Source organism: Micromesistius poutassou (assembly GCF_964030765.1).
Source record: "Micromesistius poutassou genome assembly, chromosome: 21".
Classification (NCBI taxonomy): domain Eukaryota; kingdom Metazoa; phylum Chordata; class Actinopteri; order Gadiformes; family Gadidae; genus Micromesistius; species Micromesistius poutassou.
In genome coordinates this window covers 837,400-977,522 of record NC_140291.1, presented here as the reverse complement: position 1 = coordinate 977,522, position 140,123 = coordinate 837,400, and the positions used below count along the sequence as shown (strand labels likewise).

At 46.7% G+C, this 140,123-nt stretch overlaps 12 protein-coding genes and 2 non-coding genes across 18 annotated transcripts in view; 7 read left to right on the top strand and 7 right to left on the bottom strand.

Moving 5' to 3' along the window:
- tanc2b (tetratricopeptide repeat, ankyrin repeat and coiled-coil containing 2b) overlaps positions 1 to 5,055 on the top strand; it is a 96,387-nt gene extending 91,332 nt beyond the window's left edge. Inside the window, exons 8-10 of the mRNA XM_084485521.1 lie at positions 505 to 654; positions 1,447 to 1,547; positions 2,047 to 5,055. Coding sequence (XP_084341647.1) covers positions 505 to 654; positions 1,447 to 1,547; positions 2,047 to 4,234 — 2,439 coding nt within the window. The 3' untranslated portion in view covers positions 4,235 to 5,055. The remainder of the gene's footprint in view (positions 1 to 504; positions 655 to 1,446; positions 1,548 to 2,046) is intronic.
- Positions 5,056 to 7,321: 2,266 nt separating this feature from the next.
- g6pc3 (glucose-6-phosphatase catalytic subunit 3) lies at positions 7,322 to 10,100 on the bottom strand. Its single transcript, XM_084485388.1, has 6 exons — positions 9,790 to 10,100; positions 9,369 to 9,475; positions 9,161 to 9,251; positions 8,951 to 9,069; positions 8,703 to 8,844; positions 7,322 to 8,275 (listed from the first exon to the last, which is right to left on the bottom strand). The coding sequence occupies exons 1-6, from the start codon at positions 10,005 to 10,007 to the stop codon at positions 7,933 to 7,935; spliced, it is 1,020 nt and encodes a 339-aa protein (XP_084341514.1). The 5' UTR covers positions 10,008 to 10,100; the 3' UTR covers positions 7,322 to 7,932.
- A 342-nt stretch (positions 10,101 to 10,442) lies between these two features.
- On the top strand, positions 10,443 to 15,143 carry lsm12b (LSM12 homolog b). The gene is made up of 5 exons (XM_084485389.1): positions 10,443 to 10,594; positions 12,135 to 12,268; positions 12,622 to 12,731; positions 13,973 to 14,099; positions 14,490 to 15,143. Exons 1-5 carry the CDS (start codon positions 10,468 to 10,470, stop codon positions 14,580 to 14,582), a joined length of 591 nt encoding a protein of 196 aa, XP_084341515.1. The 5' UTR covers positions 10,443 to 10,467; the 3' UTR covers positions 14,583 to 15,143.
- A 1,429-nt stretch (positions 15,144 to 16,572) lies between these two features.
- Positions 16,573 to 18,144, top strand: LOC311367219 (uncharacterized protein; the record flags this gene model as incomplete). Its single annotated transcript, XM_084486062.1, is given in 6 exon segments — positions 16,573 to 16,677; positions 16,680 to 16,707; positions 16,710 to 16,741; positions 16,745 to 16,810; positions 16,813 to 17,133; positions 17,368 to 18,144. Coding segments are annotated over 6 exon segments (1,329 nt in total).
- A 583-nt stretch (positions 18,145 to 18,727) lies between these two features.
- Positions 18,728 to 22,700, bottom strand: tmem101 (transmembrane protein 101). The gene is made up of 4 exons (XM_084485298.1): positions 22,553 to 22,700; positions 21,697 to 21,877; positions 21,120 to 21,266; positions 18,728 to 19,688 (listed from the first exon to the last, which is right to left on the bottom strand). The coding sequence occupies exons 1-4, from the start codon at positions 22,681 to 22,683 to the stop codon at positions 19,380 to 19,382; spliced, it is 768 nt and encodes a 255-aa protein (XP_084341424.1). The 5' UTR covers positions 22,684 to 22,700; the 3' UTR covers positions 18,728 to 19,379.
- Positions 22,701 to 25,423: 2,723 nt separating this feature from the next.
- On the top strand, positions 25,424 to 25,789 carry gngt2b (guanine nucleotide binding protein (G protein), gamma transducing activity polypeptide 2b; the record flags this gene model as incomplete). Its single annotated transcript, XM_084485452.1, has 2 exons — positions 25,424 to 25,507; positions 25,661 to 25,789. 2 exons carry the CDS (start codon positions 25,424 to 25,426, stop codon positions 25,787 to 25,789), a joined length of 213 nt encoding a protein of 70 aa, XP_084341578.1.
- A 5,709-nt stretch (positions 25,790 to 31,498) lies between these two features.
- On the top strand, positions 31,499 to 38,182 carry LOC311366490 (inactive all-trans-retinol 13,14-reductase; the record flags this gene model as incomplete). Its single annotated transcript, XM_084485275.1, has 11 exons — positions 31,499 to 31,655; positions 33,178 to 33,360; positions 33,812 to 34,053; positions 34,455 to 34,650; positions 35,003 to 35,200; positions 35,329 to 35,448; positions 35,670 to 35,808; positions 35,989 to 36,098; positions 36,524 to 36,690; positions 37,339 to 37,498; positions 38,013 to 38,182. 11 exons carry the CDS (start codon positions 31,499 to 31,501, stop codon positions 38,180 to 38,182), a joined length of 1,842 nt encoding a protein of 613 aa, XP_084341401.1.
- A 29,964-nt stretch (positions 38,183 to 68,146) lies between these two features.
- Positions 68,147 to 90,756, top strand: col1a1b (collagen, type I, alpha 1b). Its single transcript, XM_084485861.1, has 51 exons — positions 68,147 to 68,341; positions 69,838 to 70,032; positions 70,739 to 70,764; positions 71,021 to 71,047; positions 71,736 to 71,828; positions 72,864 to 72,935; positions 73,305 to 73,349; positions 73,595 to 73,648; positions 74,188 to 74,241; positions 74,723 to 74,776; positions 75,265 to 75,318; positions 75,424 to 75,477; positions 75,714 to 75,758; positions 76,009 to 76,062; positions 76,219 to 76,263; positions 76,388 to 76,441; positions 76,899 to 76,997; positions 77,284 to 77,328; positions 77,447 to 77,545; positions 77,942 to 77,995; positions 78,118 to 78,225; positions 78,790 to 78,843; positions 79,630 to 79,728; positions 79,843 to 79,896; positions 80,035 to 80,133; positions 80,284 to 80,337; positions 80,439 to 80,492; positions 80,884 to 80,937; positions 81,079 to 81,132; positions 81,514 to 81,558; positions 81,686 to 81,784; positions 81,981 to 82,088; positions 82,507 to 82,614; positions 82,923 to 82,976; positions 83,431 to 83,484; positions 83,627 to 83,734; positions 84,000 to 84,053; positions 84,171 to 84,224; positions 84,522 to 84,683; positions 84,959 to 85,066; positions 85,191 to 85,298; positions 85,812 to 85,865; positions 86,005 to 86,112; positions 86,355 to 86,408; positions 86,832 to 86,939; positions 87,054 to 87,107; positions 87,479 to 87,586; positions 87,702 to 87,984; positions 88,444 to 88,634; positions 88,963 to 89,205; positions 89,594 to 90,756. Exons 1-51 carry the CDS (start codon positions 68,260 to 68,262, stop codon positions 89,738 to 89,740), a joined length of 4,347 nt encoding a protein of 1,448 aa, XP_084341987.1. The 5' UTR covers positions 68,147 to 68,259; the 3' UTR covers positions 89,741 to 90,756.
- Positions 90,757 to 91,681: 925 nt separating this feature from the next.
- mrpl58 (mitochondrial ribosomal protein L58) lies at positions 91,682 to 96,510 on the bottom strand (the record flags this gene model as incomplete). Its single annotated transcript, XM_084485445.1, has 6 exons — positions 91,682 to 92,045; positions 95,048 to 95,217; positions 95,344 to 95,426; positions 95,525 to 95,584; positions 96,237 to 96,261; positions 96,352 to 96,510. 6 exons carry the CDS (start codon positions 96,508 to 96,510, stop codon positions 91,961 to 91,963), a joined length of 582 nt encoding a protein of 193 aa, XP_084341571.1. The 3' UTR covers positions 91,682 to 91,960.
- Positions 96,511 to 96,719: 209 nt separating this feature from the next.
- AC3HAE_037106 (transfer RNA glutamine (anticodon CUG)) lies at positions 96,720 to 96,791 on the bottom strand. Its single transcript has one exon. It is a non-coding gene; the product is annotated as a tRNA-Gln (tRNA).
- Positions 96,792 to 99,656: 2,865 nt separating this feature from the next.
- On the bottom strand, positions 99,657 to 99,729 carry AC3HAE_037100 (transfer RNA arginine (anticodon CCU)). Its single transcript has one exon. It is a non-coding gene; the product is annotated as a tRNA-Arg (tRNA).
- A 596-nt stretch (positions 99,730 to 100,325) lies between these two features.
- wdr45b (WD repeat domain 45B) lies at positions 100,326 to 112,371 on the top strand. 4 transcript variants are annotated; one of them, XM_084485488.1, is made up of 11 exons: positions 100,326 to 100,468; positions 101,315 to 101,389; positions 101,649 to 101,678; positions 102,221 to 102,322; positions 103,469 to 103,556; positions 104,938 to 105,032; positions 105,740 to 105,930; positions 106,353 to 106,438; positions 106,846 to 106,947; positions 107,127 to 107,248; positions 108,192 to 112,371. In XM_084485488.1, exons 1-11 carry the CDS (start codon positions 100,402 to 100,404, stop codon positions 108,296 to 108,298), a joined length of 1,065 nt encoding a protein of 354 aa, XP_084341614.1. In that variant the 5' UTR covers positions 100,326 to 100,401; the 3' UTR covers positions 108,299 to 112,371. The 4 variants fall into 4 exon arrangements, with proteins under 4 accessions (XP_084341614.1, XP_084341613.1, XP_084341616.1 ...); XM_084485487.1 differs by having other exon boundaries at positions 101,315 to 101,398; XM_084485490.1 differs by lacking the exon at positions 101,649 to 101,678.
- Positions 112,372 to 112,455: 84 nt separating this feature from the next.
- Positions 112,456 to 122,123, bottom strand: foxk2a (forkhead box K2a). 2 transcript variants are annotated; one of them, XM_084485321.1, is made up of 9 exons: positions 121,636 to 122,123; positions 120,531 to 120,725; positions 119,953 to 120,094; positions 119,157 to 119,303; positions 116,840 to 117,033; positions 115,631 to 115,845; positions 114,631 to 114,930; positions 113,511 to 113,693; positions 112,456 to 112,768 (listed from the first exon to the last, which is right to left on the bottom strand). In XM_084485321.1, exons 1-9 carry the CDS (start codon positions 121,929 to 121,931, stop codon positions 112,551 to 112,553), a joined length of 1,890 nt encoding a protein of 629 aa, XP_084341447.1. In that variant the 5' UTR covers positions 121,932 to 122,123; the 3' UTR covers positions 112,456 to 112,550. The 2 variants fall into 2 exon arrangements, with proteins under 2 accessions (XP_084341447.1, XP_084341448.1); XM_084485322.1 differs by having other exon boundaries at positions 114,631 to 114,900.
- Positions 122,124 to 130,497: 8,374 nt separating this feature from the next.
- Positions 130,498 to 131,013, bottom strand: LOC311366527 (transmembrane protein 238-like; the record flags this gene model as incomplete). Its single annotated transcript, XM_084485313.1, has 1 exon — positions 130,498 to 131,013. The coding sequence occupies one exon, from the start codon at positions 131,011 to 131,013 to the stop codon at positions 130,498 to 130,500; it is 516 nt and encodes a 171-aa protein (XP_084341439.1).
- Between the last annotated feature and the right edge of the window lie 9,110 nt (positions 131,014 to 140,123).

Sequence of the window (140,123 nt, the reverse complement as noted above, 5' to 3'; positions counted from 1 at the left end):
CCCCTCCACTCCATTCCACCACTGAGCAAATGAGCAAAAATGAAACTCATCAATGACACGCAATCAAGTTCACTCCTCATTCCTCAACAGCGCCCCCCAGTGGCTCTTCCCACCAATGCATAATAATAATCCTAGCTCCAGTACACATTGCTAACAGTTATGATAAGCTGATATCTTAAAATAAGTATTTTCAAGTATAGAAGTAATCCCAGTTGTTCTACGACATGATCGTGGAAGCAACCCACAATGTTTTGTTTGATCCTCAAACATAAATATATATTGTAGTCCACTAATCAGATCTAATTATAATCCGCTAATGAGAACTAATTATAATCTGCCTTAACTATGAACTACAACTAACTAACTATTAACTATAAAAATGCCCCCATCAGGCTGTGTGTGTGTGTGTGTACGTATGTGAACACGTGTGTGGTGGTACCTCTGTAGACGTGTCTCCGTGCTCTGAGCCCCTCTCTCTCCGTGTGGATCTCTCCATGCTCCCAGCAGAAGGGGAAGGTGAAGGAGGCGGCGCAGCGCTACCAGTACGCCCTCAAGAAGTTCCCCCGTGAGGGCTTCAGCGAGGACCTCAAGACCTTCAGGGAACTCAAAGTGTCTCTCTTCCTCAACCTGTCCCGATGTCGCCGGAAAATGAACGTGAGTTGCCACGGCGGGCGTGCGTACTCACGGGTCCCAATGTCACGGTGACCTTTGAACACGTGGTGGTGCGTTCAGTGTTGTCCGGCGTTGGCGATGTTATCTTATGGCGTTTATTTTAGCATCAAAGCCCAACGTAACAACACTACTGTGTGGTAGTGGACCGCATGGATTCACGCTCGAAGCTCAGGCAATTTCAATGTTGGCCAAAATGGCTGAAAGACATATCACGATATAACTTGATCATATTGATCGATATCGATAACTATTGATCAATTGTAATGACCTAAAAAGACTAGGAATTACCATGTTGGATTTAAACACTTCTGTTTAACACTTCATACGACCTTCCACTGTTCTTCATTGATAAATACTCCAATGTCGACACAACAATGAAAAACACTCAAATATGTATGTAAAATATATGTAATAAGTATGGAACCGTGTTTATGTAACAAACCCAGCTGCTAGATCCGGTGGTCCAGTCTCTTATCGATATGTATTGAACATGTTTTATATTGATACTGATCAAAAGTCTATCACGATACGATCATTTATTGTTTTATTGCCCAGGCCTACCTCAACCCCCCCCCCCACCCCCCGCCTGATAGGCTCTTCCTCCAGGCTCTCTTGTGGGCCTCCGGAGCACAGCCAACCAAAGTGTCACAATAGGGACTGGAAGCGGAGTACGACTTTGCGTTTTATTCAGCCAACAGCGGCTCCCATCGGTGGTGGTCTTGGTCGTCCCTCCAGGTGGATGTTCTAACAGAGTTCTGGTCCCTCTCCCTTCAGGACTTCGGGATGGCGGAGGAGTTTGCGACCAAGGCTCTGGAGCTGAAGCCCAAGTCGTACGAGGCCTACTACGCCCGGGCCCGCGCCAAGAGGAGCAGCAGGTAACACGGGCGTTGGTCTTTTGTAGTATCTCCACAGTTTGTCGTTCGTAGACGTGCTCGCCGGCTGGACGTCGATACCGTCAGCGATAGGATTGGTCCAAATGACCTCGATGTACAGATTGTGCAGGAGTGCGCTGTCGTAACACGAAATCAAAACAAACGAAACAATAACACTTTCATCTTTTGGAAATCAAAGCGCGTCGCCGCAGTACAGAGTGAGTGAACGTTTGTGGAACAATAACAGCGACAGATCAGTGTACTATTACTTTACATCATAAATCTCATCACCAGAACCAAATTGCTACTGCTATTGTTTATGTTATTGGCAGGCGCGCCCCGCGCTAAATGCTCTTGGGGCACAACAAAACAAAAGCTACAAGTAACGGAGTGAAGCCAGGAGAGACCGTAGCGAAGAATCGATCACCCAGACCGCTATTGTGCTTTGAATGCTAAATGTTTCAAAGGTGTGTAAACATCAACATTGATCTGGACGTTGCAGACAGTTCCCTGAAGCTCTAGACGACCTCAACGAAGCCATGAGGCACTGCCCCAACAACCGGGAGATCCAGAGGCTGCTGCAGCGGGTGGAGGAGGAGTGCCGGCAGTTCGACCAGGAGGAGGAGGAGATGGGGGGGCAGCCGCCGCTGCAGCTGCAGCTGCAGCTTCAGCAGCAGCAGCAGCAGCTTCTGGAGCTGGAGCCTCCGCCCTCCCCTCCTCCCACGCCTCCCCCGGAGGAGCTGGAGGACGAGGAGTCCCTCTCCCTGTCCATGCCCCTGCCCCCCCCACCGGAGCCGCGGCTGGAGGACATGGAGCCCGTGCAGGACCTGTTTGAGGACGACGACTACCTGGAGCAGGAGCTGGAGGCCATGTCCCTGGGCCTGCCGCCGCCCGACTCCCACTCCAACACCTGCTCCAGCCTGCCCATCATCCACAGCCCCCCGCTGTCCCCCGCGCACCCCGACCACATCTACCTGTCCGGGGTGTCCCCCATGGGGCAGCCCTACCACGAGTACCACCCCACCGCCTCCTCCATGTCCTCCCCCACCCACTGCACCTACCAGTCCACCTCGCCCTCCCTCTCCCCCACGCACCCCCAGAACTCCCACTACCGCCACAGCCCGCCGCACACCTCCCCGGTGCACCAGGCGTCCTACCGCTACAGCCCGCCGCCGCTGGGGGGGGGCGGCGGCCAGGGCGTGGACCACCAGAGCCCGCCCCCCTCGCCGCTGCGTCGCTCCGCCCAGTACCGGGTCAGCCCCCCCGTGGAGAGCGTGTGCCTGTACCGCTCGCAGTCGGGCTCCCCCGTGCGCTACCAGGCGGAGCAGCTGCCCGGCCGGCCCAAGTCGCCGCTGTCCAAGCTCAGCAGCCAGCGCTCCTTCCAGCTCAGCTCGCAGCCCTCGCTGTCCTCGCAGCACCACCAGGCCCAGGGCCTGCGGCTGCAGCCCTCCATCGCCCAGATCGTGCGCACCAGCCAGCCCAGCAGCGGCTACGTGGGCCAGATGGGCCACTCCATGGGCAGCCGCTACCCGGGCGGCGGCGGCGGCGGCGGCGAGATGGAGAGCCGGCTGATGTACCAGCCCTCGCTGGACGGCCGGCCCATGGCGCAGGTGCAGGCCAGCCTGAGCGCCGGGGCCCTCTGTCAGCACGGGGGCCGAGGAGGGGTCATGGAGCCCGGCCTGCTGAAGGACGAGCCGCCCCAGCGCCCCTCCTCTGCCTACCGCGCCAGCAGCGGCGGCCCCGGGGCCCCCGCCCGCTACGGCCAGACGCCGCAGATCAGCCGCAGCCAGTCGGCCGCCTACTACCCGGTGTCGGAGCAGCAGCACGCGCTGGAGCGCGCCAACGCCAACGCCAACGCCATGCCGCCCCAGTGCCAGCTGGACTCGCCGGAGATGCCCCACATGGCGCGGCGCCCGGTCAGCGCCAACACCGCGGAGATCAAGCCGCACGTGCCCACGCCGCGGCCCCTCATCCACTCGCAGAGCGTGGGCCTGCGCTTCTCGCCGTCCAGCAACAGCATCTCCGCCGGCTCCGCCTGCAACCTGGCGCCGGGCTTCCGGCCGTCCTCCTCCATCCAGGGCATGGAGATCTCCCTGCAGGCCGCCTACGAGCGCGGCGGCTGCGATGACGTCTCCCCCATCTCGCCCCCGCAGGGCGGCGGGGCGCTGTACCCGGGCGAGGCCGCCGCGGGCCGCTCCCGCAACACGCCCTTCATGGGCATCATCGACAAGACGGCGCGCACGCAGCAGTACCTGCACCAGCCCTCCCGGCCCTGGGCCATGACGTCCATGGACTCGGCCATCAGCCCCACCTCGCCCGGCCAGCTGGTGCAGCAGGGCTCCACCTACAGCCCGCCGACGTCGCTGGGCAACATCGCCTACTACAACAAGACCAACAACGCCCAGAACGGCCACCTGCTGGAGGAAGACTACTACTCCCAGTCGCAGCCGTCCTCGCTGGGCAAGCTGGCCAACGGGTCGCGGGGCGGCGGCGGCGGCGGCGGCGGCGGGGACATCCTGGAGCGCGTGAGCCAGGTGCCCACCTACCCGGACGTCAAGGTGGCCCGGACGCTGCCCGTGGCGCAGGCCTACCAGGACAACATGTACCGCCAGCTCTCCAGGGACTCCCGGACCCAGGGCCCCGCCTCCCCCATCAAACCAAAGAGACCCTTTGTGGAGTCAAACGTGTGACGGCCCCGTGTGTGTGTGTGTGTGTGTCTGCGGTGCGGGTCGGACCGGACGAGAGAGAGCGAGAGAGAGAGAGAGAGAGCGGGCGTAGCTGCTGAACTCGGTGTATGCGACTCGTCCGAAAGGAACTCACGACTTGAACGCAAAAGAGCATACTAGAAATAGAGCAGTGTGCATTTCTGATCTCCTGCACGGAGGAGGAGGAGGAAGGGGGGGACAGCGGTCAGTAGGAGCCCGCACCGGGAAGCAACACACTTCAGATATATCCCCATGACAACCATAACACGCCATCGATTCATCGTCCTGCTCTGCACAGAAGCTCTCGAGGGTAACCAAGGATGCTGGTCCCTACTCTCCGATCTCATGCTCAACCAAAAGACCCGTGCACTTCCGTGAGGTAGTGTGGCACAATGCTCCCCTCCCCCCTCCTAACCGGGGTGGGGTGGGGGGTGGGGGGTGGTGGGGTGCGGGGGGGGCGCGGTTGGTGTGAGACCCGAGAGGGGGACAGAACAACAGGGTCGGACCCGGACATCGTACTCGTGGAACTACGTACCCATCTTCTGTTCTTTCACAGCGTGCTCGAAAAAGCAAGAGGTCGCAAGTAGGCACTAATCTATGTAATACAATATTATATGTTCAATACTGTACATTACCGCAGAAAAAGATGACAAAAACAACTCGACAACTCAGTACTTAATGGAAAATAAATGACGATATTTATTATTAAGTTATATATTGTACATAGAGATACGAACCAAACCTAGTTTGCGTTTTTGAATTGTATTCCGTTGAGAACCATGCCTTCGTGTCCCGTCACTAGTCATGCTGGGAAACACTACCAGGGGAGAGGGGCGGGCGGGGGGGGGGGGGGGGGGGACATTGGCCAACTCTAAAAAAGCCAAGAATTACCTCCATTATGTTTCCAACCTCTTATTTTGTCGTCACGCATCGTGCGAAAGTTCAAGTCAACAATAGTTTCGCTCCCTCGCTGTAGATAGCCCCTTCCCGGCGGCCAGAGGTCCTGTAGTGGAGAGGAGCTCCTCAGACCTGACGTGAAACATTAGAGATCCACACACAGAACACAGAACACATAGGGACGCCACGCCGTCAACCAAACGCTTAGCCGGCAGAGTCAGAAGAACTGTGCATGAACGGGTTTGGGCTAGATTTGGGCTACGGTATTGTTGATGTTAAAATGCTTCTCTTGCATGTATTAACAAAGATACATCCAAACTACTGCACACACACAACAACAACAACAACGCAAACGGACTTTGGGGCCAGAAGCTGTCGTTCTTCATGGACACTCCCCCTCCTTACCCTTTTTTTTTGTTTTGCGATCCTACCAGGTCAGATGTTTGAGGTTCAGTTTGTTGAGGCGCCACTGTATATCTTCAGTTGCGTGTGTGCGTGTGCGTGCGTGCGTGTGTGTGTTGCTGTATTATAACAGACCTCATCATATGCCTTAGTGTGAACTTCAACTAACCGCCATTGGCTGCTGTCTCATGGCATCTTCTCGGCCCAGACCCTGGGACCGGCTCTAAATCAATAAACCACTTTGGAATTCTCGCTTCACTGTTTGCTTGTGAAGACGCCTAGGGGCGGTAGTTTTGTACAAGCTCATAGAAAAATAGTTTTGCTAAATTCTCAAAAGACAAAGTGTACTGTATTCAACACTATAATAGGCCATTTGTGCAATACATTTGTTTGATTTTTGTTTAGAGGGATTGACAGATGTTTTTGTTTCCTTTACTTATACAGATTCAATGATAAACAGTAAATGTACCGGCGCTCATATCCGGTGAGTGTCGTAAACTACTTTTGGTCGTGTTGCGCCTCTGTGAGCTCCTGCTCTCTGTGAGCAAGAACGGAACGCGTAGGAACCGCTCGATGGGGACGTGGAGAAAACGCAAACGCTTCTAAACAACACCGATATAAGCACACACATTGTGTGCACCCCGAATCCGTTGGGACAGTTTCTCCTTCTGCGTTATCGGATGCTCTTTTATTTCCGTTGACCCATGCTACACCTTTATTGTTCTGCCATTTCTGCACTAAAACGCCTGGGATGTTCACTGAGGGTGCACTTTATGTATTTGACTTTACTTTACTGTTCTGATGTGTGGGGGGGGGAAGAGTGCCTGGTTGGTCTATATGTGGACTCCCTGACTGCTCACTGAGCGGGCCTAGGCACGACTGTGTTTCATAATGCCAAGTGACGGGCAGGCAGAACAGGAACTTTTCAATGAGAATCGTGTACAGACTTTCTTAACATACATTATATCTGCTGTATGAATGTCTCCACTGGGTAGGATTGAGGTTACGGTGCAACGTTATGTTCAGATAATCCACCACTGGACTTATTCATCTGCCGGAAACAGGAAAAGCCATTTTTAATCACCTGGTTTCATGCACAAAGTATAAATCAGCCATTGTGCTGTCAATGCAAACAGATAATGTAATTTGGTCACATCTGCTATATATTTATATTTAGTTTGGTTGTTGATGATTGAGGCTGTTCGGGTTGGATGTCACTCACAGATGAATGCAGGTTTTTTCTTTTTGTTGGTCATATAGAAAATAGAAAAAGATTTTAAATGGCTGCCCACTAGTTATTTCATTCGGGTCGGCCTCATAACGTTTCTTCCCTCAGTAGTGTGTTCTGCCATGTGAGAGAGATGCCTGACAGATCAGACCGGAGGAAATGGTGCAACTGTATAATACTTCATTTGAACAGAAGAACTTCTGCATTGCAGACGTTTGCGGGGCGTATGGTTTCAACATGTGGATGTATATTAGTTTGATGTAAATAGTCCAATGCATGTTTGATTCTTTCCATGAGCTCCAGCAGAAACATGTAAAGCAGTGTCCTGATTCTGGTGTGTGAGTGTGCGATATATACTGTCTGGATTTGGGAATAAAATAAGGAAACTCTCCCTGAATCATTTTCTTCAACTGTGCCAGACGACGGCAAAACTCCAGAGTCATTTATTTTAATTTAATGTATTCGCTTGCTGAGCAGAGTTCTATTTGTGTGTAAATGTGAGCTTTCAGATCGCTGTGATTAAACGATACAAAAGTATGACTAAAAACAATAAAAAGAATGTGTTTTTATCTCATGATAAATGATTGTAATCTGTACAGTCAACCAACAGTATGTACTCAAACAGAAAAAAAAAAACATTTATAAATGGTTACCAACTGTCACACCCTGCATGTCAGTTATTTACATTTTGACTTGTGTAGAACAGACACATGCACTTGTGCGTTAGGCATTTTCCTTTCCCATGCTTGGCAGAAATGAATGAAATCACTGACATTACAATGTGTCGGGGAAAACATGAAATTACATTTGCGCCAGATAAACACAACATATAATAGTCTTTGAACACCAAAGTAAAGATTAGCATCATTGAAGGCAATGAGACCAGTAAACAATTGCATAATAATCTTTGAACACCGAAGTAGAGTTTTGCATTAAACCAACATATAAGTCTTCCAACACAGATGCAAACATTTGCATAATTGAACGATATGAAACAAATATAACATTTTTGGTGCAAATAAAAGATGAAGACGAAGGAAGAGCTCTCAAACGGCTTGAGACTAAAGCATCCTCTCACAGAGGTTAACGAAAGGGTTGTTGCTGTAGCCGCTAGCAACCGTACACATCCCCCACACACCCCCTCGCTCCTCACACTTCAGTCCCTCTTCATTTTGCTTGTGAGCAGGTGAACCCCGCCCGGCACCACCACCATCACCACCTGAGGCACCAGCAGGAACTTGAGGAGGAAGAGTCCGTAGAACAGGGGCAGCGGCTGAACGGGCAGCGGGAAGCGGTTGATGTGGTACAGCCCCATGGAGGACAGGGCCAGACACAGCGCTCGGGAAGCCCACGGAAGAGGCCACCCGCCGGGCTTCCAGTACTGGGAGAGTCCCAGGCCCAGGATGGCCGCGCAGTCCCTCGTCAGAGAGGAGAACGGGGCGGAGTCTAGCCGGACCCATTCTGAATGCGCGCACCACTTCTTGGCCAAAGTAATGGACCTGTGACATTATATAACGGACAGGGGGGGGGGAATATATTGACAATGTGACTTGGCTCCCAATGAAGCAGAAAACATTAAACCTTTAAAGCAGAGAAAACCCGGCCTTTAAAAAATGCTTTCAGGTTTTTTTTCTTCCCCTGTAAAAGGCAAGCGACCAGATAACCAGGTTATACCAGGTTATAACAGGTGAGGGGGAGTCTTCCAAGGCAAACCAATAAGTGCTTAGTAAGGGCCGGTGTCTTGCTCATTTTTTATTTTGACCACAGAAATATTAAAATCGGAATATACTAAAGTAAAGCAATGCATAGCATTTAAGATGACCCCATGATTGCTCAATTTCATTGATCCTGCGCACTTGTGCTATTTGTTAGCTTACGGTTAGTAAGTTTGAATATTTATTTATTGTGGATGCAGGAAGTACTCGCCATGAGAGGTCGAATCCCAGCTCTTCCAGTCCGATTTTCAGCAGCAGCGCAGTGAGGAGCAGACCAAGGCTGGAACCAACATAAAACAGCAGGGGTCGCTGTTCAGGAGCCCGAGGCTTCAAAATGACCCCCAAAATAAAACCTGGCGGCGAGTGACAAGACAAACGTTTATTTCCAGCTAGATCAGTGTCTTCGGTAATCAACGTCAGATCCAAAGTAGAATTTAAACTGCGTTCACACACACCGACCTGTAACTGATCCAGCGACAACTTGGTGAGGGAAATGGGCGAGGATGAAGATGCGTGACAGTCCGACAGCAACGAGCAAGGCAATATAAAGAAGGTATGGAAGTGCTGTCCAGATAACACTAAAGACAGACAAAAAAAATAAGTATTTTTTGGAACATCAAAGACAACATGCGCATGCGTGACACACGTTTTGGCCAGGCAGAGACGCACCTTCGGGTGCGGGAGTACAGAGAGGAGCCCACCGCTGACACGATCACCCACCACACTGCTGCGGTCACCATAGCATGGCCCGATGGACTGCCTGTATTATAAAAGCAAAACATGCACCATTATCATTTTAAATGGCAACAAATGACTTTGAAAACGTGTTGTTGGACTGTTGTTCAACTACATTATAGACCATAGGAACCATTCTCACCGGGGCCAGTTTCACAAGTGGAGGCAAATTGAATAACTTGGGGGTGGTTGTTAACGAATAAACGGGATTCACCTATCCACCAGTACGGTCTCTCTCCGAAGAGAACCCTGCAAATAACAAATATTAAGTTAAGTGTTTGCATTTATTTGACATATATGTCTGCGCTTCTGACGCGTATTCTGGCCTCGGTTTCCGGAGGAGCGTAAACACGGACGGACCAACCATTGATATACGGATGTTAAAAATTACTCAAGTTTATCGTATTTTTGTATTATTTTAATTTTACTATTGGTGCTCAAATCATGCGTAAGATTTATTTTATTTTATTTTTTAATACAATTATTTGAACTACAATGCTACATTATCGCCAATATATTTTCGGTAACGACTAGTAGTAGTAGTAGTAGTAGATCCGACTCACCACTTGAACACCAGGTTGAGCCACTCTGACACCGCCGCCACCCACAGCACGGCGGTCCCGGTCCGCCTGTGGACGAAGTACGTCAGCGGGAAGATGAGCAGAAAGGCCGCTTTGGGGTCCCCCATGTGTGTAACAATCAGCCACAGCTTCTCCTGGCTCATCGTCTTCTGCTGGAGGCTGTCGGCCACCCAGACGCCGTGGGTGTGCACAGCTTCCATCTTTATGTGCACGTCTTTTTTGTTGACTTCGGCCCCTCTCTACACACTGTATGACGGGATGCTATGTTTCAGAGAAAAAATCTCGTTGCCTTGCGGCCCCCAACGAGCCGATCGATTCTCTCTGTTTCCTACAGGGGGCGCCAGAGTCCGTTTATTAAAAATATATTCTGCAAGAGGGGACAAAGCAAAAACCATACATTCATTTTGTAGCGCAACGGATATTTTTTGTGTACAGATCGCAACACGCATTAAAAAAAACAACGAGCACACATCCATACATTCCGATATTTAATAATAATAATAATGAATGGACGGGGTGAAGGCCGGGGGAAGCCGAGGAGACTCGACTCGACTCGGCTCGACGACACGCCCTAAGCGAGCGTCGGAGTGGGGGCCGAACGGCGACGTCACCGCGTCGTCTTTTACGTAAGGTAGGCGCTCCGGTTTCCTGGCGGAGAAGATGGCGGCTCCTGGACCGGGGGAGTATTTCAGCGTCGGGAGCCATGTCTCTTGCCTCACCTGCCTGGGCCAACGTCTGCAAGGAGAGGTGGTCGCGTTCGACTACCAGTCCAAGATGTTGACCCTGAGTATCCTTCCCGCTCCCCGCGGCGGGCGGCCGCGGGGGTCCCGTCGGCCTCGCGCGCTGCACGGGCCTTCAGGGTAACCGAAAAATATGTCAAATAGTGATCCGCGCAGGCGCAGTGGATGCTAACAGAGAGGACCATCTTTGTCGGTTTTAAACTGTTAACGATTCACGTATTTCTTTGAGGTTTTTGTTTTTTCCCCGGGGCCGGTCGTCCGTCCGTGCGAATAATTGATCCGTGTGGTGCCGTGCTTATTTTCCTGACGGAAGAAGCCGCGGTGCCGTGTTGTGACTGTAGAGGCTATGTAACACACACGGATCACTATCTGGCAGCGGACTCTAGCACGGCATCATGGCTGTGTGTGGAGCACAGCCCCCGATCTCTCCCGGTTAACAGAAAAGCTGCTCATCCCCGGCCTCGTATAGACGTTAAAACACGGCCACGTTCGGCGCTGTAGTTCGCTGTCACACGATGCCGGGGGGGGTGTAATGCTCGTGTTTATCTAAAGGGATCACGACTATTAACCTAACACACTGCTGATCACCAACCAGTAGTGGGGTAGCTGGTAGCATGCTAACAAAGTGAGCTAGCCGCTGTGACCGGTCAGCCGCCGCCGCTCAGAGCCGCTTGCCTGATCCTGATCCCCCGCTGCCCTTCTTATCTTATCCGCGCTGCCCTTCTCCTTTCCTCCGGTTAATAACGCTTCCCGTGACATGGGTTGATGGTGTGACGGCGTTTGTATCAAGAGGGGGGCGACCGCACACCAGCATGTTGGGTTAAATGGAGGCATGGATGTTGGAGTCGCCCCGCTGCGTTACACCTCGTTGTACATATGGGTGTGTTGCTCGCTTCCACGTTAAATGGCCAGGAGAGACGAGACACACTTGACACTTAACAGTAGTCAGCCGGAAGAAATCATTATGACTTGAGTGTAGCACTATGTAATAGTATTTTTATTTTATTTTTGTTGTTGTTGTTGCTGCTATAGGCCAATGTCTTGGTCGATTCTCCAACCATTAGGTTAATATTAACTCTATGTTAAAAAAAAATGGAGCATTTAGTTCCTTACTAGTCTAACGTTGACTCATTTTCTTTGTGTTTCTTACCTTTACTTTCCTACTATACTAGAGGTCAGACCCTTTTTAGGCTTGATTTTGAATTTGCGTTTGGACTTGTCACCCTTGACATGAAATTAACCTTGGGTTTCCTTAATACGCCGACATATATTATTCTGGCAATTTACTCTATGCTGTAATAAGGAATTGATGATTTAGTTGTTGCTGGAGTTGTTGCTTTAAGCATTTAGTTAGCTATCTCAGGTTAAGTCACATCACCGACCCTATCTCCTTATTGTGTCTTTTAATGGTGCAGATTTGACAGTTTCCATTCGTTACATCGGTGTTTTATGACAAGCCTTGCTTTTTTATCACATTTCAAGAATGAAACTTGAATCTTCATGTATGGAACCATTCCGTTACATTACCACACTGAACAGTGATGCCAAGTTGTAGTAGTTTGGTGCCTTAACTTGAGTGTCCCCCAGAATGTGCTTCCTCCAGTGGAAAGGCAAACCTCAATGACGTCATCCTGATCAACTTAGCCTATGTTTCGGATGTGGATATCATAAACGACCGCACTGAGACTCCTCCTCCACTAGCATCACTGAATGTTAGCAAGGTATGTCCTTCATCTGTCATTGACTTTTTGTTAACTTTATTTGGGGGGTTAAACACCCAACGAGGGGCTGCAGGGTAGAGCTGCAGTCCAAATTGATGGCTGTCTTACACACTAGTCCACATTTATTTGTACACGGATATCCGGGACTTTAATTCAGAGGGGTTTGTAAATAATTGGCAGTCTTTTACAACAGGAACAGGAGCTGAAAACGAAAATGGGCTAACTTATTGTTTAGATCATTTAAGGACACACTACATTTATGTTAATTTAACTGTAAAGTCTAGAATGAAACCAACCCCTAATTATTGCACATAAAAAAACAAATTGCTGTATTTTTGTTAATCTTCCCACAGCTGGCCAACCGGGCACGGACAGAAAAGGAGGATAAGCTTTCCCAAGCCTATGCAATCAGTGCTGGGGTTTCTGTGGAGGGCCAGCAGCTATTCCAGACCATTCACAAAACGTAAGCATTACCTTAGACGCCTCAACTCGAGGAGCATTGCACCACAGAGCAGCCGTAACATTTATCTATCGGAACCGTAGCCCTTTGAGTTGACCAAACTCGTTTTGACCCCACAGTCAGGGATTGACCTGCAGACATTATTAATAGAACCAGTGGCGCGTGCAGGAGTCAGGGGGGGGACTTGGAGCACGAATGTTGGCAGTTTTATGGCAGCATCACTTGGCTTCTCCCGGGTCTTTCCTAAGTAAACCACGCAACATTGTTGACCTATTGACTGGAGGAATGTTCAAAATAATGCAACATGCAATGGTTTTAGTTTGGGATATATTGTAAATACCTCATACATGCTGCTAAGCAGAATAATGGTTGATTATGTAATTGTATACAATACAATTTTATGCACAATGTCTGATACTTATACTTAATGCAATATGCCTGAACTTTAGTGAAAAGAAGATGACTCAATGTTTCCCCACGTTCTCTGTGACAGTCCAAATGTAAACCATTCACTCCTCCTTCTTACAAAACATTTGAATGTAGCTTCTATCTCATGAACCTAGACTTCATGGTCTGACAAAGCGCTCAAACCGAATAGGCTGAAACACAGAGGGACAATTGCTAGGTTAACCATGCCCTGTATACAACAAAGATATATATGCCTTTAAAAATATATACTCTCAGCCAATTGAAAGACTGCCTCAGATTTGAGGCTAGGAGGGTGAAATGTAGACGTTTTTGAGGCCCACAGAAAGGGAGAAGGAAAGTGCTTGACCTATGCAACTGCAAAAGCGAATTTGCCTTCTAATTCAAAGGGAAGCTTCTCTTCATGAAAGAATGGGGTATTCTTAATGTTGCCAAGCATGTTCATGATCGTTTTCTGTACATGTCTTGGTAAGGAAGTAGAAGCCAAGTTGCAACAGGAAACACTATTGTGTGCGTTCAAGTACAACATAATTACTGTATGGGTTTGCAATCAAACTTTCGTATAACAACTCGGCAATGTTTATTTATTTGGCTGTAGCCCAACCATATATATATATATATATATATATATATATATATATATATAAATGGGAAACCTTGAAAGATTATACATGTTCCTTTTTTAAAGTGTTTCAATAGCATATTTATATACAGTAATGATGGTTCGTAATCTTATACACCAACAGCACCCAACCAAACCCATTGTCCTCCAATGGGGAACTAATCCTTCTAACCATCGTTTCTTTTTGCCTTTGCAGCATCAAAGACTGTAAATGGCAGGAGAAGAACATAATTGTGATGGACGACGTCGTAATCTCGCCGCCTTACCAGGTCGACAACTGCAAAGGCAAAGAGGGAAGCGCTTTAAGTCATGTACGCAAAATAGTAAGTGCCTTAGGTTTCCATCCACACTCATGTCACTCACTCAAGTCATGAAGCCCAGGCTTAATGCGACTAAAGAGTGAGGCTAGGGACAATCCAGGTGTATCCAAGATCAATATTTGCAAAAACGTCACTGCAAAACGTTGTAATGCTGCATATCAATGGTAGAAAAAAACAGCAATACGAATCCGAAACTATTTGTAAGTGAACAGTTCTAGTACGGTTACAAATTACGGGCTGTTCGAAATCCCGAAAAAGTTTTTAAAAATATATTTTCCGGATCTCTTGCGAAGAAGGGAAAAAAAAAAAGTTTTTTGTCGTATTTTAGCAGGTGTCCAATTCTGACCTGTGTGTGTGTTCTGTGTCTCCCCCCCCCCCCCCCCCACTGCGTAGGTCGAGAAACATTTTAGAGACGTGGAAAGTCAGAAGTCCATGCAACGTTCACAAGCACAGCAAACACAGAAGGACTCTACTTTATCCTCTTGAGTCGACGGCGTGAGTCGGCCAGGGAAGGCCAGTCTGGCGGCCGTCTGGCGGCCGTCTGGCAGCCGACGCCGGCCGCGGCGCCGGCGTTCCTCGCCCTCGTCGTTGCCGCGACGAAAGAGGAGGAGAGCTGAGGGCCTTTTGGTCCCGAAGATCAAAATACCATTAAAAGGAAAAAAAAAAAAATGAGAAAAAGACAAAAAAGAAAGAGGAAAGATTAAAAAATTAAATTAGACTTTATAAAGAATAATTTAAACATGAACCATAAAGCATAGTTTCCTTAACTAACTTGTCTCATTCTGCCCCCCTACCTCTCTCTTCCTTCCTACATGTCCCGAACAGCCTTTCTTTTGCTCCCTCCTACCTTTGCCTTCAATTCCATTTCTTCACAAAGAGAAAACTAGCGCAGTCAGAAAGGCTTGTTAGCTTTATTTTCTGTCATCGTTTCCTTTTTGCTGTATCCATGTTCTACAAGTGTCTGTATTTTCTGTATTTTAAACAAAATGTGACTTGAAACGCCACACTTTAAAAGGACATTTTCTAAAATAAAAGTAACAAAAATTCTGACTGTAATACTGTAATTTTAACAACTTTTTCAACGAACTCGAATGTCTCAATTGTTTCTCCATCCTGTGTGTTTTGGGCCCGAGCTGCCAACTCTGACGCATTGAGCGTGACGACGCTCTTCTCACGCCACACCTCGTACTTCTCACTAATGACGCGCTATTTCGCTCTTGCTCTAACTATTTGAAAAAAGCTCGTATAATCATACGATGCGTTCCCAAGCGTTGGTCATAACCGTGCAGAGCTCTTTGAAATCTGACCCCAGACAGCAGCGCGCACTGAGCTCAGACCACGGTCACGCCATCTGCGCTTAGGAGAAACTTAATTTCCCTATGTTGAAATACATGCGTCTTAACCAAAAAGAGAAAGAACCAAAAGAAAATTCATATTTTTTTTTATCAAATAGTATTCTTAAAACTACGTATACATGAAAGGGACATGTTTAACAGGTATATGTGTTTTTTCATAATTAAATGCTAAACTCATGCCCAATATGCATGTTTTACTATACAGGCAGATAGAACTTAAAATCCTAAAACAATTATACAAAATCCTCCATATTCTTGTTCAATATGTCCCGGCCTAGGTACCTCTGTGCCTGGGACCAATAACTTTCAAACAACAAAATAGGACTTGAACCCTTTTCTCCGGAGTTGGTAATCAATAGCTTATGTTCATACACTGAGCTGTGTTCATAGAAATTATGATTATGTGGAAAAGGCAAAAAGCACCAGCTTTTAACATCAAATAGGAAGTGATCGGAGGTTGTAGCCTACCTGACTACATTCCTTCCTTTACTTCTCCCCAAATTGTAGGAATGCATACTTTTCAATATTTTTTAAACATGTTTATTTTTTCAGAGAAAAAATATATCTTCAGCGACCCCGAAGGGGCCCCAAACAAATGTGCTGCTCAAATCTCCCTCCAAGGCTTCCTGAAAACTTGGCAGCCCTGCTTGTGGGTGACGTGTCCAGGCAGTATTTTGCCAAAAACTTGGAACAAAAGAACACTTCAGTATTACGTTTAGAAGCATGTTATCATAGCTTCGACTTGTTAGTGGTTTATTGGAAGTAACCCCTGGCTGTGCCTCAATTTGACTGGATTTCTTGTCTTTCTGAACATTGAAGAATGATTGTCCTTTTGATAACATAATGGTCAGGATTTGGGTCAATCAATGCCCAATTCTATAGGCCATAATCACCAGCAGCACAAATTGCTTGCGTGCAGTTGATAATGTTGCGGGCATACAGTTCTGCTCCCTAGACCTGACAAGCCATCAATTTTTCACTTGATGTTGCGTCATGTTATAGTTTAATGAAAGAAAAGTTTGTGCAATGGGAGATAATTTCATGGGAAAGGTAGATATTTATTTTCTACATCAGGCAGAAACTGATATAAATCTGTATTTTGGCACCCCTCCAGACTGGACATGATGGCCGGTTTCCGGGGTTTACTGATGCTTTGTGATGATTTGGTTAAGCCTTTAATCCCTCTTTATCAGAAATATCCACTCGTCTCTCCCCGAACATTTCCCGAGAGAGAGAGCGACCTTCTCTTCTCGTCGGATCAACTATTTATCTGAAACAAAACATCAACCTTAATATTCAATCAGCACCACAGTGCAACGATGGCGTGCTGTCATTATTTCTACCAGCCGTGAAAAAAAATATATTTTCGCCCCCAAAAAAAGAAGCCATTCGGCATAAACGCGATGTTGTGTGCAGCAGTTAAACTCCTGCCCCTGCTCTTCATCTCCATCTCGGGCTCAACGTCGTGTCCTGACGGCTGCCGATGCTTCCACTCCTCTGATCTGGTTGACTGCCAGTCAAGAGAGCTGACCCGCATCCCCCAGAATGTTCCTGAGGGGACGTGGCTGCTGGACTTCAGCAGTAACGGGCTGACGGAGGTACAGAGCCACGCTTTCATCGGACTGTGGTCACTCAGAATCCTCCTGCTGTCCAACAACAGCATCCAAGCGTTGGAACCCCAGGTAAGATAAATATACAAAAATAAGGAAATTAAACGGTATTGTATGTTTACATTTTTTCTGTAATGTGTAATGTGTATATAGCAGAATTAAGTACTTCTTATACTTTTTTTTCTTCCTAATCTATCCTAAGCAATCTTTGGCCTACATGCCCATCTGCATGCAAACTCCCACTACAAGCTGATGCTAATGGAGTCACAGGTTATGTAACGTGTGTGTGTGTGTCGCCATTTTCAGTCGCTGTCATCCCTGCAATTTCTGGAGATCCTGGACCTGAGTTTCAATCGACTGCAACAGCTCCCCGGGGACTTCTCCCAGAGCCTGGGGTCCCTGCTGGAGCTGCGGCTGCACCACAACCTTCTGCAGCACCTGGCCCCTCCATCCATGGACAAGCTCGAGAACCTCAGGAAACTGGACCTGAGCTACAACGTCCTCCAGACCGCGGAGGCCGGGCTGTTCAACTCCCTGGGCCAGCTCCGACACCTCAGCCTGGAGGGGAACAAGCTGGACACTGTGGAGGACCACCTGCTGACCCGGCAGCAGAGGCTGGAGGTGCTGCACCTGGGCCACAACAACATCTCCCTGATCGAGAGCGAGGCCTTGGCGCCGCTGCGCAGTCTCAGCCTGCTGGGGCTGAGGGGCAACCGGCTGGAGCACGTCCACTTCAGAGTGTTCCTGGGCCTACTGCGCACCACCTCCTCCACCTACCTCCAGCTGGCGCTCAACCCCTGGACGTGTGACTGCGAGCTGCACCGCGTCTTCAGCAAGATCCGGCACGTGCGCTATCTGAAGGTGGAGGACTACAAGGAGATTGTGTGTCGGGGCCCGGCCCCGTTTGCGGGGGCCTCGCTGGCCCTCATGGACAGCCAGCTGTGTGTGGCCGAGACGTCCGCGGTGCTGGTCATCACCATCACGGTGGTGCTGGCCGTCATCTGCGCCCTGGTCAAGGCCAAGCGCAACAGCAACAGCAAGCAGTCTGTGAGTGACGGTGATCCACAAGCACTGGAGAAGTGAAGTGAGGTCTTGGAGGAGGCGGAGAAGAACTGCAGTGAGGGGGTACTGATTGTTTGTCAGGTGATGGGCTTTATTCACCTAGCAACCATCTTGGTTCTAAACGTTAACTGAATGCGTAATTGTGAGTTCATTCCCCAGTGTTTAGAACCAAGACGGCCACAAGGTGAATAAGGTACATGTTGTGGCTTGGATTTGCTGATTGGGGGATCTGAGCTTGATAATTGAGAAAATGGTTTCAGAATTAAGCATTTGTTGCATATGAATAATTACCATTAATATAACATTCATCTCTTTGATATCCTTTAACCAAATATCCATGTTATGTTATGATTTGTGTTTTATGTGAGCAGTGCTTCTGAACTTTGTTGAGGTCTTCCACAGACTATTATTGGTCAATCTCATTTCTATTTGATCCCTATTGCATTCTGCACGGTAGTTTTATTTTAACTGACCAGTATTTTAGAGAATTTCTCCTTACCGTACATTACTGTAGCCGAGCAGCTGCTAGAAAAAACATAAGTTTCATGATCGTTTAAAAAGAAAATGCAACCAAATATTACAAAAGCTGGGCAAGTTTATTAAATTGAATGAAAGATACATTCATGAGGGGCATGAATACAATGAGATTTACAAAAGCAACACAATAAAGTTCAATGCTATATGGTTTTATACTGCAGCCTTCCCATTTCATAGAAAATACCCCACATATGAATTTAAACCTTTCCCTCTGTGGCCAAAATCCACCACTATAACAGTAAGTTGTGTAACCACCATAACATCGTTAAAGCTCGTTTCATCAGGACTCAGAGCATGACCGTAAAAAAGACCTATACCAACTGTAAACGTGACTTTATAAATTATAAAATTAAAATAAATAAATCCCATTAAAAAAATGAAGGTCGACATTTTTTGGTTCCGTGGAACACCGACAGGCGGCCGGACAAAAGAGACGGTGGCTTACACTGCAAGCATCCCAACCCCACCACCCTGCAAACGCTAGCAACTGTGTGTGTGTGTGTGTGTGTGTGTGTGTTGGGAGTTCTTATAGACCGTCGACAGACAGCTCGAGCGGACGAGCCGGTAGCTCGAGCGTAAAGCCGGACGGCCTCACAAACAAGAAAGCAAACAGTCCCACCCATCACCCGTCGGCAGATCCGTGACATGTGTCTCTGTCGAGTTGTCGTTGCGCAAAAAAGAAAACCTCATCCTGCTAAACAACCAGAGAAAAGGTCGCCTCATCCGTCGGTGGCCAGGATGAGCACGGCTCCGAAGATCCCCACGTTGTGGCCGATCAGCTTCATCTGGTTCCAGAACTCCACCTTGCGCGTGTGGTGCCAGTAGCCCATGTTGCCGTCGATGAAGAGGACGACGAGGGGCAGGACGGTGGCCAGCACCTGGGCCGCCAGCCGGATGTACCAGCCCGAGAGGAAGGCCAGGGCCAGCACGCCGAAGAGCAGCACCATCAGCATCAGGGTCACCTCCCCGCCGGGGATGTGGCTCAGGAAGACCTGCCGGTCCTCCTTGCTGTGCTGCAGAGAGTACACCTGGTGGCAGAGGAGGAGCACTGCAGTCACACACCCACCTCAAAGGTTTGGATGAGAGATTTGGGAGCACTGATCGTTATTATGAACGATTAATGAACACACACACACACACACACACACACACACACACACACACACACCATTGTAAATCTCATGATCATAATCATTACATTTATAGATCCTTCTACGCTGTAGATATAAGTGTGACAGCCCATTACTCTGTGGTTTCAATTAGGTTCTGCGGTTAATCATGGGGGAATGGGAGAGAACATGCACACAGGGCAATTATTCCATCTAGGTCAAACTCTTATGAGGGCTCGGTACTCTACTGTAGGTGAGATTTTTAAAGCTGTATTCCAGATGCCATTTCATCTTCTTAAAATTATGCCAGTTTACATCTGATTAATATTTTGTCCACCTGATTCAATAACAACATTTTTCCAGATATTTGCGAAACTTGCCAAAACAATGTTTGCTCAGACTACGTACACTTTAAGGTAAACTGTTCTAATGCTGTGTAAAGACCCACTATGTACACACTATTGGTTCACTGTTCTAATACTGTGAGAGAACCATCAAATGGAAACCATTAGGTGCCCATTTCTAATACTAGGTAGAGACCCACTATCTACCCCATTAAGTCTACCATTGTCATAATGGGTAGAATCCCAGTGTGCCTGGCGCAGCCTGGATTATTTTGTGTTGTGGATTCAACAAGGTGCTACAAACATTCTTTGGTACCCCATTGGAGTACAGAGAACTCATTGTGAAGAGTCTTCTGCTGCATGATTGGTATTTGCATTCACGAGCTGGTGGAGGTCAGGTGACCACTGGGTGTACTCTGTCAGAGAGGATTTGCATTGTATTGCTGCCAGAGTTATCTTTTCCTGGGTGTGATAAATAGTACATTTTAATATAACATCAACTTGATGTCTCCCCAACTAGCCTTGCCTCGAAGAGTCACAAGCCGTTTCTCAATTCGCGTTCTCGTGTGTTCTCGTGTACTTGCGTTCTCGATAAACGTCATCAGTGGTAGCCAAAGCACTGTTCCAATTCCAAGTACGCGAGTACGCGAGTACTGTCGTAAAACCCGGAAGTGTTCTCGATGTGTTCTCGATGAGGCCGTTCTACCGAGGACGCATCGGAGGTGACTCGTGTGGACTTGGGACTGTTAAATATCCCAGGATGCATCATCGAGTCCGCTGCTGTTTCAGTTGCAGGTGCGTACTCGTGTTCTCGGAAGTCTGTACTTGAAAGTCCGGACTTGCCAAGTACGTACTTCCAAGTCCGCGAGTACGTAGTCCGCGTACTTGGTATTGAGAAACGGCTACACAGAGTTGTTCATTTAACCAAAGACCACTCTGACAGACCACCATGCCCTGTACAACCATATAAGCATCCCCGAAGACGGTGACACGACCGCACACTCACCATGCAGATGAGGTAGACCCCGATGAAGACCTGTCCTGTGGACTGCAGCGACCGGGTGCGGTGCTTCTGCCGGTACACCTCCCCGGCACCACTAGCTAGGACCAGGAAGCCCCCGACGATGGCCAGAGACCTGGAGTACATCCGTACCTTCAGGGGGAGAACGGAGACCAAGTTCAGCCACAGCCCAGCACAGGACCATCGCGATGCGAGATCAACGCAGAGAGCAGCACCACGACACGGGTGTGATGGTGGTGTTGAAACGTCAATATGATTTTGCCTTCAATATATTCTCTTTAGACAGCTGTTTCATTTAAGAACAGTAGCCAGAAGAAAAAGTAGGAGCAGCAGTAGTAGTAGTAGTAGTAGTATTGTGATGAAAACCAGAGCTTTGCCAAGCTTATTGTATAGAGGGAGTACTGTTAGACAGCATCTTACAGTTCACACACACACAACCAACACAAATAAAACCGAATCAACTTGAGCGGCGAGCAGGCAGGTAACAGTTCACAGCCTAACACGTCTGTAGCGCAGTAACGACGGTAACGACGAATTCTAAAGGCTACGTGCGGCTGCCTACCTTGAGCCAGTCGCCGTAGTGCACCTGCTCCCCGACGTAAGAGGCGTAGGTACTGACGGCCAGCTGCATGGCGGCGGCCAGGGCGAACCACCTTCTCTTCACCCCGAAAGACATGAAGCTGGCACAGAGCACAGCCGCCCCCATGTCCACGTACAGGTACGGGACCTGGATGTCCGGCTTCCTGTGAGAGGAGGGGAGATATTATTAACAAGCCAAGTCAGGTCTCTTTAGGGTCAGCCTCGTTGGTTGTTAATGATGAGTGTCATGGTAGTCAAGGAAGCAACGGATTCCCTTCCCAACATTGGTTAAGTGTTTTATAGGCTACATGTAGGAAGAACAGTATCGAGTTACTTCTTGCCCAGAACAGCAAGTAGTAGCTGTTCTGGGCATGTCCAACACAAGTGTCAAGAAAGGTTTCTGTCTGACCCCCGCCCTCCACACACACACACACACACACACACACACACACACACACACACACACACACACACACACACACACGTTAAAACGAAAGCCTGCTGAGGATAACCCCAACATAAAGATTATAGAGGGCGGTTCTGCATAATTACAGACTACGGAAACTATACAAAGCCTGTGCAGCTCAAACGTTTCCATGTGTCTGGAGAAATGTAGCCTCAGTTGTTCCAAGTCAAACACCTCAAGCACTGCATTGTGTAGATCTACATCTACAAATCAATGAGCACGGATTTATCAAATTCCTTTTGTAATTACAGTAATCAATTTTCAAGTGGATAGTTTGTTATGATTATGAGATATGAGAGTTGAGCTGTAACTCTGAGCCGATTCATTCCTCCGACCCAGCACTTCTGAGTTGTGCCAACATGCAAGAACGTACCTTTTCGCATCGGCCCGCTCGGCAAAGAGCATCAACATACTGAAGCAGTTCCAGAATCCAAACCGGGTTAATATAAACGCCCCGAATTGACATAGAAATTTAAGCACTTGCTTTCTACTAGGAGCTGCCATGGTTCACGTATCGCACAGCGCAGCACAGACCCAACTCTATTTCCGCGGTCAACTTCATCGGTACCAAAGTAAAAGCTCACCGGGAGTTTAACCGCGGATCAAATATAGACCGCATGCCGGTTTTCTCCGTTGAACTCTTATTTTGAAAAGCGACGTGTTTTTAGAATAGCGTCTTGCTATTGGCCGAGGAGTCCATGGCCTCGCTAAGTCCCAGTCTTGTCGCCACCGGAGGACACAACCTTCTGAGAAGCCCTCACGACCGCTAAAGTCTGCAAACAAGTGCAATGCTGCCTTGGCGTGGACATAGTGTGACATGACATCTACTTCCACACAAGGATTAGGCCCACACATTTGGAATAAAAATGTCATAAATAGTTATTTTCATGTATTCATCTTTATTTACTCTAAGAAACACAGTCAGTTCTCACCTGTCTGTGTGAGTTATGTTGGGTGTAAAATAAAATGGAAAGATGAGCATAAATGTATAATATATTAACTGTATTAAGAATATAATGGTAAGCACAAGGGCATATTAAGGTATTGGCCGACATGCAGACGGGGTAAGGGGACATTTCTGACATGAAACTGTTTTAGTTTTTTCCAAGTGTTATTTTTTAGGGTGTGGTCTTAGGGTTAGTTAAGGTTTAAGGGTCAGGGAGGGCTATAGGCGCTAGGGTTAGGGTTTGGTTTTTGGGTTACGTCTTATTTAATTTAATTAATTTAGTTGACACTTTTATCCAAAGCTCCTTACAATAAATGCATTTTAATCTTGAAGACACAACCCAAAAAGTGCAAGAATCATGTGAGCACATATTTGGTTGGTTGGTTGTTTGGTTTTTGAGTTAAAACACCATGTATCTGTACATAAAATTTCAGACTGATTTTTGGTATAATCAATTAACTGGTTTCTTTAAAAATGGTCAGACATCGAAAAGCAAGAGAAAGCAAGGGAGAGAATATATCAGGAAAGAGAAAAAAGAAAAAAGATTATTAAATACATTTAGGTGTCAAACATTTGACATTTAATGTAATTTAATAATGTAAGTCATCTGGGGGTGCATGTGAGGCATATTCTTTGTAATTATCTAAATATGTTATCCTTTAATCTAAGGATTCATTTCTCAAGACAAACATGTTACAGATTAATTTATTGATAATTGATTTTCCCCTTAAGGAGGCGGATCCTTAACTCTTCCTTAACCCAAACCAATGGAAACGGTTTCAAAATGTGTAATAAGGTTTCTTAATGGGAACAATGTATATTCTTTATATTATAAAGTCTATTCTTTGCTTCACTTCAGGCTACGTCCATGCTTTCTGCCCATGGCTGAACTGTTTCTACACTGGGTAATTCCACTGTGACGTGTCTAAGGTTAATCTGGAATGGATGAGTCTAACCCAGATTCTGAAAATGGCTTATTGGGTGAAACAGTTTCTCCTCAGGGCTTAGTCAAAGACTAATGAGTGGCCGTGTCTTAGAACGCAATACCCAAGAGAGGTTTTCTGAACAGAGGGGCAAAAACAGGAAAGTGGGGCTTTCGTCGGTAACACCTGGAATAGTGTGTATAATAGTGTGTGTAATAGTGTGTATAATAGTGTGTATAATAGGTGTATAATAGTGTGTATAATAGTGTGTACAATAGTGTGTACAATAGTGTGTACAATAGTGTGTACAATAGTGTGTATAATACAAACTAATAGGTTCACCCAAACGTCACAGTGAGGTCAACCCTAGAGCTTATTCCCCTAGTGGCCATATTGGTGAGTTGGGTGGGGAAACCTTCTAGAATATTCGTAGGAAACCATGAAAATCTAAATTCATTCTCAGTGTGACCCGAGTCAGGAAAGGGAACACAGGACAAAAAATAATTAACTTTCATAAAAAAATTTTAAACTGTTATTTTCCCTGAAGATTTTAGAAGGTTTACCCGCCAACTAACCAATTATGGCCGTTATAGATGAATAAGGTGTCAGTGCATTAACACAGTTTCCTCGATATGAGTGGGTTAAATCTGGATCCGCTGGAGGGAGCAGAAGATTATAAACCATCTAATTGACGCCAAGGCCCGTGAGGCATTCAAATCAAGGAGTCAGGCTTTAAGACGAAGGCCTGGCCTTCCTGCTCAGGTGAGGGGTTGGGGGTTGGGGGTTTATAGCCCGTGATTGTTTAATCTGATCAGGAGGGATTGGTGACACCGGGCCCAATCCCGGGCCGACCTCCTCTGACCAAAGCCAGCCGTGAGAGGATCAGAGGTGACGCCGACGTCACGCGCCGCCGAGCCGTCAAAGAGGAGGAAACACAGCCCGCCCCAGGACCTCACAAAGACAGATGAGCTCCTAGGAGCCAACACCTTTCTCCGTTTGTAAGTCACCCCTCCGCACTGCAGGTGAGGCTCAAGAAGTTATTCTATAGTGCTGGGTTCTTGTTGGTTCAATTTGGGAACAATTGCTTTTTTTATTTGACCTGTTATGGAGATAATTATGTCGTTCTTTAAGGTCTGTAGAAAGATAGTTACTGCTTAAACCAAAAGGGCTATTCGAAGGTCTTTCATTGTTCAATTCAATCTTACTTTAATTTGTTGTCTGTCTTACTATTTATTATCTTGTTCTATCTTTCTATTTGTTATCCTGTCATTCGTGTCATTTATTTGAATTATGCAATGGACTATGGACCAACTAATGGAAACAAGTGAAACAAACAACTAAGGAACCCTTTTTTGGTTTTCTTACAACAGCCAGGATGGCTCGAGATATGTCAGATAAGGAGATCCTGAAAATGGAATTGGATCAACTGAAGAAGGAAGTCAACACTCCTCGTACCCCAGTGAGTCAATTAACACTTCAATGAAATGTAAAATGATCTCCTGTATCATCAACATCCCAGAAAGCGTACTGGAGGGCAATCCCACGGTACAGTCCACCGTTATTTCCCCCCAAAAATGTTTTTGCTTTGCTCACGCTGATGTTCCTCCTCCAGGTGGGAGTGAACTGTGCCGAGACCATCGCTTTTGTGGAGAGCCGGATCGCAGAGGACATGCTGATCAAAGGCGTTCCCGATGAAAAGAACCCGTACAAGGGAGACAAGGGGGGCTGTATAATAACATAGCACCCGCCCAGGAGGGGGACGGTAGAACACAACGCAAAGCAAACAAACATCCGGCTATATTTTTAACGAGGCTCAGGTTGATTGCTGTATGAAAACGTACGCATACCGTAGTGGAGTTACCGTGGTGTAAAGATGAGCAGCACGTAACAGATCTGTATTGATGTCACGGTCTTTCTAGCAGACTCGCATTACCATACGCCTGTTGATATGAATACCAATATCTATGTCGATTTGTAATTAAATAGCTGTACCAAGCTTTGATCTGGACTGTGTCGGGTGTTATTTCGTGGAGACTTTCATGGGACAGTATGCTTCTGCCTCTCTGTGAGGACGACCGCGTAGGACTGAATACTACGAACAGGGGATGTCTCAGGATTCTAGACCTTATGGAAGGCTGTTGGGATCTTCCTTTTCTTTCTTGAGAGCGTCTCTGTTCCGCAGGTGAAGCCGTTGAAGTCACGTCTACGGGCTGCTTAACGTCGTTCCTAATAGGATTTCCCAGCCAGAACACAGGAGGTCATGGTGGCTCTACTGACGTACAACTGATAGGCCGATCCTTAAGCTTCTTCAAAGGGCTTCCGTTAGGGCCCTCAATCCCATTAAGTCTCGTTTTCACTCGCAGAGATCGTCTAAAACTTAGAGCACGGGGGAAACAATTGATTTTTGTACATCTTGAAACAAAGAACAATTCTATGCACAGTATGTATGAATATATTTATTTAGATATATTACATGCTTCTACCGCACTTAGATAAAAGATACAATTTGGAATTACTTTTTAATAATTTAGCACTGCCTCCAAAGAGGCATTTGGATTAATGTCAAAGTATAACCACCATTAAGTTAATTTAATGATTTGAAAAAAAAAGGTGTAAAAACAACAGAAATCGCACTTTTTCACAAAAGCCTATGGTCTCTAGTTAATTTCTACCATCCTCTTTTTATTTTGTTCTTCTGTCCCTCGAAGAGGCCCTATATAAATGAAAGTTATTAAGTATTATTTACAGGTAAGATGCAGACATTTTGTATCAAACCCACGGCACTCTCCTCCTCCCTCAACACTGACCGGCAATTTTTTAATTGGCAAACTCAAAGGTTAAGAGGCATGTAACCCGTACTAATAGTAATCCAATTGATTGATCAGATTATGATAATCCCATGCGGTATGGGCGTGCAACGGCTCTATCACATCTGTCTTCAACACACCGTAAAGGTTGTAGATAAAATACTGATCGTGTATTTTGACCATCAGATATAAACAACTTCCATGACTTGGGGGAAAGGAGTTCAGGAGCTTCTGATACACCTGAGCTCCCAACTGCATTTCTCCATGATGCATTCTTTCTTTCTTGTGTAAAACATTCTTCCTTTCTTTCCTATTTTACCACAAGGTGTCAGTGTGATTAGCCATTACAAGCCCTCTCGGCCCAGCCTTGCTTCATAGTGACATCACAAATGGGAGTGTCCAACTAGATGTAAGATGGATAGCCTACCCGTCGGAACGGTCCACTGTGTAGGCTGGAAGACTTATCTATTCACCTGGTGCTAAAATAGGGCCCCGTTAGTCTTTGTGTGCAATTGCCATTTGTTAAATAGATTTTTGAGTGGAAACTATCCATGAGATCAAGACAGAGCCCAAAGTGATTGCAGGCAACATTGGAAAGCCTCTAGAAAGAATATGCTAGTGTTCTTACTGTTAGACTGTAATGAGATTACTATTATCTGTCCAGCAGTAATACTCATCTCAAAGAAAACACAAAAGTGATCAGAAAGGGCCTAATCAGTTACCACAACCTCAGGAATATGAAGACCTTTGGACATAGCGGTAACTGAGTCCAGCTTGTTCCCCTTTCAGTGGTTGGGCCTTTTCACATGCTGTTTGGCCCTGTTGTTGACCTTCAATATGATCAAATATAAACGTTAAAATCAACAGTCAAACTCAATCCATACATAACAGTTCTGTAAAGTCAACAAAGAGGTTTGCAGAGTATGTCAGTGTCCTGGAAATGGTAAATATTAGAAAATTTACAGGCACATTTCAACATTAATTCAAGATATTCAAAGGACCTCCTTTCATATCTATTCCGACCTCACTCATAAACAATTAGGATAACAAGAACTACTGCACTGTGGTTTTGGCCATGCTTCAGTTAAAAACATGAAATCTAATTTATTCTATATGATTTGCATAACACAGATGAAAGTTGAGTGTGCTCAAAAAGGTCAGGTCAAATTTGGCAAGTTTACAGTGAAGGTTTAAGGTCATCTTCTTCAACGTCTATTTCTCGTCCAAACAGGAATATTGAAGGTCACATGATAAGCACCAGATCCCAGTCTAAAGTGGTGCCATCTAAACGGAAGCATTGATCCTGAACAGTTCTGTCATCTGTCATGAAACCAAGTGAGACTGACTCATGCTTGAACTGAAGAAGCTGATGCAGGTATCGGCAGTTATCGGCCTGTTGCTTTTGTTCATCCTTTTTGTCTGGAAGAATTGAATGAAATACTTATTAGAGTTGTTATCGCTACAGCACAGGTTCTGTTGAAGAGATAGGAGCAGAACCAATCTAGTGTGCTTCCTGATAAGCCTACCCAAACACGAAGCCTATCAAGTACAGCACATTGACAGGAATTGGATTATATTATTTCCTTCCATTACCTGTTGCTGTTCAGTAAAACACTTTCCAGTGTATTTTAGGATTAAGGGTAGTTTGGAGATGTAAGCTGGGCCATAAGCTGCTGAAGATGGATGGGTCCAGCCCAGGTTTTTTAAGGAGGGGATTAACAATAGAAGACTAAAAGACTAACGTAGAAAGCCAGTTCAGACTCATTTATGATGTTTATTTTTTTACAGTTCTACAAAATTACACATTTACAGTTCTACAATATAGTTTATAGGGAGCATAAAGATAAGTGCATGTGAGGGACTTGACGTCGAGCCAGTATTGTACCAGAACAGGGGTAAAGGAGAGAGGAGAACCGGAAATCCAAGGCAAGTATCAGGAGAGCAGGGGACAGGTTAGTGCCAGGTTAGTTAGTTAAAGCCTTCATCTCGTCAGTAAAAATGATAGCACATGTCTCACAGTCTTCTGTGCGGGTAACTGGGGCTGCGGGGCAGCAGGTCTAACCAGGCTGAACAGGAACCCTGGTGGTTACTAAATGGGCTGATGTCGCTGCCCTAATTGAATGATTTAAAAGAGACCAAAGCCCATTCATGTAGAGATACTTGACCGTCAGCTTGGATATTTTCCAACAGTGCTCAGCCTGTCTGCAATCTCTTTTTAGGCAGAGCAGCTTAAACCTTCCTAGTAGACAAAGCAGGCAGTGGTGTCAACACATTGGATTTACAGTCAATTTTAAACACAAGAGGCTGGAAACTAGTGTAAGCTTTACCAGTGATGGGAAGACATCATGCGTGGTGTATTCACAGCGTCAGACGCTGAAGACGTTGAACAATGGCCAAGAAAAAATATGCGAGGCAGGGAGTAGAAAATGAAGGTGTTGAAAGTGGGAGGTGGAGTTTAGGGGGTGGGGAGAGACAGTGGCAGAGGTGGCAGAGGTGGTGTAGGCAAAAGGGGAGTGTGACGTAAGGCTTGCTGTCCATGGGCTGATCCAGTGGTGATGGTGCAATGGTGGGCAATTGCCCTCTGACAAAACACTGAGCTTCAGACTGAGTAAGACTGCTGAATAGTTCATTAATAAACTCCTTCCTCAGGATTTTGGACTGCTCCTTCTGAGGCCGCTGATTGACACATGGATAAATGGACTGCATTCATACAGCGCCTTTCTAACCAGTGGCTACTCTAAGCACTTTACAATATTGCCTAACATTCACCCATTCATACACACATTCACACACCGATGGCAGTGTCAACCCTGCAAGGCGGCAGCCAGCTCGTCAGGAGCAGTTAGGGTGAGGCCGTCTCGCTCAGGGAAACCTCAACACTCAGCTAGGAGGAGCCGGGGATCGAACCAGCAACCTTGCGGTTACCAGCCAAACTGCTCTACCTCCTGAGCCACCGAAAATATAATAATTGTTGATGATAATTTTGTTTAGGGTTGATGTTTGGATATTAGTTATTCCATTTATGTCACAGACCATAGTACCAGGGAAAGTAATTATATATCTATAACAAGGAGCAATATGGTCTAAAGGGCAAAGTGTGATATTCATTTATATTCATTTTGAGACATTTGATGAACGGTGCAGAAGAACAAGTCACACGGTGAAGCATGGTTTAAACATGAGGGCTGACGGGCAGCCCCTCGGGATCAGACCGGCGAGCAAGAGAAGCTCGAGGCTAGAAGTCAAAAGTGAGTAATGTAAGAGTTACCATCGCTGCCTGGATACAGTCGACAGTGAGAGGTGAAGTGAAGTGAAAGTATGCAAAAGGAATCTGCACATATATAAGCCCCAGGCTCTATGCTATCTGTGGCCCACTGTCGGGCTTGTTGTTCAGGCCAAGATAACCTGTAAGGCAAGAACAAACTATCTCCCGCACAAAGTCCATGCATGGACAAACTGAAATGAATCGCATGAAAACAGAGATAGCATGTGTAGCATAAAAACATGGAAGTTGTTGTTGCAACATGAGGAAAAAAAGAACACTTGAAAATATACAATAGATATATATGTTTTTTCAGGTCAAAATCGAAGAATGTAAAAATGTCGGTTAAGCAACCAACACGTCAAGCTCTTTGTCGACACTGAAATGTCAGACACTGAGATGTCAGGCCATAGTGTCGGAACCATAAAGTTGTCCACCGCCACGTGTATAACACCAGTGATTTACTGGTGGGAGATAAAACCTCTGCGCTAATTGGCTTATCAGATAACATTAACATGGAGATAAGGGGATGTAATGATTCACCAACTCTGGGCGCTCGGCCCCCGATTTGTATGTTTACGATGTGAGTGCATTGTTAGGGGCCCTCAGCGTGGATCCGGAGCCCCTATAATGTTCTAGCAGAACTTCTGGTGGGCGACGGCACAGAGGCTGAGCCGGGAACCAACAACGCAAAAGGTCGAGTTACACCTTATCCTTATATTACCGTTTCATTTCTACCAAAGAACATAAATGAAAACGAGTGGATAAGGTTGGATAAGAGTTTGCGTTGGCAATTAGGCGCTTATAGATCCCCGCCTCCATCAACAACTCTTGGTTTTAATCTGAAGTCAGATTTGTAAGACCAGCAGGACCCCATATGTAATATGTATCGGCCAGAACCTGCATTCAAACGTTACATATGCCCATGCAGTTGCTTTGCCTATTTTCAGAATTTCCATGCTCTCAAATGATTCTTGCACTCTGGGTAATATCTTCATTACGGAATACAAGGGCAAAAGGGTCAGCTGAATACGTTTAATGTAATGTAAACAAATGCTACTGTAAAACATGACTCTTCACAACAGAGCTTTGGCTTCGTGTGAACGGCTGTGATATGCATGTCCAGGTGATAGTAGGTTACAGAACTATGTGTTTTCTCAAATCCTGATTGTGGTTTATCTTAATTCTGGTTTATCTAAATTGCGTGCCATTGAGTCACAAATACCCTTGACCTGTTTTCTGGACGCCCCCAGCACCTGGCATTATAAAAAGTGAAGCATGCCAATAGCAAACTCACTTTCTGTCACTGCTAAAAACACGCAGATAGAGACACACAAAGAGACAACCGTGATACCAGGCAGTGCGTTTGTACTCGTCCACCATGTGGCTTTTGATTTTCTTGGCATGGCTGGTGATATGGGCCGCTGGGACCTACTGGTACCTGTTTGGCAAAAAGAGCCCCTTTTCCCTGGAGTCTGTAAGACCACCCGGCCCGCGGGAGTTTGATCAGAAGAAGAGGGACCGAGTCATTAAGCAAGGTAAAGGGCTCCTCAAGGAATCGCCACACATCGACATTCTGAAACTTTACACTACAATTTACAGTGGGCAGCGAATACATGCATTTACGTGCATTTCTACAACCTTAATAAAGTTAATAATTTTGCTTTCTAGGATGCTCAATAGTCATTAACCAGTATAAAGGTAAACTGGTCAATTGTAGGTAAACTGTATTAAATACAAGTAATTGAAAGCAATTTACCAGAAGCAGAAGGCTCATTTAATAAGTAACTAATTAAGCAATAACTTAACTGATTAATTCATTTTCTGGGACGTAGTTTATCTTAATAAGATTAGCATATTTTTTAAATAAAGCATATCCTAAAACATCACATAAAGATTTAAGATGTTGCATCATCATGTATGTAAAACAATCACGATGTATGTTATATCGACTCAGATTTAAGTAAGTCTCTATCTTTGTTGCATAACATTCACATTAACATTGATAATGGACAGTATGCCCAACAGACTGAAAAAAGACAAAAAAGAATGAGCCAAAAAATAATAACACTGCTGATGATGACAGTTTGCATTAACATTATCACTTCTCTCACACAGTGTCACCCGATGACCTCACCTGCTCATTATGTTTTACCTATACACCTCGCTTCCTCCCTGATTTCCTCCGACAACTAAAGAATGCTTAGCACGAATGTACTCCTTTAAAACAGGCCTCAATCTATTTGTATTCAGAGACAATTTCTAAATGGCTAATTCAATTTAGCCATTTAGTATCTCCTCGGTCTGTTTGATTGGTTTGATGGATTGTAAAACACCTTGGGGTTGTCTCTGATGATGAAAGGTGCTTAATTGAACATATGATTGTTATTATTTACTAAACATTTCTCAGAATCTGCAGTATTGTTTGGCTTGCCATTTCACTTCAGATTTTATTAAATATATATTTCCTAGGGGTGATGTTGAAACCAGCTGCCTATACATCAACCATCTATCATATACACCGTCTGTGTCATAGATTATGTATCCACACACTTCTTTGCGGTTATGTAATAACAATGCGTGTAGTTTATCTTAATAAGATTACAGAACGCATCACAGACTATCACTTCCACCAGGAGGGAGATCAATTAAACCGCCATAAGGCTGCAAGGCCTTTGTCACGTGACCTTCAGACTTTTAAAACTAGAAATGACATAAGACAAGTTGTTATCCGTCTTTCAAAATGTATAGGGAAAGAAGGAAATCAGTATTTTTACTCTTAGTATATACCATTTGGTATACACATCCTCAGCAACTTAGGTCAGAGTTGTACTTGTACTTACTACTCGAGCAGCAATTAGACAATTGTCTTCTTACCTAATCAGTCATGATGTTGACATAGTAACCGTATCATATCTCACTGGAATGGAATACTAGTATATACTTAAATACTTGAACTTAGGTAGAATGTTGAATGTTGAATGTTGAATTTGGTCCCAATGGTTTTACCGCGTAAGTGTTGACATTTCACACTGGCACACTGGTTGCCTTTGACTCCAGGTTTCAGCGTGGACAAGGTCCCTCAGAACCTGGACGTGATCGTGATCGGCAGCGGGATCGGGGGTCTGACGGTGGCCGCCACGCTGGCCAAGGCGGGGCGTAAGGTCCTTCTGCTGGAGCAGCACGACCAGGCGGGCGGCTGCTGCCACACCTACGTGGAGAAAGGCTTTGAGTTCGATGTCGGTAAGAGGCCGTGGTCACCGTATGAAAAAGTAGAATCATGTTCTACATCGTCTACTTTCTAATACGAGAGTTTCTTGCTTCGTACGCGTCTGCAACAAAATAGGGGAGAGGTTGGGCCGTTGACGTCATTGGTCCTGCATTCGCGTTCTCCACTGATCTGATTGGTCCAACTTTTTTCTGGAAGAATAATCGATTTTTTTCATAACACTCTTAATACTAGAAGATAGCTGAGTGTGACTCTACCCCCCCCTCCCCCCGACACCCCCTAAATAATACAGCTATCCAGTGGTCATATTTCTTTGTGGAATCCACAAGTCCAATATTGATTGAATGCTGTGATTTGTCAACCCTCGTTCCTAAATGGCGTTGGATCAAACTGCTTCCTACGATAAGTAAACGTGAAGTAGAGCCCAAGCGGCGGGTGCTGAGCTCCTGGTTCCCCCCCATCCAGGGCTTCACTACATTGGGCAGCTCCACGAGAACAGCCTGCTCCGCATCGCCTTCGACCAGATCACCGAGGGCCAGCTGGAGTTCCAGGAGCTGGACCAGCACTTTGACACCATCCAGATCGGCCTGGGCGCCGAGAAGCGCGAGTACACCATCTTCACCGGCAAGACGGAGATGGAGGCCCACCTGAAGAAGCAGTTCCCAGACGACACGTCCGCCATAACAGAGTTCTTCAAAATCATGAAGGTACGGTCGTACGGGCCAAGACCAACCGACCGATGCTCACTGACCGACCAATCAACCGACGTACCAACAGACCTACTGGCCAACCAACCGACCAATTAACTAACCAAGGAACCAACAACCGACCAATTAACTAACCAAGGAACCAACTGACCGAGGCTCACTAACCGACCAATCAACTGACTTACCAACAGACCTCCTGGCCAACCAACCGACCAATTAACTAACCAAGGAACCAACTGACCGAACCAAGGAACCAAACACAAACTAACCAACATACCAATCAGCCAACCAACAGACCAATTAACTAACCAAGGAACCAAACACAAACTCACAGACAAAACCGATCCTAACAAAACCCACTGACTGACCAAACGACTGACGGTGTGTGTGGTCCACAACAGATCTCAGCTAAGAAGACCCACTACCTGGCCACGCTGAAGCTCATCCCGCAGTGGGTGTCCCTGTTCCTGCTGAAGACGGGAATCGCCCACTTCATGTCCCCCATCTTCGACCTCACCGGGACCTGTGCCACCGAGCTGGTGAACACCCTGACCAGCAACAAGGACCTCCACGTTATCTTCTCATACCTTTTCTATGGTGGGTGTGTGACATGTTAAAGTGACGACTGAGTTAGTTATCGTGAATAATAATAATAATACCATTTAATAATAATACCACAGTCAAATGATTCATACATATCCTTAGCACATTTCTTGACGTTGAATTTTCTTTTTTTTTTTTACTGATTTAAATACTGTTTCTGTACAGGTACTTATAGTTAAAAAAAAGTACTTCATTTGAATGGTTTCACCAAAATACAACTGTAGCCTACAGCCTCCTCTAGTGAAGGAACACTCCTGTTGGTCTGGTCTCATTAGTGGGCAAAACCGCAGATAAGATCATCGTTTACTGGATTTCATATTTCTTGTCCTGTCTGTTTTACGTGTAGGCGTTCCTCCGAAGGACTCCAGCATCGTGATCAACGCCCTGCTCATCCACCACTACAAGAGAGGCGCCTATTACCCGAAAGGGGGCGCCAGTGAGATCGCTTTCCACATCATCCGCACCATCCAGAAATACGGAGGCAGCTGCCTGGTTCGGGCCCCTGTCACTCAAGTCCTGGTCAACCAGAAGGGAGAGGCTTATGGTGAGGGGAACGAGACCCATCACATCAACTGTTATCTTAATTACCGCATTTGCTACTGTTTAATTAACACATTTACTACTTCGGATAAAAATTACGAAGTAAAAAGACTCTTCTGCGTCTTGTTAAAGGTGTGAAAGTGAGGAAGGGCCAAGAGGAGCACGAGGTGCACGCACCTGTGGTCATCTCCAACTGCGGCATCTTCACCACCTTCCAGAAGCTTCTGCCTCCTGAGATCCAAATCAAGCCAGGTAGGGGACAACGACGCTGGGTAATGTGATAATAATTATTACTTATTTCATAGTTTTCATAGTGTGTGTCTGCCTGCCGTGCCGCCCTGTCAGTCTACCTGCCTGCTGCGTGCGTACATGCGTGCGCGTGTGTGTATTAGTATGGGTGTGCGCGTCTGCGTGCGTGTGAAAGCGGTCCTACAGAGTTGACTCTGTCCTCTGCTCCCCCCCTGTTGTTTCAGACATCCAGGAGCGCCTCAACATGATGAAACACGGCAGGGGCTCGTTTCTAGTTTTCTCCGGCTTTGACGGAACCGCCGAGGAGCTGGGGCTCGTGTCCACCAACTTCTGGTTGTTCAAGAACAACGACATGGACAGATCGTAAGTGCAAGTGTGACTGTAGTAGCGTTCTTCACTCACATGGTGGCGCTGTCGTATCAGTTTCAAAGCGTTTGCGTTCTATTGGGAGTGTATTCGTCTCATGTACATTGAGTTGCCATTCGAATTTAAAAAAAAGCTGTGACCATTAATGTATTAATAATAAATAAATATGTCTTGCAGAATGGAGGAATTCTTCGCTCTGGGCAAGGATGACGCTCCTGAGAACATTCCCATGATGTTCATCACGATGCCTTCAGTTAAAGACCCTGAGGCCAAGATCAGACACCCAGGTACCAACCCACGCCTATTCCTCCCACTACTGCGTCTACTTTCTGTCTACTGTGATGTCTATTGGAGTATGTGTGTTGAAATGTTGTTGTGTCAAACTACCAGGCAGTGCACACTTTAATGCAGAAATCTACGCGATGAAAATGGCAAAGTATAGAAAAATTATTTACAAAATAGCTTAAAAGTGTTCAAAGTAAAACATATCTAAAATAAGCATATATATGCTGAACGCTAACAGCTTTTCTAGTGTTTTGGAGAAAAACAAATAATATAAATATATTATGTATAAATATTCCTACACTTATCATTTAGGAGGCATATCCAATGCTACATACAGTAGTGTAGTGAGGATGATATGTACGTGTGTGTGTGTGTGTGTGTGTGTGTGTTGAGTCATCATTGTCCCTGTGTGTTCTCTGGGCTCCAGGGAAGTCCTGTATGACCATCCTGACCATGGCCAAGTACGAGTGGTTTGAGGAGTGGTCGGACACCACGGTGCGCAAGAGAGGAGACGAGTACCACCAGTACAAGATGAGGTTCGCCAACAAGCTGTTCGAATGGGCCTGCACCATATTCCCCAAGATCAAAGATAAGGTACGTTGATGAGGAAGGTCCATGTCATCCACCCTCATGTAGGATGGTTTGATTTATACAAACGCATGGTTGAAATCATGTAGCATAAACTCTCCATACTGTGTACCTCGACTGTAAGCTACGCTTACGGTGTTGGCCATATCTTCAGTTGTTTTCTTCTTGATATTTTGCTATATCTCTGTCGGTACAGTAAGGACGTTCATAGAACCAAGCGCCAAACACTAACGCTAGCTAGGCTAACCCATTCCCTGTATACAACAAAGATAGCATGGGTAAGACGGGTAAGATAGCATGGGTAAGATGCCACACGATGGAATATGACTCACACACTAAGCATTCTTTTTTTAAGTGCCAGGACGTACAACATACAATAAGTGCGCACATTAAGTGCCAGGACGTACAACATACAATAAGTGCGTACATCAAGAGCCAGGACGTACAACACACAATAAGTGCGTACATTAAGTGGAAGGACATACAACACACAATAAGTGAGTACATTAAGCGCCAGGACGTACAACATACAATAAGTGTGTACATCAAGTGCCAGGACGTACAACACACAATAAGTGCGTACATCAAGTGCCAGGACGTACAACACACAATAAGTGCGTACATTAAGTGCCGGCCTGGGTCTTGTCTCCTCAGCTGGTGTTCCAGGACGTGGCGACCCCCCTGACCAACATGCACTACCTGGGCGCTCAGCGGGGGGCCATGTACTCCGCAGAGCACAACCTGGACCGCTTCGGGGCTGAGGCCGTGGCCCGCAACCGCTGCAACACCCCAGTCAAGAACCTCTACATCTCAGGTAGGGGTAGACCCCCCCCCACCCCGCTCTGGGGGCCCAGGGCGTATGAATGAGACCTCTGGGATAGGCTTGGCATAGTCTCACGCACACACGTCACGCCGCCGTCTTGGTGCTTCTTCCCCGTTACGATTAGGATGATCACAACCCATTCCTCGGTCATTCTAGAATTTTCTGTCCAGACGTACGAAGACGGCAGCTTCATTCGACTTTGTGTGACTTTGTGTGACTTCGTCATCGTCTCTTTCACTCCGAACATTTTGTGTATTTTGACAGCTTGGTGTTTCATTTGTTGAGCACAATCTTCGAAGAACATTTTATTTTATTTATCTTTGGACACTCCTTAAGAATGAGTGAAAAGGGAAATCCTCGCAAAATGTGAAATATACTCGTTATACCTCTAGAGGGAGACAAGAGTCATATTCCAGATTTATGTATCACATCTGTGTGTGTGTGTGTGTGCGTGTTTGTGTGTGTGCGTGTGTGTGTGTGTGTGCGCTTGGTTGTGTGTTTCCAGGCCAGGACGTGTTTAGCTGCGGGATAGCCGGCGCGCTGCACGGAGGACTCCTCTGCGCTGCCACGGTGTTGGATCACATCATCTACATAGACCTGCTGTTCATGAAGAAGAAGCTGAAGAGGAGGAAGGCCAAGGAGCTGGCCCAGCTGGCCAAGAAGAAGCTGCAGTGAACACGGCCCCCTAGCGCCCCTACAGGACAGCGTGGGAACCGCGGGCGTGGGTTCAGCGAGGAAAGGTTGCCGACTCATGGTTACTTGAGGGGCCTCGGTGCCATTTTAAAGAACTTAGAACCAAGATTCCTTAACCGTTATGTACCGTATATATGTGCCCTTTCGTTTTTAATATGAATGTTTAACTTATGAATTGTAATACTGTATATTGTTCTGTGTCTTCATTTATAAATATCAATATAATGCAGGGACAAATATGTGTAAGTAGAAATTCAACAGTGATACATGGAGGCCTGAGATGTATATTTCGTATGATTTGATTCATTGTGTAAAGATGTTCAATGTCTTTGAAAATGTATATATAAACACAGGGATTTCTCTGATAGCAATGTCAACATAGAACAGTATGGATTCAGTTTTGGTAAAACCACCTTTAAACACAAATGAATAATAAACTGCTTTTCTATTGTCCTTTCATCAATATCAAATTTCATTTCTACTAACCATACTCACATTAAGTAAAGCAAACCTCCACAAAGGGCCCCTATTTTAGCGTAAGGTGTGAGCTTGATTAGCCATTAAAAGCTGTTTGAAAATGTGCCATTTCCTGTGCCTTAGTGACATCACAAGTGGGTGTGTCCACCTAGATGTATGAAGGATAGATAAGCACCATTTCCTACAGTCCATTGGGTAGGCTGGTAGACTGACCTATCCAGCAAACATCTAGGTGGACACTCCCACTTGTGATGTCACTTTCTCACCATCAATACAACAGATATACTGCCTCACCTAACATCAGCACAACCTCACAAAACATGTATCACACAAATAAATGGTACCAAAGCTGTGAGGATTTGTCGACCCCCTGATGTGAGAACCATCGGGCAGCGTGTCATCGGTTGACTAAGGAAACACTACAGTCAAGCAGTTACAAAAAAATGCAACCGTGTTTGATGAATCATTGCAACACCTCGTCAGGAAATTAAACATACATTGTCCCAGAGTCAACTGGCTTACAAAGTCTCTCAGGCGGAGAACTGGGGCCATTAACTCAAATATTACGTCGTGTTACTGACGCCAGGGTGCAGCGCCCCGCCTTGGGGATGGCAGTTCCCCACCTGTGTTGTTCTGACCCCACAAAACGACCCTGGCTTCACCGGAGCCCACCGACTGAATCAAAGGTCCGAGAGGAAACCCCAGACTTCCGCTACCAAAGTGAACATTTCCTCAGCAAACGGCGAACATGTTGGTCTGGCAAACGTTGTGGTCTGGCCCAGAGAGCTATCCCGAGCATAGATGAATGCCCCCTCTGTCCTCTGCATCAACATCCCTGAGATGCCAGTAGTGCCTCTCTCTCTCTCACACTCTCTCTGACACTCTCTCTCTCACACTCTCACACACACACACACACACACTGTGGTCCCCTCCCTCCATCGCACTCAGCTGGAGGATGTGATACCCCCCCGCCCCCCCCCCCCCACACACACACACACTAGTATCATAAGTGCTGCCTCTGAGTATGTCATCAACCATTACATGGTTTCCTGAATCATTTTAAGCCCCCCTTGATGACCTGTCACTCAGGACATGACGTGACACCTGGTTCGTAGGAGTTCTCTTACTCACAGCAGAACATCTGTAGGGGGGGCGGCGGGATCAGAATGTGCAAATATTGGGGACAGAGAGGGCGGGACTTTGGAGCATGATTCCGAGGGAGGGACATCCATTTCCGTAGCACGTTTCCCACAATGCTTCCTCAAATTAAAAAAAAAATGGCTTGACAATTATTATTATGAATTATAAAAAAATACATTTATTCATTTGTATCATTTATTCTCCTTGTCTCCTTCTCATCTTCCGATTGCATCCCCTCCAGGGACTGTCAACCAATTGTGTTAAGGTAGTGGGAGGGATCAGAGCTGACCAGATATAGTCGATGACCCCCTGTACCCTCTCCGGGCCTACAATACACGTCAAACCAATACAGATACAAGTCAGCCAGAGAGGACAGAGAGAGGGAAAAACAAGAATCTGCGACTCTGTGTCGGGCTAGAAAGCCATCAGACCGGGGCGTATAATTAGTGTGGCTCCAGAAGGTTCCCTCATGCAGCACTGCCATAAGGAGAAGCTCCAGTTAAAACTTCATTTAATTAGCAGTAAGAGTGTGAACCCTTTTGCCAAGCAGTTGCCGTGTCTAAACTTGGCAACTAGAGTGGGCAAGCAAGCCGGGGGGTTGACGGCGTTATGAACCTTAAGGAGACGCACGGAGGCCGCCGTCATCATGTGGCTTTTGATATAGACATGAGAAGGAGTAGCCTTTTGGCACCCCCCCCTCCTCCTCCTCATTATTTTCCTCTTCCTAGGAGGATCACATCTTGTCTGGACATGAAACTACTCCAGGAGAGGAGGCCGCAGCCTGTCCACTCTTAACATCAACCTCCTCACCACGCCATGGCAATCCTTACTCTTCTTTCACATGCATGACCTCAAACAATGCCTCCACGTAGACACACAAGCACACACTCAATCAACTATCAAAATGACGTATCGATCGCAACACCTAATCTCCCCACCGCCCCCCCCCCACCGCCCCCTGTGGTGTGTGTGGCTTTGATTAGCGGAGATAGCAGCAGTCCAAGTCAGGCTGGTCACTGTTTCAAGAGAGCACTATCTTTCTCTCTTTTCATTCTTTCCTCCCCCCCTTCCTGTTCTCATTTCTTTCTTTCTTTCTTTCCCTTCCCCCGTGCTGTCCTAGAGTTCATTCTTTCTCTCAGTCTATCAGGCTTTCTGTCCATTTCCCCCTTTCCTACTTTCTTTCTTTCGTTCCTGCCTTCCCACCTTCCTCCCTTATGTCGTTCTCTCCTCCTTCCTTTCCTTATTGTGTTTCCTTCCCTTTCTCTCCCCTTCCCTTCTCTTCTCTTCCAGATGTTCCTCCCTCTTCCTTAGGGGGGGCGGGACTTGGAGGCCAGAGCCCCGCCCCCCCCACCGGACTCCCACTGCTCAGAGCTGGCCAACGTCCACAGCTGCTTCCAATCTGTGGTGGTTCTCTGACTGCAGGGCTGAGGCCGGCCCAGAGGACGGCCGGAGTCTCAACGCAGGGCTCAGAGCAGCGAGCAGATAGATATGAGAGAATACTTTGATTAAAGTGTTCTAGATGAGATTTAAATGAGAATATAGGATCAGGTTATATTTTCCAGGAGTTCATTTTATAGGAAACAACCGGGACATTCTTTGTAATACTGGAAACAACTCGTTTGAATAGTGGAAAGTCTGGGGGAAAATGTGGCCACATAACCAATGCCTTTTTCTTTCCCCTTCAACAGTTTTTTTCTGAGGATAGAATTTGAGCTGCTCTCGCCTCGTGGCTCCACAGACGCCCAGCACAGATGTTATAAACGGGGTTCTGATGAGCTCAGCCTCACTGGAACTGATATGAGCGGTACGACACCGTTGGCCGCCGGACCTCATGGTGATCAATCCACCTTAATAAAGAACTAAACTAAAAGAGATTTACACAAACGGCAATGCTGCCACAAAAAGCCAAGTCAGTGTAAATCAACTCAATGGGATTTTCAATGTCTTGCAGCCATCTTGTTTTCCAGAGCAAACACAAGTCCATCTTAACCATGACACAATGTTAAGGCTGCCCCAGAAGATCATTCTGTTCCTATTGGTTGTTCTAGGGCTGAACATCTGGAACTGACCCATGGAATGTATCTTTGCACTGCAAAAATTATTTGGCTTTTCAGCTGTTTGTATATTTCCTGTAGGCCTGCTCTAAACGTTGGATTGTACTTCTTTCTATTCTTCATCTTCTTCTTCTTCTTTGGTGTAGGAGTCAGAGCCAAGGGAAGAAGGGGAGGTCGCAATCGTGAGACCTGGACAAGTGTTCATATTTACAGTGGAACCTTTGCTCGTAATGACAGCAGCTCTTCTCCTTACTGTATGTCATCACAGTCAAAACACTCCACAACCTGTTCCATCTACACGTTACTGATGAATGGTGTGTGGATCTTGCTCAGCAACACTTGTACTAGACTACAGGTGTAGTACCAGTGATGAGGATTTTTAGAAGAGATATAGACGAGGAAGGGGACAACCTGTTCTTGACTCTTAGCAACCTGGCTACAATCAATCCACTCTACACTTCACCCATTCTAGAAGCCAGTAAAAGTTTGGGTGATCCTAGTGGTTGTCTTTAAACAGTCTCGGCTCCCTGACAAATTACAAGCGCCCGGGCATGACACACTTGCGCCCTGAGGCGCAAGCTATTTCCAGTCTGGAGAGAGCAAACCAAACGTAACCACTACCTGCTACAGACTGCAGCCACACCAGCTCTTAATAGTGCTGTAAAGCCAGGCTGGAGATAAGAACGACTGGAGTTCAGTACCTGTGTCTTCCCATAGACCAGGGCAGTTAAAGGGAGGATGAAGCCTTGATCCATACAAGCAAGTTAAAGCAGTTAGTAAAGTGTGGAAGAAATGACAGAAACGGGTTGTTGTTGGAGGGGGGAGGGAAAGGAAATCAAACCGTCTAGCTGACTGCTAGCTGTTTTACAATCTATTTGAGATCAGAAAAGATCCTAGACCACTTTATTAACGCCAGGAGGGAAGTCCAGATCTCACAAAAGCATTCAACCAGGTTGAATGCGTTGTTCCCGTTGAGAAGAGGAAGGATCACTTCAACAAAGAAAGGAGAGCAATCATCACGGAAAAAGAGAGGAGTTAACCTCTCCGTTTTCTCTTTCACACCCATCTGGACTATGTTGGTGCAGCTCCTCCTCCTTCTCCTCCTCCTCCTCCTTCCAGCCATGACTCTTGCTCTCCTCACAGCCTCCAGTGTCTCACGTTTCACTACCAATTCATCTTCACCTCCTCTCACACCGCGGGACTCCTTGAATCCAGGCCATTCCGTCGCATCCTACACGTCCGTCCATGACTCCACCTGCTGCCTCTGTCGCTAGCTTGGGAGGGTAGAAGGGTGGAGGCGGGGCTTGGGTTGGTGTTCATTATGCGTTTAGAAAGACGGGGGGGGAGGGTGGGGTGTGCACACCGTAGTGAGTTGATTATTGATTGTTGAAGGCAAACTTGTGATCACTTCTGCTTCAGGTTCAAGATTGAGTTACGAAACAGTTAGGCTTCCTGTTTGCCTTACAAAGATAATTCTCTGTAAGATTGGACACAAGTATTGCTTTGGAGCAAAAATGGACTTTGAAGGTACAACAAAATGTCATTTGAATGAAGATTATAAAAGTGGGCACTTGCATACAGACTTCATGGGTGTCTGAAAGTGTTTCTCCATGTTGGAGGAGGGGCCACTAACATGACGTTACTCCCTGAGACACACTCGGGTCTTGGTCTTCAGACACCATCTGGTTTTATTGTTGTACTTGTTGCACACAAACGGAAAGCATTTGGCCAGAAGGTGGCAGACTCAGACCCGGGTGGATTCCTACACTCTGAGCTTTCTTTTCCTCTCATTTGTTATTTTTTCCTAATTGTAGTGTAGTTTTTTTCTAGGAACAACGACCAGCCCCTCAATGTCTTAATGTTAACAATTTCGAGAGCTAAAAAGAACTACAATAAGCTAACCATGAACATCATGAGTATCTCCAAAATTGAATTGCTTACTCCTTTCAATAACTTCCTCTAGCAGCAGCAAAGTATTAGGTTGAGAATGCAACGCTAATGCCAAACGCCAACAGCTAACAACCTTTACCCAGGGTAAGGTCTGGCGTGCAGCCAGTGGCTTCCTAAGCTCTCCAGCCCCCCCGACGGACGGACGGACAGACCGACCCCCTAGCAGCAGTTCCTCCATCTTATATTCTCCTGTGAAACCGCAGGCGCGGGGCTACCCCGCTCCAAATGGGAACCGACCGTGGTAGTTGGGTGAAGGGGAGGGGGGGGGGGCTCGCTGTGTTGTTTTGGTGTGGCCCGGGGTCCAGAGAGAGAGGGTGAGAGAGAGAGCGAGAGAGAGAGAGAGCGACGAGAGAGAGACAGAGAGAGAGTAAGAGAGAGAGAGAGAGAGAGAGAGAGAGAGAGAGAGAGTAAGAGAGAGAGGAAGAGAGAGAGAGAGAGAGAGAGAGAGAGAGAGAGAGAGAAAGAGGGAGGGAGGGCGAGAAAGAGGGAGAGAGAGAGAGAGAGAGAGAGAAAGAGGCAGCCAGAGGAGAGACAGAGACAGCGAGAAGAGGGAGGGAAACTTCGCGGCGCGCGGAGCCCACAGGGATTGTACCGACAAGTTCTAACCCCCCGAGCCTCTGATTGGTCGTCAGGGTTGACCCCCTTTCGCATCCCGTCCTGTGAGCCCTGACTAGATTTACGCTCGTCCCTCTGGGAGGAGAGCCCATCCTGCAGGGCCAGCGCCCCACAGGATGGGCTCAGCCCCATCACCCAGGGGGTCCTGTTGCTACCTGCTGTACCCCTCCTGTATACAGTCACAGGGTTTTAAAAAGGGGGTCGCGGTGCGGTGTAACGCAGTGTCCTCAGGTTTAGGGTGGTGGTTGCCGTGGGGATAGACGGTAGCACAGAACGAGGTTGGAGTGAAGACTATTGTTGAAACTGCTTTAGCTCACACACAGTGAAGGCTCAATGTGCCTTCACTCTGTGTGAGTCATCATTTCCAGACTGATGTGTCTGGGCTTCCTGCAGCAGGATAAATAGACGGTGTCCCCTAGTTAGTCTTTGATGAATAAACGTCACATCATGCCTTCGGATTTATTTATGAATGACAGCACATAGGGAAACGGGAATAACCAATAGGAAAGGTTTACCATCAAATAAATCGTTCCTAACTTTAACCTAACGTAACATTAAAAACAGGAAAACAATCTTCCCAGGGGGGTGTGTTTTTCTTGCGGGAGCGGGGAATGCGGAGGCGTCTTCGAGAAGAGCCGTGAGTTGAAGCTTTAGACTCTTGCCTGTGTAGGGACGAGCCATGGATGAATGAATGAATCACGTATGTACTATGTCTTATGTCTATGTCTACGTTTTTGGCTTCCTATCTTTGTGTGGTGGTTGTTTGCTTGTCTGTTGTATCGTAGAGCACACTGCAGCAAATTCCTAGCAACTTCTGTTGTATGGCAATTAAAGTGTTGAATCTTGAATCTTGAACCACTCTGAGCCCCAGAGATTTAAGATTTGGGGTTAGCACATGAGAATAAGTCCGCCTTGTGATGGAGGCCCCGGAGAGCACTGCCAGGGTCTCTAGACTGTGCAGGTAGGCTGAGTGTGTCAGAGCGGAGCGTACTGCAGCCACAGGTAAGGTAAGAGGAGAGGCAGCGCCGCAGAGAGGAGCCCTGCTTGTAGGGACTTGCAGAACCCGAAGGTTTTCAGAGCATCTGACATGCAGAGCGACATGCAGGAATTATATGTACACACACTAACGCTTATGCACACACACACACACACACACACACACACACACACACACACACACACACACACACACACACACACACACACACACACACACACACACACACACACACACACACACACACACACACACACAGTGCTTCAGAAGCAGCTCTTTAGAAGCACTTTCTCCCTCATTACCGCTCAGAGGAACCAGGGTTCAAACTGGGAAACACAGAGACAGAGGTTTCTTTATGATCTATATGACCAACAAGTATCTCTTCTTCTTCCTGGAAGAAGAGGAGAGACTTCATGCCAAAGAAACATAAAGGCTCAGGCGTAAATGATAAGGCAAGCATACGCCTATTGCAGCCTTGAGTTGAGTTTCTGTGAGTTTCGGTGGGTTTTTTCTATGTGATTAGTTCTTTGAATGCATTATCAAGCTACCTACAGCTGGATGGGGTTGACCAAGCGATTTGCTTTGAGTTTAACCAACAGTATGAAGTTTAAACCCAGTCAGGTGTGTCTGTACTTTACGCCTGTGTGAATGCATGCTAACCGATAGTGAAGTCGGAGTGCTGTGGTGCTCAGGAAAATGGATCCAGCAGGCAGGACTCACTGAGACTAACACGTTACAGATGTTTTTTGGAAATGAAACTCATGTGGTGGGAGAGAACAAGTAGATGTTCCACCGGCACATTCCTCCTCTCTGTCAGCGGACTCCATCTTGGCCCCTTCCTTCTCTCCTTAGCACCGAGCAGTCCTCTAAGCCTGATGTTACCTCTGGTGCTAAATCACCGAGCAGTCCTCTAAGCCTGATGTTACCTCTGGTGCTAAATCACCGGACCTTTAGTTCATTTGTTTATCAAAGGATCCCTCATTAGCTGAAAACACCGGAGACGGCTAGTCTTCCCGGGGTCCGCACAGAAACAACATAACTCATTCCTGAAAACAAAATCAATGAATACAATAACATTCAAAAATAAATTGAGACTCCATTAAGATCAAATAGAGTGAACACATTCAGAGACCATCAATCAAACAGAAGTAAGCATTGTGTCCTTGTCACAATCACAGAACCACTAACTATGGACTAGCTATGGATCCAGCGCAGTGCACACGGCCCAGAACAACCCTAGCAGCCTGCAGACGGACTGCGTGATTACAGAGCGCAGCAGATCTTCCTCCTCGGGGGAGGAGGGCTCCTGGAGGCTGAAGGCCCCTCAGAGGGACATGGGGAGGCAGGGAGGGTCGGTGGTGGTGGTGGTGGTGGTGGTCGGGCGTGGCAGGGCAGGGGGGAGCTTGGGCTGGGCGGGGGCGGGGCTGGGCAGGGCTGGGCAGGGCCAGGAGTGGGTGGGCGGAGGAAGAGAAACACATATGGATGACGTTGGAACGTGGAGCGCGGGGTGTGTGTGTATCTTTTGCTGTGTGTGTGTGTGCGTGTGTGTGTGTGTGTGTGTGTGTGTGTGCAGGGGATGAAGACCGGCACATTGGACCAAACAAGGCAGGTATAGACAAACCCACAGAGGAGAGAGAGGGGGAGAGAGGGAGAGAGAGAGAGAGAGAGAGAGAGAGAGAGAGAGAGAGGAAGACAGACAGAGAGAGCGAGAGAAGGAGAGAGAAAGGGGGAGGGAAAGAGAAATGGAGCAAAATCATTTCAGACGGCAAGAGAGAGAGAGAGTGAGGATGTGGCATATACAATTGAGGAGGAGGAGACACCGAGAGAAAGAGACGAAGGGAGAGGGAGAGAGAGAGGTAACATAAACACACCCACTGAAGGAAAGCCGTGCCACACAACGCCTGCGCCGGGTCCCATTGTTCCCACAGCGAGGTGCAGCCCCGTTGACGTGGACACACGCTCATTATGTACTTCGACTGTATCACAGTAATCAACGTCGGAACCTCCTCGTCTACACACACACACACACACACACACACACACACACACACACACACACACACACACACACACACACACACACACACACACACACACACGCACACACACACACACACAGCACTCAGGGGACGGTCACCGTGTAGCCCTGGCCCTCAGCCCTTAGCCCTTAGCCTCTGTGGTGCTCCTGCCTCCCCCCCAGTGGAGGTCTGGGTCTAGGCTCTGCCGGTGTCGGGGGGGGAGGAATGCGGAGCGCTGGGTGTCTGGACATGTCGAGGGGCTCTGAGCTGAAGGCTGTGAGGGCCGACAGGCTCCACAACAACCACCGGGGTCAGCCCCTCGGTGGAGGCCAGAGCCACGGTGCACTGAACGCCTCCCTGCTTATACTGGGAACTGCTGGTGGATGGATTCAATCAGTCATTCACCCATTCATACAGTCATTCATTCCTTCATACAGTCATTCACCCATTCGTACAGTCATTCACCCATTCGTACAGTCATTCATTCCTTCACCCATTCATACACAACGATGTGATGGCGGTGTCGACCGTGCAAGGTCTTGCTCAGAGACACATCAACACGTGCCTGGGATGGAACAAGCAACCCTCCAGCTGCAAGACCTTCTCTGCGTCCTGAGCCACTTACCCCCTCACAATGAAGGGAGGTGACACTTTACAATAAGGCTACATTAACGACTTATGAATTAACATTAGCTAATGCAGTAATAAGCATTATTATATAGCATAAGCATAGGGGATAGGGTTAGGGTTGGGGTTTAGGGTTAGTGGGTTAGGGTTAACCCTAACCCTATTAAATAATGAATACATTAATACCTTAGTTAACATGAACAACACAAGTATATCATTACTAGACCATTAGCAAACTATTGATTAACTATTAATCATTGCTTATTACTGCATTAACTCTGGTTGTAGTCCTAAGGTAAAGTGTGAGAAAAAAGCGAACCACACCACTATCACTGACAGCACCTGACAGACAGGTGAGTGTGTATAAAGTGTGCTAATCCAGGTGGCTTCGCACGGGCCCCCGCCCCTCAGGCTGATTATGGTTATTAGGGCCACGGGCCCCAGCGGAAGTGGATCCTGCCTTAAGTGTGGGGGGCCGCTGTAGTCGTTGTGGGCTAAATATAGCCATTAGAGCTGAATTAAAGGCCTGGTCTGTAAACGACGGTCGCACCTCAGCAGCAGAGCGTTTTCACCCGCAGAGCGTTGACATGTCTTATTGGTCGAGGTCAGCCCAGATAACTACAGGAGGGGGACACAGGTAGTAACGCTGTGACGGTATGCATCATTCTGAGTGAATAACCTCATATGCATGAGTCTCATTTAAAAGGTAGGTTATATAGGTGGAAGTATTTTGTAATTTGCTTTATGAATCTGTGTGTATGTTGTTTTCTATTGACGATGTACTGGATAAAGTTTTGATCTGGTTTCCTGGCCATGGAAATATGATGTAAGACACACACACACCGACACCGACGGAGACACACACACACACAGGTATGTACAGTATGCCTTGGATTAAATGAAAAATGCAATATGTTTGCCCGAATCAGTCTTCCAAGCCTTGGGCTGAAGAGCTTGTTTTGCTTTCAGTTGTCTTCAATTTGCCCAGACCAAGAAAAAAAACATAGCCTTGTAACGGACTAGCATTGCAGCATGATATAAATAATCCAAAGCTAACATGGAAAATGACAACAGGTAAGGCTATTACTGTAAAAAAACAGAGGAAACACTGGGTGGATGTGCGACTGAGGCCATGTGCCTGGTCGACAGTCTCTTGGGGCGGTGCAGTCCAGTACACCAGCAGCACCGCTCCAAATACAACAGTAACCAATACTTGGTTTGAAGTACAAGTGAGAGCTGAGCTTCATTCCATCACCGTGAACACGCTATTGGTTCAGATAACCGGCCCCTCCCCTCATGTAGGCGTACGGCTGATTAGTACTGTAGGTATTTCTTTTCTCTTTTCTCTCTTCTCTGGTTCGAACGGAGGCCAGGGCCTCTTCTCATCCCTGTTGCAGTCCGGCCAAAGTATCCACCCTTTGTGGATGTGGCAGGCCTGGGAAATGGGGAGCTGCGCTGCATGTCACGCTGGGAGATCCTCCTCCTCTTGTATGCAAACGTGGACAGTGTTTCCGAAGGCGCTCGAAGGCTAGGCTACAGCGTAGCCTAGCATCAAACATGACACATTTCTGAATTGAAACCAGATGGACAAAAACAAGAGCGGCTATGACTTCAAAATGTATCCACGTGTTTGTTTGTGTAAGGATATTTAAAAGTTTAAATGAAAATTGGTTACAAGAATAGAAAGAACTGGTTAGGAATCCACCAGACCACAATACATATTTGTATCTATTTAACGACAGCCTAAAATGTAAGGGTACGGTTAAATTGTGGTTTATCTGTGATTATTTCCATAACTACATCTAGACAACATCGTCAAATGCACCAAATCAAAACATTTTTTGAAAAAGAACAAAACATCAGAGTCTGCCATGTGGAAACGGACGTGTAAATCAAGGGGAGGGAAAAAAGCAACAATAAATGTCTTAACAAGACGAACGTGAAGGCCAGGAATGGAGCCTGTGCTACTTTCCATTAGGTGATGTAGGAAGAGAGAGACACACACACACAGGGGGAGAGAAAGAGAGAGAGAGAGAGAGAGAGAGCGAGAGAGAGAGAGAGAGAGGGAGAGAGAGGGGAGAGAGAGAGAGAGAGGGGAGAGAGCGAGAGAGACAGAGAGAGAGAGAAGAGAGCGAGAGAGACGGAGAGAGAGATAATGAGACAGGGAGAAAGAGACACGCAGAGGAGAAAGTGAGTGGGAGAGAAAGAGAGAGAGAGAGAGCAACCAGACATGCTGCCTTCCATTCCAAAGCCGAGTTTAACACAAACCAGGAAGCCCAAAAGATGGAGCCGATAACCTAGAATCTAAATGTGGACAAGCTCTACAGCCAATCAGAGCTCTGGATCTCGGTGAGCCCGCCCACTCAAATCAATCTGAACCCGAGACCATTCTGGACATGGTTAAACCGGAGGTGTGGAGAAATTTAGTGGCGTCTCATTTGATTCAACACCCTCCCCTATAACTCCCTCCCTGACTTGAGTGATATCTTTACTATTTCCTCTGAATTTCCTGTCATCCCCACAATGTTATTTAACAGTAACACACAGAGGCTGCATGTCAGGTCGGTTCGGTACTGTTTTTCTATTTTTCTACACCACAGGAGGCAATGCCTCCATGTGTCGACCAAACATACGGATGTCGAATATGGAATGGACTAGAAGCAATCCTGAGAATCCAGGTCAAGTCACTTTAGTGTTTTAACCTGAACCCCACGGCCCCCCCACTCTTTCTCATCAGCGTGACCTAATGTCTGAAAAATGAATCCAACACACGCAGGACGAGACGCCTCTCCTGGTGGATCAGAGAAAGTGTTGGTCAGTCAGGGGCAAACCAGACACAAAACTTTACGCAGGCAGGACGCGAAAAAGGAGACAAACATTCAATGAGAATGCAAACACGGATCCTTCAGACAAGGATTCTGTATTTGTCTGAGCAAACAGGTAGTAGATCTTCAGGCCACAGTGTGACTGTGGCCTGATGTTTCTCTACAGCAGTCTGTCAGACTCTCTACCTCCCCTCCCCCCCTGGTTCCAAACGCGTTGGAACCAGGGTTAAAAAAACAAAACAAAAAACATTGTGCTTCCCCTGTTGACCGACAGAAGGCGTTTCATCTCAATGAGCGGTTTACCCCTCCTTAAGAGAGGGAGAGCCCTCTCCCTTCCCTACCGTCCCCTCTCTATCCATCGGCCTCTGATAGCCGCTCAAGAGTAGCAACATGCTGCAACCCATAATCCTCATTATACACCTCAAAACTCTTCTGAACTTCCTCATGAGAGTCATAGAGAGTATGCAGAACAGTAAGTTCATATGTTTTGGACTGTTTATGATTTGTTATGTCCTTCTGAGAGAGAGTCAATCCGAATGAATCGTTGAGCACACTGCTTCATGCAGTGATGAGTTTTCTTGTGTTTTGATGATTATCTTACAGGACACGCTTCCGACAGAATGCATGTATCAAAGGTTGAAATGACAATGCAAAATATGTAAACATTGTCTGATGTATGCAGCTAGACCAGCACGTTCAGCATAAAGCTAGCATAGACCAGGGGTTCCCAAACCTTTTAGATGCTGGATTTACCTGAGGAGGTGCTTTTGGCCCAGGAGCCACAAAGTATTTTTCACAGTAAAGTAAAGTAAAGTAAGTATTCTCTCAAATCTGATATTAGAAAAACATCTAAAGTCTGACAGCAGACAAGCACAAATCGTGGTGAGTGCCGTGTTTCAATTTCTTTCCCTTCAAATGTGTTTGAACCAGACCTGTGGCAGGAGGTGGGGATCTGTAGCTGTGAGTTACAGGGACTGGATGTCTTCTGGAAGCAGCCTGACCAGGGGGAACCCATAAAACGTGTTTCGGATTCAGAAGAGGACTAAAAACTGCAACAACAGCGTCGTCTTCCCATTGTCGTATCCCACCTTGGCCCACAGTGCACACAAACTCAGCCAGCAGCGTCAAACAAATCTTTTCCCTTAGCCGGTGGGAAGACAAGTTAAAACGTGCTGTCTAGACACTTACATTCTTAGACAAAGTAAAGTTTTCTGTAAAGGTTTAAAATCAAATCGGCTATGGCATAGTCCAACTTCACTATCCGAAATTATAAAGCAAGCAATACATTGTAATTACTGGGTCAAAAATGAGAGATAATTAACATTTCACTATGTATTTCGTTCAACCCCTATTTCCATTTGAGTCTTCAGAAAATACTAACCATCAAATGAAAATCAGTGGCATACACATTTCAGATAGTCTGATACTAGTGCTGGATTGTGTAACACATTCATGCTTTGGCTTGGATAAACCCCACTCTTGGTTCAACAAAGCTCTACTGCATTCTCTTAAAGGTCCCATGACATGCCACCAGGTGTGATTAGCCGTTACAAGCCGTTTTGAAAATCTGGCTCTTATGACATCACAAGTGGGCGTGTACACCTAGATGTATACGCTGGATAGATCAGTCTACCAGCCTACCCAGCGGACTGTAGCAAACGTTGCTCATCTATCTGTCACACATCTAGGTGGACACGCACACCTGTGATGTCGGAAGAGCCCGATTTTCAAAACGGCGGCTAATCACAGTCACACCTGGAGGCATGTCATGGGACCTTTAATATACTCAAGGTGAGCTATCATTTATAACGAGCAAAGCTTATTTTCAGCCAGAACCGTGATATGGAAAAGTACCACGTTCTGGGGCGGTTTAGCCATGCAGATATAACAGTAGGCCATGAAGAGTGAAGTGCAGGTAGGGCTGCTGTAGTTCCCCCCTGCCATGTTTCCTCATGCAAGCAGCTTACTCGTAAGCATATTGTGACATGTATCAATACTATTATGTGTACTACTATTGTGTACAATTCCTCCTGATTATTGTGATAACGGAATGTTCCATATTGCCCTAATGCCACGTTAAACCCACCCCACCCTATCACATAGAGTCACATCTACCCCTGCTGGTCTCGTGTGTTCCCCCTAGCCGTGGGGTAGGAACCCAAGTCGCTTTATGGAGTAACGTCACCAGGAGGCCCATCCTGGCTGGCGTTGGCCTGATCCACTGGAGAGCGTCCAACAGCCCCGTGGCAACCATTAGCACGTTGGGTTGTGATTGTGTACTCCACATAGCAGCCACTACAGCATCATGACGTATGCCATGGGGCTACCGTTAACCTAGTCCAGGGGTTTTCATCTGGGAGAGACTAACTGGAAACACCTGGACGTCCACGCAACCCTGGCCATTCATTCAACGATACAAACCTACCCACATCTGTATGTAACGTTTCTAATCAAATTATTTAATTCAGCCACCTCTGTCCCAATAACTAAATATGGCCAACAATTGCTTAGCGCTATGTATGAAACATAACCAACACTTGTTCAACCCATATTTTTCTTTATAATTGAACTAGAGTGAGTGAACTTTGTTCACTCTATACCTAACCATTACTCAATACTGGTTAGAACGTTGAAGTCAAGATCTCCAACACAAAGACACCTGATGAAATACTGATACCAGTTAGCTGAACCTGAATCACTCATTATGATGTCAAAATAGGATTCATAAGCCGAATTTGTTTCTATTTTCATGGTTGTGGTAGCACAGATTTGTGCCTATAATCATGGTTGTGGTAGCACAGATTTGTGAAGCAATCCTGACGGTAACCCTGCATCTTAGCTATACGTGTGACAATAGTCATAAATCTCCAAACGATGAACGTATTACAAGGTAATCTGCCATCAGCCTTACTTCGTTTTTGAGAACCTCAGCTATAAACCTGGCTTTTGGCAGCAAGTACCTAGAGCTGCCCTTCAACACACATTGGGTGCCACGAACACCCTGGATAAAAAATAACTCCTTGATCTTTCAACTTAGTAGATAATGAACAGAGCAACAATCCTCTGTTCAAGGGTGGACCTGCTACTGCTGGAGACCCTAACGTATGAATCTCCACTTACTCTCATAAACCCTCTGTACGCATCAATGTACTGAGGTCCTCCTTGCTCTTTGATCCGGCCTTGCCATGGCCAAGGTGCGCAAATATATTCTGTTATAAATGACAACAGATGTTCAAGCCCTCGATGGACGGGTGCCACCTGTTGTTTGGACGAGTTGGAGGACTTGTGAATGCAGATGAGATGCTGTATCGTGAGAGTACAAATCTATAATTACGGATTGGTTTTGATCAACACCTATAACCGATAGTACTTTAGTGACGACGCTGACAACATTCTCTTGTGCGCGTGTTGAGGTGTTGTTCAGGGCCATCGACACTGCCAAAGGAGGAAGAAGATGTCAGAGAAGGGGAGCAGAGAGAGAGTTCCAGATTGGGATTTACATTGGCACCCAAGCTGATCAAAGTTCTGGGCGATGTTCTTCTCAAGCGTAGTAATAAAACTCATTTTTCAAGAATGTGACTGGAAAAATAATCTGTCAAGAGCAGGAAGACATGGAAACCGGTATGGGGGAGTCTGGAACACAAGAGAGGATTTCTTTACCTCTGTCTGAATTATTAGAGGAAAAACATCAACGTTTTATCATTTTACCAATGATGGAACACCGTTTATGTAAATGATAAGCTTTCATAGCAGAACAGAACCAGATAAAGACACAGGCTTAGGGAATGGATTGTTGAACTTCCCAGCCGATTTGTGATACAAATGTCCGACCACAACTAACATTGACTACACTGAAGTTATGTAATCTTCCAACAATCTCAAAATGTAATCAAGCCCCGTATCTAGATAGATAACTCCAATGGGCCGGCCTCAGGCAGGACCCACAGGTTTGTTACCCAGGTAGGACAGTCTTGTGTCTATCCTCTTTGTTTGGTCACTATTGGGAAATGTGATTGACAATCAAGATCTTTTAAAAGTGCTTTAACCTAAAACACCAGTGGGCCTTCCAAATATTTGACCTACACCCTGTTATTTAACTCCTTTTTTTAAACACCACTCACTCAGACCTTTCTCTGTGTCTGCCCTCTCTCTCTCCCTCTCTCCTCTCTGTCTGTGCTCTCTCTCCTTCACTCTTTACTCTTTCACTCTTTCCCTCTCCCTTCGACTCCCTCTGTCTCCAGTACCATTTCTCCTCTCTTTATTATCTTGGTCAATCTGTTGTTTTATTGTCTTGATCCTTCCAGCTTCTCCCTCTTTGTACTTGTACATCTCTTTCCTCCACCCCGTTTTGCGTCCGTCTCTATGTCTCTGTCCCTCTCTCAGCTCTAACTGGCAGTACACCAAGAACAATAGCCGACAGAAAGGAACTCCAATACACCAGTGGTGTGTGCGTGTGTGTGTGTGTGTCTGTGTGTCTGTGTGTGTGTGTGTGTGTGTGTGTGTGTGTGTGTGTGTCACGCGCGCACCTCAGAGTGCGCGCTTGTCTGAAAAAGCCAGAGGACCAAACCCAGCAGCCCTTTTTCCAGAACCCTCTAATTTAGCGTGTATTTTAAGATCACAGTTTGTGGAGTAGCTCTCGGTGCCCTGTCTAAAGCATGGGAGTTGGTCCACAATTACAACGTGATCTCCACTCTCTGACTTCTGCTCCTCTCTCTCTGTGCTCATGTGGCAGTGTTGGCTGCGGTGCTCTTTAATTCGGCCTGTTGTGGTCAAATCCTGCCCAAGGTCACTCAGCAACGCGCCGTCTTCCTTGGGAAAAATCCATTCGATGGGTTTCAATAATTCACATGCAATATCATAAGAGAGTTGTGTCAAATAAAGTGGGATGTGCAGGGTTGACAAACAACACTGAACCAGCGGACAGCATTCGGTGGCTAAGTGACAGCTCACTGAAAACAATCTCTTAAAATGGCCTCCTGCTGTATCAACTACAGCGTGTATGGTAGTAGTGTAAAAGGCAGAAGGCAGTTTTACAGAATTCCTTGTGAGGGGAGAATAACGACTACTGCAGGATAGAAAAGCGCCGAATTAGCAACTGAGCTGTCTCTGGGGGGACGCTTTAGGGCCCACAGTGAACTGGGGAATTGCAGAGGGGCCCGGGCCGACTCTGTTTTTATATTCCCCAGGTGTCCCCCGGTGGTTAGAGAGCCGGAGAAAGTGGGCTGAGCAAAGTTCAACCAGCTCACCTGCGTGGGGAGCCGTCCAGGTGTCCCGCGGTCATTATGCGCTTTACAGGTGCACAGGTAGAAGACCTGAGGAGGTCTGGAGGAGCAAGGAAGAGGAGTAAGGAAGGAAGCATTATATGTTTGTAATGGGTGAGGTAAAAAAATATATTAACAGTATATTCATTTCTTATTGTGACACTTACTATAGTGAAATGTGTAACATAAGATAAACAAAGGTGCAATTAATTACCAATTACTATTAAAATACTTTTCAAAATGAGCGATGGTCATTTCTAAAATGTGTATCTTGTAGAACATATATTAATGAGCAGGTGACTTATACATTGGACCAAATAGTAGATGCATTCAGAAAATCATGAGCGAGATTATTATTTCATATAAGAGGAATGCATTAGGTTCTCTCTGATGTGATTTACAATGCAATAAAAACATATCAGGGTGCCTCTTGTAAAGTTAGTCAGTTGTCACCTCACCTGTTTGCTTGTGCAAATAAAGTAACTGTTTAGACAACTGGAGTGACTAGTACTACTACTGCTACTACTACTACTACAACTACTACTACTTCTAATGATGGCCCTCGTTCAAAGCACAAAGGCACAGAACAAATGTATAAGGAATGAAGACAAAAGGTTTTCAGTTGATGGCTGTTCACTTGCTGTTGATAACAATGACTATGAATATTATCTTGCAACGATAATCTGTTGACTTTGTTCATGGTGCTGCACAACATCCTGCCTTTGAGCATCACACTTGAATTAGGTGGCCAGGAGGATATTTATATGAGCCTCCATCATCAAGCCCACCCACCACTAACACTAACGCCAAATATCAACCAAACGACCACATCTGAGCTATTTTAGTCATGCAGCTTGTAGAATAAGAGCTGGGAAAGAAATGTACCTGAAGAAGACACAGCACTAGGAAAGATGAGGCAACTGAAGGATTGCTTTGGGAAAGGGTGACTCAAGTCCCCAAGTATGAAAAGACTGGGCACAACTGACTTGAATACTAAGGAAGTATGGTTTGGACTTCCTAAGGGACTTCAAAAGGTTAAAGAAAATGAAAATGGTGTAAAAGCAGGGGTTATGACTGCACAGTTGTGTGCCATGATTTAGCACACACTGCTAAACGTGATTCAGAGATGGGTGAAAAGCAATTGCTTTCATTCAGAATGCGACATTAAACATAGAAAAAAAAACCTTGGTTGTTTTATTTATAAGCAGATGGATTATATTCTTTAGGCATCATGAGATAAAGTTATGGCTGCAGTGAAAAGGTTACACAGTGCATAGGTTTAGTAAGTTTGAAATGATTCGGAATGAATAGAAGTTGTGATTAGGTTGTACATACAACGTCTACTGTTATGCCCAATACCTGTGTGTCTACTTGGCATGATTGATTTGCCATCTCTCTAGTTTGTTTTGACACTGGAGAAACCAAAGCAAGATGACTGGTAGGGCACAAGAGAAGGAAAACAAGGCTGGGCAAAAGGAAGTGAAACTGTTATCTTCTACCATCGGTGTGTGTTTACTTTATGCAAGAGACGAACCATTCCTAAATCTTCTAAATCTTCACTAAAGTATACACAAGCTACAGTGAGGTACAAGAGTATAAGAGAACAGCTCTTTGACACAACCTTTTGTCAAACTATCGCCAATTGAAATCGTAATGCTTTTTTGCGTTTATATCTCAGAATGCATGGCCAGGAGAAGGCATACGTGTGCCGACAGCCACTCTTTGTTTGTTTAGTGTTTGGTTTAGTTAAGATGGGTTATTGCAGAGTGACAACTACAGCAAGGGCGAGATGGAGAGCATTTAAGGTGGCGACTTTTACTCAACTGAGACAAAGGACACGAAACAAAACGAGGCGGGAGAGGAGAAGAGGAGCAAGAGGAGAGACGGCAATTATGACCGTTTAAATCTCTGAAGCCGTGCACACTCCTTCTCCTAAACACCAGGGTTGAGGAGAGATCGTCTGAGTTCTGCCTGAGCGTCAAGGGGAGGGAGAGGAGACCGCAGCACGGCATTCTTCTGCATTGAGGTCATTCTTCCTTCTCCTTCCCTCTTTCTCCTCAGCCATCCTGAAGCACTCAGAAAGACACAAGCCTGGACTGCAATGCAACCCCTCTCTCGGACGATTCCGTTTCCATTGGGGGGGGAGGGGAGGCGGGGGGGGGGGGGGGGGGGGTCCCACTGCACATGCTCAGAAGAACAGAGGTGTTGGAATGGGTGGAGGGTTATCTAGTTAGTTAGACTATATGGTTCCCAGAGCAACCTTGCTGTAGTTCTCAGCCTTGTGCTTTAGCGGAAAAGGATGATGGATTGTGTGTTCAAAAGGTCTTGAGGATAACTGACCCACACTCTGAACTTGACTAGTGTGTCTGCTTTTACTTCACTCTGCATTCATGAAAGGGTATTAAACGTTTGTATCAACTGTGATAAGATGTTTAAAATATTCCATGGACGCTGGTTCAAACTCCTGCTGTCTTTGGAAAATATACAGTAGAAAAGTGCTTCAAACGATTCTGTATTCCTATTCTATTAAGAAGTGAGAAGTGATAGTTACTAGAAGAATACAGTGTCATACTAACAGTATCCTTGTTAGTAGGGTGTGCTTGCACATTAAAACAAACCAACATAGGGCCAGAGTGCCTTCCCATTGGTGGTTGTTGGCTGTTGTCGGGTAAAGTTTCTCATAGAGGCGAACAGGTCAAATCAAGGTTGCACAACTTGGGCCAACATTCAAAAGATGTTGGTGTTTGTTGGGGCAGTGTGCATGCACCTTTATGTCTTCAAGGGCCATGTCCTGCCATGTGTTGGGAGGTCTGGTTACAGGGGCCACAGGGCGGCCCTTGTAAAACAACAACTGGCCAAATGTGATGAGGGCCCTTTTTTTGCAACCCCTTTTCAGCCACGAGGGTCAGGGGTCACCAACCTCGGCGTGGCTGATGGACAACTGCATCTCATCGATTAGGGCTTTCTAGTGTACAGACATACGCATAAGTGTGGATCCTGGGAAATGATTTAGGTCCTAAATGTAAGAGTGTACATGACGTGCGTTTATCTGGTTGTGCGTGGTTTCTCTTCTGTTGCGGCCCGTAACACAGGTTGTGTTGTTGCTGTGGCCTTCCGCATTTTTGTCCTTTCGACCTTTGACCCCATTATTGATATCATCACATATGGAGCACAAATTACGATACTCCAAACGCTCCAAAATGGCTGATCTAAAAATCAAAACCATAATGGTACCATTTTGTAAAATGATATATATTTTCCAATGATTCAATTGAATCTTGATACGATCCACCATCGCAACAAACCTTTAAACAGGCTTTTGAACACTTATTTACGTGCTCATTATTATGGTTTAAGAGACGAATGTGACAATACAGCGAGGGAAACATCTCAGGTAGTCCAGAAATCCTCCCTTGAAAGTTACCAAGAAGGATGAGACAACATGGCTGCCAGAGCGAGTGATGACTTTACCTTCTGCAGCTGAGTCTAGAGTTAGGAAACTCCAGCAAGCAGCAGACTGCCAAGGCCTGATAACATGATGGCAGCGCTTCTTTCTGGCCTCTCAAAAGCAGCCTGGATGAGCCCAAAAAGACTCCAGTCTCCAGCAAAAACCTTTGACATAATTGAATCAGTGTCAATTTGTATATAAAGTCATGGCAATATTTTAATAGCTTTATGAATACCCCATGGCCCCAGAGAAATAAGAAGTGACCAAAAAAACGCAATCAAATCAAAGTCGACTCAAGATTATGATAGTACCTGCAGAGCACACCAGTTGTATAAGAAGGGTAGGTATAAGTACAGGCCTATAGCAACACATTATCCCCGCACCAGATGTGGGAACGTGAGTGCATTTAAACGTGTCTCCGTGGCAGACAGATGCTTCACGGAGCGCGGGTGGAGACTGGCCCCTGCCTGCGCAGCTTCTCCTCGTGGTGGTGGTTGGAGAAGCTGGAGGCTGAACTCCTTCTGGGTTTCTGTGGCTGTGGGGGGAGAGATGAGTCACGCGTAAGAGGAGACTGTTTCCCCTGCCTGGTCCTCCTCTTTCTCCTTCATTTGGTGGACCTCTATTCTTTCTCTCTCTCTCTCTCTCCCTCCATCTCTCTGTCCTTCAGTCGAATCCTTTTATCCTGAGTTTCGCTAATCCTAAACTTTCATTTCCCCAACTTCTATAACGTTGTGTCCCACGTGAAGACCTCGAGGAGGCCTCAGTATTTATGAGTGCGTGGAGGAGGGGGGGGTAGGATGAAGGACGGGGTTAGTGTGGAGGAGGGGTGGGTGATGTGGTAACAACTTTTCCAGACGGGACTTCTGACCTCACCCTCCCCCCCACAACCCCCCCGCCCCCCCCCCCCCCCTAAAAGCCCAGCCCACCAAAACCTTTTCCACTTCCTATGTGCAGGCTTCAGGTTATTACTGCTGCCTCCTTGAAAATTGGAGACCTTGCTCCATATACTGCAGTTGTGAGTTGATATGAGTGTCTAACAGTCAGAAGAGAGGCAGAATTCAAACTTCAGATACAAAATAGAGAGTGCAAAGACAATAGAGAGCCAGAACCTGAAAGCAAACCACCCAGTATAGTCACAGAAGGGTGACGTCTATACTTGGTCTCACCATGTTTTCAGCCAATACTAGACTGACTAGATGCAATGTGTTTTCTTACCTTTCAAACCCTGATCGAGAGGGCTTGAACGAGAAGACAAGAGCCAGAGACGCCAGAGACATAATACAACGGCAAGAGAGCAGAGGAAAGAAAAAAAGAAAAGAAAAGAAAAGCAGCGCAGCACAGCCTTCCCCAGATGTTGTACTGGCCTGCCGACAGGCCCGAACAAACTGCCAGAGTGACTGGAAATTATGTTCAGAGTGGAACAGGGAGAGCAGAGTTTACACCGTCTAGATACAACACTCTTACACTTTGACAAAGCATGTCAGTTACTCCGATAAATGTCAATTATTCGAGTTGTGAAAAGTGTCAAAGGTTGTAAAAAGGTGTCAAAGAGTGTAAAAGAAAGAGTGACCAGAGAGTGATCGTGGGTTGTTGTATTCTGGGGTGATTCACAGGTTGTTTATTTACCGCGCCAGGACTTCTGATTCAGGAACACGTGTCAAGTACAGAAATGCTATGGCCCCTCCTATCGGCTGCACCCCCTGGTTTTTGTCCTCGTTGGGGGAAGAATGTTCCATCTAAACTCTTAGATTCTGCTGGCTCCCCCCATTGCTTCCATCACAATAGTTTCTCCCTCAGCTGGAGACCACTCGCACGGCTGGGAAATATGACACCCTGAAGACAGACCTTCAGGGACTCTCTTTTTGGTCTTATGTGGGACTCTCTGACTATTTAAGCAACAACGTTCTGACTCATTAAACATGGAAGCCGTCGTATGAGGCAGGCAGTGTGTTTATGTCACTGTTAACATTAAACTACTTCAGGACAGCTGGATTACATATCCATTGCATGTCATTCGCCATTACAGTCATTGTTTCACTCAAGTGAAGTTAGGAGAATACTAGAATACTACAAGTACTACAACGACCAACACATAGAGTAGAGTTTCAACAGCACAGATCTAGAGATTTATTTAGGTAATGGGTGGGGAAGGCGAAAAACAAAACCGTCTCACTAGCACTCTCTCCCCCACCTTTCTCTCTCTCTCTCTCTTAGCCTTTCCCTGTGTTTAGTGGTGTGGTGCCTGCCAGCAGCCTAGTGCATTATCTGAAGTCAGGGAAGAATTCAGTCATATTTTCCATCCGCTCCCTCTCTCTCTCTCTCTCCCTCTCTCTCCCTCTGTCTGACTGGATGTCTGCGCTGGAGGTGGAGGGAGGGGAGGGGAGGGGAGGGGTGGGGGGAGTGAGAGGATGGGAGAAAACGAGAGCAGAGGGAGAAAAAGAGGGAGGGATGGAGAGATGGAGTTAAGCGGAGGAGGAAAAAGGGGGTGGATCTTCGGAGAGAGACCAGATGCAGGCAAAAAGAAAAGGAAAACTGCAGGATAAAGAAAGGGTAAAACTGTTAATCTGGTGCTGACGTCCTCTCTGTGTGTTTAGACAAGACAACGCACTGCAGGCATCTGCCTCTCTACGTCCATCTCCACTCTAACAACCGTTCAACCAACACTGACCTTTCAGTAATGTTTGGGTGTTACTGATGGGCATAGAGAGACATTGAAAATTCTGCATTCTCGATTCCAACACATTCGTTTGTGTTCACCATCAAACTGCCGTTTAAATGAACACATGACACCATGATGAAGGAAACGTATTTTACCGGGGTGGGCTTTTAGGGGGAGGTGGAGTTCCTGGGCTACCCTCCTCCGCCCTGAGAGGCGTGTAGCGGGGCTGTGGGCGGGGTAGTTAGGGGTAGTTAGGTGGTCTTGAGTTTCTTCCTGTATGTGCCTCAGGTCTCCAGGGCAAAACACAAGACACAAGAGCTGCAACTTTGACTGGTAGCATTCGTCCATGTTGTTCACGTATCAAAGATCGGTGCCAAAATGTAAAACTTGGGTTGTCCCGTGGCATCTCCTGCAAAACTGAACTCAACTTTTGACTGGGTTTTATGTAGTATAGCTTCTCCGTTCCAACCAAGGAACCATGTTATAAACTCCCTACTTCCTCATAGAAGTAAATGGGTCAGACAAAGCATGATCCCTAACAGCAAAGTTGGAATCCTATAAGAACAATCACTCTGGAGGGTTTGTTTAAAGCTGAACAAGATCATTAGACGGGTGGACGGTCACCAGCATACATACAGAACTACAATTCCCACAATTCCATTTTCTTCACTAAACAACGTTAGCGTGAGTTCTGTAGACCTGAGTGGGGCAGAGTCCTTATCTCAGAGTCTCTGCTAATGGCCAAAGTAGGCAATATTAAGTGAAGGGTGCCGTTGTCAACTTATATGACACACCAACAGTGACGTTTAACCAATGTGAGCACGCCCAAAGGGTAATAAAAGTGAGCAGTCTAAGTAAATCACTACTGTGATGCTCAGACGGCAAGGAGAAGCAGGCCCAGAGACCATCAACAAAACACAGAGGGATTTAGGAAGATGATTGCAGTTTAGCAAGCTAGCTTCACTAGCTACAGCCCCCCCTGTAATTCACAGCTAACTTATCATAGAAATCTCTCCAGTTTTTTTCCACCAGTGCTTTATTTACACAGTCCTTTTGGCATAAACGTTGTGTGAGGATAACATACAGTTTGAAAACTCACATAATTTACTGCTGGGGATGTGCAGGCATTGTAGCCTGTTTGTGTCCACAAGTGGGGAGGGCTGTAGCTAGCAGCTACAGACTATTTTGGTTTATAGGTGCTGTAGCAGAGGACTTTCATGTAACTTGGCATGAGATCATAAAGAAGGGATAATTAGTTATATACTTCTTCTTATGTTACAATCCTGGTAGTCGAGCCATAGACCCAAGATAATACATTCTTCGCCTTGTTACATTGGTTAGTTGGGTGGGTAATAGCTTATTTATTGGCGGCGTGGGTGAACTGTTGAGTTGGCTTGAACCAAAAATGAGGTAATCAGAGCTGCTAATTTAATTACCAGCTAAATTATTTAACATTAATAAATAGTGAATATCTTTAATGTACTGTGATGATACATTCCAATTCCAATTTCCATGGTGTTTTAGGGGGTTAAGAATGTCAAATGTAACTTAACAGGTAAGGAATACAAAATAAGCTCCTGCATGGTCACAAAAAGTGTTCAGAATCGGTCCATAATAATACATCAAACTACATTTAAACGTAATTCAGTTTAAATGTATTTTAGTGTACAATAGTGTACACTTTTCAGGGTACCCTATCATTTGCCCACAACAGGTAGGGTTACAATAGACTGCCCAAAAAAAGAAATCTGCTCAAAAGGTGTAATTGGCAGTAATCATAATAGCACATAACCATGGTAATAATAATAACACTGAAGACCACCCCCACTTATTTGGACTTGAAGTCATGTGAAAAAGTAGAGGTGTTGCAGTAAAAGTACTGCTTTATCTGGAGATGTTTTAAAGGGAATGTTTCAGAGGCTGTTATTAAAGGAAAAAAGTGAGAAGACACAAATGACAGATGGGCAAGGGAGAGTAACAACTAAAGTCTGTGCATGTGTGTGTGTGGGACAGCCAAGGATAGATATAAATAAGAAAATAGCCAGATAAAGAGAGACAAGGGAGTGGGAGAGTGAAACGGAAAACCACAGAGAGAGAAGGACCAAACTCTTGGCATTATCAGCTTTTGGAGCAGTTTAGCTGTAGCCGAACGTCCTGCAAGTAGGAACACGTGGACATGGCCAGGCAGAGGGAGTCTTGCTGGCTGTAGCTCACAGGCCCGCTGGGGAATGAACACAACTCGAGTTTTAGTAACGGTTCAAGAGGCTGAACACTACTGGGGTAAACCTTGCGTCGCTTCCTATGTCAGGAAAGATGCCCGCCGTTATGTCTCTGCATAACGTTCAAACTGCACACCTACAAACTTCTATTCCTCATCAAAGTCTGGAGGGTCTTTGGAGTTTCCAACCAGCAACTTGGTGGCTATAGGACCCTCTTGTTAAAGGGGGCATATTATACCACCAGGTGTGAGTGTGATTAGCCATTACAAGCTGGGGAGGGGGTGAGACACTGCAGAGCAGAAGAGGTTTCATAGTATACTTCCACCCACAAAAACAAGAGTTTGAAGACACACACACACACACACACACACACACACACCAGAGGGGTATTATAGATTTAACTTGAGTCCAAGGCAAACACAGGAAAATGAGCGGTTCTATTTAAAAGCAGTGTGGTGAACGTCGACTTAATTTGACTCATGGAACCTTGCGATGATGCTTGAGCGGCTTTGTCCTGCAGACAACACAATGAACCCTTCGCCTGTCACTGGTGTCTTCAACACCGACTCACAATCATCCGATACACTGTTTATTATTACTGTTTACTGTATATATATACTGTATATAGTTATAAAATCACCTTGAACCAACTTGTTCTAGATTACAAACTGTCTCCTAATAAGACGACCGAAGCCCCTGATGATGTTGGTACTTCTTCTAAGGACTGTCTGTGTGATGACAGATAGACGGTGAAGTACATCTAGCTACAGTTCCATTAGTACTATTTTGTTAGGACTACTGAGTTAATAGTGAGGAGGAGACTTCTCAACAAACAATCCTGGGTAATCTGGATCTGGTGGGTGGAAGCCTCAAGCACCACTTTGCACCACACACTGTGCATTTTGCCACCTGAAAGTAATTCAGCTGCATTTATCCATCTGAGAATCAGATGACCTGCTGGAATGCATGGGACACCATGGGACACAGGATATATGGCTATCCTGAATACACAGTTTACAGCGGCCAGGTGAGCAACTTCTCTAGTTGCTCACCTGAATGCAATACATACACTCAAATAAATGCAATACATACATTTCCACAGGAAATAGTGCACTACCGGTACATGCTTAGAAAATAAGGATAATTAATTAAAGTGCATCCCCCATAGCTAATCCCTATAACAGCATTTATTTTCTATAATAGAGAGAGAGAGAGAGAGAGAGAGAGAGAGAGAGCATAATATATTAATATTTACATCTTCTGCTTGCGACTTACCATGATGAAATGCTGTTACATCTGACCTAGCTGGCCTTAATGCACCCACCTATAGTCGATGAATGAGTAAAAAAACGTGGAGAGTGGCACTACCACGCAGACTGCCAGCTGCACGTCTGGCCGCCAGCAGGTGTTTAAGTGAGTCAGCTGACTTTCATTAGACACACACACACAACCAGCAGAATAGACCTGTCTGCAATTAAACAACAAGGCCAACCCAACGGTAGCCCTGAAAGCCATTATGCCCGGTTAACGCTTTTCAATCAAAAAGTGACACTTCCGCCGAGAGATCACAGGTGAAGGTATGTCGCGGATCTTGACAGGGCTGGTCGCTTATACGTTAATACATGAAGAGACGTCAAAGTGTAGTAAATGAACAACATAGTGTGTTCCACGCATTCATCTTACCCACATGTATGTAGAAGCTTGTCGTCAGAAATAGAGCATTTATGTGACCTCAGTTCCCCCCTGGATCATACACACCTTCCCTCTTCAGGTCTTTCAGGGTCTCACGTTGGCCTAACCCACATGTCTTTAGCAAGGTGGCATGCTGCCTTTATTGACGTCATGTACTGTGCATCAGATGGGGATCCATCATTGTTGGTCCCTATAGCTGACATCTGTATTACACACTAGACTACTTTTACCTAACCCTAGCTGAACTATAGTCTCTCAGTCACTACACTCCCTCAGTCATCTAAAGATATACCTTCTTATTTTAACCAGATTAACCCTTTTCTACTTTCCTCTTTGGTTTGAATCCTTTTTGTGATATTGTGTTCTCATTCTTTACTTATTACTATTATTAATCAATCACATTAATCACATTATTTACAATCACTGCTACTACTACTAATACTACTACTAAAATGACTAGTACTAGCGCTGCTACTACTTGCAACTGCGTACACTACAACAACTTGCGTACTTTTCTGACCGTGCTGAAGTCGTGGGAGGCTGAGTGAGGATCAAACCCATGGGTCAGATGGGGCTACGACACATGGAGGCTGAGTGGAGAATCAAACCCAGGTCAGACGGGGCTACGGCACATGGAGGCTGAGTGAGGATCAAACCCAGGTCAGATGGGGCTACGCTACATGGATGCTGCAACGTGTCCATGAGACCAGAGGGCTTTGAGAACCTGCCAACTTCTCTCTCGCTCTCCGTCTGTCTCCCTCTCTCTCTCTCTCTCTCTCTCTATCGCTCCCTCTCTCGCCCTCTATCTCTATCTATCTGTCCTGCTGTCCAACACCATAGCGATAGGAGGATCTTTCAGCTTGGTGGCTGGTTGTCAGGTCCCAAAAAATGGATTTGTAAGACATGTTCTTAAACCGATAAAGTCTGATGACTTGTATTTGCACTCAAGCGTTTCTGTTTCATAGTGAATGTGTATTGTACAGTATAGTGTGCTCTGTGACACCGCTTTCAGAAACAATGGGAGAACCAAGTGATCAACGTGGGGCAGGGGGACTAAGGGACTTTATGGTTGATGAAAGACCCACGCTTCTGTAAACTTGTAAACTTCTTCATAATCACACCTGATGTGCGTTTCATGGCTCAGGTTTATAGTCTAACTAGAGGTTGGTTTTAAAGGATTACAGAACATGTTGGCAAGAAATGATTAGAAATGGTCTTATTTATTGGATAAGCATGTCGACACGTTTCAGGAAGAACTGTTTTCAGATCCACACACAGCACTTCATCAGTCGTATCCTCTAAGGCTCTGACAGCAAGGCAGTCAATACTAAATAATCTCTCTTAGACTGTGTTTAATCGTAGCCAAAACTAACCTTGTATGAACGCCCGTGCGTAAAATAAATCACTATAAAACTGAAAATGCTACCTTTAGCTTGGCCATAGCTTCATAGTTGTGTAATCGTTACATAGTAATGTGAGCATAGTCAGAACATTAAAACAAGTTAACTCCGACATCAAAAAGTACGCTGTACACAATACTAGGGTAGCCTACATTATTATTACAAAACGCCACTTTCTCAGTTAACCCAAAGGACGCAACGCAAACGACCCAAGTCAACTGTGCCTGATCCATTGTCCAACAACCCACTTCAAACAAACTCCTAGTGTTACAAAATCAACGCGTTTACAACCACCCAAAAAAAGTGACTATAGTTAAAAAATCCACCGCCAGCCCGGATGATGAGGCGCATCCAGACGCAGCCTGTCCGGCGCACTAGTGTCCCGGTACAGAGATTAAAACGTGAACTTGTTTCAAAGGCTTTTTAAGGCGGCCCCGAGGGATGGAGAAGGAGGGACTAGGACTTGGACATGTTGAACTTATCTGCTCGTTCCCGGGACCTCCCCAAAAGCCTTGGCATATAAAAGCCATGCTTTCTCATTTGTTTAGGCAGTAGGGAGTTTCTGCTAGGGTCTGGATTGGAGTTACACAGACCGGACCGGAATTTGTATGAGTGGCGTCTGAGGAAAAAACAGGATTCCCCTTGCCTCAAAGAGTCTACATGTCTAATATTTAGACATGTTCAGCTTTGTGGATATTCGGTTAGCGCTGTTGCTCAGCGCAACAGTGCTTTTGGTCAGAGGTCAGGACGAGGGTGAAGGTGAGTCCGACTAACTTTGCAACGTTGATGGGATTTGAGTTTTGTGGGATGGAAGGCTGAGGTGGAGGAGGATGCTGACCGGGTTTTCTGTTGTCTGGAAGTGATAGAGCTCTGCGGGAGACGGCTCCTCTCCAAGTGGCCTAGTTTTACGCAGTGGTTGGACAGCGGTTTATCGGTGATATCACCTTTATTTTAGACCCATCGCTGTTGGGAAGGGTGGACTGCAGTTGTATGATTTCGTAGCCCAAATCAAAGTTTCTCTGGCGTGCAGATGCGGAGTTATTGGATCCTCAAGATCCACCCGAATTCCATCACACTTCTTTTTTTTTTGGGGGATGCACAATCCATAGGCTCAAGTTTACATTAAATCCAACTAATGTAAAGAAACGAAAGGAACATAATACTACTAAAATATAACTATAATGATGATAAACAGCTATTATTCTATTTAATACAAGTTTTATTCTTTTAAGGTTGAGATCATTAACCACCAGCATGGAAAAACTCCAACGTTGCCAGCAGTAGCCTATCTGGTATCGAATGACTAATAACTATTGCATATTATGTAATCTTTACGAACTAAATAAAACGAATATGTTATTAACTAAGGCTAAATGTAATTATCATTGTATTTTTACCAATCATTTTCCATCGATCGCATGTTCAATTTTAACACAGCCTTAAGCTGAAGTTCCTTCAAATCATCGCGTTTACCTCAGTTAATACTTGTTACTGTAGGCTACATAATATTAGTTATTCGAAGGACAATGGAAAATCGCTGGAACTCTGACGTCGAGTTCAATTTGTCTAGACGTCAATTAATCACCGCGGCGAAGGGTGTGTTTCGGGAGGCGTTCGCGGGCCAACAGCGCCCCGCTGTGGCTGAACATTTAACAGCACCCACTAATTAACAGGCCTGAGCCACTTTCAAACCAACGGTTCAAAAGCACACCTGATTCATTCACTATTTCGACGCTTTCCAGACTATTGTCAATAGACTTGTACACGCAAGCCATGGACACTGGGGACGTTTTTGGTTTGTTGTACTAAGGGGGGGAAATCGAACATAGATGCTTATTGATGCACGCCATAACAAACATCCACAACCCCATTAGTTGGTCCAGTTTCCAGGTCAGCCCTCTGCCACATTAAACTGTTACTACAACTACTAACTAAATGCTCCTATTTTAATATTGCTGTTGTTATAATTATTGTCCTTTTTTACTCATCATTGCATTCATATCTAGTATTTAGCTTGAACAGCCTAACTTGAAGGGACCTCTGACCTGCTTCCGTTAAGGTGTAGAATAAAAACGAGTTGAGACTTGAGTGATCTGTTTTGGGGACACAACAGTTCCCAAGCATGGCCACTGTTGTGAGCTTATGGTTTAGTCAACGGGCTGCTGCTGCAGACCTTTTCATTTGCCCTCAGTGACAAATCCCTTTAATATTACTGCAATGTCAAAAACAATCGCTCTCTATTCCTACCTCGTCAGGCCCATTGGGTAGCTGCCGAACGGACGGACAGCTGTACAACGACAAGGATGTGTGGAAGCCAGAGCCATGCCGGATCTGCGTGTGTGACAACGGAGCACCCCTGTGCGACGAAGTGATCTGCGAGGATTCGTCTGACTGCGACGACCCAATCATTCCCGACGGAGAGTGCTGCCCTATCTGCCCCGACGGCGAGGGTACAACACCGCTGCTTCTACTACTACATTCATTGACAGCACTTCTTCAACTTTATTTCAGTTTTCTTTTTTTAAAATCACATTCTGGCGCCATCTAGTGCCGGGGAATGGGTTGACCCACCGGGCACCTCATTCATTCGGTTGGCTTTACGCATGAATGCTGTCGTAGGTCGATATGCCTGCTGCTGGCCCTGACTTGGATCTTTAGGCCATAAGCCCTAAGCCTACGTCCACTTGCTTGAGGATTGAATCCAACAAAGAATCGTTTTGGAATAACGCTGTGTATTCCTCAATGTAATTGATTCTTTTCATTGATGGATTACGCCTGCTCCATGGATATGTTTTAATAGTCCGACCTGAGATTACTATAATTAAAGCAGTTTATAAGAGGGGGATAAAGGCCAACTTGTTGCCAATGGAAGGTCCTTTATAATTTTTTTGTCTGCAGACATCATTGTGATTACATTGTGATTGAGTTAAATATAGTTATAGTTACATGTTTTTTTTTTATATATGACCCTTAAACACAAACACAGAAGAAAAACATCCACAGAGACAAATATCCAATGACAATATTTTATACAAATATGTCATGAGAAATATTTAACTAGGCAGACATTAGGCTACATATTGCATATGATATACTTGAAGTCATGGTTTTCCATTCCTCTGGATATATAATAAATATTCTCCTCTATTGCTGTAGGTATCCAGGAGCCAACCGACTATGAGGTAGTTATGCTTTTATTCACTTAAATTGAAGGAATTTTTTTACAAATCTTGTCTTCAATTGGACAAGAGTTTGTTCTGTTGTGTTCTGTCAGTTTGCCAACAAGCTAATCTCCTAACCAAACCTTGTTTGCCCTGACTCTTCCTCCAGTCCAGAGTCATACATCCACATGTACATGGTTCAAAATTGGGCCGACATTATTTATATATAACGATGAGAAAGGTTGCAGCAAAGCCTAACTTCTTCTGCTCTCTGTAGGTCATACCTGGAGAGGCTGGAGAGAGGGTATGTATCTGTTTCTCATCTCTCATAGTCTTCATCACCGACCACACACATTGTTCATCACATAGTCATGGATGTGTGTCATTGTTTATAGATACGGCCCTATGTCGACAAAACATATATTTTAAAAGCACGCACAATGCATCATATCTTTGCACCGATTCACAATCAAAGGACATCACTTCCACGATGTACCTTGACCTCAAAGCTCAGGTAAATTGAGTTCAAGGTCACACAAGTTACACAATATATATTTTATAACAAAAAAAGGAGGAAAGGAAAGAAATTGTAATCTAAAACATTTAGCAAGAGCATAGAAAGCACAGACTCGTAACTTCAACAGACTTGCACATTCCAGCGGGGGGGGATATTTAATCTGAGGTCAAACAACAGCAATCCACAAACGCAACCAGAGACTGACTTATGTATGTTATGTGTAACATTAAACCAGTATCATCATAACATACACACAGACAGACAACCCCACTGACGGACAGACATTGTAGTGTACCATCATCACCTCCCATCATACATCATCACCTCCTATCATACATGAGACGACCCATCATCAGACGATCCATCAAACAACATCCCCACATCGGGGACCCCGGCCAGGGGCCCGACGGGGGCCCCCGACGACGGCCGTCCACTAAGGCTCTCTGTCCCCTGTGTGTGTGTTTGTTTGCTGCAGGGTCCCCCCGGTGCCCCCGGCAACGATGGCATGCCCGGTCTGGACGGCCCCCCCGGCCCCCCCGGCCCCCCCGGACCCACTGGCCTTGGCGGAGTAAGTCTGCTGCACCTCCAGACGTCACATGACCCATGTCGGAAATCACATGACCCATGTCGGGGTTCTCTGTTAGCGTTTGTCCCCACGTTGTGTGTGTGTCTTTACACACACACACACACACACACACACACGTCATGTGATGGCTCTGATGTAGCCAATGACGAACGTCCCTTGCTGGGGAAACCCCCAAAATGACAAATTACCCATGATGCTTTGCAAAGACAGGATAGGCTGGATAGGGTACAGGGGACAGAATACAGGGCGACAGGTGAACGGTAAATGAGGAACGATAACAGTGTGATTGTTGATTTCCTGAATCCACTGTCCATTGTTTACAATCCTGGGTAGAATTTCCATATTGTGGAAGAGCAGACCGTTTCAGACACGATTTATGCCATGTTTCATGAGAGTATTCAGACAAGTTCCTCAGACTAATTTCCATAGTAGAGATGATGTTTGATATAGCGCTAAGACACTGACAGATTCAGCACTGGTAGTGTGGACAGAGTTACGCTCTGTCTGCTACTCAACACGTATTTTTAAAGAAACCCTCTAATGACTTGTGAGAAGGTCTTGGTAGAAGATACTCAGACTCAGACTCAGAAGCTCGATGGCCCCTCTCTCTCGCTTCCTTCTGGTGAAGTAGAACGGCGCTAGGGAACAATGCACTTTACCTAGCTTGCGTTATAACAATTTTATAGTGGAAATCAGCATTTTCCATTTCATCCTTTGAGTTTCGACTCAATGTTAGAAGACTAAATTGTCACTGTGCTGCTTTGTAGCCAAGAACACATAACAATAATTTGTGTAAATCATTAATAATAATAAAAATGCATGCATTTCATAAAATGTTTTGGAGGAGATTGTAGTTGAAATTATATATTAACTATATACATTATACTATTGATATTAATATTTTGATATATATATATATATATATATACACACTAAACATGATATCAACATATACATGAAACATGATCTATATTGAACTACGTTCTAATGGATGACTCTTTCCTCCTCTGTTGACAGAACCTCTCTCCTCAAATGAGCTACACCGACCACTCCAAATCCAGCGGCGGTCCCTCTGTCCCTGGGCCCATGGTACGACGTCAGCGCATGCTGCTGTTAAACGACGCTATGTAACACACCAGCAGTCACACGCAAAAATGAACCCGTGACCGTACATTGGCCTGGGTCACCTACGGCGGCCATCTTTGGCGTTTACAACCAAGGTGGAGCCCAGATGCCCGCTCGGTGCATAAGGGCCATCCTTTAGTGTGTTAGCATTAGGAAGAAGTTGAAAATTGTCCAATTGAGTTCCTCCTAGTCACAGTTCCTAATAGAACACTTACATTTCACAATTACTGTTGTTACACTGTTGCTGATAGCTTATCACTTTAACGGTCAGTGTGTGTCAAGATGTGAGCTGAATAAAGGCGTGATCTGATGTCTGACTCTCTTCGTTTCCAGGGCCCTATGGGTAACCGTGGTTCCCCCGGCCCCGCCGGATCCAGCGTGAGTATTCTGACCCTGTTTGAGATCCTGTTCAATAACAACAACAACAACACATTTTTATGTATAGCGACTATTTGACCCTCAGACAAGATAGGCCGAAGAGGTTGTTCAGATATCATAATAGCTTTGAACCATTAGATCATAGACACAGACTTTTTGAATCTTGCTAACTCTCTCTCTCTCTCTGTCTCTCTCTCTCTCTCCCTGTCGGTCTCTCTCCCCCTCTCCCTCATTTGAACCAACAGGGTCCTCAGGGTTTCACTGGACCCGCAGGCGAGCCTGGAGAGCCTGGTGCATCTGTAAGTATTAATATATCCATATGTATAGACCTCTCTCGTGAACCGATTGTCTAGGCTAAGTGGACGTTACAACACAGTCCTATCACACAACGTTCATCACATTCAAAAATGGCTTCCCAGCTACGTGTTTACCTGAGAGTCTAGAACTTCCTACAGATTTTGTATGTTTCGCACACCTCCACATTTGTGTTTACGTGTGTGTGTACATTGTAGAAATGTATATAGAAAAATGTATTGTATTTACTTCAGGGGTAACTTCCTTGTCTCTTCTTTAATTTACTTCCAGTCCTATTGACTCACTGATACATACACACACACACACACACACACACACACACATGTACACGCATGCATGCACACTCGCACACACACACACACACACACACGCACAGACACACACTTGAGCACAGAATGAATACAGAATGTGCACCTTACAACTCCATTGAAGAAGTTATAAATAGGAAGCAGCATAGTGACAGCGTAATTGTGATTGTAGTTGTGTTACTGTGATTATAACCTCATGTTGTGTTTGTTTCCAGGGCCCCATGGGATCCCGCGGAGCCTCCGGCCCCCCTGGCAAGAATGGAGATGATGTACGAGATCACATAATGACTGTCCTGTCGTAACATGTCTCTCTCTTATGTTTTCACTTCTCACATTTTCTATTCCTTTGTTCAATTCTCTTGTGTTATCTTGTCTTGTTTTACATATGTTTATATTTATATATATTTACATAATGTGCTTTCTTAGTGTCTCTTATCTCTATCTTGTCTCTCTCATGTCATTCTGACTTTTTTACTGCTGGAAATAACTTTCTCTTACGCACACAATTGTTTGTGTACTCTGCAAAAGTCTTGTGACGTTCATAACTAACATACAGTTAGTTCAACTAATATACAGTTAGTTCAACTAATGTACAGTTAGTTCAACTTATATACAGTTAGTTCAACTAATGTACAGTTAGTTATGCACAGTGGTTAATAAACAATGACAAATCCAGCCAGCCTTAGCAGGTTTGCTAGCAAATGCTTCTCTGTTTCTAACCATGTGTGTGTGTGTGTGTGTGTCCAACAGGGTGAGCCCGGCAAGGCTGGTCGCCCCGGTGAGCGTGGACCCGCCGGCCCCCAGGTGAGCAGCCCTGGCCCCGTGTCAAAATAAGAGTCAGGACAAGCAGTGTTGTCAAAATAAGAGTCAAGAGCCAGAAGTGATTTCTTCCTCAGTCTTGCTATGGCTGGAGGCCATCCCAGAAATAGATAGATAAATAGATAGAGACAGATGGATTGGTATTTTACTCATCAAATTTGGTCATAAAAGAACAATCCAAATGAATATCAATATAAAAGACAGTAATGAATGCTAAATAAAGGTACAATACATTATGAACATACATTTAGCAATTTATTTCACACATTAACACAAAAAGAATAATCTTACATACAATGTCATATTTTATAAATAACTCATCTGATAAAAATAAAGTGATATCTTATCTTAAAGAAAACTTAGCTCCTAGCATTCCAAAAGGCCCGGGACTAGGTAGTGTGTTACCATGCTAATGAAACACATCTTCATCATCTCATCTCCTCCCTCTTCTCCTCCTTCTCCTTCTCCTCCAGGGAACCCGTGGATTCCCCGGAACTCCCGGACTTCCCGGCATCAAGGGACACAGAGTGAGTGTTGACTTCCAGCGCGCGGCGTCGCTAGACACCGGCCTCTGCTCCTCTCCCACCGACAACCTCGTCTGACCTCCTCTCTCCTCCTCTCTCTGCCTGCAGGGATTCAGCGGTCTGGATGGAGCCAAGGGAGACGCTGGACCCGCTGGCCCCAAGGTAGGAGGCGGATAACCCTGGAGGCTTTTGGAAGACGGCAGACGTAGTGTTCTGCAAGTCGCAGTCTGGGATTGACTCACTGAGCCTAGTGACGTTTAATGTCTTTGAGAGTTTTTTGTTGTTGGACTGAAACTGTTGCTCCTAACCGGGCGACCAGGATCCTCTTGGAAAATCGAAACACTGCTGAGGAATCACTCTCTTCTTCTTCCTCTTCTTCTTCTGTGTGTGTCCGACAGGGAGAGGGAGGCTCTTCTGGTGAGAACGGTATCCCCGGAGCCATGGTGAGTCTTGGTCTTGGTCTTGCCTCGTTGTCTCACTGTAGATCAGCGTATTGCATGGCTGTTTTGCATGCACAGCACTCTATAAATTAAGTATATATTTAAGATTTAAATTTGATACTTACTTGAGCCAACGGGTGTACAAACACATCCAGATTGAGATTCAATATGTACCGATGAAGGGATAATATTAGATGTCATGAAGCTTCCCTCTGACATGGTCTCTCTCTCTCTCTCTCTCTCTCTCTCGTAGGGAGCTCGTGGTCTTCCCGGTGAGAGAGGTCGCCCCGGACCCCCCGGCCCATCTGTAAGTCCGGCCCCACCGTGTCCCAATCAAGTAGCATCCGTCACAATCACCTGAGATCGTCTGCAATGCCATTCCCATAGTCTCAAGATGGCCTCTCCAAAAGGGTGTGTGTGGGTCGAACAAATCCTCACCTGCGCCTCTCTCTCTCTACTGCAGGGTGCTCGCGGTAACGATGGCAACGGCGGACCCTCCGGACCTCCTGTGAGTATTATTGATCAGCGTTCACTTCCGGTCCGAGTATGGATCGATCATGGATCGTGGTTTCTGGTGTCTCGTTGGTGGACAGACTTTTGAGACGCTTGTGTGTTTATTCGTTGTCCTCTAGGGCCCCACCGGATCTGCTGGCCCCCCTGGCTTCCCCGGCGGTGCTGGAGTCAAGGTGAGGGACCCCAAAGAGACCCTACTCCCCCCTGACCCCCCCCCTGACCCCCCCCCTGACCCCCCCCGGCCACACCCAACCACCATCACCGTGGAGACTAGCACTGACCTCTGAAGGGAGAGGAGGAGAATCATTGAGGGGGGGTTGGGGGATGCTCCCTCCTGATTCCACCTGCCTGGGACCCATTTCACCCTCACCTGAGAAAGACCAGATATATAACAACGCACAGTAACATGAACGATAACAATTCAGTATTCACTACAAACCTCCTGCATCACAACAACCACGAGAACACAACTGACGGGCTGAACGGTGCTGGCTTAACCAAGACCCCGCTAATGAGGCCTTCACACGACACCTCTTAGTTCAGCAGGTCCTACACACACACACACACACACACACAGGGAGCGAGGTGTGCTGCTCTAACCCCTTCTGCTTGCCCCCCCCCCCCCCCCAGGGAGAGTCTGGTCCCCAGGGCGGACGTGGTAACGAGGGACCCCAGGGAGCCCGTGGTGAGGCTGGTAACCCCGGCCCCGCTGGAGCCGCTGGAGTCGCTGTGAGTACCAGCCAGGACCTCTGATTGGCTCCTCTCTGATTGGCTCCTCTCTGATTGGTTCCTCTCTGAAATAGTCGGTAGATAAAGTAGATCCTTGATTGATATATTGATGTATTGATAGATAGCTGCTATATTCATCCCAAAAGGGAAATGAAGGCATTATAGGTCAAAAACAGATCGGTCCAATCCGAATAATAGATAATAATAATCGTTATAGAGCTGTGCAAGAGATTTGGACAATATTTGTGTTTTGTATTTTTGTATTTACCCGCTCTTTCCCCAACAGGGCAACCCCGGTAGCGATGGTTCTCCTGGTGCCAAGGGATCTGTTGTAAGTACCAGAAACACACAAATCAACATATACACGGTGTGGTGATCAGACGATGGTCCTCCATACCATGTGCACCCTGGTCTGGTCTCTGAGTAACACGCCTGCTGGTCTGCTGTAGGGTCCCAGCGGCATCTCTGGAGCCCCCGGCTTCCCCGGAACCCGTGGACCCGCTGGAGCTCAGGGTGGTCTCGGTGCCCCCGGACCCAAGGGAAACAACGTGAGTGGACGCTCTGGAGAGGCTGCTGGATGGACAGCTGGATAAACTCCTGTTAAACACCTGCTAAACACCTGCTGAACACCTGCTAAACTCCTGTTAAACACCTGCTAAACACCTGCTGAACACCTGCTAAACTCCTGTTAAACACCTGCTAAACACAGGAAATACTACTGGATAGACTGCTAGATAAACACCTGCTAAACACCTGCTAAACACTCAGGAGATACTGCTGGATAAACTCCTGCTAAACACCTGCTAAACACTCAGGAGATACTGCTGGATAGACTGCTAGATAAACTCCTGTTAAACTCCTGTTAAACCACTCAGTGGTCCAATGAATTGGTGAAGGAATCGTAATTCATTCATGTGTGTGTGTGTGTGTGTGTTCTCTCACAGGGTGAGACTGGAGCCCCCGGAGCCAAGGGAGAGCCAGGTGTGAAGGGAGAGGCTGTAAGTGACCGGTGGTTTCTTTTCACTGTGTTGTATTTCGCCCACCTGTGGCCTCAGGGTGAGTGAACTCGCCTGCAGATTGTTCCGGACAACATTAACCTCGCTGTGCGTTGCTCTGCCAGGGACCCGTCGGAGCGCAGGGACTCGCTGGACCTTCCGGCGAGGAGGGCAAGAGAGGAGGCCGTGGAGAGCCCGGCGGCGGCGGACCCCGTGGACCCCCCGGAGAGCGTGTACGTTACTACCCCACCACCCCCCACCCCACCCCACCCCACCACCCCCCTCCATACATTACACACAGCAACTCTGTTCTCCCTGGCCTCCCCAAGACCAGGGAGAACAAGACCCCCCCGCCCCAACTGAGACCTGGATCGGTTCCTTTGTCGTAGAACAGGACGTATCTCAGAACACCAGGAGTGTATCCAGATAAAACACACAGACACATCCTCAAATCTGTTCTCATATTCCATCACGAGAGGACAGATTTGTCCACGACTAGACTGGCCAATCATGTCTAAAGCATTCACAATTCCCAAGGGGATTTCTGCCGGTAGTCCGGCCAGTCCCGCCCCTCTGTGTCCCGCTGCCGTGTGTTTCCATCCACGTTTCTCAAACTATGGGTTCGCGATCCAGGTGGAGGTAGGATCGCGGCCTTACAAGGTGAATCGTTGGCCAATATCCGGCGCGCACAAAGAGTTCTGGGAGTGGCTTGAGGTCCGGGGCCACGGACACACTGAAGTGGTCTCATGGGTCACATAATGAAATGTGTGTGTGTGTGTTATTGTGTGTCCCTTTAGGGATCCCCCGGAGCTCGTGGTTTCCCCGGAAGTGATGGCGGCGCTGGTGGCAAGGTGAGTTTCGTCGTGTGCTCGCTGAGGCCCTCTGCAGGACTCCGTAATGTTGACATCTTCAGACTGTTCTTCAGTTGACCCCACGTAGCTCCTGGTGAACGTCTGCAGGCACTTCCAGAACTGGGTACAATGTATTGGTACTGCAGTATTATTAGAATGATATGATCTGGAAGCTGGTTAGCGTCGTTGAAAGGGTGTTCAATAGGTCCTGAGCCGTAGGATCAATACTTTACATCCCTAGGGTATAAGCCATATGAGCACCTATTAGCACCCTTAATTCTGACCTGTAATACCAGGTAGGACTTACAGACCTGTAATACCTAGTCCTACCCTGACCTCTAATACCTAGTCCTACCCTGACCTCTAATACCTAGTCCTACCTGACCTGTAATACCTACTCCTACCTGAATGATACCTAGTCCTACCTGACTGTGATACAAATATATGTACTGTAATACCTAGTCCTACCTGACTGTGATACAAATATATGTACTGTAATACCTAGTCCTACCTGACTGTGATACATACATATGTACTGTAATACCTAGTCCTACCTGACTGTGATACATATATATGTACTGTAATACCTAGTCCTACCTGACCTCTAATACCTAGTCCTACCTGACTGTGTTCTTAGTCCTAGCTGACTGGTCTTGGTCCTAGCTGACTGGTCTTGGCCCTAGCTGACTGGTCTTGGCCCTAGCTGACTGGTCTTGGCCCTAGCTGACTGGTCTTGGCCCTAGCTGACTGGTCTTGGCCCTAGCTGACCGTGTGGTTGATTGACAGGGAGCCCCTGGTGAGCGTGGATCCAACGGACCCCTGGGACCCCAAGGAGCAACTGGAGAGTCTGGTCGCCCTGGTGAGCCCGGTGTGACCGGATCCAAGGTGGGTTTCACAGCTCAACTACCGGAGTCCTCATCTATTGAACTACGGAGACATCGACAGCGGTTTTGTTGTGAAAGCTTTCCAACAGGTTTTGGTTTTGTTTCCCCCTCCTAGGGAGTGACTGGTAGCCCTGGAAGCCCTGGACCCGACGGCAAAGCTGGACCCGCTGTAAGTTCCTGTTCCACCATTTTCACCTCTAGTGAATTAAAACAAACCGCACTGCACTCCTCAGGGAGTCCCTCCTGGGCTCAGACCTGTGAGATCAGGGCCGAGCTCCGCCTAACTTCTCGTCCTCATGCTGTCTAGGGTATCACCGGACAAGATGGTCGCTCTGGACCCGCTGGACCCGCTGGATCCAGAGGCCGTCCCGGAGTCATGGGATTCCCCGGACCCAAGGGACCCTCAGTGAGTCCCAGAATGACTGCCTCGTGTTGGAGCTCTTTTGTATTTTCTAACCTCTAAATATTTCGGTTTTTGGATCAGAAGTCACCACTTTATGTTCTGTATCTGGCGCCACAAAGACGGACGGTCTGAACCTCTGCTTTCTCGTCCTAGGGTGAGTCTGGCAAGCCCGGCGAGCGTGGACCCGCTGGCAACACCGGCGCTGTTGTAAGTACGACCTGCTGGTCCACCGTCGTCCACCTCACACTAGAACGAGGTTCAGGTTCAACGTGAGGACCGGGACTCAGACGCGATGTGTTTCTCCTTAGGGTGCCCCCGGCAAAGACGGAGACGTTGGAGCACCCGGACCCTCTGGCCCTGCCGTGAGTACCACCCAAATCACGAGTTGAATTCATTATCAAGTAATCAATCGATCGATGAATCGACCCATCAAGTAGTCCACCAATCAACCACATAATGTATCAATGGATAGATCATCAATCACTTAATCCACCGAACAACACATCAATAAACCAATCAATCCGATCAATGTGTCGATTTTGTAGGACATGCCTGACATACCATAATACGACTGTTGCTAGCGATAGTTTTCTGAATGCACTTGCTTTTCAACACTACAACATCACCCATAGTCAGAATGTCCCTCATGTCCTCACATCCTCTTCTCATCCTCCTCGTCTCCTCCTCTTCCCTTCTCCTCTTCCCGTCTCCTCGTCTCCTCCTCACCTCGTCTCCTCCTCTTCTCATCTCTAGGGAGGTGCTGGAGAGAAGGGAGAGGGCGGCCCCGCTGGAAACGCTGGCTTCCAGGTATGTTACTCTACAATAATATAGAATATGTACATGGGTAATAATGTATATTCTAACAGATAATAATAAACCTCAATCATATAGCACCTTAAAAAACAAGGCCCCTCACACTAACACACATCTCTGTGATCCCCTATCCAGGGACTCCCCGGACCCCAAGGCGCTACTGGTGAGACTGGCAAGCCTGGTGAGCAGGTAGGTGTCCCCCCCCCGCGGCTGGATACAACATGAAGGAGGAGCCTAATTCAACTAATTAACCTCTGACATGAGCTGCAGGGATTCGTGTGTTTTTGTGTAATAATCTAGAATATTCCCACAATATAATGCTGGAAATGCAATCGCTGCATGTTCAGCCATGGGATGGCTACACATAAGGCACACTTATGAATACACACTGATGCATTTAGCCTCATTTATACCGGCCTTTCTTATTCAGACATAAGTTACAGAAGATGAAACTGAAACATTTGTTTCATATAGGATCGACTCCATCTGAACTTCTGCTCGGAAAGGGATTAGGTTGTTCACCCCCTATCTCTCTCTCTCTCCATCTCTCTCTCCATCTCTCTCTCCCAGGGCGCCCCCGGTGAGGTTGGACCTTTCGGTGCTTCTGGATCCAGAGTAAGTCCTACTTACTTTCCATGAGCTGCTTGTGTGAATTTCCTTTGTCACACATGTACACATGTTGGGTACTCTCCCACTTGCCTGGCACTGAGTTCCTTCTCCTCTCCCCCCCCCTCCCCCCCAGGGCGACAGAGGTTTCCCCGGTGAGCGTGGAGCCAACGGCCCCGCTGGACAGACTGGCCCCCGTGGATCCCCTGGACCCGCTGGCAACGATGGAGCTAAGGTACGGGCTAAGGGAACTAGCATGGAACCTACTAGCATTTGGGTTTTTCCAACGATTCCAACGATTTGTTTTTGTTTCACCCATTACTGATGTTTATTATGGTATCATCATATCATATGGTATCATCATATCATACATCATTACTTACAATGTATTTGTCTTCCTCGTGTGTGTGTGTGTGTGTGTGTGTGTGTAGGGAGAGACTGGTGCTGGTGGTGCCCCCGGTGGCATCGGATCCCCAGGAATGCAGGGAATGCCCGGAGAGCGTGGTTCCTCTGGCATGCCCGGAGCCAAGGGAGAGAGAGTGAGTCACCCAGTCACCCAGACACCCAGTTCACCCAGTCACCCAGTCACCCAGTCATCCAGGACCAGAGCTGGGGCAGGGCGGGCCCTAGGCCTCTGGCAGCGTGATCAAAAAAACATGAGGCGGCATTGAAACGTCTTTGCTCACTAGGCAACGACTAGACTATCTCAAGACAAAGATCCTTTTTAATTGAGTTCATCAAATTCACCTCCAGTGGGTCTTCCTGTCGCAGTACCTTTTTAATGGAGTTCAACCTAAATTCAATTAGGTTAAATGAACCTATACCTAATTGAACTCATGACACACAGTACTGAATTCAACCACCATGCACATCCCATACGACGTCAGCCACGCGTCCACCGTACCAGCCAATGGGAACAAAGCCCACTGACCCATGTGACGGCGCTTGTGCTTCCAGGGAGACGGCGGAGCCAAGGGAGGCGAGGGAGCAGCCGGAAAGGACGGCGGTCGCGGCATGTCTGGAGCCATCGGACCCCCAGGACCCCCCGGTGGTCAGGGAGAGAAGGTGAGGCGACGATGCATCACGACCTGCATCACGAAATATATTGATCATGAGTAGTAGAAGAAGGAGTCACATAAGCAGCAGTAACAGTAGAAGCCGTGTTGTTTAAAGTAGCAGCTGTAGCAGCTGTAGCAATAATAGCGTTTTTGGCGTGTGAGGAGTAATGTTAGCTGTAGCTGTAGTAGATGCAGCGGCGGTAATAAGCAATATGCAGTTAAGACCTCCTCCTCCTCCTCGTTGACCTTTCCTCCTGTGCCTCCTCCTCACCCTCCTCCTCCTCCTCCTCCTCCTCCTCTGCTCTTGCTCCTCAGGGTGAGGGTGGTCCCGTCGGACCCGCTGGATCCACCGGAGGCCGTGGTGCCCCTGTGAGTACTACATCCACGAGCTACTGCTACTGCTCAGTGCTGCTCGGTTCTGTTCAGTGCTGCTCGGTTCTGTTCAGTGCTGCTCGGTTCTGTTCAGTGCTGCTCGGTCCTGTTCTCAGAGCTGCTCGGTTCTGTTCTCAGAGCTGCTCGGTTCTGTTCTCAGTGCTGCTCGGTTCTGTTCTCAGTGCTGCTCGGTTCTGTTCAGTGCTGCTCGGTTCTGTTCAGTGCTGCTCGGTCCTGTTCTCAGAGCTGCTCGGTTCTGTTCTCAGTGCTGCTCGGTTCTGTTCTCAGTGCTGCTCGGTTCTGTTCTCAGTGCTGCTCGGTTCTGTTCAGTGCGTTTCAGTTCTGCTCAGTGTTGCACAGCACACTGCTCGGCATTTGCCGTCTCTCACCTTTGACCTTCTCCCCTCCCTCCCTCCGTCTTCCCCCTCCTCTTCTTCTTCCTCCTACACAGGGTGAGCGCGGAGAGGCCGGTCCTTCTGGACCCGCTGGATTCGCCGGAGCCCCTGTGAGTAGCCCGGCAAACCGCGTTCAGTCGTAGAACGCTGTATTTGAACATTCATCATTCCCTATGCACACACACAAGTCAAGTCAAATCCCTTGTTTCCATGTTGCCTCACCATGTCATGCTCACCGTTTCCCCACCCCAGGGTGCTGACGGTCAGCCCGGAGCCAAGGGAGAGTCTGGAGAGACCGGACCCAAGGGAGACGCTGGAGGCCCCGGCTCTGCTGGACCCTCCGGTGCTGCTGGACCTCAGGTAGGGGTTGGGTGGACACCCTCGGGCCGCCTGTTGTCACAGTGACCGTAGTTACCAACGCCCACTCGACGTCACGACACGACCTGAGTTATCTTTGTTAGCCTCCGTCGTAGCATCTAGTAGCTAAAGAAAGAACAAGCAATACCTCCGGAGGGACATGTTCCTCAGCAATGAGATGCTCGACGCAACAGCGCCACTGCATGGCAGAGGCCGGTACTGCACGGCGTTCCGTGGTGTAACCCGTGTGCCCGTTGGTGTTTGACAGGGACCCGCTGGACCCCCCGGACCTAAAGGATCTCGCGGTGGCGCTGGATCTCCTGTAAGTATCGGATCCGCCTGCGAGATACAAGCGCAGATATCGAATATCGAAACACAATACCACAAAACGCCGAGGTGGATGTCCTCGGCTCACTCTGTTCCCTCTCTGCCTGCGTAGGGTGCTACTGGCTTCCCCGGAGCCGCTGGAAGAATGGGACCCCCCGGCCCCTCTGTGAGTCTCAGTCCTCCCACCACTAGACCTCCTACCACCACTAGACCTCCTACCACCACTAGACCTCCTACCACCACTAGACCTCCTACCACCACTAGACCTCCTACCACCACTAGACCTCCTACCACCACTAGACCTCCTACCACCACTAGACCTCCTACCACCACTAGACCTCCTACCACCACTAGACCTCCTACCACCACTAGACCTCCTCCCACTACTAGACTACAGGACTGCAGCAGAATGTAGCCTCGTACCACATGGCGTTAACCTGGACCCTCTCCTTGACGTCTGCAGGGCGCATCTGGACCCCTCGGCCCCACTGGACCCGGAGGCAAGGAGGGACAGAAGGGAGGACGCGGTGAGACCGGCCCCGCTGGTCGCCCCGGCGAGGTTGGAGGCGTTGGAGCCGTAGGACCCGGTGGAGAGAAGGGATCCCCCGGATCTGATGGACCCGCTGTGAGTCCTGCAAAAGAACTCTACCCCCACCACCCCCACCATCACCACCACCCCCACCATCACCACCAACACCACCAGCACCAACACCACCACCACCATCATCATCACCACCACCACCAACACCACCACCACCATCATCATCACCACCACCACCACCACCACCACCACCACCACCACCACCACCACCACCACCACCAGCAGAGTTGTGACTTGTTGTGTTGTGATGTCGGGTGTTGTTGTGTTGACCCCCTGGGCGTGTTGTCGTTGTGTGACAGGGTGCCCCAGGTATTCCTGGCCCTCAGGGTATTGCTGGACAGCGTGGTATCCTCGGTCTGTCTGGACAACGTGGAGAGCGTGGATTCCCCGGCATTCCCGGACCCGGAGTACGTAGCTTCCCCCTCATCAAATGAAACACGTCGTTGACACTATTTTGTTTCCATTGGGCCCTTATCCTGCTCACCTTCCGTTCAGTGAACCAACCTCTCTCTCTCTCTTCACCCCCATCAGGGTGAGCCCGGTAAGCAGGGACCCTCAGGAGTCTTCGGTGAGCGCGGACCCCCCGGCCCCATGGGACCCCCCGGAGCATCCGGTGCCAACGGAGAGGCTGGTCGCGAGGTCAGAGTTCGCCCCCGTGACCGCAGCACCATCTTGAGTTCTGGGAAAAAATCTGAAAGAAATGTTGTGTGACACTAGCAACAGAGACGCACCCGGGCTGTAGTGGGTCATACGCTGAGCAGGGTTCACAGACACATAGACTACATGTACACATTATTTTCATGTATTTGATCAGGAAGTCACATTGAGAATCAAAAGCTATTTTTGAAAGAATAGAATAGCACAAACAGGACCATTATAGAGATATAGATACATGAATTAAAACTTTTACAAATATTGACATGGTATTAGCCATTAACATTGTCTGTTAATCTGTTAAAACAGCATAGCCTTGATGTAGTAAAACATTATTCACCAACAATGTAACACATCAGAAGTTCAAATCCACTTGGATAGTGTTGAGCTTTGGGCTGATCGGGGGTTGGATGACGGTTTGGTTCGTACGACATGTTGCCCTGAGCCACGGTGAAGAATGATGGGAGCTAACTTAGCGCTGATGTGGTCTCTCCACAGGGATCCACCGGTCACGATGGTGCCCCTGGTCGCGATGGACCTGCTGGATCCAAGGTAGGCACACACACACACACACACACACACACACACCTCTTATATCTGATCCTGGACCAGATCCCCATTACTGTATTGACCTCACTGCCCCCTCACTCATTCGGTGGTGTGTTCTCTTTGTGTGTGTGTGTGTGTTTAGGGAGACCGTGGTGAGTCTGGTAACGCCGGACAGCCTGGTGCCCCCGGAGCCCCTGGAGCCCCCGGAGCCGTCGGCCCCTCTGGAAAGACCGGAGACCGCGGAGAGGGCGTAAGAAACACCGGCTCCTTTTTACTTTCACTTTCACTTCTGTCGTTTGCCTTTTGCCTATTGGTCAATATGGACCGTACTCACCTGGCGGCCATCTTGGTTCCAAACACTCTTGAACGTGGAGTTCTGTTGGAGCCAAGATGGCCTCCGGTTAGATAAGGCCTCGTGGTTTGTGTTCAGCTGCCTGTAAAATAACAAAACGAATGAAATAATGAAACGCTTCCTCCTGTCGTCTCTTCCAGGGTGCTGCTGGACCCGCAGGCCCATCTGGCCCCGCTGGTGCCCGTGGTGCTGCTGTACGTATGGAGCGCGCGCACGCACACACATGCACACACACACACACACACACACATACACACACACACACACACATCACTTAAACTATCCCTGGCTCCCTGAGCATGAGCCAAACGGACACTACTACGCAGAGCCCGCAAGATCATCTCTGATCCCACACACCGCGCACACTTTGCCTTCCAGCTGCTGCCCTCTGGGAGGCGTCACAGAACAGTTTGATTCCTGTTGCAATTAACATCCTGAGCTCTGAACGCTGAGGATGAAGCACTTATGTATTATGTAATGTGCCATAATGTAATGTTGGAACCTGTACCAAGGAGCTGTACAGAAAACTAACTCCACCAGCCTGGCTGTGTGGTCGTCAAAAGAATCAATCAACCAATCCCGCGGTGGCTGACTCCTCTCTCTCTCTGTGGTGACAGGGCCCCGCTGGCGCTCGTGGAGACAAGGGAGAGTCCGGAGAGGCGGGAGAGAGAGGACACAAGGGACACAGAGGATTCACCGGAATGCAGGGAATGCCCGGTACCGCCGTAAGTACACCGACCCCCCCCCCCCCCCCCCCAACCACGCACTCTCCATCCCCTCCGTCTCATCGCCTCGGCCGCTGTCCCTCAGGTTCACTCATCCTGTTTTGTCGCCCGCAGGGATCTAACGGAGAGCAGGGACCCGCTGGAGTGAACGGACCCGCCGGACCCCGAGTGAGTACTGCCCCCGGCACATTGTACCCAACACCCCCTCCACCTCCATCACCTCCACCAGCAACACCTCCTCCACCTCCACCTCCACCACCTCCTCCACCTCCATCACCTCCACCAGCAACACCTCCACCACCTCCACCAGCAACACCTCCACCCCCTCCACCCCCTCCACCTCCTCCACCACCACCTCCACCATCACCTCCACCTCCACCACCTCCACTCTTATGATAATAACATAAGAACACAACGCCACAAGAGGGGGGATTCGCTGCAGTGCTGAGATGCAACACTGCATGTCTGTCCGTCCTGCTGGTCGGTGACTCTTCTCCCTCTCTCTCTCTCTCTCTCTCTCTCTCTCTCTCTCTCCGCAGGGACCCTCTGGATCCAGCGGAGCCGTCGGCAAGGACGGCATGAACGGACTCCCCGGACCCATCGGGCCCCCCGGCCCCCGTGGTCGCAACGGAGAGATGGGACCCGCTGTACGTGACACTCATACACATATCTCATTGTTGTATACCGTGTGTGTACAGACGCACACACGCACACACACACACACACACACTGACCTGGGTTGCTTCCTGCCCCCGGCCGTAGGGTGCTCCCGGTCTCCCCGGACCCCCCGGCCCCGCCGGACCCCCAGGCAGCGGCTTCGACTTCCCGGCCCAGCCCCTGCAGGAGAAGGGCCCCGATCCCTTCCGCGGAGGCCACTACCGCGCCGACGACCCCAACATGATGCGCGATCGCGACAACGAGGTGGACACCACCCTGAAGACCCTGACCCAGACCATTGAGAACATCCGCGACCCCGAGGGCAGCCAGAAGAGCCCCGCCCGCATGTGCCGTGACCTGAGAATGTGCCACCCCGAGTGGAAGAGCGGTACGTCTGGGGGGAGTTAGGGTGGAGCTCAGCCCTCCATGGAGGGGTTAGGGTGGAGCTCAGCCCTCCATGGAGGGGTTAGGGTGGAGCTCAGCCCTCCATGGAGGGGTTAGGGTGGAGCTCAGCCCTCCATGGAGGGGTTAGGGTGGAGCTCCTCCCTCCATGAGGAGTAATAAGCAGGAGTAATGTAGTTAGTGAGTAGTGAGGTGTTAGGGTGCTGCTAATAGCGCTTTCATCACAGACCTGGTAACAGAAAGAATTATATTGTAGCCCTACAGTTCGGGGGAAAACCAGGCTCAGAATGTGATATGTGACGTGTTTGTGATTATGGAAATAACTGAAGGGATAAAAGGAAGATTTCCTCATTCCCCCTTCCTTTCTCTGTGGTCGCGTTCCTTTACAATGGTGTCACGGTCTGTGTTTTTTTCTAACACTGTCGCTGGTGTGTGTTGGGAACAGGCATGTACTGGGTGGACCCCAACCAGGGCTCCGCTCTGGACGCCATCAAGGTTCACTGCAACATGGAGACCGGCGAGACCTGCATCGCCCCCGCCAAGTCCATCGTGCCCATGAAGAACTGGTACCTGAGCAAGAACCTCAAGGAGAAGAAGCCTGTGTGGTTCAGCGAGTCCATGACCGGTGGATTCCAGGTAAACAAGGAGGACGTTAAACAATTCATTGTCTGAAATAGGTCAAAAGAAGTCGTATGACATAATGCTACTGTAGACACAGGCCTTCAGAAACCCTTTCAGCCAGTGCAGCTTCCCAAGATTTCTTCCATGATAACTAAGGGGTCGTCAAATGTGACCTGTGAAGCCCTTTGAGGCTGTAACTCAGATTAAGGGCTTGTATTAAAATTAGAATTGACTGACGAGAGCATAAACTGGAATGTATGAAGTTGGGAACCGACCAGCAACCTTGAATAACCCCTCCCTCTCCCTCCCTCTCTCTCTCTCTCTCTCTCCCTCTCTCCCTCAGTTCCAGTATGGCGCCGACGGCTCCGACCAGGAGGATGTCAACATCCAGATGACCTTCATGCGCCTGATGTCCAACCAGGCCAGCCAGAACCTCACCTACCACTGCAAGAACAGCGTGGCCTACATGGACGACACCACCAGCAACCTGAAGAAGGCGCTGCTGCTGCAGGGCTCCAACGACGTGGAGATCAGAGCCGAGGGAAACAGCCGATTCACATACACCGTCAGCGAGGATGGCTGCACGGTGAGACGCCGTTCTGCCCTCTCCCCTCGCCGCTGGCCGCTCTCTCTCGCTGCTCTGCTCTGCTGTCCACACACTCTGCTGCTCTACTCTCGTCTACTCTACTGTCTGCTCTACTGTCCACACACTCTGCTGCTCTACTCTCTTGTCTACTCTACTGTCTGCTCTACTGTCCACACACTCTGCTGCTCTACTCTCTTGTCTACTCTACTGTGCGCACACTCTACTCTCTGATCACTACCCTCCTCTCCTCCTCTCCTACTCTACTGTCCACTCTATTCTGCGCTACACACGCTACACACACGCAACCATATTGCAACATACTGTGAACGCTGTTACAGATGGACTTGACGTGGCCTTGTGTTCATTGCGTTTCTCCTTCCCTCCACAGTCACACACTGGCTCATGGGGCAAGGCAGTCATTGACTACAAGACATCGAAAACCTCCCGCCTGCCCATCATTGACATTGCTCCTATGGATGTTGGCGCCGCTGATCAGGAATTCGGCGTGGAAGTTGGCCCCGTTTGCTTCTTGTAAAAAAAAAAATCAAAGAAATATGGACATGAAATTGTTGTTTTTTTTCTAGCGGTCATCTCTAAACCTTTTCTATGCATTCAAAACTCATTCGGCTGCCATTGGTCAAAAAAAACTACTAGACTGAAGACTTTTTTTTTCCAAACACAAGAAGCATTTTTTTGATGTTGGGGACTGCTACGTCAACCGAAACCGACTACAAGGACACTTTAAAAGAATCTTTTCCTCTGGCAACAAGAAAATAATATATACTTGTGTAAAATTTCCCCCCGGAGTTTGAAAAACAAACCAAGCAAAACAAAAAAGTTCCACACGATGAACCACAGGTGACTTTTGCCATTTTTTTACCACTGCAGAAGGACATTGAAAACAACAAATGATGTGTACCATTTTCTGGTGTTAAATAAATTGTAAAAAGTGTGCAGCGTCTTCTTGTTTTACATCTGAAAGAAACAACTTAGCTGCTGCCCGGACAACGGGACAGCCGTCCACAGAACGAGACCTCAAAAGTCATCTCCATTTTGGTTCATTTTGAATGGCGACCTCATATTAGAAGTCACCCTGAACTTTTCAACACACGAGGGGTACATTTTACACAACAAGCCAATTGGCCCAGGCTAGGGGGAATTCAAAAGCCTTTCACGGTGCTATCATCCACTCCCGGATACAGGCCCGGATATTGGTGTTCAATAGGAGAGCACATCACTCCCATAATGTAACAATTGCCACTAATGCCTGCAGAAACTTTGGTGCTAATGGATTTGAATTAACAATCTTGTCTTCTATGCAGCGCAATTGTTTTCTTTGTCAGTGTTGGTTCGATGACAGAGGTCCAAAACGGTGACACATACAGATCTGATGCTTGCAACCATGTCTTTGTAGCGAAGAGCATTTACCTCTGGGTAATCATTTCCATGCCAATGTGTTTTTTTTTTACTTTCCAATTCTTCTGTATGGCCCACTGGGTTCATTCCCCTTGTTTTTCCTCACTAAAACAGTACACCTTTCCCATCACTGCATTCATGTTGTTCGCGTTGATTGCTTTTTTTCTGCAAAGGGTTTCTAAAAAAAAAAAGAAGCGGACCCACTCTCATGGTTTTAGAGGAGAGATTCTGTACTTATCCTGTACATGTATAATAAATCAAGATGTTTTTAATTATTGTGAATGCTAAAATAAAAGCATGAGAAGTGGTCTACTCAATGGCTGGGTTTTCGCTGTCTTGTTTGCAACTGTTGTGAAACTGGGAATGGATAGTTACTTCGTCCATTCTGACCGAATTTAACAGTGTTGCAGATGTGGTGTAGATAGTCGTGTTGTTTTTAGCCTCTACAGGTTAAAAAGAAAACACTTTAGAATCCAATCCTTCCACAACCGTTGCTGAGAGCTTTTCTGACAAGCAGCAGCGAAAACCAAAAATACCACTTCTGTCTAATATTACAGCTTCAAAATACAAGCCTTGACGTTTACCAAAAAAAACGAAACATTCATGTAGATAAATGATTTGGGACAATCCAGAAACAGTGGGTCCTGCCAAAGATGAAAGCTTAGGCATCACCTTCCGGAAGAGGGAGGGAAATTAGACCTTTGAAGAACAAAACGAGAATATCTTTTGGCATGTATCAAAAATGGTTGTTAATCATGTAATTTAAAATAACATCTCTAATAACAGTTCACCGGTTTCTGGTAGCAGGGGATGCCTGTTTTGATTCCAAATAGGAGAATTTGTTCCATGTATTAAACTAATCTTAACCAAACCTTATATGATATGGATAATATTAATAATACAGGCGTACTATCCACAATACAAAATCCTACCATTTAATAGAAGCCTTACTGTTATTATTAAAGCTCTTTCACTTGAGTACACAGAAGGAAATATAACACCAATTGGTAAAAATGGCAGAATTTAGATGTGAAGGGGTAAAATAATAATTTATTAAATATAAATTTAGCTATATAAAAATGAGACACAAATAATGAACATAAAAAATGATCACATTTTAAAAATACTGTACCATTTCAACATGTTTGACAAGGGTTTAGCATGATAAAACATTCAAATATTCAATGTTCTGAAACGTAAAACATTTTCAATTTGCGAATCCCAACAAGTCGGTTGGGCCCTCCTGCGCCCCCTGGCGGCCTTTTCTTTAAATACAAAATTATCTCCGAATCCTGGAGGTACAAATAAGCATAAACAAAAGTATATTTCTAGGTCATTATTAGTCGAAATCCACTCGTCTGCTCTGCTTGATGGTTGAGTGGAGCTTCTTCTGTTGCAGTCGCTCTTTCTTCCTCTTCTCTAGTCTGCAGAACCCAAGACACAGTGTGTTCAAGGTGGTTGACTCATACAGAATAGGCATGAAGTTACAATATATCAAGTTAAGACCAAATGGTACAATAACACTTGTGAATTTATGGGCCTTGAGTTAGGAATTAAATATCTGAAAAATGAACATGAAACTATTAATCTCCCCCTGGTACACTATTACTGTGTGTTCACACCGCACTTTGTCCCATTTCGCCTATTCGCGCGAATAGGCGAATGTTGCCGCACGACAAATCATAATCTGTCGCTGTGCATTTTTGTGTGCATTCGCGGGGCGAATTTTTTTTTTGCCTGACAACGGTCATTCATGCCATTCTCATCAACCATGGCCGAGATGTGTGTCTGTACCTGTTGTGGAAGAGGGAGAGCCCGTCGTTTATGGGTTAATAATATAATCCGGAGGCGCACACCGCTTTGTGCCGTGATATTATATATATCGTATATATTATATGATATAGATATTTATATATTATATGTAGATATAGAGCGGGAGTCGCAAACGGCAACAATCACTTTCTCCTCCAAGCTGCGGTTCACTGAACGGTTGAACGGTGATTGGCTGTTTTACGTTACTTCACCCAGGGAGTGAACTGATTGGCTGTTACGTGACGTCACCCAGGGAGTGAACGCTGATTGGCTGTTTTACGTTACTTCACCCACGTTACCCACAGGGAGTGAACGCTGATTGGCTGTTTCAACGCGAATGCCGCGAAGAAGTTGAAATATTTTAACTTTAAGGTGTGTTCACACCGCACTTCGCCCCGCGACACGTTTCAATGTTAAGTGAACGTGTAGACGCGAATCGGGCGAATCTTTTTTTCGCCGATACGCGCGACAAGATTTGATTGACAGCGCGAAATTTTTCCTCGTGAACGGCGAGCGCGTTCACGTGGATTCGCGCCGCGAATAATTCGCCCCGCGAATAAAGTTAAAATATTTCAACTTCTTCGCGGCATTCGCGTTGAAACAGCCAATCAGCGTTCACTCCCTGTGGGTAACGTGGGTGAAGTAACGTAAAACAGCCAATCAGCGTTCACTCCCTGGGTGACGTCACGTAACAGCCAATCAGTTCACTCCCTGGGTGAAGTAACGTAAAACAGCCAATCACCGTTCAACCGTTCAGTGAACCGCAGCTTGGAGGAGAAAGTGATTGTTGCCGTTTGCGACTCCCGCTCTATATCTACATATAATATATAAATATCTATATCATATAATATATACGATATATATAATATCACGGCACAAAGCGGTGTGCGCCTCCGGATTATATTATTAACCCATAAACGACGGGCTCTCCCTCTTCCACAACAGGTACAGACACACATCTCGGCCATGGTTGATGGGAATGGCATGAATGACCGTTGCCAGGCAAAAAAAAAATTCGCCCCGCGAATAATTCGCCCCGCGAATGCACACAAAAATGCACAGCGACAGATTATGATTTGTCGCGCGGCAACATTCGCCTATTCGCGCGAATAGGCGAAATGGGACAAAGTGCGGTGTGAACACACAGTTATTCGCGGGGCGAATTATTCGCGGCGCGAATCCACGTGAACGCGCTCGCCGTTCACGAGGAAAAAATTCGCGCTGTCAATCAAATCTTGTCGCGCGTATCGGCGAAAAAAAAATTCGCCCGATTCGCGTCTCCACGTTCACTTAACATTGAAACGTGTCGCGGGGCGAAGTGCGGTGTGAACACACCTTTACTGTGTGTTCACACCGCGAATCGGGCGAATTTTTTTTTCGCCGATACGCGCGACAAGATTTGATTGACAGCGCGAAATTTTTCCACGTGAACGGCGAGCGCGTTCACGTGGATTCGCGCCGCGAATAATTCGCCCCGCGAATAATTCGCCCCGCGAATAAAGTTAAAATATTTCAACTTCTTCGCGGCATTCGCGTTGAAACAGCCAATCAGCGTTCACTCCCTGTGGGTAACATGGGTGAAGTAACGTAAAACAGCCAATCAGCGTTCACTCCCTGGGTGACGTCACGTAACAGCCAATCAGTTCACTCCCTGGGTGAAGTAACGTAAAACAGCCAATCACCGTTCAACCGTTCAGTGAACCGCAGCTTGGAGGAGAAAGTGATTGTTGCCGTTTGCGACTCCCGCTCTATATCTACATATAATATATAAATATCTATATCATATAATATATACGATATATATAATATCACGGCACAAAGCGGTGTGCGCCTCCGGATTATATTATTAACCCATAAACGACGGGCTCTCCCTCTTCCACAACAGGTACAGACACACATCTCGGCCATGGTTGATGAGAATGAATTGGCATGAATGACCGTTGCCAGGCAAAAAAAAAATTCGCCCCGCGAATGCACACAAAAATGCACAGCGACAGATTATGATTTGTCGCGCGGCAACATTCGCCTATTCGCGCGAATAGGCGAAATGGGACAAAGTGCGGTGTGAACACACCATTAGGCATGTCCAGGTGAAAGCCTACATCAGTCACTTGAACTTCTTATGCTTCTTCAGCAATGTGACACATGCCAACAAATGAGCAAAAACTGTTTTCCTAAAAATGTTATATCTGGACTGTTTTTTAAGAACCCAGGCTGTTGTTGACATTGATTTACATCTCTACATAGACAATGTCAAAAATTATCTTTGGCAAACCGGCCAGATCCTTTTTAAGTCTTTTTAAGATTCCACAAGGAATGTATTCTCCCCCTCATTAAAGCTGTAGGAACGGGCTATTCTCTGCTGCATTCTGCAACACTGATTAATCAGTGTTTTAATGGAGCTATGATTATACCCTCTTGGAATGGGATGTATGGTAGATGTCTCGGTGTGACTGTGTGCATGAGGGACAGACATGTTTTGCGCTTGGGGACAAAATAAAGCACATCTAAATATAACGTCAACGTAATCTCTCTGAACTGTCACACTGAACCTTGTTTATTTGAATTGATCTCGGTACTCGGTGCACCAAAGGTTTTGTTCAGCCCCTCTCACCTGACAGCCCTAAGGGCAAGGTCCTCGGGCGTGGGCTCTCGCGGCTTCTCGCTGGCCTCCTGGATGATGGAGGAGATCTTCTCCAGGCAGTCCTCCAGGTTGCGACGCTGGCTCCGGCTCAGCTCCGACGTCACCAGAAGCTCCCCTGCCTTGTTGATGCGGTTCTTGCTCTTCTCCATAAAATAAAAAAGCAAAACGAAATGAAAACATACCGTGTGTGTCTGTATGGATACAGTGGTCGAGATGGACTAAAACTGTATGAATTAGCGTTTGCACTTGAGCAAGTAACCACTCACCAGTTCAATGATTTTTTGTCGAACGTCCAGCGGGATCCAGTCTGCGGTCTGCACATGGAATCTGACCTCTGCTTTAGTGTTGACTGAAGAGAAAGGCACGTCAAAACGTGAAAAGATGACACGCTGCAGGCTTGAATTAGTGAAAGCAAGTGGCTCTCATGTTTATATATTGCAGGCTCACCTTTGTTGACATGCTGTCCACCAGCACCACCGCTTCGACAGTACGACACTTTGAGCCGATCTACGGCATAAATAAACACATAGGCCGTTTCTGAAATGGCATACTACATACTGCTCGTATACTGATCGTGACGTAAAAGTAGTAAGTAGTATGCAGTACGCGAAAAATGTTTTTTTGCAGTATGCGACAGTTACCCGGATGATGTACTAATCGGTCAAAAAATTCTAGTATACATCCAGAGCTCACTACGTCGGATACTGTATCCCATAATGCAACGCGGCACCGCTGAACATTTAAAATAATGGCGGACAATGCGAGCGGCGAATACAAATACAAATACATACATGTATAAATGTATAATTAGTTGTAATTAGTTGTTTATTTTGATGTGATAAGCTTTCGTATGTTTTTGTAATCGTGTGTTTTTCATTGTTAACAGAACAAATGGCTCAACCGTTTATATTTATAACCGAATTTTTTGGTCATGTGACTGTATAGTACACTGCATGATACTTGTCATACTTGCATACTATACTGCATACTAGGGCGGGGAGTAGTATGTAGTGCACAGTATATACTGTGTCAGTATGCAGTATGTAGTATGTAGTATAGCATTTCAGAAACAGCCTTAGTACAAGGTTAATATACCATTCCACGTGCGTGCAGAAAACAAAGCATTTGGTGAATTATCCATGAACAAATGTATATCTACCGATAGGAATATGCACTCTGGCAACCTGTAACGTTAAAAATAGAAGTGGTAAATAGTATTATAGTTTAGTCGTATAGTATAGCTCATTCCTAAAGCAAATGAATCGTGCATTTACCTGTGAATTATCTCTTCGCGACGTGTAACCAAAACTTGAATAGATGCCCAGTTTTAAGAAACCGCTGGTTTCAGCATTCTTTAACCTCACCGGCTGAGGTATTAGATGGTAAATACATGAACGAGAAAGTAAATAACGCTGTGCAAAGGTGGTCGCCATGTTGAAGTTTTGCGACTAATGCTTCTTTACGGCATTTGAGGAGGCAACAAAACTAAAGGAAGTCAGCAGGGCACGTCATTTAATTAGTACACTTTTAGAGATAAACGATAGATACTGTGAGGGTCTGTTTCTGCGATTCTTCAATGCTTAAGTTTTCTCACTTGAACGGAATGGTGGTTATAATGCGAGTACTCGCTCTCAAAAAAGACAGGTTCTACCGAGATTTGAACTCGGATCGCTGGATTCAGAGTCCAGAGTGCTAACCATTACACCATAGAACCGATATGTAGCACTCCATGGAATATAACTAAAGATATTTACTACAAGGACATGGTAGTTATGTCAGTCAAAACGGCATTGATCAACACACTTGTGCATCGTGGTCAATAGGCATTATCATTTATATGTATCCCATTTAATCCCCCTTCCGGATAATAATAATAATAAAGTGTTATCGATAGGCCTATATCTATTTTTAACATCTGAACAATTCCCACGTTATATATTAATATCTGCATTACTTCAAAACAAAATAGAGGGAAATATTGAAATTCAAACACATTTAGATTTGGAATTGGACAAATACATAAAATTATATACCAGGAATACATTGGACATATATACAAGCAGAGAGAAAGGTGTTACCGTTTGTGTTTGATGTTAATTCTACGTAGTATGGTTTTTTTTTAATTGTCTGCGGTTTGATCAAGCATAAACTAGATACGAGAGCATGAAAATAAGCATCACCCCAGATGGGACTCGAACCCACAATCCCTGGCTTAGGAGGCCATCCATTAGGCCAAAAAAATGATTCAACTTTATTATAACAGGCAGGCAAACACAGAATATCCAGAACACAGAATATCCCCTCTCTGCATCTCCCCTCTCACTTAAACAGGAGACACTGACCTTGAAAGATCTTGTAACACACAAACACACGGGTTCATACACATAGTTTAGGAGGTCAGGAGTGCATTAAAGTATGTACATGCCCGTCCCTCCCCTCTCACTGAAACAGAAGTCACTGGCCGGCCACACACACACACACATGTACCTGGAATGAATGCACACGTGGTGTCGGTGGAAACTCTCCAGGGAGGAGGACCCCCTACCACACCTGAGGACATCCAACTCCTTGCCGCCCCTGTGTCCGGAGTGTCCCCACCTTCATGTATACAGTAATACACCTGCAGGGTCTTGGAGGCACTCCAAGGTGCTTCTGCTGCTTCTCCCAGACGTGGCGTGCATGCTGTCATGGTTCACCAGACGCAGCCCTGTGGTGTCCGTCGGGTCCCACACGGACTCCAGGAGCCCGGAAATCACGTGCCGCATCTCCTCCACTCCACGCGTCCTCCGCCTCCTGCAGTGCCTCTCTTCAGTTCCCCTGGGCTGATGGATGCAAGGAGCTGTTCTTCAGTTGGGGGGGGGGGGGGGTGACCACTGTGGCTGTTCCTCCACTCCCCTCTCTTGGCCTCCTTCAGGCGTTGCACATCCTTCTGGTCCCATTCGAAAACGCAGGAGGAAATCTTGGCACAAAAGGTGCCTAAAGAGAGAGTGGTGCTCCGTAGTGAGGCCGCATAGTGAGCGCCTCATGAAGTGCCAGCTGTCCAGCCACACTGTTAGACTTCCACAGGTGAAACGGCTTTGCCACAGAAGACACACCTGTGAAAAACAACCATTCATAACAACATAGACCACAACATCTGTGTGTGGTTACACCATAAGTAAACTCCCAATTGCCTGTGCCACTTCTCCCCCATGTGGCATTTGTATTAAATAAATACATTTAATACAAATGGTTCTAACAGTGTGTGTGTGTGTGTGTGTGTGTGTGTGTGTGTATGTATTAGGTATGTTTTGCAGTACTGTTTTATTATTGTTAATAATTAAACTTGGCACAAGCACGTCATACATCTGGACACATCTGACATATACATCTGGACATCAGTTTGCTCTGCCCCAACACATAACCAGGCTCCACTAACCAGGGACGAACACAGCGCTAGTATGCACAGCAGTCAGAAGCTCCGTTAGCAAAGTGGCCACGTACCAAGAAAGTTGAAATACAAAGTTGAATATCATCATGCTGGCGGGACGAGAAATTAAATCGTTTACTGTTTTTATGGTATTGCTTTTATGAGTATTAATCAAGTTTCCAAACCTTTTTCCCGAGTCAGTGTTGATGCGGTGAAAAGAATGACTGCAACTCTAAAGCGATAACCGCGCCCCCTCGGTCACGTGACCTACCTGTTCGGACTGTGTTCGGACCTCGTTCGGACCTCGTTTGAAACTCAATAGGAATGTGTTCGGACCTGATTAGGAGCTGGTTCGGACCTCGTTCGGACCTCGTTTGAAACTCAATAGGAATGTGTTCGGACCTGATTAGGAGCTGGTTCGGACCTCGTTCGGACCTCGTTTGAAACTCAATAGGAATGTGTTCGGACCTGATTAGGAGCTGGTTCGGACCTCGTTCGGACCTCGTTTGAAACTCAATAGGAATGTGTTCGGACCTGATTAGGAGCTGGTTCGGACCTCGTTCGGACCTCGTTTGAAACTCAATAGGAATGTGTTCGGACCTGATTAGGAGCTCGTTCGGACCTCGTTTGAAACTCAATAGGAATGTGTTCGGACCTGATTAGGAGCTGGTTCGGACCTCGTTCGGAATTGTTCGGACCTTTTGTAATGTGTTAGGAGGACCTCGGAGGCAGTCCAGAAACTTACCAGAACTTACGAGAACCGATATGTAACACTATCTCGAATATAACTAAAGATATTTACATGAACATGGTAGTTATGTCAGTCAAAATGGCATTGATCAACACAATTGTGCATCGTGGTATATGCACAATATATATCTATTTTTTTTTTTTAATCTATTTTTAACATCTGAACAATTCCCACGTTATATATTAATATCTGCATTACTTCAAAACAAAATAGAGGGAAATATTGAAATTCAAACACATTTAGATTTGGAATTGGACAAATAAATAAAATAATATACCAGGAATACATTGGAAATATATACAAGCAGAGAGAAAGGTGTTACCGTTTGTGTTTGATGTTAATTCTACGTAGATGTGTTTTTTTAATTGTCTGCGGTTTGATCAAGCATAAACTAGATACGAGAGCATGAAAATAAGCATCACCCCAGATGGGACTCGAACCCACAATCCCTGGCTTAGGAGGCCAGTGCCTTATCCATTAGGCCACTGGGGCTTGTTGAGCCACTCTACTACTCTATAGCGATATGACATATTAATAATTATGTCAAACCTTAGTACCAACGACAGGTCGTCAATTATTTTAATTTACTGTATGGTTTATTATTTATTTGTACGTCGTTTTGAATTGTTTGTGGCCAATTAATGGGATAGGTTTAGCATTTTAATACAAACCAGGAAATAACGACTACATTACAAGACAGATCCACGACGCCCAAGAACCAAAGGAGTACTACAGACTGACTAAATGCTCGAGACGCTGACAGGAACGGAATGCTGCCAGTGGGCGTTATTCGCGAATAAGAAGGCGGGAGATTCCGTTACACTGGTTTAGTAGCGACAGACGGAATATAGGAAGGGATCGATACTTAATGTTTACTCAATACTCTCCTTGTCGTTGATGTTATATTGTCATTTTCATATCGTTCTCGCTCCAGCGACAGTAAGTTAACTGACGAGCAGAGCTCGTAGGAAGTCCGAGACCGGAAATTGCGTCGCGGTAGACCGGGATAACGCTAGAATTCAGGATCCTCTCTCAGCCTACGTCTGCACTGCACTCAAACGGAATCAGTAGCTCCTCGTCTTGCTAGCTGCTGCTGAACACAGGCAAATGTAGGAATGGTTAGCGGCTAACTTTTCGTCGTTTCCGATTGTTTTCTTCAAAAATATGAATTTACTACCATCCAATCCGCATGGGAACGGACTCCTTTACGCGGGATTTAACCAGGACCATGGTGAGGAATCGGCACAACGCATCAAACCACCCCAAAAAACAGCGCTAGTCGCGTTAGCTGTGACTCGTACTGTAGCGGGGTCCGTATAGCCTTCTCTAGCTAGCCTCGAAGCCCAGGACAAACACGTCTTTGAGAAGTCAACACACAGCGATACATACCCAGATATATGTATATATATATATATATATATATATATATAATTATATAGACGCATAGCGTTCTGACCTTGTGAAAATGTACTACGTTTGCTAATGTTGTGTTGCCCCACCACCACCCCGAGGCTTTTTGTTGTTAGCTCCTGAGCTACAGAGCCAGGCCACTCAGGGCGAACCCGGCTGTCATTCACACGCAGAACAACGCTCATTAATACATTGATCAGTCTCACTCTGGCGGTGTTAGTTGATCCCGGGTTGATGGCGACAGTGTGGGTTGGCACAGGGCTAACAAGACCCAATGTGTGTGTGTGTGTGTGTGTGTGTGTGTGTGTGTGTGTGTGTGTGTGTGTGTGTGTGTGTGTGTGTGTGTGTGTGTGTGTGTGTGTGTGAGAGAGTGATGGGGTGGAAATGGTTTAAATGTAACGGGTGTGACATTTTCGGCTGATACAACCTACCTAGTTGTTGTGTAAGACAACGCTCACACCTGTCATACTGTTGACACTCACGCACTCATTCAAAGTCAAAACACAATATCATGCCTTCCATTCATATTTTCATCTTTGTCCATAAATCAATCGTAAAGTGGAAGTTATTATATCTGTATTGTTTTTACCATTTCCTACACTGCTACAGTATGCCATTATTCGATCACGAAAACAATCAATTTTGAGCTGATACGATTTATTTCAAGGTTGCTTCGCCTGCGGAATGGAGACTGGATTTCGTGTGTACAACACAGACCCCCTCAAGGAGAAGGAGAAACAAGGTAACCATGGTAGGGATGATATTACACATAAGGAGATTGGATATTATTTGTTAATGTATGTTGTATTTTAATGATAATCCGATGCGTCACATCGTTGCATTTATTATTGCATTGTGACAATTCTATCACAGATTTTCTCAGTCTGAAAGATCTTTGTCATAGTACACATTGCAGCAGTTGCACGAAAAAAAGCATTTATCAAGTATGTAATAGAAATAGAATTTACAATAAACCCAGCCATTCGTTCTTATGCACACAGGGCCACAGCACTCTGACAGCAAACTCAAAGGTACACGCCGTTGATGAGCTGTAATCTCGTTACTCACTGGTGACTTGAGGGTCATAGGGGGAAGTCAATGGTTTAACGCACCCAACACCTTAAGAAGCTGAAGCATGTGACTCGGCACATGACCCTCTTTGCACCTCTTTGGCCAATATGGAAAGAGTTATGGAATATGAACATCTCTGGTCAGCGTGTAGACTACGTCTATCTCTCCAGTGCTCAATGCCATCATTACACCCACAAAACGATTGGTTTCCCAAGCATGCTGTTAGACCCATCTCTCTGTTTGGATTGTGGAGGATGAATTTCTTCAGTGGTCCGATGTATGCAGCAGTTTGGAAACTCGCCCTTTGACTAACCTCTGGGAATTAAATCAAACTGTAACTAAACTATTGTGAATGTCCTTGGGATTCATTTATATTTTTGGGGTTGAAAATCACATCATGCTCCTCATTGGCTGTGTCCTTAATCAACTACTGCAATTGGGCCCTGTGTTACGAGTGTGTGTCTGTAATGACCAGGAGCGTGTTTGTTTTGTGTTGGTTCAGAGTTCCTGGAGGGCGGGGTCGGCCATGTGGAGATGCTGTTCAGGTGCAACTACCTGGCTCTGGTTGGAGGCGGGAAAAAACCCAAATATCCTCCAAACAAAGGTACGGCTTCAGCTCTTTTTTGGTTCGTTTCCATAAACCAAATGAGTTGTGAAAGGTCTGTTGATCTCTCTGTTCCCCAAGTCTGGTTATATGGGAGCCGGTGTGACGCACCGTTTTAGAGTCAAACTCACTTCCGCAATATTTATCCCTGAGTCAGTGTTCCTGTTTATTTACTTTTCCACACTGTGTTAAAATTGTTAACATGTTAGTAACTCTACATTGTCGACTGTTGTTAATGTAGTTGTAACACAAAGTATAGTTGGAAACGTTGATTAAAGGGTACCAGGCTATAACCACGGTGCCAAAAATATATGCACACTAGTCTCCCTATATGCATACTAGTCCACATATATGCACACTAGTCCACCTATATGCATAGATACTAGTCCACATATATGCACACTAGTCCGCATATGCATACTAGTCCACCTATATGCACACTAGTCCACATATATGCACACTAGTCCGCATATATGCACACTAGTCCGCATATATGCACACTAGTCCACCTATAGTGATATAACTATAGATGGGTGGGGGGGGGGATAGTAAATTGCCCTTTTGAAAGTAATACACTAATGGAGCACTTTCTTCCGGACCCTGTTAGTTTCCTCTTCCGTTTTCATCACATCCGACGTTCTGTATTTACCTTCAAAATGTCCCTTGATTTAATATTTCACATGAATGAAATAGTGAAACGTCTTCACCACCGGCTACACTCTGCTCAATTCAAGTACTTGAGTGAATTTGTTGAATTGAATCGTTGAATTGAGTGGGGACACGATATCTCAACGCGGATCTGGCCACAGAGTTCCAATTTATGCAGGTCTGGCTTAATCCGATCTCAGAGCAATCTGCATCGGAATGACGAAGGAACCCGAGGGCCGTGGGCTCTCCTCAACCTCTCTCATATATATACTCTGTTCTCTTGTTCACGCTTCAGTGTGCTTTCATTGCTCTGTGCATTGCTTTGCATCTGCAGTTTTTCTGCGACACACACACTCAAGGCACCGGTCTTTCGTACGACGATATCCTGTGAAGTGAAACAAACGATTTCCCCCGTGGGCTTGTTTTGTTTCTGTTTGCTGGGACTGTGTTAGGACAGGCTGATTGATGGTAATGCCTGACTCTGATCTTCTCTGATAGTGATGATCTGGGACGACCTGAAGAAGAAGACTGTCATTGAGATTGAGTTCTCTACAGAAGTCAAGGCAGTGAAGCTTCGGCGGGACAGGTAAACACATGCTGCACTCGCTCTGCTGCCGTCAATCATCTTTTTTTTTGTTTTTGTTTTAAACGGCTGTTGGTAGGATTTAAGAGTTGTAAAGGGAGAAGAGAGCAAGATTTAATGTCCCCTCCCTACCTCCCCCCCTTCCTATCTGCTCCCTTCCTCCCTCCTTACCTATCTGCTCCTTTCCTATCTGCTCCCTTCCTCCCTCTCTACGTTTATCCACCGTTGAGGACTGTTGTATCATGCACCTTTGACAAGCAGGAAAGACGGATTCCCTGATTGGTCAAAGTGGACCTGTCAGTGGTCCAGAATCGAAAGGGTTTCAAACACAGGCAGGAGGCCGTCCACCAGGACAGATCTACTCACAGAACAGTTCACTCACTAATCGCTGACAGGACGGCTTAGACATTCCTACCAAATCACACTTGAATGGTCTTAATTGTCTTAAACCTCCTCTACTGCGCCCTTTTCTAATCCATGTCAACTGTTCCACATGGGTAAAGTAGTCGTTGCAACAGACGTATGGAAAGGTCCAAAGGCACAGGCCTTCCTGTTAAAGATGAGTCGGCAGCCACACTCTTGTGATGACTGCGGTGTGGTATTTTAAGATAAGAACACGACGCCACTGATGTCCACTTTTACAAAACGCAAACGTGTATTCCATGAGGGGCTGGCTTTCAGCAGATGAACCTGCATTATGATCCCTGGAACCACAATATATGGTTGTGTGTGTTCGTGATGTCCCCCTCCTCATTGACCTAGACGTGCATTGTATACATACTGTGGTCATGATTCCCTATCGTTCAGGCTGTACCAATTGGAATCCTCTGCTTTATATGTCTTTATGGCTGTCTTTTAATTATGTGTTTGTGTGTCTGCGTGAAGATATTGTTGTAATAGGGTGGGAATGTTGAATGTATTGCAATAAAGTGAAGAGCAATTTCATCAGGCAGCCACATTCTCCCTAACCCATGTGTATTATGTAAGACAGTCTATAGACTTTATTATGTTATATTGGGCCGCTCAAAACCTACCCCCTTTAACAAATATTTACAGGGCATATTTATTAACTAGTGGGCTCAAGGAAGTTGCCTCCAGGAAGTGCACTAGTTATACATCTCTTTGTTATATTTATGAAAGAACAGAAATACCTCACAGATACATATGCTCTTTCACCCACCCGGGGGGAGAGAGAGAGAGAGAGACACACACACACACACACACACACACACACACACACACACACACACACACACACACACACACACACACACACACACACACACACACACACACACACACACACACACACACACACACACACACACACACACAGTGTTTCTGTTCCACGATGTGTGTGAACGGTGTTTGTCGTGCTCCTCAGGATCGTGGTGGTGTTGGACTCGATGATCAAAGTGTTCACCTTCACCCACAACCCCCACCAGCTGCATGTGTTTGAGACCTGCTATAATCCCAAAGGTCAGTCCGCTGCGCCGCTCACGTCGAGCCTGGAAGTCCTCTGCGCCTGTTTTTAACGTTTCACTTTTTGTATAACTTTGGTGAATAGTGATATTGAACATTTTAGTTAATCAATATCCAAATTGATTTACACATTTCAGTTGGAGTTTAACGCGTTTGTATGAAAGTCTATTGTATGAAATATTCAGTCTGAATATTATAGTATATAATAATTGAACAGAATTGCTTAATCTCTTTATAGTATATAGCGAGTCACTCTGGGAACGAGCAATATGCTCACTCCCCGATTCCCCTGGCCCAGAACATTAACCAATCACGTCGGTGTATCTGATATAGGCGGGGCCAAAAGCGTTGCTGTTTTACCGATCGTATACAACAAGTCTTATCTATTGGTTAGCTCCTCTGGTCTGGATACGTCACCCCTTGTATTCTTCTGATTGGCCGTAGTGTTATCCAATTGCGTGCAGTGATATTTTCAAATGCATGCTTGGCTCCGCCCCTCGAGTCGGGCCGTTTTCAATACTCGTTGTCAGACCCTACAGCTGTCTAGACGTGGCTCTGGATCTCCAGGCTAATGGACGGTATACAAACGAGTAGAAAATAAAAGTACCATATAATACTACATCCGTCATGGCGTTGTCATCACGTCTCACACACCTGTGCCCCCCCTTCTACCCCCCCCCCCCCCTCCCCACCCCCCCCCTCAGGTCTGTGCGTGCTGTGTCCGAACAGCAACAACTCCCTGCTGGCCTTCCCCGGCACCCACTCGGGCCACGTGCAGATCGTGGACCTGGCCAACACGGAGAAGCCCCCCGTGGACATCCCGGCTCACGAGGGCGCCCTCTGCTGCATCGCGCTCAACCTGCAGGGCAACAGGATAGCCACCGCCTCAGAGAAAGTACGCCGGCTCCCCCCCCTCCCCCCCCCCCCAATATGCTCTCCATCAGCGTGGTCGTGTAGACGAAAACGTCCGGTTTGTGGCCAAAACGTCCCAAAACGTCCGGTTTGTGGATTGTGCGCTTTGCAGGGTGGTCAGCCACCCCCCCCTCCAATACACCGCTGGCTGCAATCATTCGCATGGTACTGTTGAACCAATGGCAGCCAGCGATGTATTTGGGGGGGATAAGTGTCATTAACCAGTCAAAGCATCACACCATAATAATACTCCAGTGTGAACAGTTCCACAGCCGGTGCAAACACTGAATCTGGCTTTGAGTGTATTCAGGCCTTAAGACGATGTTGCTTTGCTGTCAAAGGTCCTCTGTGTCCCATTTGCCCACAGAGCACTTTCTACATCTTTCTGTGGTCGTGTTTCCCCAGGGGACCCTCATCAGAATCTTCGACACGTCTGCGGGGCAGCTCATCCAGGAGTTGAGACGAGGCTCGCAAGCAGCTAGCATTTACTGGTGAGTCCCTCTGCACGCAATAGGACAGCGCTACATCAATCATGTGGCAGGGACCCACACGGACTTCACACGGAACCGTCGACACTCAGTCGTCGTTATGTTAAGCCCGCCCACCGACTCTTTACACGATGTGATTGGCCTGACCAGAGTTAGTTTTTTCTGGTTGGCGAGCTGACGGAGAGTTGCTAAACGACCCTGGCTACAAATATAATTTGCTGCCGCTAGGGCCGTCTAGGTTTTTAGGCTACTGTTGTTCTGTTTTACCTCAACATTAGTGATGGGTAGAGCTTTTCAGAAGTATTAGGTGTTAGTGTGTTAATGCATTCTTTTTGTGTTGTTTCGCTGCTACTACCACTCCCAGAGTGTGTATGGCACTAACCGACCTTTTCTGTCGTCTTCCTCCCCAGCATTAACTTCAACCAGGACGCGTCGCTCATCTGCGTGTCCAGCGACCACGGCACCGTCCACATCTTCGCCGCAGAGGACCCCAAAAGGAACAAGCAGTCGAGGTTTTTACCAGCCGGCACCTTCTGTCAGCCCTTTAATAGAAATAATACTTCAGAATATCAGACACCTTGATACGAGAGCAGACAACCTGAAGAGTATTAGACAGAAATGAGCCGACCCTTCCTCTGTGGGTGAGTGTTCACACCGAGCTGTTCTGACCCCGTCCCTCTCTGCCCTGCAGCCTGGCGTCGGCCAGCTTCCTTCCCAAGTACTTCAGCTCCAAGTGGAGCTTCTCCAAGTTCCAGGTTCCCTCGGGCTCGCCCTGCGTGTGTGCCTTCGGGACGGAGCAGAACGCGGTCATAGGTACGCTGTCTGGCCGCCATGCCCTTCTGAAAAAATCGTCTGTCCTGCGGCCTTGGTGTTTTTTTCTTTCCGCCCCTGCCTCTCTGCCCTCTCCTGTCAAGTCTGCCCCGGCCACGGAATGTTAGTACATGTACTTGATTGGTCAACACAATAGTAACGTTATCAACAAGTGTGACCAATAAAAATAGCGTTAAATAGCTGTCGTTGACCGGCTACCCGAACCGCACAGCACAGCGATCCCAAAGACGACGTGACGTTCGAAAAACAACAAATAGCTTTTTTTCTGAATCAAATAGCTTTTGAGTAGCTTAGCTCTTTTATTGGCATGTGGCCTTTGTGCCCTCAAAAAAAACGCTGCAGGCCAAGTGGCCTTGCCCCTCAAATCACAAAATTCCTGTTGCGGATTGATTAATCAGTTATGTTAAACCAGCCATCGCCGCACACACTCGGGGAGATATCAGGGAGCACCAGCTCATGTATCGTTGAATACAAACTTGAACAATAAAGCGTTCTTCCAACACCACCGCCACCCTGACTCTGGAGGACAGCCGCCTGGGGGGCGTGTAGAACTGACACGGACGCTATTCATTTTAATTTTGTTTTCTTATGCGTCTGTCAAACAAAACAAGATTGTTCTGTATGAATCTGTTTTGATCTTGACGGCTATTGGATGCTGTCCCCCCCAGTCTTCATTGTTTCATAGAAAACAATAAAACCGAGAAGTTGGTCTGAAGAAAACTGTACAATCATCCAACCGACAAAAAAACGTACAAACATGGCACCAATTTAAACCGCAAATGTAGCAACAACAAAAAAACCCAATGGAGGTTTTGGAGCCAGTGGAGTGCACAACAAAGCAGATGTAGTCCTGTAGCGCTGGTGGGACGTTGTGTTGAGTTAATTCATCTCTGCTGTTCTTCCTCCATCTCGTCCTCTCATGAAGCCATCTGCGCTGATGGCAGCTACTACAAGTTCCTGTTCAACCAGAAGGGGGAGTGTTCCCGGGACGTCTACGCCCAGTTCCTGGAGATGACCGACGACAAGATCTGACGCCCCTCTCAGTCACACCCCCGCCCCACCCACCCCCCCCCACCCCGCCATTTCCCCAAAACGACTTTGGTTTTAGTTTGGTCCTCGTCGACCCGTTCTGCAGACCCACCAATGAGCACGGTTGATTTGTATTTTTGCCGCCGTGGTTGTGAGCGGAAAGCTCCCAGTGGCCCCGGTCCTCTCCGCCCCCGTCAGAGCCGCGTCAGAGCCGCGTCAGAGCCGCGTCAGAGCCGCGTCAGACCTGGGGGGCGAGGACACGAGTCGGGGACCAGCGATGGAACACTGTACCCGCAGCAGGAGGCCACACGGAGGGAGTGACGGACGCCTCGAGGCGACTCGAGACGCCGCTTTGGATCGCTGCCGGTCTCTTCCGAAGAACTAGAAGGGAATACAAAGAGGGATTCTTTTTCTTCCTTTTTTCTTTCTTTCTTTTTTTCAAAGGACAATGTATTGCTTTTTACGATGTCTTCCGCTGACTTTAAGATGAAATACTATTGCTATTTTTTAAATCGCATTGTTGATTCCTACAGGTAACGTGGATTTAAAGAACCTAAAAAAAAACAAACAAACAAGAGATTTGTCAACTAACACCGCCTAACCTAAATCTAGGGAGTGCCTCAGAATGTAGACTGTAGAGCAAGCGTGCATACACACACACACACACACACAAAGTGTGTGTGTGCGATTGTATGTATGTGTGTCCGTCTGTGGTATAATGTACATTTATATCATCGCCCCCCTTGACTTGTTCGCTACACGGGATCCCTGAGAACCAACGCCAGGCACTTGGTGGGCGTGCAGGTTTTGGTTTCTATTTTTGACGATGTACCCAAGCTACGTCTTCGTCACCCAACACTTATATTCTCTCTCTGGGGTGAGGGGGGGGGGGGGGCTTTGGGAGTGTTCCTAGGAACCTCCAAAACAATGTGTCCCCTGACACGAGACACGGCCTCCGAGGGTGAAGAGAGATTTTTACATGTATTCGATGTATGAGACGATCTACCGGACTTGTCACTTAACTACATATAACTGTACAGAATAGTCGATTTTCATTTTCTCATTCTTCCGTTTGGTCTTTTTGTTGGTATGTGCAATATCTTTTTTTGGGATTCGGTTGGCATTTCTTTTTGTGTTCTAGAAACACATCACGGTCCTTTTTGATCATGATCAAAACATGTGGAGGTGATGAAACCAAAAGTATTACTTTTTTTTGAATTTGGTCAAAATGGCACTCAACGATTCCTCACATTCGCTGTGTTAATACTAAACCGATATACCTTGAGTCAATCCAGCGGTTTTTGTAAATAGTCATGTTCTCTGCCGGAGCAGTGGCATTCCAGTCAGACCGTAGACACACTGCCTGTTGACCGTGAACCAAGTTGACCCTTTTCACATCGGCGGCCACGCTTTAGCACACTCTGGTGGCGCTGTCATTTCAAGTGTGCCGCTTAAGTGTGCCCAGAAGGTCTGTGAGAGTGTAGGCAGTAAAGTCCTTAATCACACCGCCACAACCAAACAAACACGATTGGGTGCACCTGTGTTAACCAGCTATGACATTTAAAGCAAAAACCAGTCTGTCAGACATGAGTTGATTGGATTCAGGGTGGCTCTGTAGACACCACCTCCCACAATCTGGATCCCAATGGCATCGCTCTTATTGAAGGTGAAGCAGGGGTTTACTTTCTGAAAGGACACATCTCGGGTCTGTGCTCAATAGTTTATTCACTACAGTGAGATCTGCAGCAGAATAAGAAATATTCTGTTAATTATCCCCAATGTCCAGTGACCTGAAACTACATTTGGTTCGTTCACTTCTTGGTATTCATTTAGTTTGCGATGGCTTGTTTCAGAATGTAAACCTACAGGCATTTGTCACACAGCATACAGAAACATTGTGCATTGGTTAATGCTGCACACTCAAGTTTAACACATTCAAAATGATTGTACAACCCAAAATTGTATTTATGAATAAAACTGCTTTTACGCTAGTGTACATTTCTCAACGTGCATATGTTCTGTCGACCTACAAGAGTATTGTGCGTCAAAACTAGTTATAAAGTAACCTGGACAAATGGTTTAAGGGTGTTCCATTCATGTTTATTTGGTCTTCTTTGTAGCTTTTACTTCACTTTGGTGTCCCCTGCTGGACACAAAGTATTGATTCATGTTTCAAGATACATTTTTACTCTGGTTGCAGTAGAATCAATCAGGTGTTCCAAAAAGTAAAAATAAAACAGCATCCCCTTTTCAAAGTCAAGTTTTTGAGTATCAATCCATTGGTTTTAAAGAACAAACTTCAGTCTCTAGTTCAGGGTTATGCAAATCTAGACGCTTTTTCTCCAGTAGAACGAACAGGCATTTCTGAAGAAAAAACAATTCTTAAATATCATGATGGATGACATGAATATCCCTCTGGGCCAGAGTTCTACCTATGGGTATAGAATATTGTTATACTTAATATTGCCAGGATTCTAACCTGGTGTCGGACAACTTTCGATAAATCTATAAAAATGTATAAAATGAAATAAAAAAAAGACTCACAGAAATTGGTCATGGGTTTTAAATTAATTTATAAAAAAAAACGAAACAAAAAAAAAAAGCAGTTACCCACGGAAGCAGAACATACATCTATCACTTGTATTTTTTTTTCCTCGTGAAAACATAGGATACAATCTGAAATATAATTGTTTATTTTTTTTTTTTTTTAGTAGCCCAACAGAATAAAAAGGGGATGGCCACGCTACCGAGACGGCCGCTTAAACACAAAACTTAAAAACGAAAAACAAAAACTGTAATAAAACAAATACAGCCAAGGATGACACAAAGGAAGGAACGGAAAAACACGGAGAACCTAAGTCCGAGGGGTTAAGTGCAAACACTGGTCCGAATCCTCTAGCGTAGATTCAGTCTTAAATTTCAACAGTCGGTTTTCTCTGCTTCTAGCGTGTCGTCTAGATCCAGGACATGCAAACTCGGCGAGGCGTCGGGGGGGCAAATACGCACGGGAATATACGTTTATCTCAAAGGCTAGTTGAAAAATATGTATCAAAAAAATGAAATAGTAACTGGAGACGTACACTGGTAATAAAATTTTGCATTTGACGAGAGCGGAAGGGAAGGACAACACAAACTAAAAACAAAAAACGAGTCACTCCATATAGTGTTTTCTTTAAAGGAAAAGTAACGGAGACTACATTCAGTGGAACCTCATACTCCATGTAACAAAACGAAAAGCCCAGAAGACCAGGTCAAGTTTAAACCTTGGTTTTCTTCTCAATAGACCCCGGTTATAGCTTTAGTAGGTTTAATCATCTCTAGATTATCTGTGCCTTAAGAGACAGAGGTGGGAGAGAGAGAGAAACGAAATAAAAGAAGAGAGGACCCAAATATACAGAATACTGCAGTATCTACTCACAACGTTGTATTATTACTCTTTATTTTTCCTTTAGGTAGGTCACCGCCGAGACTAGCTGCCGATAGATGGGAACGTCCGCGCACGCCGGCCGCTGTTTCCCGTGCACGGAAGAATAGATCAACACCTCTGGCCGTGTGGTTCTGTGTTGGCGTTTTACTTTTGCGTGTCAAGACTCACAACGAGGCCCTCGCCTGTAATGCTACCATGATGTGACGCTGTTGACCACCCCCCCTCCCTCCCTCCCTCACTCACTCACTTCCACCCCCCGGGGGAATATGAATGAATGAGAGCAGGTGGGGGTTGAACCAAAAACAACGTATAAAAACGGTTGTAGAGCTGCCTAATCGAATGTGTGCAGCAAGAAATGTTGGTGTAAGACTTGCTGGTCGACAGGTCCTTTGATCTGTGGGGTGGGGGGTGGCGGGGGGACTGACTGGGTAGGGCTCAGCTATCAGCAACAAAACACGTTTCTTTTTGCTTTTCAATTTGGTCTTTAGTTGTTTTTTTTTTGTACATAATATTTCAATCCGTTATAGTTACGCTTCACATTTTGTAGTCCACATACATGTTACTTCTCTTGACGTTTTTAGTATTTTGTTTTTGTTCATATTTTCTTTTGGCACCTGAAGAATAAGATGGGGGGGGGAAGGTTTGAAGGGGAACTATTTGGGGGGGGGGGGGGGGGAGCCTGGCGGGGGCGGGGCCTGACCACAGGGCGGGGGGGGGGGGGGGGGGGGGCAGGAGGAGGACCGACGTATTGGGCTCAGTGCCAGGAGAGCTGGGGTCAGTGTACAGACCGGGGGGGGGGGGAGGAGGAGGAGGAGGAGGAGGATGAAGTCAGTCAGCGTTGGCGTGCTCCCCCCCCTCGTCGTGGTCTCTCCCGTTGCCGTTGTTGTGGGCCAGCGCCACCCCCACCACCTCGCCCTCCCCCTCCTTCTTCAGCCTCTTGGGGGCGGGGGGGGGCTGCTGGTGCAGCTCCCCGTTGGGCCTCTTGGTGGGGAGGGACGCAGAGGCAGAGGCGTGGGCGGCGAGCAGGTGGAGGGGGTTGGCCACAGCTGTGGAGAGAGAGAGAGAGAGAGAGAGAGAGAGAGAGAGAGAGAGAGAGAGAGAGAGAGAGAGAGAGAGAGAGAGAGAGAGAGAGAGAGAGAGGAGAGAGAGAGAGAGAGAGAGAGAGAGAGAGAGAGAGAGAGAGAGAGAGAGAGAGAGAGAGAGAGAGAGAGAGAGAGGTTAGGGTGCAGGTCATCACGACGACATTCCGAGAATATGTCACACCAAGAGGCCGTTACACAGCTGACTTGACTTCCTTAACAGTTGAACTGTGCTATTGTACTATTTGAATCTATATTCAAATAAAGCATAGTCTTTTAACCAATCGAAAGTTTCATAAATTAAACTGAAAATACGTTGACGGCAACCAAACGCCAGCCCCGTCATTTTCAAATGTTACAACAACATTATTTTACCTCTGCAGTGGGCCGTGCAGGCTGACGTGATCAGAAGGATTCACTCTCAACTAGTTGAGCAGTCCGGAGCAAAATTCATATCGTAGGGAAAATTCATCCTCTTTGTGTTACATGGTCGCTCATAGTAGTCCAGGCCTCTTTCAAAGCAGGGCTCAGTGAGCTGTGTGTGTGTGTGTGCACGTGTGCGTGTGTGAGTCTGTGTGTGTGCGTGCGTGCGCGTGTGTGTACGTACACGCGCGTGTGTGCATGCGCGTGTGTGCATGCGTGTGCGTGTGCGTGTGTATGTGTGCATGCTCGTGTGTGTGTGTGCGTGTGTGCGTGCGTGCGTGTGCACCTGTGGTGGTGGCTGAGGCGATGGGCACCAGGTGAGTGCCGTTCTGCGTGATGGTCTTCACGGGGAGCTGGTGCTGGCCCAGGGGGGCCTGCTGGACGATGGTGACGGTGGTCAGGGGCGTGGCCTGGGAGGTCTGGATGATGCGGCCGGCCGGGCCCAGGGAGGGCATGGCCTCCACTTTGACTGCTCAGACAAACAGGAAGCGGGACGTTGGGTCAGAGCGGCAACACGACGCGTTCTCTGGGCTTCACACAGAGCAGCTCAGACAGGGGAGAGACGTGCGGAGTGGACACAAAACGACTGAAGACGTTGTCGACCAGAGAATAGAATACAGATGTACTGTCGAGTGCGGGCTGGAAAATCAGCTTTTGGCCACACCTTAGGGACAGTTCATCAAGTCTACTTCCATCAAGCGATCTGCATGTGGTACAAATAAACTATTGTAAACATAGCATCTACTAGCCAGCTTTCATTTTAAAAACGCCGTCCTGAAGGGAGAACTCTCAAAAGTTGAATATCGCCCTGGCTGTCCCGTCAACAACCGCAGAGAGAAGCAGCTTCTGCACACAGCAGAACGTCTTTGGAATATCCAAACGCTACCCTGAGTCAGGATCCATAAGATCTGATCGGGTAACCGCTAGGGATGTGAATAACTCAAATTTTTCATGGTCGAATAATCAGTGGGTGGTATGAACGAATAATCGATTATTCGATGTGTGCCGACATTCACAAAGGCAGCCATGGATCATCGGCAAGAAATCACTTAATATCTTAAACGCAAAAAAACCTAACTTTAACAGTGATCAGTGTTTGTGTTGAATGCATATATATTAATATTTATGCTTGTGTATTGTGTATATTGTTTTTCTGTACATGATTAATAATAATAAAAAAAAACTAATAGTGCTACAGAACCAACATTAGTTCCGTCCGTTAATTATTGTTTATTTTAATGGGAAAAAATGTTAACGGTCCAAATGTTGAAAATCGACTTTGACCCTCGGGAACGAATAATCGAATAATCGAATATTCGGACCCATCCCTAGTAACCGCTACTGAAAACCATCAAGACACAAAACCACCGAGAGGAGAACATCAGCTCGTCGCCCGTCGCTCTGACCTTTGAGTTCCTGGTGGTCGGCGCCGCGGCTCTCCGGGTGGCCGGCGCCCGTCACCACCACGGTGGCGGGGGCCTGGTTGGCGGCGATGGTCGCCGTGGTGACGGTGGGGAACTGGTGCAGGACGTGCACCGTCTGCATGATGGGCGCCGAGTTGGTCGCCGTGGTGACCATGGCGGGCGTGGCCAGGGCGTAGGTGACCGACTTCATGGTGGACTGGGGCATCTGGCGCTGCACGGCGATCAGCACCGGCTGGCTGCTGAGCTGCGAGCCTGTTGCCCAAGGGCACACGGTCAGTGGCGCTGGGACCCGGGGGGGGGGGGGGGGGCAGGGTCAAACACTTCATGTTCCAACGAGCGGTTATCCCTCACACGCTTCACGCTAACTCAACTTTTTCGGGATTAATAGTTCCCAACAAGCTGCGCTGGGCCACTTTTTTTTTTTTTCCACTTCAGCCATCGCTCTCGTAACCACTGTTCAGAATTGATACGTGTACATTTATACTGAATTGATACATGACGTGTGCCTGGAATAAAAAACATCCACCCACCACTCAGTCGATGACAGAGCGGCGTGGCGCGGGCGTGCTGACGACACGACGTTCAGAGACCAAAGCCGTTTCTCAATTTGCGTTCTCGTGTGTACTCGTGTACTTGCGTTCTCGGTAAACGTCATCAGTGGTAGCCCAAGCACTGTTCCAATTCCAAGTACGCGAGTATGCGAGTACTGTCGTAAAACCCGTGTGCGTTCTCGATGAGGCCGTTCTACCGAGGACGCATCGGAGGTGACTCGTGTGGACTTGGGACTGTTAAATATCCCAGGATGCATCATCGAGTCCGCTGCTGTTCCAATTGCAGGTGCGTACTCGCGTTCTCGGAAGTCTGTACTTGAAAGTCCGGACTTGCCAAGTACGTACTTCCAAGTCCGCGAGTACGTAGTCCGCGTACTTGGTATTGAGAAACGGCTCAAGAGTCGACCGGAGGATGGATTCACTTTACTCACCAGAGGAGTTCTGTGCAAATCGTGCTTCCTGGATGACAGCGAGTTTGGGCTGGATGGGGGTGGCGGGGGCGGGGACTACGGGCCCCGGGGGGGAGACGTGCTCGGGCTCCATGGGCACCGGGGACCCCTCCCTGGACAGGCTGTCGGGGGTCTGCACCCCGCTGGAGTGGGCAGACAGCCCCCCCCCCGTGTGGTTGGGAGAGGCCGGGGCGCTCCTAGAAAACGCAGAGGTCGGTCAGTTGTAGAGAAGAGCTTTAAAAGAGGGAGAGCAGAACGGACGGAGCAACATTTTGAACCATCCTCGTGTCTCTCCACTGTTGAGAGCGAGGCGTTGCCCTGACGCCCCGGTGAGCGACAGGAGAGGTGGATTCCCTGAACCCATCAGGGGAGGGCCTGATTGGTCAGAAATACACAAATGGGAGTGGTCTGCAACAACAACTCAAAATCGGCCCACAGAAACAGGTGCAGCTTTAAACAGATATCCTCACAGCACATTTCAGTTACTAATAGCAGAGAGATGCCTATTGCACTGCTAACCAATTACACTCAAATAGCAGCCACCCGTACAGCTTACATACAGCACCTTTAATTGTTAGCAGAAAGGAGCACTGTGCATTGAATGTGCAGCCCTGGGCACTGGGTGGATCATCATTACTAAACAGTCAGTGCCATCGTTAGTGGGAGCTGCCGTTAATCAATCAGAGAGCAATCCTTTGTTTCTCCAGAGATGGCGGCGTCACTGCCTATGTTTTCAGTCTCTGTTGGTCTCCTAGCAGGTTCTGGTTGGTAGTATGATACAGGCGACTTTGAGATAAGCCTCAGTGGACCAACAAGTCTTTGGTTCATTGGAGCACCAAGGCCAGCCTACAGTAACACTGTGATGATATGTAAAGTAGTCCGTTTCATTCTGCCCTCTACTGGTTAGAAATCAATTTAATGCAGCTTTAAATTCAATATTAATGCCAAGGCATGCTTTCCATAACATTATTTAATTTCTGATTTAAATGTTGCAGTGCCCGTGTACCGACACACTCTCTCTCTGTGTGTGTGTGTGTGTGTGTGTGTGTGTGTGTGTGTGTGTGTGTGTGTGTGTGTGTGTGTGTGTGTGTGTGTGTGTGTGTGTGTGTGTGTGTGTGTGTGTGTGTGTGTGTGTGTGTGTGCGTGCGCGCGTGTGTGTGTGTGTGTGTGCGTGCGCGTATGTGTCTGTACCTGGAGGAGAGGGGCCCCAGCGGGGTCCTGAAGCAGGGGCCCCCGCGGGGCCGTCGTTTCCTGAAGGCCTGCTCTATCAGCTTGCCCTCGGAGGTGGGGTCGATCCTCCAGAAGGAGCCCTTGCCCGGCTCCTCCTGGGAGCGCGCCACCTTGATGAAGTAGCGGTTCAGGGACAGGTTGTGGCGGATGGAGTTCTGAAAGCGGTGCAGAGGATCAGTGACGCTGCAGCAGGAGTACTGTAGGACAGCCCGGATCAAGGAACAGTAGGAGGTAAATGGAGAACACCCTGTATGATTGGCTGGTTCATTAACTCCCTCACTCTCCACCTCAAGCTGGTGTGTGGCGAGCGTTCTGCCGCCAATGGGCTGCCGTGCATCACCCAGGTGGGTGCTACACGTTGGTGGTGGTTAGTGGGGTCCCCTCCGTCACTGTACAACTGTCTTTAGTGTCCAGAAAATCACTATATGAATTCAATCAATTATTATAATTCTTATTATTAAATGGACTGCATTCATGCAGCTCTTCTCTAACCAGCGGCCACTCAAAGCGCTTTACAACATTGCCTCACATCCACCCAGTCATGCACACATTCACACACCGACGGCGGAGTCAGCCACGCAGGGCGACAGCCAGGTCGTCCGGAGCAGTCAGGGTGAGGCGTCTCACTCAGGGACGCCTCCACACTCGACACACAGCTAGGAGGAGCCGGGGATTGAACTAGCAACCTTCCGGTTACCAGCCAACCTGCGCAACTCCTGAGCCACATGCCGCCCCAGGTTATCCATAACAGCTTCGACAATAATGACACATCAGGCCTGCATAATGTTACTCATATTCATAACACTATACTGTTATTCACCGGAGCAGCTTTGTAACAGGCTCATTTATATTTATATTAATGTATATTTTAGCGTTTGACTGCCGCCGTGGGTACTAATTAACATGACGTCGGGATGCAGAACTACAAATGCACGCAGCGGCCTAGAGACCCACATTGGCCTTTTGTCGCAGAAGTACCAGTCAGCCTCGACTACAGTGGGTATGCATGAGCGGATGGTAGTACAGGTTCACGTGACAGCAACAGTTAAAAGTGTAAACACAACTGAAAGGGTAAGCCTGGAAAACGGAGCGGTCTCAACGGCAACAACTCCCCACGTCCCGAGCGCCGTAATAAAAAGGGAAGGCTGAAGTACCCTCGGGCTGAACACGTATCGGTTCATCCATAAGAGACGCTTCACCGGCCGCAGAAGAGGACAGCGGTGAACACTGGGAGTGGATGCTTTATTCTTAAGCGAGACGAGGGGGCTATTTTTACCTGTGAAGGAGCGCAGCCCTTCAAAACTACAGAGGAATGCCATCACAGTCCACAAATGTTTTTAATGTCATTTCTTTGGTGTCATTTTCTTTTTTGTTTGAATCGGCATGGTTGCTATGAGCTGGTCAGTAAGTAAATGGACCTGGAAAAAATATAGGATAGGCGTGGCCATTTAATCATTTTAATCAAAAGATTTCAGACTGAGATCCAGGTCTCTGATTGTGTATGAAACGACGAGTACTAGCCTGCTGCGGTGTAACGAAGACATTGCCTTCTGTCAAGCTTATTAACGTGTGAAACTGTGAAATTGTGAAGTGGAAAAACACCTCGTGCAATACCTCTCAATGCTACAAAGACGACCGCAGAAAAGTGACATCGGTATGGAAGAAAATTGCCAAAGGCTGTTGAAACATCTGCTGATTATTGCACAAGTTCACTTATTTATGTATACCTGAACCAGTTATCCACTCTCTATAACTTATAGCTTAACTAGATGGTTTACCTCATCTTTAATTCCAGTCAATCATTAGATTACCTGTTCTATGATGTAGAACGTTTTTTTAAATACTGCATAAAATGTGTCTATGACTAAGAAAACGGTCTCGCATTTTAAATGGTTTGAATTGGTTAACAAGTGAATTTTGCACTTTTAAAAAATCACTGTTTCAAAGTCTGCTGGCAATGTTTATGTATGCGTACACGGGTTAGCGATGGTTGCGTTGAGATTACGCTGCTGCTCGGTCACGCTGCTGAGTTCAGATAAACGGGTTTCAGGTGTTCCATGTTTTGGTTCAGTCCTGGGTCACGGAATTCTAGGAGGTTTTGTGCAACATTCCGGGAGGTTCTCTGGTGTGTGACAAACACGCATCCACGGTATTTCAGAAGCGTCTAACACTTCTTCGTAGTGCGCGGCCAGTTCCCGAAGCCTGCAGCGAGGCACGGGGACCTCAGGGAGAGAGCGGCCAGAGGAGAGGCTGACTCTAGGAGCTCAGTACGCCCTACCTGCCAGCCCTTGTCTGCGGTTCTGTAGTAGGGGTAGTTCTTGGTGATGTGGGTGTAGATGCCGTTGAGGGTCAGCTGCTTGTCCGGGGCCATGGTGATGGCTTGGACGATGAGCTGTGCGTACGAGTACGGGGGCTTTGAGTCATCCTGTGGACGTGGAAAAAGATGAAGATGAAATAAGACAAACATCGACTAACATTTTTTTTTTTTCATCATATACTTTAAGAGTCACCTTTCACGCCGACTTAGTCACTCAACCACAGAGTGTGTGGTTGAGCGAGCGCGCGCGCGCACACACACGCACACACACACACTTCAATAAGCAACTGAAACGGTTTTAAAATTCTACAGAAGATGGCCTGTCGAGCTACTCATCCCAACACATGCCATGACTTGAAAGTCTATGCTTTACCATTCATCGTGCGCGTCTTATTTTAGAATTAGGCCTTTGTAGAATTAGGCCTCAAGACTACTTTGGACAGACTACTTTTCGTCTTGCCGTTAAGCAGCGTATTTGCTGTGTGGCTATACACACACACGTTACAAAATAACAACACTGAAAGAGCGGATTTTATATTGCAAATGTTTCAGCTATGAAATGATGTTCATATGACATAACCCTAGATGTTCCTCATTCAATACCCCTGAACTTTATAACAAAAATTAAACACAGAATTTGCAACTTTTGTAACTATCTTGTCTGATATCAGTTCACATGACATTGCGTAACACCCGGGTTCAGTACCATCCTATCTCATGTTTTCTGTACTGTGAGCTCCAGACCCCAGACCCTCACCTTGGGACTGTCCCCACCAGAGGCCTCCTTGTCGTTTTCCGACTGAGAGTTGTCCCCTGTGAGGTCGGAGGGCATGACGCGTCCCATCCTATAGCTGGAGAGCCCCGCCCCCCGTGGACTTGACGGACAGGAGTTGGCAGCGCTGCAAAAACATACACAGAGACGGCAGCCATTTAGGATTAGCAAAACAAAACCTTTGGCCAATGCAGATGGTCCTACATGGTTTCTGCTAAATATTAATCTTTCAAGAAAGGAAAATAAGCCCATTGCCTTTTTTTCCCCCTCCAGGTTCAAAATATCAGTCAATCTTACAATGAGTCACTTTCCATCACATTATTCACAAGATGTAATCCTTTAAATTAATATTTTTCATGCATTCACTGTGCAAAGCCCATTTTACTATTGCACAGAGCAATAAGAAAACAACCTTGAATGTTTTTTGTATACCAAGGAGGTCTGTCTGCATTAAAGTGTTTCCAGCACTAACTCTGAACTTTGTGTGCAACTCTGCAACTCAGTGGAGGAAGACACAGACTTCACCTTCCGCAGCGTCTCCTGCAGACAGAGGGCTGGCTCACCTGAGGGTTCCTGTAGGTGAAGGCAGGGGGCTCATAAGGTGGGCTATGTTGTCTGGAATGTTTATGGTGAGTGGGGCTATCTGGGGCTGGACGGGCTTCACGGGGGATTCCGGCACGTTCCTGCGCTCCTTCTTGTCGGTGGACAGTGCTGTGAATGTGATTTTTATACTTGTGCTGGGAAACCGCAAACAACACCTAGGAGCCGGAGTTAAACGAAAACACTTTAAGTACACGGGCATCCACTGAAACAACAGTTTGCATGCAGGGATACAAAATATGGTCTTGCTTCATGTTGTAGTTAATGATTTAAGTATTTCCAATCGCGGTCTAACGCAAACGTTAATATTTGAAGCCTGTGTGACCTCATATGCGTCGTTCAAAATAAGGCCAGCTGAGATCTAATTGGAGCCAAGAGCGGTGTTGGGATGTAGGGTTTAAAAATGGATGTCTACCACATCACTGTTATGCAACCCTTCCCTTAACATATCTCATTATTAATAGGGCGTCTTCTGAGCCGTTTAGAGACGTGCACAAAAACAACACCACCAAAACTTAACACCCAGTTCGCAACATGAAATGTAAACAGAAATGTTTTTAAATAGTGTTGAGTTTAACCGGGGGGGGGGGAGTGCATTGCATCGGGCGCATGTGTGAAAACATAAACAGAAATCTGGCCCCAAGTCAGTGTCAAAGCCGGCAGCGTAAACACCCCAGGGGGCCACGAGTCGAGGTTGACATTGAGCCACCACAGCACAAGAGCTGCAAGCGGTGACGTTAACGTGAGCTTCCTCGTTACCGCAATAGTACAACAAATCACACGTTAATCAACATCAGTAAGAACGACTAATAATCACGTCACGGGTGTTTGTAAACATGAGCCCAGCATGGTGAGTTACAGGCGGGTGGGGTTAGGTGCAGAAGATGCTCTTTAATGCTTAAGTTTTTCCTCCATTCGCAGCCAGCATGTGAAGCACAACACGTGCAACGCAACCAGCACAACAACAACAAAGGAGAAGGAGGGGGGGGGATAAGGGTCCGATAAGTCCAGGATATTTATTTATAAATCACAACATCGACGACCACATCTAAAACCATTCATTCTTACATTCGCGGTAGCTGTAGCGGTGGAGCCCCCCGCCTCTGGAACACACCGTCCACAAACACCCCGTTCTTGCCCAGGCACCGGAGGTAGAAGTCCCCGCTGCCCGAGCCGTCCTCGCCCGCCGTGAAGATCTCCAGGTGCCGGCGGGAGATGAAGCTGGAGTGGCCCATGCTGACGTCCACGGAGCCCTGCGACGAGTTCCGGCCGACGGTCACCGACCTCTTCTTCATCATGTATTCGAACTCCCGGCCCTCGAGCCGGGCGACCGCCGGACCCGAGGTCCCGCTAACCACCGCCATGTTTCTGGAGGTTTTCTGGTTCTGGGATTCGGGGGACGTTAATTAAAGGCGCGCGATTCGAATTGGTGGCTTGAATTTACGAGGGGGGATTTAATGTTTACTATGATTTTTTTTTATAACGGGGATCCAATTCGAAAGCGTGAAATTTGGACTAGGAACGTGCCTGACCGGGGACACAGCGGCTCCGACCCACCGCCGCGACAGAGAGAAAAAGAAGGAGCCTCGGCCAACCAGAAGCGGCCAAATGGGCGGAAATACGATGACGTCCTGGGCCGTCGGCCAATGGGAACGGGCTATGGGCAGGCAGCTGTAGCGTATTTACCAATGACAACAATAATATAAATAGCTAGTGGGAGTGCGGGGTTGGTTGCACCGCAGCCTGACACGCAGCTCGGCGGCTGGTCGTAAGACGCGGCGCTTTTGATTTTCCCGGATTGGAGTTTTCTTTGAAGTGATGTCATCTTCCTGTGAACAAGAAATGTGACCACAGTTACTAGAAACGAACGCCTGTTTTTGGACCGAGCTTGTATCCGTATGCGAAGCGCTGTTGATTGTTTGGATTACTGCATTCATTTAGTTGTGTATGCTTGTTTTGATTTATGTCATTGTGTGTCATCTGTAGAGTTTAATAGAATAGGAATTATTTTATTGTCATTGCACACAGAGAAGCCTGCGGCGGAACACACACACACACACACACACACACACACACACACACACACACACACACACACACACACACACACACACACACACACACACACACACACACACACACACACACACACACTTTCCGATACATTTGAAATTCTGTTGACATCCTTAAGATGGCGCTGTGAACGCATAAGGAACACCTGCATTCAATTTAAAAAGTAATGTTTCATGAAGAAACCCATCCACATGCCGTCTCGCTCAGGAAAGTTTATTTATAAAGATGCATCCTTTAAGGACAGGGCCATTCATAGTTATTTGCACACGCAGGAATCACATTGTAATAACAATAAAGGACAATTCTTAAAAGACAATACATTTTAAAAATAGATGGCTGAATAATAAATATAATAGTGCAGTCATCATATAGGCATATTCTCTTACAATTTCTACCAGTCATTTATCTATTTGTGTAAGAATTCATTGACGTATTATGTACGTATGTATTGCTTTGTGTAAACGTATTTATATGTAATTATACATTTTACTATGGCATACAACATTACTTTTAGTATTTCGTGTTGATTAATGACTTGAAATGCAGTCTAAGTTCTGCTTTATCGTGTTAATGCTGCCACCTGGTGGTCTTTTCTTGTGTGCACAACAATGTCGAACTCGTGCGTTGCAGAATTCCACCACTATTTACTGTTAGTGGTTACCGTTGTGACCTAAATGGACATCCACCAAATGCTCCTTTATGGTTTCATATCATCCATTATTAATGTCTTCTCTACTTTTTTTCTTTTCTTTTTCACCTTCTAACCCTTTTATCATTTTACGATGGCATACTTATACTTATTCAAGAAAACAATACTCACTCAAGAATACACATTAAAGAGTTATGATAATAGGTTTAGGATACTACTGATAATATATAATTATAAAATGTTTACTACTGCTAATAATACTAATAAGTAATAGGTGTCATTATTATTAGGGCATAGTATTATATCATTATTAATATTACTACTACTAACTACTACTAATAATAATCATTCTATATTATTATATATTATATTATAATATTAATATTATTACAACCATAATGCCTTTAATTACAAAAAAGATGTAAAAAACAGTGGTTCAACCTAATCCCTGTCCACAGTTGTCCCAAAGGTGCACATTGAAGCAGAGTCAATATCAGGTGAAGCTCATCGTTTATGAATGAGGTCCTGGTTCTTAAATGTGGGCCTAGTTGGAGCCACACACTGGGTGTGAACTGGAAACCTGATCCTGGCAGAGGAGACAGAGAGATTTCAACACCCAAAGGTTTTGCGTGTCAACCAGGTCAAATTCAAGCAATGTTTGTGTTGCTTGGCCACACAAGTAAGTAATAAATAAGTAACGGCAGACCCATTAAAAAAAACAAAACAATTGTTTTTTTTGTGTCCCCGCAAGCCTTTAATTGCTGTGCATACGCCCACCACCGTTTGGAAACACAGCATCATGAAGAACACTGAGGTACGAGAACAATGGAGACTTTAAAGAGATCAAATCTCTGTACTCCCATGTGTGATGCATCAGAACACTTTGTACATTTGTAAAGAACAGGCTTTTTAGTTATTCATAATTCCGCTTATCATTTTGTTGCCTGTGTTATTGTGTTATGTTCTCGCCACTCCTCCTGGCCGTGATAGGCGTCTGTTGGGACGATAAGAACATGGGTGTTTGTGGAGCAAATGGACACAGAAGTACACACACGTAAACACACACATACATTCCTGATACATTTCAAATTCTGTCGACAGCCTTAAGATGACGCTGTGAACTCATTAGCAACACCTGCATTCCATTTCAAAAGTAATGTTTCAGGTTTGAAACAAAATAGGGGCTTTTTGTTGTATTCTTTGTATTATCTTCCAATCAAGGGATTGGAAGATAATACAAAGAATACAACAAAAAGCCCCTATTTTGTCTTCAGATCCCGACTCACAAGGACAGATTGTCATAAAATAAATGAAAAGTGTCCAGTGAGTTGTCAACAAAACTGCCTGGTCATTACTGTATGAACATTGTTGTTGGTTCAACTTTGTAGCCAAAGCCCTGGCCATTCAAAGCCCCAGCGCGGTGTAAGACGAGCGCGTCCAGGCCAGCCGCAGGTATCACACTCAACCTGGTTTGACGGGTTTTGGCTGGAGAGCTTCGGTGGCAACACTCAGATTTCACGAAAGGAAAATCATCACAGGGGAAAATTCCCTGCACTTCCTGCACCGAGCTTGTGTCAGTTTAAATACTGATGAATCACCCTGCGGTGGCGGTATTAGGTGGATGACCCAGAATCTGGTGCACTTCTGTGTGCTTTCAAAGAATAGTAACATGGCTCCAGCCCATGTTATTTTCCAGTGCTTCCAACTGGGATAATGGATGATGAATCAACATCTGATTTTGGGGGCTTGATCAAATGCTGTTGTCCTCCATGTTTCTGCTCCTATGAAATTGTCCAAACATCCCAGCGTGCGTTAGTGCCAAACACCTCAACTAAGACCTGTGAACAACCAGGAAAAAGTCAACCTCAGACACACCTGACACCGTGTTAAATGGAAACAGTTCTCCATATTCATGAACGGTGGAAAACACAATTCCTTAAAAAAAGCCTATAATTCGGTTCTGAACTCCTTCTGTGTGAGGTACGAGACACCCGCTGCCGGTTTCAGGTTGGGCCCCCCGAAGGTGACCACCACCGCGTCCACAGCCGGCTCCCTGGGGAGCAGCTCCTCCAGGGGGACCTCGATGTTCCCCAGGTACCACAGGATCCAGAGGCCCAGGCTGACGAAGATCAGCACGGGCCCCGTGAAGACAAGGAAGTCCCAGAAGTTAACCGGAGCGAAGACGCCGATCAAGAACAGTACGAGGCCCACCGCGTCCAAAAAAGCGGCGACGAGGAAGACGCACAGGCAGCGTCCGATGTAGGCGGCGTAATCCATGACCGGAAAAATAGTTATAGAGGAAAAAGCCACAACTCGATTGAATTGCACACAGATTTCTCAAGCTAATCTCACGTGTGCTCACAGCATAGCAGGATTGCAGTCTGTGGGTTACCTGTGTTGTCTGACTGTCCGTAAGATTGATAAGGAAGACAATAGTCTTAAAGGTGGATGGTTGACATTCCTAGCCTGCTCATTATGCATATCTCTGTGTGACAGTGAACGCATGCAACGTCTGAACTGTAGCGAACATCTTGATTTTATCTCTGGATCCGTGCGCATGTCATTTTTTTTGACACACCGTCATCTTGTGTAATGGTAGGACAGGTCCAGAGGCCTCATCTTAAAGAGCACAGAACGCGTCATAGGACCTTTGCGTGGAGCGTACCTTCACAGGGCCTTTAAACTCCACCGGTGTACCGGGGTTGATGGGAGACATGACCACATGCCTTCACCGAGGAAATCTGGTTCCCTATAATCGTGCACTACTTAATGACCTTTATGCACCATTAAAAGAAAAAAAAAAGAAAGAGTGCAACTGATGGATTTATTTCCACACTATGTCCCATAATGGACAGCTGTTTTCATTAACAGATGTCGAACAGCATGACAAAATGGTGATGCCAGAAATAGTCAACTATGTAGGGAACCAGATTTATAGGGGAAGTGTCAGCGATAGGGGACACGGCCTGTGTCATTATACGTACAGCCATGAAGCAAATCAGAAGGTTTTTGATGGCCCTATGCCTTTAATGACATTGAAGCAGCTTTGCACAATGTCAAGGAGTCATAAGGAAGGACGTAGAAAATAGTTTTGAAACAAGCAGAGTGGGACAGTAAACCTGCTGTTATCTGCCATCAAACCATAAATCCAAAGTGAATTATCTAAATAACACTACTGTCCTTCTAGGCTGAGAGTGATGAATTGTAGTGTCATCCTGGGCCTAGTTTCCCGATAACGATGGATCCACGCTCGTAAGATCATTCTCACAAAGGATCTTTCGATGCTTCGTAAAATTTTTCCAAGAGTTTCCCGTAACTCCTCTTAAGGCTTGTAACTGTCCACTGACACGGTGCTGAAATGGGCTCTGTAGGAGGGGGAGACGCAGGAATGTTGTTTGATGAAACTATATTTTGTGGCAGCAAAAAATATCTCCCCATCAAGGCCAACAGCAGAGTAGCCTACGAAAAGAATAGACTAATATGAATGCTACAAATATTAAAACACAATTGATTAGGCCTAGGCCGACATATGCTATATCAGTCCTAATCCTGAACGCACCATGCATACATTGTTTCACGGCATTTTCCCCCCTGAAATAATTCCATATTACAAAAATAAAAAATGTGTCTGTGTGACAACTATAGCATTTATCTAAATGTGCTGATTTCTGAAACATACTTTGCGCTGCAAAGGAGGGCAGACTTTCTCTGATTCCACATTAGGTTTCATTGATTGGCTCGCACTCTCTAGTCTAGAATCTTTGGTGTCAACATTAAAAATGCAACGTTCCATTCATTCATTATCATTCAAACGCGGAGGCATTGACACGGCTATTGCTGTTGCTGGTCTAGATCCTGCCCATATTCTTGGGCAGGGGTATGATGATGCGCGCAATGTAAGCGGGAAAGGCACGCATCGCAGCACAGTTTCCCGAAGCAGTCTACGTTCACCGCAGAAACAACGCTCTCAACTTGGCATTTGTGCACTCCACTTAGGTCAGGGATGTTCGTAACTGTCTAGACAGGGTCCAATAAATAGTGAACTTCATCACAGCCTCACCGAAGCGCCTATAGTACTCTAAACAATCGCAACAAAAAACGCCTGCAGAAATTCTCTGACACCAGCTGGTCTCAGCATGATTCATGTAGCCTACAGTATGTCTTCTGTCATTGATCAATATGAGGACATTTTAACCACGATGGTTGAATTCAAATCAGAGGGAGACAGCAAGTGCAGCTCGCAAGCGACCTCCCACATGAACAACGGAATAATTCGATTTTATTATATGCCTTGTGATAGGGTTGCCTTGTGACGTGGCGGTACATTTCGGCTGTGCATGTATTTTTGGAATTTTAAATTGCTACAATAAATTATATTTTTGTTGACTTCTAACATGTCTCTGTCTTTGCTGTTTAAATCTAACAGTAGTCTACGAGTAATATATATCGGTGGTAACCACTGTTTTTGGGGTATTGCTAAATTGCGCCAGCTGGACATTCCGTGGTATTGGATATATTGGAATACCACAGAATGTCAAGCTGGTGACTCCACTGAGGCTATAGTAACGACGCTCTTAGCGCTCTATGAGTAGGCTACCCCTGGAGCCCTCGTTGGCTACGAGTGTTTTCACAACGTTCGTTGTGCAACAATGCTTTCGGGAAACGGTGTGAAAACTGTACGGTGCTCGTAAGACGAACCTCACGAACCACTTAGGCTAACGATGCTTTCGGGAAACTGGGCCCTGGTCCATAACAGAAACAGATATCCCTCTCTTGGTCCCGCCCCTTCTCTCCCTCTCTGGCCAATAGCGTTCATTCTGAGCACCCTGTTCGTGGCCTTGTGGGATGAGAGTGACTGGAAAGGAGTTCAGTGTCATGCAGACAATATTCGCCAAAGACTCGACAAAAAGTATCCATGTCTATGTTTGTATGAAAGCTTTTATTCAAAGCAAAAAGAGTCAGTGCATAAAAAAATATAGAAATTTACTATTTACATACATTACACAAAAAAAATGCTGACAATATTAGCCACTGACTAACCAAAAAGTATCCTTGTCAATTTCTATATGAAAGCTTTTATTCAAAGCAAAAGGAGTCAGTGCTTTAAAAATATAGACATTTTCTATGTACATACATTACCCCGAAAAGAAAACAAATCTGAGCTTTCATTTTCCCTCTGTGCACAGCCCAGTGGTTTACAATATAGTGACGGGCTTTTCCCTGAATGAAAAACAAGTTGTGTGATAAAGTGTCATGGGTAAAAGGGTGTTCCATCTGGAATACCGAATGTGTGGGGAAAGTCTCTATCCATGCCCCTCAGCGGTCCAGACCAGCACCTGCAGAGAAAGAGTTGAATAAAATAGATATTTAAGGAAAATACATTTCAAACAACTATACAAAATACCATTGTACGCAGTTCAAAAGTTGTTGCTGAAACTACGATATCTGTATCGTCCCGATATCTGCGTTTCATCAGCTCAGCTTTCTTTGCAGCATTGTTGTCAGAGAATAGTGGTAGGTTCAGGTTGTACACTTTATATTTACAGTTGACTGCACTCCCACAACATACCCTACTTAAGCACATCGAGACTAGAGTTCATGTTTCATCCATGAACACAGGGAGGGAGGTGTGTGTGTGTGTGTGTGTGTGTGTGTGTGTGTGTGTGTGTGTGTGTGTGTGTGTGTGTGTGTGTGTGTGTGTGTGTGTGTGTGTGTGTGTGTGTGTGTGTGTGTGTGTTCCAAGACGGCGACGAATACTGTACAGCTTGACCCGACTAATCTCGGCTAACAACAGCGGGTCAATATTTGTCATAATCCGCGGCATTATTTCAAATAAAGTGGCGAAGTCATTAGGGCTGACTTCATGAAAGCCTATTGTGTAACACCGGCAAATCCCGCACACGGCCAAGATAATCATCAGCTTGCTTCTTGTTGCCGTAACTAAGAGGACGGCGTGTTAGTACCACTTAGCAGGCTTTTTCTTTCTGCCTTGACACTCGTGTTTGCTGAGAAAATATGTTTTTGATAACTCCTGCTATGCCTCCTTTCATACGTTACTGTCGCTAATATTTACCCAGCACAGGAGGCTGACATATCTAATCAGAGTCTGATCCATGTCACACTGTTGTGCAACAGATGGCTTGTTGTCCTTTGAGGTGGAGTCAGACTGTAGGCCATAGTCATTAAGCGATAATAAAAGGTGATAAAAACACACAATGAGTGTTTGATGGCAAAACGCACTTTGACCCGAAACAAAATGCCATATAATCACATTGACAGAAATATATATAGAGCCACAGGTGTAGTCATTTACTTTCGGTTTCCACCTCGACCGTTTCAAAGTTTTCCATATATTCAAACGCCATTAGCTCCGTGTTGAAGAGGAAAAAGCAAACTAAAACGCATTACCGTTATGTAACTGAAACAAGCGGGAGAGGGGAAGCCTGGTATAATTCCTGCTGGAGGGGGGGAACGGAGGGGACCGACCCGCACACCCACACACCCACAATCGATAAGTGCTTCTGAGTTCCATTAAAATGCAATTGAGCCTTTAGCCCCGGCGGGTCTCTGGCGCGACACCTAGTTATAAGCCACCTCTAACCGACGGCTAAAATAATGCAGAAGTGGGAAGAGGGCGAATAGCAACGACCAAGCTCATTAATTAAAAGCTGCCACGGGCCACTGAAGATTTCTACCATTTTTTTCTATATATATATATTTTTTGTTAAGTTAAGACCTCTGGGTTGGGCGTCTGTTCTAGTAATTCTCTGTCAGCTTTGCGTTTCATTATATCATCAGTCAAAACCCCTGTGTGGCGTTACACAATTAAGACATAATTAACAGTGGAAAAGGGGGCGCAGGGGGACTGCGTCTGAAAACACCCTGTCTGGTAAAAAAAAAAAAAAAACACTGGAGGAAAGAGCTGTGTGCTGTGTAACAGTGTAAGGAAGCACAGCACAACACGAGTGAGACGTGACGTTATCATGAGCTGGTGTTGCTTACAGTCAACCTGTCTAACACCGTGTCACTGGGCTCCTTTTAGAGAAGGCATCTCACAGTTTTGTGTGGGGATGATTGGCTTACAGATAACTGAATCTGAAAGCCAAGGATGCTTCAGGTTAGACGACAGAGGAGTGGATGTTATGGTGGCTTGTGGTGAAAACTACTTTGTTTGGGGAGGGTGGGGGGGGGAGATACTCACCATCTGTTCAGACGTACCCGAAGGCATTCCCACCGCCAGCCGTATGTGAAGACACGTCAGGGCTTTGGAGGATGCCCATCTCCAGCGTTTTCTCGGAGGGCATGTGCTCAGGGTACGCCTCGAACCCTTTGTTGTGCTGGCCCTGGGACAGCGTGCTGTTGTCCCAGGAGATCCGGGTGTTGACCCCCCCCTTCACCCCGGTCCCCTTCTTCTTCTTCTCGGCCGAGTCCAACGTCAGCTTCTGGGACACCTTCCTGGCCCACTGCATCAGGTCCACGTCCAGGGAGCCCCGCTCCAGCGAGGCGGGGTACGCCGATACGTTGCCCGTGTACCACATGATCCACCAAAACAGACTGACGAAGATAACGAGGGAGCCGGTGTAGATGAGGAAATCCCCGTAAAACAATCCGTCCAGGTTGAGGTTCCCGAAGACGCCGACCAGGAGCACGACCAGACCCAGCACGTCGAAGACCACGGCTAGGACGAAAAGCGGCAAGCATTTGCCCACGAACCTGTGCGCCATGCCCGCGCCGAGGCGAGATTCACATGAGCTCAGGTAGCGGCGCCGCGGGGGAACACACAAGTGGCGTTTCCAGGACGCACATTTCTTCACCTGAACGAACCTTCCTACCTACCCACTAACCAACCTGCCGCGGACACACCTGTGCGCGGGACACACCTTTATATGACGTCACGGCTCCGTAGGGGTCGTAAAAAAGGCTCGTGCCACAGTTACGACCGTCCACTCACACCGCCCATAATAATAAAAATCATGATCATAAATAGGCCTATGCGCCCTAGGCGTATTAACTTTTGTAAACATAAACAGATAAAAGTCAGACTAACTTTTAAAAAGTTGTAAATGTTATGTTATCACCCAGATAGGCTAGGGAAGCGTATACCTATATGAAACATCCTATTTGATGAAGTTGGTGATTCGTTTCGTCGTTATACGATTTAGATTGGCTCATATAAGTTATCATTCAGGAAAACCTGACTGGCGTCTGTTTCCATTACCGATTTACATTCAGGTCTCTTTACTGCCAAACGGACATCTGGAGCAGGCCGCTGCCAACGCAGAGCTCTGGAGATATAAAGATAAACACTCGGAACTGGAGAGACAGAGAGGACACAGATAGGAAATGTAAGGAGAGAGATGCAGAGGAAGAGAGGAAAGATCGCTATCTTGCCTTCTACACAAAGATCAAGTATACGTAAACAAAGTGGGGGGAAAAACGTAGCTTCCAGGCCTACTAAAAACGTCCACATTTCAATGTTCCCAAAGTGTTTACTTCCATCCTTTCTAGTGGCCACTATAATGCATTTGATAACCACGAAGTCGAGTGTCCTACCTGGCTTTCAGGCTAATTTACTAAAAGGCGATGGGATGATTGATGTATATACTAATGGCCTGCAGATGGCGCCAGTGGTCCACGGCCCCACGACGGAGCCTGAGCCCGCCCCATAATGCGATTTACTGGAAACAGTGCATTTCTTAACCGATGGCTTAACCCGCACACCGGATAATTGAAAGTCAGTGAAAACATCGTCTTTCTCGAATATCATTAAAAATCTTTTTTAAATAGTTCATTCCTAAACAACGGACGTACACACTACCACACACACACACACACACACACACACACACACACACACACACACACACACACACACACACACACACACACACACACACACACACACACACACAAACACCTCACATTCGTGAACACACACACATATACGTGTACACACACACACACACACACACACACACACACACACACACACACACACACACCCCTCACATTCATGAAGACGCACACATGCTCAGAGTTTAGGCTAAGATCCGTCTCTCGGGCGATGTGGCTGTCTCCTGCCTGCCTATTACTCTCAGCTGGAGGAGCACATCCCTGAGGTTAAAGTTGTAAACCCTGCAGTGGTGCTGCAATGCAGACTTTAGGACGCACTCCAGTGGCAGGTCCCCCAAGAACAGTTTAACCACATCAATGAGTTGGTTAGTAGTCACCCAGCCGGTCCACTGAGGACTGTATGTGGTGTGGCCCCGATGAGCAGAGATTGACGATACAAGTGCTCTGTTGTTTGCCGTCTCCGTGGGGGTTCGTCCGGCCGTAGGATGGACTCTTTGTCAAATGTAGGCTGCTTATGTTCAGCACGGAAGACGGTTTCTCCAAGAGGGAATCACATCATAGCCAAATGAGATCACATCCATTTTGGAACAAACGCATTCCAAAATAATACCTACAAGGCATCTCTCTGATGATCCACTGTCTATTCTATTCTATTCCATTCAATTGTATTCCATTCCATTAAATTAAATTAAATTCCATTCTATTCTATTCTATTCTAATCTATTCTATTCTTGTTGGGTGAGTAATGTTTGTAGCGCGGAACTTGTTAAACAACTTCCGATATTCCTGTCAATGTGTATGCGTGGTTCACTAGGTTCACTCGACGACTGCGACCGTAACATCACGACTGTGTGCGTTCTGTGTGCGTCTGTGTGCGTTCTCACCTTTAACTCATGGCCGTATAGTTCCTTTAAACACAGGGGCGGCAGTCCCATTGCATCACCAACATACGGGCTACATCTGGGCTACCCGGCCACTATAGGGTACATTTCTCTGTAGCCTATTTTTCTCAAGAGTCAAATGTTCACATGCATGACAATTCCCAGCCATCCTAAAAAATGTAGCATGACATGTGTTGGTTATTGATCTGAGAAGCAGCCCTGTGTATCACACTCTACGGTACAAAACCAATAAAGAGAACGAGAGAGAGAGAGAGAGGGGGGGATAGAAAGAGAAAGTGAGAGAGAGCTAGAGTAGAGAGGGAAAAAAGAGAATAAAAACATAAATATTTTACAAACGAGACCCATTTCCTGTTCCTGTCTCTCTCATCAGCCCTCACACCAGACCGTTAGATGCAGGCAGGTGGTTCTGGTTTCCAAATGTCAGATCTCTTTGCTCTCTGAGCTGGGAAATCTTTCCTGGGAGTCGCTGGTTTCCCGGCCTCCTGATTTCCCCGGGGAGCGGCGGTCCCGACACGCTTGAGCGTCGGTGACGTTTAAACAGGTGGACCCCCCACTGGTGCCCCCACTGGTGCCCCACGCCTTGCTCACCTCACACACAGCCACACACACACACACACACACACACACACACGCACACATACATACACACACACACGCACGCACGCACGCACGCACGCACGCACACACGCACGCACGCACACACACACGCACACACGCACACACACACGCACACACGCACACATGCACACGCACGCACACACACGCACACGCGCACACACGCACAGACTTACAGACAGACACACTCCCACTCTTATAACAGCCCCAGCCATATTCATACTCTTTATTCTCCTCCTCCTCCTCCTCTTCCTGGTCCTACCTCCTTCTCCTGCTCCTCCTTCCCCCTCCACCTTCCAACTCCTCCCTATCCTCCTCCATCCTCCATCCTCCCCCACCTTCCACCTCCTCCTCCTCCTCCCCTCCCTCTCTGCCTCCTCCATCTTCCACCTCCTCCTTCCTTCCTCCTCCTTCCTCCTCCTTCATCCTCCTTCATCCTCCTTCCTCCTCCTTCCTCCTCTCTTGTCTTCTCTACAACCCGGTTAATTTCCGCTCTGTCACCTGTTGGCAGCACAAAGGGATTTCACTTCAGGTGGAAAACAAGAAGAGATAGAGCAAGAGAGAGAGCGCGAGAGAGAGAGAGAGAGAGAGAGAGAAAAAAAAAGAAAAGGAGATGGAATCGAGTCCTTCCATTAATTGTTTCGTAGGCCAGTGCCATCAGCGTGTATACGCGCGCTGAGATGATGAAGCATGTGGCGTTGCTTTGGGTATAGGGGGGAGGGGGGGAAGGGGGGGGGTGGGGGGGGTGCAGTTCATAATCTTTTCTTCTTTTACCCCGGGGGTGTGGGGGGGTGTGGGGGGGGGTTACGATTTGAGGGCTGCGTTTAAACTCATCGCAGTAGAAGATTCTTCTTACCTGTTTATCCCCGAGGGGGCCCTGTGTGAAGAAGCAGCACTGTTCTTAATGCTTGCCTGCACACACAGACACACACACAGACACACACACACACACACACACACACACACACACACACGCACACTGACACACACTGACTCGCACACACACATGCACACAAACACACGCTTATACAACGGATTTCAAGCATGCAAGCACATATAAAAGCAGACATAAATACTATAATGCATGGGCTTCTGCACACACACAAACATATACACACACACACACAGACACACATGCATTCACACACGCAGTCAGACAGGCCGGCATGCATGCGTGTGTGGGTGTATGTGTACGGGCCTGCCTGCCTGGGCACACACACACACACACACACACACACACACACACACACACACACACACACACACACACACACACACACACACACACACACACACCACACACACACATACACACACACACCGACACACACACTCATCCAGAGAGTGTGAGCTTCTGTATGTGACCTGGCATAATAGGCTGTAGCCGGCAGGAAGCAAAAGCGAGCTGACCGCTGACTTATGAAGCCAATGTTTGCCCGTCGACCGTAAACATGAACGCAATTAAATGAAGGAAACAAAATACGAACCGCCCCCCCCTTCAGTGCCAGCCCTGGCCTCAGCCCAGGCCCGCTATATGTTTTGTGTAGCCTTCTATAGAGCAGTAAAGTATGCTTACTTTAGCACAACCGGTGGCCTGCCTCTTCAGAAGGTGAACACTCTCTGGTGGTCAAGGACACACACGTTGGCCGGTCAAACGCTGCGCGGGATTAGAGATCGCGGTTACATAATCTCCCTCTCGCAGAGCACACTGCAGTGGGCAGGGCTTAATGAAGCACCATGGGATGTTTAAGTGGTCTAATATAATGCTAAATGTATTTGGACACCGACCAAGTCAAAACTAAGTAGTAGATGGAAGATATTTTGGCAACAGCACACGGAGCCGTTATTGTGGCATGGGTAAATGACAAATGATATTCACAAAAGGCTCGTGATGGGGCTTCTCTTGGGTGATCCCACCGGCGTTTGGCACCAGGACGCTGGATTTCTAAATGAAGTGGGTATGGGTAGAGTGAACCCATAGTCTGTCTTCTTTATTTTACAGCAAACTGTTTCAGATGAACAGACGTGTTAAAGCTATCCTGCGGAGGAGGTCGATGTTGAGGAGCAGAGGAAAAGATGAGGAACGTCATAAAAAATGCATGTGGGGATTTTGTAGACCGCAATAATACACTATTATTATTTAAATAATGCCCATACACAGATAGATTCAGAAGTGAGTTTTCTTGTTTCCGTGGCGTTCCCGTAGCCGGCTCACTATTTGTACCCTCTTGGTACAACGTTGTTAAATTATTGCGATGACACAAAGCTCAAGGGAGCACCTTCATTCAGCTGCCAGGGCACGGGCGCACCGGAGACGACGCTCTCTGCCTGGCTAAATTATGCGCTAGAGAGAGTGTGATAGAAGAACAGACAGATCAGACAGAGGGAGGGAGAGAGAGAGAGAGAGAGAGAGACGGAACGAGGGAGCGAGGCAGGCAGCGGAGAAAGGAGGGAGCGATGGGAACAGATAGGAAAGAAATTAAGATTATGTTATGTTTGGATACTTTGCTATCTCCACTCGCAGACAGAAGGGCCTTACTTCCTTTCTCTTCTCGGTAATTTGTGATCGGCCATTTCTCCCTATTTCCCGAAAAGCCAGACGTAGCCACCGCTCCCGTTCTTCCCCCCCCCCCCCCGACAGGTCCCACGCGGAAGGTGTCTCTACCCTAGAGAAATCTCTTCATGATGTGAGCATTTAAAGATCAACCACCCCCACAAGGATGGCTTTTGGTGCCTCGGTGGTTGGAGGGTGGGGGGGGGGGGAGGGAAGAAGAAGATGACGACGACGAATACGAAGAAGGATAAGTAAACCAAAACAAGAGAATGGAATAAATGAGTTTATTGGCTTGATGTGATTAAACAACAAACAATCAGGTCTGCCGTGGCAGGAGCCTGTTTTGCGTAATTGGATTACTAATGGAACACAAATGAATTCTTTGTTATTGCAGCCATGGACAGGGCTGCAAAGTAGATGGAAATGACTGTTGGCATGTGAATGGTATTGGTGGTGGAGGTGGTGGAGACGGAGGAGGCGGAGGTGGCGGTGGTGGTGGTGGTGGGGTGGCCTCTATTCAGACACGACGGGTCCATTGTTGGAGAGGAAAAATCACCTCATCAAATCTGGCAATCTTTCCCCAAAGTTATGATTCATTAAAATTGTCAGGATGAGTGACTGTTAGGTTGCCCCAGTGCGGCACCTTTATGCCTGGATCTGGGCACTGCAGTGCGGCGCCTTGTTCATGTCACAGGCTGGATTCTACCCTGGTTCTACTAATGGAAACCATCTATTTACTTGATGGCCGTGGTGGACCATTTTAAGCGACGGTAGATCCCGACATGCACGTAGGTCTGGAACTGCCATCCGTCCTCATAGACCAAAAAATACAACAATTCAGTTCCCAAATTTCCTATAAAAAGTCAACAACCTTATATTACAGTAAGGCTCACAGTTTGTAGAAAGAGGACAGGTGTAGTGGACGGAGAGACAGCGGTTTATGTGCGCGTATGGATGCTAACCCAGCGAGGTTTGAGTTATTTTGAGGCTCTCTCTCTCTCTCTCCCTCTCTCCCGACTCAATGCAATCCAAAAGAGCTTTATTGGCATGGAAAATAAATATTTAGATTGCCTTTTAGAAGCAGTTAAAAAATAAAGCAGAAGATAAAATAACAATGTACAGCAAATGGGTGGAAAACTAAGTGAAGTATCGATTTCAGTGCAGGGCAAAAAAAATTGAAGTCATGGTCAGGGATTGAATCCAACTCCATCTCCCTCTCTGTTCCATCTCAAGACAGAGAGAGAGAGAGAGAGAGAGAGAGAGAGAGAGAGAGAGAGAGAGAGAGAGAGAGAGAGAGAGAGATCGAGCTCAGACTGCCCATCGCTGCAGGCAGCAATACACGACAGACATGTTTACCTGGCTGGAACACAGCCTTCCACCCCCCCCCTCCTATAGCTCTCTTACTATTACGTCCATTTCCATGGATCCTCCACCGCACTCCCTTCTGTCAATCAGGAAGTCTGTCTTAAAGCAAGAGAGAGAGGGAGAGCAAGAGAAAAATAAAACAACATACAATCAACATGCACACCGTTAAATTAACTTTGGTGTGAAGCACAGAAACACCTTCCTAAATTGGTTTAATATGGGCGATAATCTCAAAATAGTAAAAAAAAAATTGAAATGGAAAACGAAAATGAATTCCCTTCATAGCGGTATCACCCTATGACTGAACACGGTCACATCAGTCAGAGCGCTGTGCAGCGTGGGCGCCGCCGGTTGCTATAGGTGATTGTTTTAGAGTGCATTGTGTCTGTCTCAGCAGCGGGGCACAAAGCGTTTAGATGCTTGTTACGGGACAGAGCGTAAAACCATCTCTCACTCCCACCACCAGACCCCAGCACAGCGCTGCCTAACAGGCTCTCTGGTGTTTACATGCGCTGCACGCTGGGCGCATTACGCAGCGGCGCAAGACCTCCGAAGAGCTGTTACTCCTAAACCCAGATATCTGTATTCTAGTTCATTACCGCGGAAGCCAAACTTTCACCAGAATTAGCTTTGATTCCACCAATCGAGTCGCCAAAATGGGCTTTTTGTTCAATAAGGGCCCCGTAACTTTTTTGGGGAGGTAATGAACTGGTGAGTATTCACCACATTAGACTTGAACAGGACCCTCGGGGTGCAATCAGAGAGCGCTCTTTGTGTGCTGGTGGATGTTGGTGTTGTGAACAAAGAGAGGAGACTCCGTTTGGGTCGCTTTGAGCTCGAAGAGCGCTCCATGATAACATTCATTTGTAAAAGCCATTAACAGAGTGTGCAGAAAACCTTAGCCCAATCAAGAACTTATCATATTATAAATATTTGAAGGAGTATCTTATTAATCTCCGGGGAAATTGTTGCCGACCAATGTGTTTAATAAAGTGTTCACAATCAGAAACCGAATCTTCCAAGATTCCACCAGGCCTAATGATGTTAGCTCAACATTTATGCCAGTAAATCAATATTCTAGTTATTGTGCCCGTTCCGCGGGCTGTATTTTCTGTTGTTCATCATAATTTATTCTCGTTTAAGTCTCTTTGACAGTTCATCTTTGAGTGCCTTGGCGGTCTTCCTACATTGTGGATTTTAGCAAAAGCTTCCGTATGTCCGCAGGGTTTGGCTTTAGCTGGGTTTGACGAGTCACCTGTTTGGCCACAGCTTCATTCAGGTGAATCATGGACGGTGCACCCAGCGTTGCCCATATTGGCTAGCTGCGAATCCGAGAGATTCAGAAAGAGACTATTTTCATCGGGTCTGTTGTTGCCGTACCGTCTGTCTTTGTCAGGTCACCTGCCAGTTTCATTGTGTAATGGTTGACCTCACATCTGCCCCCTGCTGGCTCCTGTTGTGCGCTACAACACTTAAACACAGATTGTGGTTGAACCCTGTTGGAATCCTGCTATCGACTCCACCGTCGTTCTAGGATACAACCCCAGACTACTGGACACTTTCTGTTGGTATGTATCTGAAATTTGAGTTTATATATATTTATTTATATAATGCACTTTGTTTCCCAAAAGTGTATATATATATATATGTATATAATGTAAGTCACTTTGGATAAAAGCGTCTGCTAAATACCCTAAATGTAAATGTAAATGTATATATACAGTATATGCATATGTTTCAATCAAATAGATTAGTCTCTGTCCATTATAAACTGTACGTATTAACTGTATCTATCTAACCTCTTACTCCATATGAATATTAAATATCAACACAAAGAATAAGACAAAAAACTGAGAAAGCAGCCTCACATGTGAGAGTCTCTCACCGCGGGCCCTCGCTCCAGACAACGCTACCCTGACGTCCATCAGTGTGGGGGCCACGACCCCTCCAAAGCGTGCTGGCGGCGCTGGCTCCAGTGAAGTGGAGCAGCGGGCCGGCCAGAGGCCCTGACAGGGAGAACAATAAGAGGCCGGTGGGCGTGGGGCCGTCAGCGCTGCTGCTGCTGCTGCTGGTGGCGGTGCTCTCATGCCATATTTCACCCGTCGTCCGTGCCTTCTTCACCCCTGTGTCAGCACCGTGATGCTGCAGGGAAGCACTCTGAAGGATAACACCGGAGAGGAGAGTGTAGGTGGGGGGGGGGGGTGGTGGTGGTGGTGGGGGGGGGGGGGGGGTGGTGGTGGTGGTGGTGGTGCTGGTGCTGGTGGGATGTACATCTTCGTCTCCAGGTTGGGCTCCATGGTCATGGATGGGATCCTTGGGTCCGTCCGAATGAATCCCCGCGTCTGATTGATCTTGTTTTTCCGCCACCTTCAGTGCATCGTCTTACCTTGTCGCTCAGAGACACCAGACACAAGACACGTCCCTCCATGTAACCTGGCACGACTGGTCTGGTCACGTTGTCTGGGTGAGCCTGGTGGGACAACAGTGTGTGTGTGTGGCGGAGCGTGCCTCTATATGACGCAATTAGAATAACAGTGAGCAGGAA

Coding starts and splice junctions, on each gene's coding strand:
- g6pc3 (XM_084485388.1), bottom strand. CDS start 10,007: ATGGAAGCTGTGCACACCCACGGCGTCTGGGTGGCCGACAGCCTCCAG. Junction 9,070..9,160: donor CTGTACTCCCGCACCCGAAG/GTGCGTCTCTGC, acceptor GTCTGTCTTTAG/TGTTATCTGGACAGCACTTC. Junction 8,845..8,950: donor TGTCGCTGGATCAGTTACAG/GTCGGTGTGTGT, acceptor ACTCGCCGCCAG/GTTTTATTTTGGGGGTCATT.
- lsm12b (XM_084485389.1), top strand. CDS start 10,468: ATGGCGGCTCCTGGACCGGGGGAGTATTTCAGCGTCGGGAGCCATGTC. Junction 10,595..12,134: donor GTCCAAGATGTTGACCCTGA/GTATCCTTCCCG, acceptor AGTGTCCCCCAG/AATGTGCTTCCTCCAGTGGA. Junction 12,269..12,621: donor CATCACTGAATGTTAGCAAG/GTATGTCCTTCA, acceptor ATCTTCCCACAG/CTGGCCAACCGGGCACGGAC.
- tmem101 (XM_084485298.1), bottom strand. CDS start 22,683: ATGGCAGCTCCTAGTAGAAAGCAAGTGCTTAAATTTCTATGTCAATTC. Junction 21,878..22,552: donor GAGCGGGCCGATGCGAAAAG/GTACGTTCTTGC, acceptor CTCCTCTCACAG/GAAGCCGGACATCCAGGTCC. Junction 21,267..21,696: donor ACTACGGCGACTGGCTCAAG/GTAGGCAGCCGC, acceptor CTCCCCCTGAAG/GTACGGATGTACTCCAGGTC.
- col1a1b (XM_084485861.1), top strand. CDS start 68,260: ATGTTCAGCTTTGTGGATATTCGGTTAGCGCTGTTGCTCAGCGCAACA. Junction 83,735..83,999: donor CCGGTGCTGCTGGACCTCAG/GTAGGGGTTGGG, acceptor GGTGTTTGACAG/GGACCCGCTGGACCCCCCGG. Junction 85,866..86,004: donor ATGGACCTGCTGGATCCAAG/GTAGGCACACAC, acceptor GTGTGTGTTTAG/GGAGACCGTGGTGAGTCTGG.
- wdr45b (XM_084485487.1), top strand. CDS start 100,402: ATGAATTTACTACCATCCAATCCGCATGGGAACGGACTCCTTTACGCG. Junction 101,679..102,220: donor CTCTGACAGCAAACTCAAAG/GTACACGCCGTT, acceptor GTGTTGGTTCAG/AGTTCCTGGAGGGCGGGGTC. Junction 105,931..106,352: donor TAGCCACCGCCTCAGAGAAA/GTACGCCGGCTC, acceptor GTGTTTCCCCAG/GGGACCCTCATCAGAATCTT.
- foxk2a (XM_084485321.1), bottom strand. CDS start 121,931: ATGGCGGTGGTTAGCGGGACCTCGGGTCCGGCGGTCGCCCGGCTCGAG. Junction 120,095..120,530: donor TCACCTACAGGAACCCTCAG/GTGAGCCAGCCC, acceptor ATGTTTTTGCAG/CGCTGCCAACTCCTGTCCGT. Junction 115,846..116,839: donor CTGGGGCCCCTCTCCTCCAG/GTACAGACACAT, acceptor TGCGTTTTCTAG/GAGCGCCCCGGCCTCTCCCA.